Here is a 144,179-nt window from a genome sequence, read left to right as displayed (position 1 = left end):
CATCCCTGTTTCATGGAACAAGCATGATAATGGTGTCAGCTTTTTCTTGACAGGGGTGAGAAAATTCAATAAATACAGATACCAGCCTTAGAAATTGCCAGATGGTGCTCCTGCAGATTGTTTTCTGGAGTTTCTTCTGAATACATAAGAACTGAAGAAATGCTTATTGTCAGCAGTAGTTCAGAATTCATTTATTTTTTCACAAAAACTTACAGCATAGCGTTCTTACTACTGCAGGTAGTTCCATGCCCCCAAAAGAAACTCTGCTGTTTCTGTTGACAACTGTCATAGAAGTGATTTATTTTTTGCCTGCATTCTACATGTGAGTGCTTTAGGACCATCCAATGTAATAATAGACGTGCCTGTGTGAACAGATCCAATCTACCCTTGATGCTGTTTATATCACTAAGACCTATGTGATCTCAATCATTTATAAAAGTGGTATTGCAATCATTGAGCTTATAGTGGTTAGATATGTAACACAGTCCTATGCAACTGGGGTGCTCATGTTGAGACAATCAATGTATGTGAACAAATGTGTTGTTCAAAGGCAACGCAAACATACAGTGTGAAAATAACAAATAAGTAGTGCCATCTTTTGTTGTGAAAAGTTGCAACAAAGGAAGAATCCTGGATAAATGTTTTTAGGTTTTAGTTATATAATGTTGTAAATAATACCCACATTTACTCAAGTATAATGCGCACCTCAATTTTGTCAATGTAATTTAGCCCCAAAAAAAGGTGACTGTTAGACTCAAGTAAATGTGGGTTTTTACAAGTAACAAAAAAAATCAAATGCCTGGTAAATTTACAAAGTGCTGAGTTGTATGGATCATACTAGTGATATTACTTATCACACCACATTTGGAAGCCAGGCATTTCTGAAATCTTTGACAGTGATAGATAGCCTGATATCAGTCTGCTGTGGCAATCAGAGCTTGGGAAAGTTTTTTTGTTCTTTGGTACGGAAACTACAGTGTCCTGTTGCCTGTGGGATTCTAAGGAGGAGGAGGTTTTTTAAAGCACCTTTCTCATGCTCTGTACGGGAACTAATTCAACAGAACTGAATTCTTGATCTGGAGTCCTTCAAAGCCAAGAACCTGGATCTGCAAGCTAGCCATCCACAATCAGGCAGAATCAGGTGACGCCCAAGATGTTTCTACAGTTGTGTCATATACTGTGGGACATTTCTTCTGTGTTTGGAAGGGTCTACAATAGTATTAACATATTGTACAACTTTTCTGTAGCTTAACACAGTGGTTCCTAACCTTTGGTCCTCCAGATATATTTCCACACCCAAAGTTGTTGCACCCCAAGGCAGTGTGAGCACTCGAAAACCAGACAAGAGCCAATATAACACACTATATCTTTATTAAAACAATTATAAATCCAAAGGAAATTAGGTATAGAGTCTGAGTAAGGAATAGTTCTTTTTAGAAAGTCAATGATGGTTCCAAATGGGTGAAGGGAAAGGTCCGATATTATAATCCACAATGAGAACTTGATAGCTCTCCCAAGAAATCAAAGTCCATGAGTTAAAACAGGGAAACAAGGCTGGCAGGAAACAAAGTTCAATCCACTGGAAATACTTCGTAGCGATCAAGGCAGCAAAGTTGTCAAAGCTGAGGCAAACTTGAAACAGAAACAAGAATAACAACTAAAGTAAAGTTAAGGTCTACTCGAGAGTCGCAGCATGGCACGGCCCGACTGGAACTGGAATACTTGGAAACAGGAGCTGGAGACGGAGAAACCTCTCTCCAAGAAAGCAACGCTGACACCACAAGGAAATCTACTGAGCAAAACACTTTTAACAGATTCTGGACTGTTCAGAATTTAGGGAGTACAAACTCCCAAAACTTTCCCAAGGGAACGCTAACCATTATCCCATTTATTTGCCAGTCTCTGGCTCCGGCGGATTTCTTGTTTTGCACTTCTTTCTCTAGTTACAAAATCTCTACGATTAAAAACCCCGTTCCCAGGCATCTCAAAAACATCTGGGTCTATAGGCGAGGGAGGAACAGAAGAATCTTCTCCAATTAGTAAGTCTCCAGAGCCAATATCTTCAGGCACCTGCAGCTGTAAAGGCCCCTCCGTGGAGAGTGAAATGTCAGTATAACCCTCAGCATTATCTGTGTCAAAGTGCAAGTCCTGAACCACTGCAGGCCTTGGTGCCCTGGCTGACTGGGATCTAACAAAAGTTCTCAGCCAGTATCACTTGTGGAATTCTTGGACATGAAGTATCAAACATTTAAAGGACCAGCATTTGAAAACCACTGTTTTCATTATGTCCTGCATTCCAGGGTTCATTCCCGGCATGCCAGCTCCAATGTTTTCCAATTAAAACACACAGAGATGAGGGCAGACTCATAGGTTGCCTTTATTGCTTAGTTGATCAAAGGATGCCAGTGGAAAATCTTAGATCTGACATGCCTTCCATTAAAAAAAAAAACAATTGATTGGCACAAAGTTATGATCCATCTTCTTATTAGTTTGATTATACTCATTGCTGTCATGTTTTACAGCTGTGGCAGGCAGGCTGTGTATGGTGGGAGGAATTGCTGGTGTTCATTCCTCTTTTGCTGGCGGAGGCTTTCTGGACATGGAAATGGGTGTTGGCTGGGGACAATGGTGACAATGGCTGCAATCAGAGTGGAATGGGCCTTGGGTAATGAGATTTCATAGTTCTCTTGAGTAGACAATGTGGGCTTTCAGATCATCTTAGGTAGGGTTTATTATGCCCTGGCATGATCAGCTGACAGCTGATTGATTATTGGCATTTTGATATATTGTTTTAGCTCAGCAGTGTGGCTGATGAGGAAGTTCCTACCGTGTTTCCCCGAAAATAGGACAGTGCCTTATATTAATTTTTGCTCCCAAAGATGCTCTAGGTCTTATTTTCAGGGGATGTCTTACTTTTCCATGAAGAAGAATTCACATTTATTGATGAACAAAAAAAAGAACATTTATTATATCCTGTACAGTAGTTGTCATCACAAACCAGCATAACCAGATAAACTGTGACTCCTATCAAGAATTTATTGTTACTACCATTTTTTCCATGTACAACAATCTATGGTATGTACATTTACCAAACCTGCATGCTTTGGTGTTCTGTTCAGCGGGCATGCTTCCAAACACAAACAGTGCTAGGTCTTACTTTCAGGGGAGGCCTTATATTTAGCAGTTCAGCAAAACCTCTACTAGGTCTTATATTCTGGGGATGTCTTATTTTAAGGGAAACAGGGTACAATGAAGGAGCAAAGCCATGTGAAGCTTCCAAGTGAGGTGTTTCCTGTTTCTGAATTCAAACAGGGAGGCATCAGAAGGTCATCCATCCAAGTCCTGTTTTCAGGGTTCTTACTGTTAGGGTCATACTTACATTTGTAATTCACAGAATGGCAAATTCCATTTCAAAACTGGTTATAATAATATAATAATAACAACTTTATTCTTATACCCCGCTCCATCTTCCCGAAGGGACTCGGGGCGGCTTACATGGGGCCATGCCCAGACATAACAATATAAAAAGTGAACAATGCAATAAAACAAATAAATCAACAATAGAAACAACAATATTGATAAAAACAGTCATAAAAGGTCAGCATACAAATAGGTATTAAAAACATGAGTTGAATTCACAGATCTGGGCCATGGTTCTGGTAAGATATCTAGTCCTGGGTTTAAGAATTTATAATATTTCAAGCTAATTTGCCGTTTTTACCAGGAGGCATTTAATTAAGTTCCATAACACATCAACAACTTAATATCAAAAATATACAAAACTATTACAGTCTTCCTATGGCAAATATAGAAATAGACATATAGATCTATTATGATATGGATGCTGCACAAATCTAGAAATAAACAAAAACAAAATATAAATGCCTTCTACATCTTCCACATGTGTAAAGAATGCTTTTTTTTCTTCTTGTTTTGCTATAAAATTTGTGACGAGATCTCTGTTTAGAGCTTAATAGTGTAGACAGTAGGCTAGCATCTGTCATTTTTAATGAGATCAGTAACAAGTGAGGAAAAATAAAATCTGTCTTCCATTTATGGAATCTACAAAAGAAAAGGGGGGAAAGTTAGTGTAGAGCTTCCAAAGGGATTGGAGTAAATTAAAAAAGATAACTTTGAATATAATAATAAGAATATAAAGTTCTTGACACTTACTTGTTCTTGAAAGAGAAGCCACAATTTCATGTCATGGCCATTATCTTGTTAAGAAACCAGAAACAAACAAATGATGTGATTATCCGGAGGCTGTAGCTTCTCAACTTCCAGTATTTTAAGTGGGGCTCAGGCAGGAATTCTATTGAAATGAGGAGAGGCTATCTAGCACTGGATAGCTTTTGTGTTGCAGTCTAAATTAGAACAACAAATCATCTCTCCTCTTTTTCTCAAGTTAAGGTGCAAAGTATTTAGGTCAGCATAGTTCTTTTAGTGATTGAGTTTTTAAAAATTCACCAATATCTTTTCCCATTCCTTGTATTAAAAGACTTAGCCATTTTTCAGTTCATTCATGACACCTCCAACCTACTGCCTAAAACGGCTGCCTCACATGGCTAATGATAGGGCCAGTATTGACCCAGGATCAGCAGTATTTCCTTGTTTTCACTCTATATGGTTTAAATACATCTGTGTGCATTTACTAGTTTTCATTCTATATGAGCGTTAAATATGATCGTGTGCATTTGCTGCCCAGGAAAGACGGCAACCTGCGTTCCTCATGCAAATTAAAAGGTGGAAATAGCTACTGCTTGGTTACCTAATCACTTTACTGTCACAAGATACATTCCAGACATAGATACTTTCAATCAGTTTTATTCTGTTTTCAGTAGCAGTAATAGCTGAAATCAGGCTTCTAACTATGGCACAGAGCCACTGCACCGTTCAGAAGAGAAAGGAGTGTGTGGGTGGAGGTGAAGCAGCAGCTTGCCAAACGGTACTCCCTAAATGCTAACTGCTTACTATAATCACACATCATTTATTGCATATGAAGGCAAACTGATACAGGCAGGGTGCAATGACCCAGCAATTTATTTCTGTTTGCCATGCCATGGCTGGGAGCAGCTAGGTCAGAGAACTCAAATTCTAATCCACTTTGAGATGAGCATAGGTTTATCTCTCCTCTTGCTCTGAAGATTTTGAAAGACTAATTAGGGGAAATTCTTCTATTGAAGAAAGAATTCTACTAAGCTAGGTTCTTCGAAAACTTGGAAAAATGACTTTTTAAACCATAATATCCAGAATCACAATGACCATGATGGGCAATTCTGGTAATTGTATTCCAAAACACTTTTCCAAGTAGGCCCAACATCTGAATCTGAAATAAATAATTTAAAATTTTAAAAATTAATTTGTGATGTGATAGACTAATCAAGTGATATTAGATACACATCAGGCTGAGCCCCTTCAGCATCACACCTCTATAAAATTGTGCAATTGTGCCATTTTGTGGTCCCACAATTATACATCCGTATATCCTTATTGCCCCATCTTCCTGCACTACTGCTGTTCTGAAATTTGTTTTATGTATTTATTTTAGAGCAGTTTCACAGTTTCAGCTTTGAAAAACAACAAAAAGGCAACTATAATTGTAACAAATGAAAAATGGACTGCTTGGGCATAGCAAAGGGAAGAGAGGAAAGATAAGGAGAATCCTACTACCCCCTGATGTTACTTTACTGCCACCACTGAAATGGAAGGGACCCACTGCACCAAGGGAGATCATGGAAACATTGTGAGATTGGAAGCTATTGATAGGAGAAGGCAAATCAGCAGCGAGATGCACATGCCATCATGCGATAGGCATCATGCAATAGTCATATAGTCTGAACAATCTTCTGATTACTCAGTGCTAAGTGGGCTGAACCTGAATTCGCCTAGAAAAATAATCACTCTCTAATATAAAGATAGGGAACTTATATGTCAAATATTGCAGGGTGCCAGATCATTTTTTAAAAAATGAGATGTAATAGTATACTTTCTTCCACTCTTTCTTCTCTACTCCTTAATCCAACATGCAAAGCTGAAAAATGACTATATCTCCACTACTTGTCAGCATGGAATCAAATACTTGAAGGATGCTGTTGAGAACATGGAGAGGAGTTGCTGCTTCCAATAATCCCTCCTAGCTTTTTCTATCTGGCATAGCTGAAAGCTCCTAAAGAGCCTTGCTGATTAAGAAGAATGAGGATGTCTGCTTGAATACATAACCAGATAGAAAATATAAGCACAAGAAAAGCAAATATGCAGATGCCATGTAGTTCCAGTCTCCCTACACAGTATTTGTATAGAATCTACGCTGTAGACTTTTGTTACAAAAAAATGCCTGGTGCTTTTAAAATTGAAACACTGATGCATGAAAGTATTATTTCTAAATAATATGCAAGTATTGCAGTGACTACACAGACAAGACCAGTCTACACTGACACAAATTATATAAATCTTATTCACCTAGTATTGGCCGCTATCCTAACACATAATATACATGATGATTTACATTCCACCAGTTATTTGGCCCTTAAACCACATTAAAAAGAAAATAAAACATTTAATCCATTTAAGGAAAAGGGGGAGAATCCCACTCCCTAGTGTCATTTCAGTACTGATTTGCTGGCACAAAAGCAGAACAAACCCATCATGCCAGATTATGGATGGAAATGTGGTGTAATATGAGGCCATGGATGGGATTTCCTATCAAAAGCAAAGAATGGGTTTACCATGAGGAGGCAGATTGGCAACAGCATGAGCATGGCATCATACAATAGGTATGGTAACCAAATGTGACAGTCCTGCTTCAGTGCTGGTTTATCTCCTTTGCACATTAATACAAAATGCATTTGTAGTAGCACTAGTTGGCTGGTTCTTGCTTCAAGAAGAAAACCTCCCACTCAGACACATAACTAGGATTGCCAGTTCAGAGTACTGTAGTCCCAAGTCATGAGGTTTCTGGGCCAAAACCAGAAACCTAAGGACTGAAGTTGTCATTAAGAATTAAATACACACTTGATTAGCAGCTTATCATTCAAATGCATGTACATAGAAATCAAATTTTCTTGTTTGGAAAAAGACAAAAGGTTAGCTAATAGGACTGTTCCCAGTCAAGGTGATTATTCTCTCTCACCTAAAGAGCCAGGATGAGGAACATCTACTATAGCCTACTTCCTTCTATTCAGAGAATGGATAAAAAGCAGGGTGAAGGGTGAATAAATCCGTAAACAATGCCTACTGTCTCCTCCAGTTTTTGCAAGTTGTAGTAAAAATGAATTAACTATTTGAAATTGTACCAAGCTGCTGCATTGCTAGTACTGTTGGAAATGCGCATATAGCCCTTTTCACTTGTCTGGAGCCAAGCCTACTAAAACTGGAGAATTTGCACTTATGTCTGGAACTGATGCATGAAAACTGGAGACTCGGTCCCAGATCATGATATCTGACAACACTACCACACCCACAACCCAACACACTATTTTCATGAACTCAGGCTGTGCCTTCTACTGATAGAACAGGCCTTGTGGACAGGCATAGAAACACCTCCCTTACAATACATTTATAACATTTAAGCAAAAAAAAAACACGGTGTGTGTGTAAAGGAGATGAAGGACTACATTCAAAGACAGTTCTAGTGAACAAACCAGAAGCTACCCCAAAGCAGTAGGATTGTATTTCTAAGTAACAGAAGCTGTTCTATAAACCAGGCATTGCATAAGTTTCTCCACTAGTAAAAAGCTAAGTAAATAATCTTGACATACTGAAAATTATAATTAAAAATATCTGATCATAAATCCTGAAGGGTAAAACCTCTACCATCTCTAACAAAACTGGATTCAAAGCTCAGCAAAACAATCCGAATAATTTTAGTTTCACGTTTTAAGACTGGGATAAAAGTTCAAGTAAGCACTCCCATGCTGCTTTTATGGGGAGATCATTTTTATTGTTCCTCATGTCTAATTTCTTTAGATATACTGTATATATAAAAATAACCACTAAAAGAAGAATAAACAATTTCAGATTCCACGGTACCAAGGAGTAGTAGCACATGCCAAATGTAACAAATACATTTTATATCATGTTATCACAAATCCTCAGCATCAGCAAAATATGAAGCAAGAAATGAAAGGCATGTGATCATCAACCTGGTGACAACTTTAGAGGTATTGGAATAAATCCAGCTTTGAATCTGTGGTAATGAATGGGCATTCTTCCTGCACTATTTTAACCTTACTCAGAGCATTACAAAGAGGGTAGCCATCAATTTTTAATGGTATGTGACTTTAACAGCTACACAAAAAGCAGAAACTAATAAGCAAAGGTTTTTCAATCATTATACCTTCAGACAGTGAAAAACCACCCGTTGACTTCGACCAGATACACAGTTATTAAGAAGGAGATTCTGCTGCATAAAATGTTAGTATCTTAATTGCAAGACTTCTATTCTCTGTTATTATTGTCCACATTAAGCAAGTTATAGCACCTTCTGTCAAGGACAGAACGCCACGAGATTCAAAGTAACAGAGTTTATTAGGTTACAGAACTCAAAACAAGCCCGTAAAACACAAGGGCCAGGCAGTATTTGCCTTTAGGAGCAAAAAGGGGCAAAATAAATGTTCAAAAGATAAACCGGATTAAACCGGAGTTTAATCCGGGTAAAAAACAAACTGCTTGCTTCAGCCTGAATATAAACAAAACGAAAGCCAAGAACAAAAGATACAAAGAATGCAGCTAATTGGCAGCAGATTCCTCTCTGCTGCCAACACAGTGTTTACAGTAACTTGCGTCGCTCCCACACACACACAGCAGACAGGATTTCCAGCACGAACAAATCAGCCAGGGAATGCAACAGTAGAGTAGACCAGTTCCGTTCCGTAGTTCAAAGCCAGAAGCAGACGTTTGTAGTTTTCCCAAGTCCAAGAAGGGGATGAAGCCAAGCCGTGGTCAGTTCAGTCCGGGTATTCAAAGCAGGAGATGGCGTCCGTCAGGAAGACGACGGAAGGTCAAGCTAATAAGAGTAAGCACAGGTTTGCACAAACAAATGCCCACACAATCCCTCCCGCCGTCTGACCCTGGATTCCAATCAACTTACGTCTCAGCACAGGAAAGCACACAAGTCTTCAGGGAAGCGTCCCACACACACACGGATCCCAAGCGTTTGCCCAGATTACCTTGCCCAACGCAATTTGCAATTGCTCTCAAGCCCCATTTTATGCCAGTTACAAATCTTCATCACTGTCAGCTGTCCTCCTTAACCCGGGCGTTTCCTCATCACTTTCCTCGTCAGAGCTGGAACACCTCTGACTACGCCCAGCAGCATCTCCAGCTGTGGATCCCGTCCCATCCCTCCAGCTAAGCCATGGATCTGATCCTGAAGGTCCCCATTCATCTTCTGCCCCATCATGGCCAGTGGCACCCAATTCCTCCCTTACCCGAGTCCAATCCATCTCATCCTCCTCCGAGCTAACCTGCCCCTCCTCCATTCTCTCCGTAAACCCCTCGAAAGACTCTTCATCAGATGGTGCTGCAAATATGTCTCGCAGTCTTTTTCTCTCTCGCTCCTCGAGAGTATCTGACTCTCGAGGAGTCTTACGCCCACGCCTGTCAGTAACAGAGCCACGAGGCTCAATCATAACACTATCCCCTCTCACAAAGGCCTCCTCCCCCGATGGTGGAGAAGTGGCAGTGATACCCTCTGCTATAGCACCACGACGACTAGAGGTATCAAGTTTCAACAACGAACGATGAAAGACTGGATGGACCTTTAAACTAGACGGTAAACGCAAACGAAACGCAACGGAAGAAATCTTTTTAACGATAGGAAAGGGACCCAAAAACCGAGGCGCAAACTTTCCCCCAGCCTGCTTAATATATTTGGAAGATAACCACACCAAATCCCCTTCTTCCAACTCCTCCCCTGCCTGCCTGTGGCGGTCAGCCTGAGTCTTCTGCGTTGCCTTAGCTTCCAACAGTAAGCGACGGGCAACATCGTGCAATGCAGCCATTTCCGTAGAGCGGTACACAGGGTCCGAAGAGACCACATTGGTCGACGGCGCCACACCTCCCCGTGGGTGAAAACCATAAGTAAGCTCAAATGGCGTATGCTGACTAGACGTGTGCACCGCATTGTTGTAAGCAAATTCCGCCACCGGTAACCACTTTACCCAAGCCGTGGGTTGATCTAAACAAAAACAACGCAAATACTGCTCTAAGAGCCCATTAACCCGTTCCGACTGTCCATCCGTTTGCGGATGGAAGGCTGAAGACACGTTTAACTTAGTCCCCAAACACTCATGGAAGTGTTTCCAAAAGCGTGACACAAATTGCGGAGCCCTATCTGAAATAATCACCTCGGGTGCTCCGTGCAAACGATAGATGTGCTTTGTAAATAGTAAGGCCAACGTAGGGGCCGCCGGAATGGTTGAACAAGGAATAAAATGAGCCAGTTTACTAAATAAATCCACCACCACCCAAATACAAGTATAACCCCCAGACTTAGGCAAATCTGAAATAAAATCCATGGAAATGATTTGCCATGGCCTCTCCGGAACAGGTAAAGACGACAACAACCCTCTAGGGCGCCCAACAGGCGTCTTACTCTGCTGACAAACGGCGCAGCTGTCACAAAAGCGCAGAATGTCTTGCCGCATCTTTGGCCACCAGTAGCTCCTGGTGATAAGCTGTACGGTCTTGAACCTGCCAAAGTGCCCAGCCATGGGTTCGTCATGGTGGGCTCTAATCACCTCCAACCTGAGGGCCCCCACTGGTACGTAAACCTGCCCCCTACGCACCAATACCCCGTCTTGATCCTGGAGATGCGGCAGTATGGTACGGTTACCTGCAGAGAGCAGCATCAGTTGCTCCTGAGTCCACACATCATCCTTCTGAGCCTCAAGGATCTGGTCATGTAACCCAAGCTCATTATCTACAACACACAGAGAGGCAGTAGGCAAGATGGTCTGACATACTACCTGCTCATTGGTCTTAAATTCCGGCTTGCGGGATAAAGCATCGGCCCGCAAGTTTGCCTTCCCCTCCACGAACTGCACCTTGAAGTTAAACCTGGAGAAAAACAAAGCCCAGCGGATTTGACGCTGGTTTAACTTCTTTGCTGTTTGCAAGTGCTCTAAGTTCTTGTGATCAGACCTGACCACGATCTGGTGCCGTGCCCCTTCAAGCCAGTGCCGCCACACCTCAAACGCCACCTTAATCGCCAACAACTCCTTCTCCCATATGGTATAGTTCTGCTCGAAGGGTGTTAGTTGCCGCGAGTAAAATCCACAGGGACGCAAGGTCCCTGAGGAATCCTTCTGAGACAATACAGCCCCCAACGCGTAGCTAGAAGCGTCCGCTTCTACCACGAACGGTTTGTCAACATCAGGATGGGTTAGTATGTTGTCCGATTGAAAACTAGACTTAAGTCGTAGAAACGCCTCGTGAGCTTCCCGCCCCCACACAAATGGCTGTTTCTTGCGCAGAAGCTGCGTCAAAGGTACCGTGAGCTTTGCAAAGTTCGGAATAAATTCCCGGTAGTAATTAGCGAAACCTAAGAACCTTTGTACATCCTTCTTAGTCTTTAGCTCTTGCCATGAGTTGACGGCGTCAACCTTATGTGGGTCCATCTTAAGTTCCCTACCTGACACTACATGACCTAGGAACTCCACTTCAGGCACATGAAAGACGCACTTGGAAGCCTTGGCGAAGAGCCCATTAGCCCGCAGACGGTGCAGAACCTGCTTGACATGTTGACGGTGTTCTTTCTCGTCCTTAGAAAAAATCAAGATATCATCCAAATAAATCACTAAAAATTGGTCAATTAGGTCCCTAAACACATCGTTCATGAACCTCTGGAAGACCGCGGGAGCATTACAAAGCCCAAAAGGCATGACTCGGAACTCGTGGCATCCGAAGCACGTATTAAATGCCGTCTTCCACTCATCCCCTTCCCGTATACGGATTAAGTTATAGGCCCCCCGCAGGTCAAGCTTGGTAAAGACCTTAGCCCCTTGCACCCTTGATAACAGTTCCGAGATTAAGGGTAGTGGGTACCTATCCCGAATGGTGTATTTGTTTAGGATCCGATAGTCGCAGACCAGCCTAAGTTCCCCAGTCTTTTTGGCTACAAAGAATACTGGTGCCGCAGTTGGAGAACTAGATGGGCGAATAAACCCCTTGGCTAAATTTTCATCTAGAAACTCCCGCAAAGCTTGCCTTTCCGGTACAGTCAAGGCATATAGCCTCCCTGCTGGCAATTTCGCACCTTCTGCCAACTTGATGGCGCAATCATAAGGCCTGTGCGGTGGTAATTTGTCCGCATCCCTTTTACAAAATACATCAGAGAACTCCCCATACTCAGCAGGCACTCCTTCCATATCAGAGTGAGTAACATTTAGAGTGCAACAATCCTGCCTCTTTAAGATCACCTTACGTGTAGCCCAATCTACTTGTGGGTTTACTACAGCTAGCCAATCCATCCCCAGGATCACATCATATCTAGGCAAGCTTGTAATATCCCACACAAACGTTCCCGTTACTCCCTGCACCTCCCACGTTACTGCTGAGGTTTCATGGTTAACCACCCCAGTCTCCAGCAGTCTCCCATCTGCTCCTTCCACCCACACGTCGCATGCCTTGCGCACTCTAGGAATGCCATGCTTCTTAGCAAACTCAATATCTACATAAGAGACCGTAGCCCCTGAGTCCAGCAGTGCCAAAGTAGAAACAAGTTCCCTTCCCCCAACAGATAATGTAATGGGTACGAAAACATGCTTCCTCCCCTCAGTTGACTGCTTGAGGAGCCCTAGTGCGTTGGACTCACGTCGCACTAGGGCTGGCCTTTTCCCGAAAGCTGGGAAGGTTTCACATTACAGTTTTTGGCAAAATGCCCAGCATTCCCACAGTACAAACACAAGCCCAGCTGCCTCCTACGGCTCTTTTCCTCGGTAGACAGCTTTTTAAAGACCCCAAGCTCCATAGGCTCTTCCCCCATCACCACAGGTGCCCTGGTTACATGCATAGATGGCGCACACATTGCTTTTGAGTGTTTACGAGCCTCGAACCTTGCGTCTAAGCGCAGCACCTTGGCAACTAAGGCGTCCCAACTTTCAGCCGGCTCCAAGCGTGCTAATTCATCCTGGAGCATATCACTTAACCCAGCAGTAAATAAAAGCATGAATGCATTTTCCCCCCAATCCAGCTGGTGGCGATACATGTTAAACTTATTTAAGTAATCCAAAACAGTCCCCTTTCCCTGTTTTAACCGATACAAAGCCCACCCAGCATTCTCTGTGCGGAGAGGATCCCCAAAAGTATCAATTAACAACTTTTTGAAATCATTCAAATTGTCCTTGACTGGGTCATTGCCCAAAATTAAATTAGTGGCCCATTGTCCTGCGGAACCGGTCAACAAACTCAAAATAAAGGCCACCTTACTAGTGTCTGTAGGAAAAGCATGAACGCTGAGCTGAGAAAAATAAAGCTCCACTTGTGCCAAAAAGGTTGGCAACTTGCACCTGGTTCCGTCAAAGCGTTCAGGAGTCAAAACATGTCCTTTCACAGCAAAAGCTGTTTGGCTTACGGTAAAAGCCGTTTGCAGTTGGTCAAACTTGGCCCTTAATTCATCCATCGTCTTCCTGACGGGTTTATTGCTGCAATAAACTTTTTATGGCGTTGGGCAATCTGTCAAGGACAGAACGCCACGAGATTCAAAGTAACAGAGTTTATTAGGTTACAGAACTCAAAACAAGCCCGTAAAACACAAGGGCCAGGCAGTATTTGCCTTTAGGAGCAAAAAGGGGCAAAATAAATGTTCAAAAGATAAACCGGATTAAACCGGAGTTTAATCCGGGTAAAAAACAAACTGCTTGCTTCAGCCTGAATATAAACAAAACGAAAGCCAAGAACAAAAGATACAAAGAATGCAGCTAATTGGCAGCAGATTCCTCTCTGCTGCCAACACAGTGTTTACAGTAACTTGCGTCGCTCCCACACACACACAGCAGACAGGATTTCCAGCACGAACAAATCAGCCAGGGAATGCAACAGTAGAGTAGACCAGTTCCGTTCCGTAGTTCAAAGCCAGAAGCAGACGTTTGTAGTTTTCCCAAGTCCAAGAAGGGGATGAAGCCAAGCCGTGGTCAGTTCAGTCCGGGTATTCAAAGCAGGAGATGGCGTCCGTCAGGAAGACGACGGAAGGTCAAGCTAATAAGAGTAAGCACAGGTTTGCACAAACAAATGCCCACACAATCCCTCCCGCCGTCTGACCCTGGATTCCAATCAACTTACGTCTCAGCACAGGAAAGCACACAAGTCTTCAGGGAAGCGTCCCACACACACACGGATCCCAAGCGTTTGCCCAGATTACCTTGCCCAACGCAATTTGCAATTGCTCTCAAGCCCCATTTTATGCCAGTTACAAATCTTCATCACTGTCAGCTGTCCTCCTTAACCCGGGCGTTTCCTCATCACTTTCCTCGTCAGAGCTGGAACACCTCTGACTACGCCCAGCAGCATCTCCAGCTGTGGATCCCGTCCCATCCCTCCAGCTAAGCCATGGATCTGATCCTGAAGGTCCCCATTCATCTTCTGCCCCATCATGGCCAGTGGCACCCAATTCCTCCCTTACCCGAGTCCAATCCATCTCATCCTCCTCCGAGCTAACCTGCCCCTCCTCCATTCTCTCCGTAAACCCCTCGAAAGACTCTTCATCAGATGGTGCTGCAAATATGTCTCGCAGTCTTTTTCTCTCTCGCTCCTCGAGAGTATCTGACTCTCGAGGAGTCTTACGCCCACGCCTGTCAGTAACAGAGCCACGAGGCTCAATCATAACACCTTCAGTTGCTACAGAAACAACAATGGGTTTCTAAAGTTTTGCCATTTTTATTGTTTCAACAATAAAAAAATAGTTGGTTCTAGTGGCTAAAAATGTTACCTTTATTAGACAGACTCCCATACGTGCCATACTAATCATCTGGAAACTGCAGACTATGCTTCCTATCTTCTTGTGGCAAGAACTCTTTCTTCATAGATTAGTTGTGTGGATTAAGCAGAGGAAAGCATACTGCAGGTTTTCAGGAACTAGTTCATCTGATGTAATAGATCTGCCTTTAGGACTAAAGAATACTGAGCCTAAGTGTTTGATTTCAGTATCAAAAATGAGCTTCTATTCCTTCTCAGACCTTCCAAAGTTACTGTTTAAACATTCTTTGTTATGGTATGAACAGGCTAATTAATATTTTTTACTTGCTCGAATGCCAGCATAGTAACTTACTGTGTTACTCGGTTCTTTTTCATTACATTGGGGGCATTGGAGTAATTTCAAAAAGCATCAGCATAAACCCTGGAAAATTCCACCCAAAATGCTTCTGAAAATATCCAGAAAGTTATTAAGAAATAGATCAAGACCATCTTGCTCATTGCTCCAAATGAGAAAGAAATACAGACATATCTCAGTTACCAAACCCTCTTGCAAAGATGCTTTTTTCTTTAAAAGTCTTTCACGAGGCCATGATGATTAAATGAAGGTTGTTGTACTTTGGCCATATCATGAGAGTCATGAGTCGCTAGAAAATACAATAATATTTTGTAAAGTAAAAGGTACAGTAATAGGAAAAGAGGATGACTACATTCCAGCCGGATAGACTCAATGTAGGCATGGCTCTGAGTTTACAAAACCTGAGTAGTGCAGCTGATAGGGGACTTTGAGGTCTCTTATTCATTGACTCACCATAGGTCAAAGTTGGCTTGACTGCAGTTAACAAAAACAAATGGTATAGTATTCAAAGCTAGCATAGACAACAGAGCAATAATTACAATTGTATCCACTAGATGCCACTGCAGAGCACCCAAGCCTATTCTCATTCATTTGGAAAACTACAAGCTATTAGATCAAGATAAGGCAGGCATGGGCAAGCTTGGGCCCTCCGGGTGTTTTGGACTTCAACTCCCACAATTCCTAACAGCCTACCAGCTGTTCGGATTTGTGGGAGTTGAAGTCCAAAACACCCGGAGGTCCCAGGTTTGCCCGTGCCTGAGATAAGATGTCTGAATAGATCCTTCAGGGTCCTTGATAGTAATTACACACCTGTTACTCTTGAACCCAACTTTATGAATTAGTACATGCTTTATGTGAGAGAAACCTGTGTATTACTAATCGACCACTGGATTCTCTCTCCCTTTCTCCAAGCATGTGTTTGAATGTCTCACATTTATGGGATTGCCACAAGTCAGAGTTGACTAGATGGCAGTTAACAACAATTCCTTTCTACTTTCCGTATTCAATATATGTATTCCCTTTCTCCTCTTTATGTGCTTCACTATGCAAAATACATTACTGAGAGATAGGACGTGTCCACCTTAAGCATGGAGATCCCTTAACATTACAACAGCTTGGCTTGATTTGTTAGCCTTCTTGATTATATTGCATACATGATTTCTCTTCCATTACATCCTGCTCCCAAAGTATGTGTCTTATCTGCTTTTCTCCTGGCAGGAAACATGGGTTTAATATCTGTTTCCTTTCTGGCCGTTTCTCTTTCATGCTTAATATTTTATTCTAGTCTGGACTGGAGCTTCATTCATTACACATGGAAAAACTGTAACTTGCTTTTCAGCCAGACAGCTGCAATACAAGCTTTTATTTCTGTACTTAAGAGTTCATCCAAATTGGCCACATCAGATCATGGTTTTTATGGCTTTTATTCCTGTAATTGCCACTTTCATTTCCAAGAGCCAGACACATTGATAACTGGGACATAAAAAGGGAGAAGTTTGGAAACAGCATGTAACTCCACCTTAAATACTAATTGGTTTTTATCTTTGCATGCGTTTTTGTGGCTATACACTGATTTCTTTGGATGCAGTACGGACTAAACACAACTTTATGCTGCAAGGGACTAATACTACTATTTCTTTGGTAATTTAGGGACATATCAGTTTTTAGGCCTCCTTTCTTGAGTCTTTTTTGTCCTATTAGGAATATGAGTTTTTCTGTTTTCTGGTTAGCTAACCTTCTCTTTTTCCTTCTCTTCCGCTCTATGCATTTGCACACAACCACATGTGACCACACAACTAGAGATGAGAGGAAATGGGACATGGGGAAAAGACCATCCCTGTCTCCCCATTGATTGCAAAACTGCTATGTGGGGGAAAGAGAAAGAAGGTAGAAAGAAGAACAGATATAAGGTGCCAGAAGACTTGCTGGTGGTTTATGGGATGGTGTATGCGAGATCTCATTCAGCACAATATTTAATAAGGAAATGTAGTCTGTGCTTGTTATTTTATTCTTTTTTTAAAATAATAGACTTTCAGTTAACTGGTAATAATAATAATAATAATAATAATAAAACTTTATTTATACCCCGCCACCATCTCCCCAATGGGGACTCGGGGCGGCTTACATGGGGCCACGCCCAAAACAATACAATGTAAACAGCATATAAAAGAACAGCATAACACAATACAATAAACAATACAGTAAATAATATCCATTACAAAATAAAACAAGGAGACAATAAAAACAAGGGCAGACCACATGAACATTAAGTTAAAACTCGGGGTGAGAAAGACATAAAAATAAAAACCACAGCGAACAGGGTCATAAGGGAGTGGGGTATTCTGGAGGATAGATATTAGGGGGAGCAACGGAAAAGAAATATAAAATGGTTACTCTCCAAAAGCGCAGCGAAAGAGCCATGTTTTCAAGTCTTTCTTGAAGGCTGCTAGTGTGGGGGCTTGCCTAATCTCAGTGGGCAGAGAATTCCACAATCGGGGGGCCACAGCAGAAAAGGCCCTCTCCCTTGTTCCCACAAGGTGGGTCTGGGATATCGGGAGTGGGGACAGGAGAGCTTCCCCTGATGAGCGAAGGGATCGTGTAGGCTTGTGGTAGGAGATACGGTCACGAAGGTAGGTGGGTCCCAAACCGTTTAGGGCTTTATATGTGATGGTATACACCTTGAATTGGGACCGGAAAATAAAAGGCAGCCAGTGGAGCTCCTTGAACAGGGGAGTAGATCTCTCCCTGTAACTTGCCCCCGTAATTAATCTGGCAGCCGAGCGCTGGACCAATTGTAGTTTCCGGGCCGTCTTCAAGGGAAGCCCCACGTAGAGCGCATTACAGTAGTCCAGTCTAGAGGTGACTAAGGCATGCACCACTGTGGCCAAGTCAGACCGTGGTCAACCATGAAGATTGATAGATGCCAGATAAACATAGTTTCTGGTTGCTTAAGAGTTACTATTAAAAATAGGCCTAATATTGTACCTCATACTATACCATATAATAAAACTCTGTAATTAAAAGCAAATAAAGCCAAAATTAATGTAACATTTCTGCTAAAAAATTATTTGATTTTCATTTTTATTTAAATTAAATAAAAATTAAAAATGATTACTTTGTCATTTACTTGAAAGTACTGGTTGATTGAGCTCCGGTTAATTGACAGTCTACTGTATATGGGTGTGGAAATGGGAAGGAGCCAAGTGACATTAAACACAGCTGTTTGAATCAGCACTAGTTAGTTACTAGCCCTAAATATCTATGTGCAAGGGTTCAGTGAGTAGTGAAAATCTCTGTCTATGCTGCTGCTAGTCAGGGAAAACATCACTGGAGTAAGCTAATAAGTGGAGTCAGTGTTAGGGATTTTGAGGAAGTACAGGTTAAACATTCGTTATCTGGGAGTCTGAAAACTAAGTAATTGTCCATATTGGTGGCTGAGATGACAGCTTTGCTTTCTAATAGTTCACAGCATACACAAGTTAGTATTTAAATTGTATAAAATTAACTTTAGGCTATGAACATAAGAAGCAAGCATTATTTTCTCTTTTTGACTTGGTTCCCTTCTCCAAGATAACACATTATGTATGTATATGCAAAGACAGGTGTATTCCAAAATAAAATAAAAATCCCATAGACTTCTGGTCCAAAGAATTTCAGATAACGGATACTCAGCCTGTATAACTTTGGGTACGTATTCCATATTATTGAAAATGATCCTCAAATAGTATCATGGCCCTGTTCTAGAAACTTCCATTGAGTTTAGATTCTGCTTCTAAAAATAGGATTATAGATGTGAGAACCAGTCAGATAGTGATTTGAGCTTTGGAAATTGAATGCTAGGACACAGAGTCCTTTGGTCGGATCCTACACAGCTCAACTTATGTTCGCCACTGACTTCTTAAGTTTCACCACAGAATGTCTTTATTGCTTTTGCTATCTTTTCATGTAAAAGAGAGAGAAAGAATTTGTACAACCTGATGTGAAACATTTTAAAAACATAAAATAATGAAAGAAAACGCAAATATCATCAATTTGGAGTCCGCCACAGAATCCGTAAGGCTCTGCTTGGATGCAGACCATTTTTAGTGTTTGCAGTAATTTGATCCAGCATTTTAACAAACAAGAGAGCAGTAAAAACAAATGTATGATTCATTGATGTACTGTCAAAGCATAGCTTCTAACAATTCACCTCTCTCGCATAAAGCATGTGCTGCAATTGATTAAGAAATTATGCTAGCTCTTCACACCCCCACTGGGACCAGAATGCTTTCTCTGAAAAATTCAAGTCGCGGAAGCTGAGATACTGGATAGAAAATAAATACCTCACTGATCCTCAGAGTGCTTCTCTAGTGCCAGCTAAAAGTATGTGTCGGTCAGAAATTATTAATTTCTGTATAGGCAAGGGGTTTTAGAATGTAGTAATTTTATATATACACTGCTATCTGTCTAGCTATCATTTAATTAATTTAAATATCTTGTTAATCTATCTAGTTTTCATGTTTAAAAGTATTGCTGCACCAGCAATGTAAGGAGCAGTGCCACCTGATCCTTGTTTGTGCTTAATGTTACCTAACTTAACCACATCCTTAACACCCCTCTACTGGCCTCTAACTTGTGCACAGCTTTCCATGATTCATGTATATATAATCCAGAACAGAAACTTCACACATGCTTTAAAATACTAGCACAAGGCCCCTTGCTCTAGGTCATAGCAGCTTCCATTAGTGGAAGCTATTGATCTGCAAGTGTATTAAACCAGATTATTCAATGCAAGGGTAATCAATTTTTATATTGCTACTGTTACAATTAACCACAGAGTATTATGCATCAAATGGAGCTACAATTATGGAATGACAAAACTATTAGCCAGAGAAGATAAGGATACATAAATATATGACCCTAAATATATTTGCTTTGAGATAGTCACTTGAAATAAATTGGGCATAGCAGTACTTCAGTGCACCAAGAGAAATATTTGGCATCATAGAATCACAGAATAATAGAGTTGGAAGAGACCGCATGGGTCATCTAGTCCAGTTCCCAGCCATGAAGGAAAAGCACAAAGTACCCCTAACAGTGACAGATCACTATATTATAAGGCAAGTTATGTATAAGTGCATCCAATCCACGGAGGGTTGCAGTGATTGTACCTTTAATGGCTGGGCAGAAGAGGGAATTTTTGCAGGTGTTGCTTGCTTTCTGGTTGCATGATGAACTTTAGAATCTGACCTTTAATAGAATTCATCCAGGTGTTGAACGCTATCCCCTTTAATGAGTTCAGCACCATAGATACCTGCCTTAAAGTTCAACCTAAAACTTAAAGGAGCTGCCTTAAAGGTTCAAACTGAAACTAAAGCCCTATCTACACTGCCATATAATGGAGTTTGAAACTGCAGTTCAATGGAGTATGATAGTGTCTAGATCCAGGGAAGTCATGCTACCTCTCTATTCTGCCTTGGCCAGACTACACCTGGAATACTGTCTCTAATTCTGGGCACCGCAGCTGAAGGGAGATGTTGACAAGCTGGAATGTGTCCAAAGGAGGGCAACTAAAATGATCAAGGGTCTGGAGAACAAGCCCTATGAGGAGCGGCTTAAAGAGCTGGGCATGTTTAGCCTGCAGGAGAGAAGGCTGAGAGGAGACATGATAGCCATGTACAAATACGTGAAGGGAAGTCATAGGGAGGAGGGAGCAAGCTTGTTTTCTGCTACCCTGCAGACTAGAACGCGGAACAATGACTTCAAACTACAGGAAAGGAGATTCCACCTGAACATCAGGAAGAATTTCCCTACTGTGAGGGCTGTTCAGCAGTGGAACTCTCTCCCCCGAACTGCGGTGGAGGCTCCTTCTTTGGAGGCTTTTAAGCAGAGGCTGGATGGCCATCTGTCGGGGGTGCTTTGAATGCGATTTCCTGCTTCTTGGCAGGGGGGTTGGACTGGATGGCCCGTGTGGTCTCTCCTATGATTCTCTGTGACTCGTGGCAGTCTGGAAAGGAGAATTTCAGCCCGTGTAGCTTGTCATGCAAGCTACATCTGCTGAGATCCCATAGTCTATCCGACCATTGGACAAGAGTTTTAATATTATTGTTAACATTCTCGCTTACAGATAGTTACATGTGTCTTGACAAGCTAGGGATGCCAAAATTTTGTTAGGGGGGGATATGGAAGTTATTAATGTTATATCTTTGCTGGCAAGGGGAGGATATTTTCCACATCATCACTAAAACATACTTAAATATGGACTCTTACAAAGACAGTCTTTAATTCCAAGATTTCAGTGTAACACGGCTCGGGCTGTGGCGCAGGCTGGAGAGCAGCTGCAATAAATCACTGCAATGAATCACTCTGCCCAGGAGGTCATGAGTTTGCGGCCCGCTCAGAGCCATGTTTGTCTTGTCTTTGTTCTATGTTAAAAGGCATTGAATGTTTGCCTATATGTGTAACGTGATCCACCCTGAGTCCCCTTCGGGGTGAGAAGGGCGCAATATAAATGCTGTAAATAAATAAATAAATAAATAAACAGGCCCAAATAAGTTTGCATAGGAGATATTACATTATTCCCAAGAAGCCAAAATCTATGACTGAGAATGCCAGTGGAAGACCAATTGCATAGGTAGTCCAGTTCTCTCTGGGTTTTAAGGGAAGCCATCAGGGGATCAGAGGTTTCACCTGTAATAACCACTAGGCACCCTTCTTTCTCTTCTAAGGTTTCCCTGTTTCTAATATGGTAGATGGGATAAGGGATCAGCCAATAAAAGGCTTATTGGTCATTTTCCTTCACCAGCAACATCTGCTCTGTTCTTCTCTGACCCAGACCTGCTTTGCCTTATTGTTAAAGGAGACAAAATCCCCTCATGTCTCTGATAATTTGAAATAAGCAGGATGCAATATGGTGGTTTCATCTCCATATTAATGTATAATTATTAGTATTATATTAATAATATTAAGAACTCCGGTACAAGTTAAAAATTCAATAATAATAATTTAAAATATTCTATAATAATAATTATTCAATGGTTTAATGTCCTTCCTGGACCCTTAAGAAGAGGCAGGTATCAAATTAAATTTACTACAGTATGTTGCTGTGAGTTTTCCGGGCTGTATGGCCATGTTCCAGAAGCATTCTCTCCTGATGTTTCACCCAATCTATGGCAGGCATACTCAGAGGTTGTGAGGTCTGTTGGAAACTAGGCAAGTTGGGTTTATATATCTGTGGAAACTCCAGGGTGAGAGAAAGAACTCTTCTCTGCGTGAGGCAAGTGTGAATGTTGCAATTGACCACCTTGATGAGCACTGAAATAGCCTTGCGGCTTCGAAGCTTGGCTGCTTCTTCCATGGGGGAATCCTTTGTTGGGAGGTGTTAGCTGGCCCTGATTGTTACATGTCTGGAATTCCTGTTTTCTGAGTGTTGTTCTTTATTCAATGCTAATGAAGCTGGCCAATTGCAACATTCACACTTGCCTCAGACAAGAGTTCTTTCTCCCACCCTGAACATTCCATAGATATATAAACCCCACTGGCCTAGTTTCCCACAGACCTCACAACCTCTGTGGATGCCTGCCATAGATGTGGGCGAAACGCCAGAAGAGAATGCTTCTGGAACATGGCCACACACAACCTGGAAAACGCATAGCAGCCTAAAATGTAATATTATTGTTAAAAATAATACAAAAATGAAATCTATAAGAAGTGGAGAAGAGAGGAGTGCTCTTTATTTGACTTCTAGCTCTTTTTTGGTCCATCCCTCTGACTCCGCCCACCTGTCAATCATACCTCTCTGACTCCGCCCACTTCGGCCTCGTGGAGAGAGGCTGGCGAGCGGGGGGGCGTGGCCTTGCTGCTGCTTCGGCCTGTGTCCGTCACGTGAGAGGGAGAAAGGGGGCGGGCCCCGCGCGCGGTCACCTGACTGTCGGCAGCTGCCGGAAATCTCGCGCCTCCGAGAGAAAGAGGGAGGGGGCCGGGGAAAAGATGGCGGCGGAAAGGGAGCCCCCTCCTCTCGGCGACGGCAGGCAGACCGACTTCGAGGAGCTGGAAGACGGCGAGGACCTGTTTACCAGCACCGTCTCCACCCTGGAGGTAGGCGACGAGGGAGAGGAGGAGGAGAAGGGGAAGCAGCTTTCCTCTTCTCTCTCGCCTGTCAGCGGCCCCTCCATCCTTTGGCCCTTCAGGCTGGCATTGCTGTCACCGCCTCAGCTGGTGGCCTGGGCCTCTCCCTTTCCTGTCATGTCTGCTCACTTCTTCCCCTTAAGGGTGCATTTACACCAGACCTAGGCAAACTTTGGCCCTGCAGGAGTTTTGGACTTCAACTCCCACCATTCCTAACAGCCTCAGGCCCTTTCCTTTTCCCCCTCAGCCGCTTAAGCGGCTGAGGGGGAAAAGGAAGGGGCCTGAGGCTGTTAGGAATGGTGGGAGTTGAAGTCCAAAACACCTGCAGGGCCGAAGTTTGCCCAGGCCTGATCAACACTGGAATGAAGACTGTTTGACACCCTTTAACTATCTAATGCTATGGACTCCTGGGAGTTGTAGTTTTACAAGGTCCTTAGCCATCACTGCCAAAGAGTGCTGGTGCCCTACCAAACTACAACTCCCATGATTCCATAACCTTGAGCCATGGCAGTTCATTCTACATTGTGAAAAGAATAATAGAATTGGAAGAGACCTCGTGGGCCATCCAGTACAACCCCCTGCCAAGAAGCAGAAAAATCGCATTCAAAGCACCCCCAAGAGATGGCCATCCTCTGCTTAAAAGCCTCCAAAAAAGGAGACCCCATCACTCCGGGCCAGAGAGTTCCACTGCCGAACCGGGAAGTTTGTCCTAATGTTCAGGTGGAATCTCCTTTCCTGTAGTTTGATGCCATTGTTCCACGTCCTAGTCTCCATGGCAGCAGAAAACAAGCTTGCTCCCTTCTCCACGTGACTATCCATCACATATTTATACATGGCCATCATGTCTCTTCTCAGCCTTCTCTTCTGCAGGCTAAACATGCCCAGCTCTTTAAGTCGCTCCTCATAGAACTTGTTCTCCAAACCCTTGATCATTTTAGTCGCCCTCCTCTGGACACATTCCAACTTGTCAACATCTCCCTTAAATTGCGGTGCCCAGAATTGGACACAGTATTCCAGGTGCGGTCTGACTAAGCCAGATACCAGTGGTTCTCAACCTGGCATCCCCTGATGTTTTTGGTCTACAACTCCCAGAAATCCCAACCAGTTTACCAGCTGTTAGTATTTCTGGGAATTGAGGGCCAAAAACATCTGGGGACCCCAGGTTGAGAAACACTGATCCAGACACCATATTCCTATTTATGCAGGCCAAAATTCCATTGGCTTTTTTTTTGTTGCTGCTGCATCACATTGTTGGCTCATGTTTAACTTGTTGTCCACGGGAACTCCAAGATCTTTTTCACACATACTGTGTGAAACCATTTAAGCAGCTGAGGCAGAAAAGGAAAGGGCTTGAGGCCAGGAATTGTGGGAGTTGAAGTCCAAAACACCTGGAGGGCCAAAGTTTGCCCATGCCTGCCTTATACACATAGCCGGAAGAAGGTTTTGCACAATATTTGCAATACTTTCGTGCATTGAGACAGAGGTTGTGTATATTGAACTGTCAGAAAACAAAGGCGTAGCTATCTTAGCCACCCATGTGGAGTATATTTAATAACATTGTGCATGATCCAAAGGGTGAGTCTTCAGTGTAAGTAAAACTATTCAGGACCCATGGCAGTTCAAGTGCTGTCAAAATGCATTAATTCTACAGTGTACTATTTACTATTTACCCAAAGTTTGTGTACATTGAACTATCATCAAACAAAGCTCTTGCTATCTCAACCACCCACATGGATAATTTCACAGTGTTTCAGAATTCTAGATAAGTGGTGCTCAACCTGTAGTTCCTCTTTTCATGCTGGGTGAAGAAATCGTCACACGTCATTTTCTTTACAAAGCCAAGTCTTTTGTTTCTCAATAGGGTAAGAGGTTCCTTGGTTAAAATTACAATTTGTGGCCATCAAAGCATCAAATTCCACGTATACTTTTTCTCCACTCAAAAGAGTTTTTATTTTGCAGAATCCTCATTTAGAAATACCTTTCAAGCATTGGAAAGTATCTGACAACTTTACACGGAGGCTGGCTGTGTTTCAATAAGATTGTGCAGGATTTTTTTTTTGCAAAATTAGGTTGGTAGAGGATAGAATACTTTTTTGTAGGCAGATAGGGTAAAGTTAATCTGTGGCCTTGTTTTATTTGTTCATTTCACTTGTGTTCAAACCATTTCTGAAACTGTAGCTTGTATGCTTCTCTGCCCTTCTGAAAAGACTAGTATCATATTTAATACTAGCTCATGATTCTGTATGCAGTGTTTCTTGAAAGGTGATACTTACAGCAGTTGAAAACTTGTAAGTCTTGATGGAGACACTTTAGGCTTTTAATATATACAAAACACTCACAAACAATATGCTGACTGTGATTTGTCAGCAGATTAAGTTATGACCTTCCTGTTCTTGTTGATTGTCTTGGCCCTTTTTTAGTGGTTGATATGTAAAAAAAAAAACATTTTACATAGCACCATTTGTCATAAAAATGAAGCATTGCTGTGTTCTTGCAGGATGCTTCCTGGTCCTGAACTTTATGGGGACCAGGGTGTTCAACTTATTTCCAGGTTATCAGCCAGTGTTGAGAGAGTTAGGAAAGTTGATTGTAAAGGAAATTGTTTTCAAGAGAAGTTCTGTTTAGTTGAACTGATTTCTTCTGCCCCTCTCAATTGTTCAAAGCTTCCAACAACTTAGTATAAACATGATACAAGCAAACATTAACACATACGGCAGCTAAATTTCAATCAATTGGAGTTCACATTAAATTAATTATGCAGGCTCTCATCTTTCCTCTTGTACAGAATTTTACCTTTCAGATATGCTATAAAGATATGGTAATTTAATTAGCTCATAATCGTACATCTAGGAACTGAGTAAAATAGCAGAAACTAATGTGGATTCCTGCAGTAGAATGAAATCAATACAGGTTCTGTGCTTATAGAAGGCTTTGACTGGGCGGGGGGCAGGGGTATTAAGGCAAAAGTGCCACTGATGTGAAGGAGATTTGACATCTGGCATTATTTGGCTTTTCTAACTAAATTGTATCTTAAATTATTTCCGATAATTAAATTATTGGGAGTACATCAGAAAGGAACTTAGCTGGTCAAATGTTGTTTCCTAGGTAGTGCAGTGACTTTGAGACTAGGGATCCTTCCAGACAGGCTCTATGTCCCAGGATCTGATCCCAGGTTTTCTGCTCTAAACTGGATTATATGAGTCCATACTGCCAGACAATCTGGGATAAACAGAAAACCTGGGATCAGATCCTAGGATGTAGGGCCTGTCTGGAAGGACTCTCAGTTTCTCAGGTTCAGTTATTGCCAGCATCTCTTTCGCACATATTTAGGCACTGAAAGGTCATGGGTTACAATAAACACTATTGTGTAGTGGTTTGAAATGGGATGCCCCTTTCACTGTCCTTTGGTGAAGGAGCACAACAAAATCAGAAGTGAAATGTTTGAATAACTACAAAATTGTATATATTTTGCTTTTTTTAAAAATTGACATCTTGCTCAAACTGACCATACTTCTGGTGTTTGTGTAAAGCATTTATCAGAAGTGGCTTTGTTCTGTACTGGTCACGTGTTTATATTTAAAAGACATGGATTGTGAAGTCACATGGGAAAATAGAGTTCTCCCTTTCATAGGCGAGAGCACTCTGGAATTGTACTGAGAGTGCTCTGTTGAATGATTTTTTTCCTGACTGGCTTCCACAGTAAACCAAGCGCAGCACTGCATACTCCAGTGACTAAGCAACATATAAACTTTTCCTACCAAGAAAGCTATTACAGACCAGTTTATCCTGGTGGTGTGAGTCCTTCAGGTGTCATGTGGGTTGGCGCCTAGATGGTTGCCCAACTGCTTATAGTATAGGAAGGCTTCTTTTGTGACCAGTGGCAACTACCCCAGGGAAATTGCCTAATATATTCCTAACATCTTTTAATTTATATCATCATTTAACTTGGTGGCATAAGTACAGTAAAGAACGCTCCTTAGACTCACACACATTCTACCCTGTCTTATATATGGATTGCCATCTGCAACTGGCTAGGGTTATTACCTGGAATTTTTGAATGTGGGCAATGAGGACTCTCTTTATCTTCCTAAGATTACAAAAATGCCCTCTAAATACTAGATTAAGGAGCATTCTGCTTCACCCTGTAGAAAAAGTTTGATGCATTGAGTCTGTGTTACCTGTTTAGAGCATTGAATTTTTTGAAGTCTGGCACATATAATAGTGTTCCAGTGAAAACAGCTGACAGTATATTCAGGATGCACAAGCTCATTCTAAAAGAATTTGTTTCCTCAAAACAGCTTAGGATTGCTGTTTCACATGGCTTTAAATCAGTGGGATTTGATATTGTTAAACCTATCCTATATGCATTTTTGTCTTATCTAGCCTGTTTCCTCTCCACTCTACTGGTAGCTCACCACATCATGGAACTGAAGGAAAGAAGGAGCTTTAATAGGCCTGCTATTTTGTATTTGTTGTGTATATGATGACGATTACCTACTCTGATATAGCATGTGTGTGTGGAAGAGGGGGAAATAGACTGAAAATGGGTGATAAGAAAGTGTGAACTCCATGCTCAGAGGCTGCTTGCCACTTACTAGGTGGTATTTTGTGCCGTTCATTTTGTGGGCTGCATTGATGTATCTCACTGATCACTGTTGAAAATGGGATGATGGTCTCGGTAAGTGGTTCCCAACCTTTGGGCCTTCAGGTGTTTTGCACTTCAGCTCCCATGGTTTCTAACACCTGGTAAACTGGCTGGGATTTCTGGGAGTTCAAAACATCTGCAGGCCCAAAGGTTGGGAACTACCGGTCTAGATAGACTGTCAGAGTTGTTTGACAGTGGAATATGCTGCCTCAGGGTGTCTCCTTTTCTGGAGGTTGTTAAGCAGGCTATCTATTGGAATTGTGTGACTGTGTGTTCCTGCATGGCAGGGAGTTGGACTGGATGGCCTTTGTGGTATCTTTCAATTCTAGGATTCTATGACCTCTGGACTGATCTTGCAGGGCTTTTCTTATGATCATAAGATACATTTATCCCAAACTGTGCAACTGAACACTTAAAAAAACACACATAGGTACCTGTCCTTAAGACATACTGGCTGCATTGATATCAAATTAGCTGCCATAGAAAAACAATGATGAGAACCTAAGCAGAGTTCAATTACTGGCAATCCAGTCCTTTTTTTTTATTTTTTACTTCTTGGTATTGTTAGGATTTTTACCTTTCTGAAGTATAGCAGCAACGTGGACATAAATTTTGTAGCAGTCACTTTAGAAAGTTTTTGAAGTTGATAAATGCTTAATAATTTGCTAAAAAAATAAATAGGGCAGTTGTGTAGAGAGATTTCTTTGTGTTAAACAGCATTTACTCCAAGTAAGGCACTTATGATTTTAGCTTTAAAAACATGCTTAATTCTAAAATCAGAGCATTTTGCCACTCAAAAATCAAAAGAGGGGGGCAGTAAGCTCAAAAATAAAAAGGACATTTCTGTAAATGGGTACTAGATTACACTATAGTTTATATTTTAGTAGGAAAACAAATTAAGAATATATTGGAATATCCTGCAGAAAAACAATTGCTAAGATATTTTTCCCTGCCCCCCCCCCTTTTTCTGGGTTAATGATTAATGTTTCCGCCAGTATGTTCTTACCTAAAAATCTAGGAAATGGAAATTGCTGACAGTGCTGCTTCTAATGCTGTTTTTCTTGTTTTGTGCTTGTGAATGATAATATTATGAAATACAGTGACTTGAATTGCTGATACATTACTTGTCAACTGTTACATCTTTCAACAGTCGAGCCCATCATCTCCAGAACCAGCCAGTCTTCCTGCTGAAGACATCAGTACAAATTCTAATGGTCCTAAGCCTGCTGAAATCATACTAGATGATGACAGGGAAGACCTTTTCGCAGGTAACTTTTCGTTCTCCCCCTTCTCACACTTTCTTTTGAAAATAGAGCATTCAGATTGCTTCTGTTGAAACTTTCATTGTTACAATGTACATTTCACGAGAACTGAGAGTTCAAGGAGATAAGTAATTGACTGAACTATTTAAAATGGCTTTAGAGACACAGGCTTATATTTCTATCAACACTTAAAATAAAATCAATCTCAAGACCTAATAGCATTATGGACAACTATTCAATGTCTGTCTGTCTCTCATGAATGTTAATTGTGAAATCCTATGTAGGCCTTGCTCAGACTTAACTACAAATTATGGTTTGTTGCCAACACAAATGCTCCTGATTAAGTATTGTGCAGATGTGCACAATTTTTTCCTGTACTTTCTCTGTAGAGATTGAAGACTGTTTTCACTCTTTAATTCACCAGTTTCCTATAACATCCCAAAGTGCAAATAAATGGGCTTCCACTTACACAGCTTCTGGAAACAACTTCCTAGCACTCATATATACCCATGCTAAAACCACTGTAGTAGTTTAGTTTAGCTACTATTTTATATTTGATAGGAACTATATTTTCTATATTGATTATACTGATGAGTTAGTGGGACATACATTTTGTTCTTGTGTAAACAACCCAACTTTTGCTTCATGATTTGTAGGCTGGGCAAAGTGGGCCTGTGAAGTCATGCCATATGTTTTTTCCTCATTCCCCACACACCAATTTCTTTTGTCAATTTGGAAGAACAGGTCCAGGAAACAAAAGATATGTAAAGCTATTCCAGTAATAGTGATTTTTTTTTTCTAAACTGCTGAGAGTGCAAGCTTTCAGGAATCAACATTTTTCAATTGTGTGTGTGTCATTTCCTTGTTCTCTGTATTCCGTATTTTTGGGCCTTCTCTAGAATTGTCATGAAACATAAAACTGAGTTAATTTGAGGGAAAGTGTAGCCCACTGGTAGAGGATGTGCCTTTGCAGTTCCTAGCATCTGAGAGTATGCTTTGTCTGAAGCCCAAGTGAGTAGGCTTGTGCAATCTGGGTAAACCGTGACCCATTTTAGTGTCCTGGGTTTCAGTGGGGCCCCAGCCATGCATGCACTCTTTCCAAGGCATTTAAAGTTCTTAAAGCTGTTTGCCACTCTAGAAAAGGAGAGGAGAGGTGCAGCAGGTAGGCATGCAGGCATGCATGCATGCATGCATGCTTGCTTGCTTGCTCGCTCTCCAGGGTGCCACACTCTTTCCAAGGCATTTTAAGGAGGCTTCCCACTTCCAGGTAAGGAAGAGCAATGACCTCCTGGAGCTGTCCTCTCTGGGCCACCTTTAAAAAAGCCTCTTTTTTCTTGCCACGCTTCAATCTCCTTTCTACCTTAGAGCTGTTTCTACTTTCTAGTAGAGAAGAGGGAACTAGGTGGTAGTAGTTTTCAGAGAATGAGAGTTTTCTTTTTGTTGGCAGGGTTTAATAAAAAAGATTAAACTGTGATGTCGAATAGAGGGGGAGGAACCAAGATTGGCTCCTGCTTGCTTTTGTTGCGAGCGGGTTTTCATACTGGGAGGGCCCTACCCATTAAATGCTCTTGAAGATACTGAAGGAGAACAGATCTGCAAACAAGTTTACTAGAGAGTCATTTCCAAACATTGTGGTCTGCACTGAGCTAGATAGACCTTACTCAGTATGAGAGTTATCTATGTATTCATATGTTTGACTTAATAATGGCAGCAATTATAACTTTTTTCATAAAACAGGAATATATTGAAATTTAATAATAATCAAACAATGAGTAATGTGTTGAATTGTAACGACAAATGAATTAAAATGTGTGTTTGATACAGTTTGCTTGATGTTGGTGTTACCAAATTATACTTGTAACAGTCAACTTTTTGAAAACTTTCCTAAACTTTTCTTAAAATTTCTGATAATAATACAAATAATGATTCCATTAGACTTCCCAAATGGTTTCTTCTTAATTTTAGATTCTGCACGATAGTATGATGAGGATAGCTATTCTAAAGCAAAATGAAAGATGTGTAGAAAGGAGAAAAAAGAAAAAGAAATTCAACAGAAAGAATTCTGAATGTCTCTGTCTATAGAGTCAATTATCTGGACAATGTTTTTGTGATATTTATAAATCCTTTTTTCCCCCCCAGAGGCCACAGAAGAGGTTTCTTTGGACAGTCCAGAAAGGGAACCAATACTTTCATCAGACTCTACTCCGGCTGTCACTCCTGTTACACCGACTACACTAATAGCACCCAGAATGGAGACAAAAATTGTAGTGGCCCCTGTGGATTTTGATAGATCCAGAGAAGAGGTATTGAATAAAGAGACAGCTGTAATAAGCTATGACATATTTGCAACTAAGCTTTAAGATGCCAACACACAGTTAAGCAAATAATACATCTTCCAGTGAGCAGAACTTCAACAATCGTCAAAGCAATTATTCTGATTAGCCCCTGGACATACTCTTACTTCCTTTAAGTGGACATATCTTGAGTTAATAAAGGTCTGCTCACATTTATACATATAATGGTGGCATTGAGACTTAGATGTGTTTGAAGCTGCAGCAGTTACATAATTCTAAGTTGCTTCTGTTTTTTTTCTTTTGTACTTTTTAATATTCTAAAAGTTTGTAGCTCTCATAACTGTAATTTTTAAATTTTCATATGAAAACTCATTATTGTAGGTGAGCAATAACTGGGTGCACTCCATGTCCTGATCCCAATAGTCTATTACAATGGCTGATGATTTTTAAAATAAAATAAATGGCATACATTATATTTTTAGTCTCTGATAATTTACTGGTGTTCTAATTATGGCTAGGTTGTTGGCTAGCACTGGAACTAGATTACTGGTATAACCACAACATTGTGTAGGATTTCAGAGTTTAGGACTAGACATCACTTTAATCTAGTCAAATATTTTAAATAATATTTCATAATTTTAATGTCCCATGTTTTTTCTAGATTGAAGAAGAAGCAAATGGGGACCTGTTTGATATTGATATTAACGTGTCAGATCCAGAGAAAGTTGGTAAGCTTGAAAATGTTACACCAATGAACCTATGTGTTGTGAATCTTCTCTTTATATAAATAACTTAATATTTGGCTAAATCCACGAAGAGTATGTGCCCCAAGATTTCTAAAAGGTGACTTTTATGTCTATATGTTCCTATAGGTGATGGCATGAATGCTTACATGGCTTATAGAGTAACAACAAAGGTAATTTTGTAATTACAGAACACTGCAGAATTCTGCCATTTATGCACTGTATACATTTTGAAAATCTTAAATTGCCTCTTTGTGTATTTTTAGACATCTTTGTCTATGTTTCACCAAAACGAATTCTCTGTAAAAAGAAGATTCAGTGACTTTCTAGGCTTACACAGCAAATTAGCATCCAAATATCTGCATATTGGATACATTGTGCCTCCAGCTCCAGAAAAAAGTATTGTAGGTAAGTGCACTGTTTGGCAAATTACATTTATCTTAAAATGTGAAAATGTTATTCTTACTTAAAGTCTGTTTAAAAACAGTTTTTATTCAAATTGTTAAGTGTGCCACTACAGAGTCAGGGAGTAGGAAAACAAAATGGGAAATATTTAAACTGAAGTTTTTCATTTAAGCCATATTTTCTATTATCTGTTTAGAGATATCGTATTGAGTACCAGATTTGAATTTCTGACATTAGTTATAGCTTTCATTTATTACCATTGAACATTACATTTTGATTTTTTATTTGTTCTTACTGAACACATACTCATTTTGTATAGGTATAAGGCTAATGTTCATGTTGGTGCATAAATCAAGTGAATTAATAGTATAATTCCTTGTAGTAGTGAAATTGGTGCTCTGATGCTGACAGACTGGGCCAAAAGATGCTAATGAAAAACAGGCAATAGGTATGAACAAGTTGAGGCAATCCCAGATGTATAAATACAGTGTTTAAAAAATTTAAGAAATAAAAATAAATAAGGCAGTTCAGCCTCAGACAGAATAAGTGTGGCCAGTGCTTGCCTAGAGTGTAAAGTGTTAATTAGAAAAGAGAAATGAGATTGAACTGGCTTGTTTGAGGCTTGTGGTTTATATTAGAGAAGGGAATAAGATGTCGTAAACAAGAGCACTCCTATTAGCGGCAAGGAAATTTGTTTACAGGTTTTACTTATTGCCTATGAAGTAGAAACCTCTGTTTTTCCTCTAACAGTATAAGTGTCCCTGAACTTTCCCCAGACTTAACATAATATTCAGAATATTGACATTTGGTCAAGTATCTTTTTTGCTTAGCAGAACTTAAATCTGGGATACGAATTTAAGATGTGTCCCAAAGATGCTTGTAAGACAAGCTTTATAAAATAGGACTTTATATGTTTCTTAATAGTATATCAGTTCAACCCTTTCTAGAACTTCTAATGTTGGCAGCAGAAACCACAATATAATAATGTCCTGAGGTCCCAAATGAAGGAATGTAAGTGATCATTACTCAGATTACATGTAACCTGTTCTCCTTGTAGTTAAATTGAGAATAACTGTTAATCCAATGCAGAAAAGCAAGTATCACTACTTGGGGCAAACTCAATTCTGTTTACATAATGTGTTGGAGAAGGTGAAAAAACTTATACCAGCACAAAACGCAATTGCAGGCAGTCTCCAAGTTATGAACAAGATAGGTTCTGTAGGTTTATTCTTAAACTCCAGGGATTCTTGGACGAGACATTATCTAGATCCATCACAGTCTGATTTTAGGCCTGGCCACCATATGGAGACGGCTTTTGTCACCTTGGTGGATGACCTCCACAGGGAGCTAGACAGGGAGTGTGTCCCTGTTCTTCTGGACATCTCAGCGGCTTTTGCTTTAGCACAAGCTAAAACTTGTGCGCCAGCTGCAATCATACCTCGAGAAGTCGGAAATGGCCACGGTGGTCCATGCCTTGGTTACATCCAGATTGGATTACTGCAATGCTCTCTATATGGGGCTGCCCTTGAAGAAAGCCTGAAAACTTCAGCTGGTTCAAAGATCAGCAGCCAGGCTTCTAACGATCTAACTACAGGGAGCATACAAAGCCCCTACTAAAGCAACTCCACTGGCTGCCGATAAACTGCCAGTCCCAATTCAAGATGCAGGTGATGACCTATAAAGCCCTATACGGCTCAGTCTCAACCCATCTTCGTGATTGCATCTCCCTTTATGAACCAGCACAGGCTCTGAGATCTGCCAGGGAGGTCCTCCTCTCGCTCCCGCCACTGTCACAAGCACGGCTGGTGGGGACGAGGGAGAGGGCCTTCTTGCTGGTGGCTCCCCGACTCTGGAATGCCCTTCCCAGACAGATCAGACAGGCCCTTACACTATCCTCTTTCTGCAAGGATCTGAAAAATTAGTGGTTCCTGCAGATTTTTGAGCAGGATTAATCCTAGCCCCCCACCCTGGTTGTTAAGTAAGACCACGCTCAGCACTTTACCCACTTCCTGGCCCTATGATATTCTGTTGCACTTGTCTTGCCTAGCACTTTATAGTTGGCCTTGCCCAATCTGAAGCCCTGGTCATTATACCTGGCCCCGCTGATGGAGCATTTTGTAACTGTTTTTTTTTAAAAAAAAAAATTTGTGGTTGTTTTGAATGGTATGTTATTTCACGTTTATTATTCTTTATTGTGTTTAATTTGTTGTATGGTTTCTTGTGCTATGTTGGAAACCGCCCTCAAGGAGATAGGGTGGTATATAAAGTTTATTATTATTATTATTATTATTATTTGTATGTCAAAACAGGTACATTTTTCAAGTGTAACTCCAGCCACATGCACGCACATGCGCGCGCGCGCACACACACACACACACATAAGCTTTGGATATCATAGGGAAAGGTTAACACTCCTTTCCTTATGCTGTCCTGTGGTTTTTGTCTGTGCCCCTATTCAGAAGATTTAACCTCACTTTCTGTCCCTGTGATAATTGGATTGTGAAAAATGTGGCTTGTTGTGGAAACAAGGCTTGGCGAGAGAGCTTCAGTTGAGACACCTTTTCCCCGTGATTACTCTTTTCAGGAGTGGATTTCCCTTCCTAGGGGTAGATTTCTCTCACTTCTTGTTGTCTCACCCCCGTTCTTAACTATGAGTTGTTTGTAAGTCGGATCTTTGTAACTCAGCGACTGCCTGTACTTTGCTTGTCATTCTGTTGCTTGATCCACCTTCATATTTGTTCTTGGTTGCTCTTTTTTTTAAAAAAATTTTTTATTGGGTATTACATTGGTAAAGTAGTTAAAAACCACCTTGGTGGATGGGGGGGAAGAGAAAGATTTGCAAAAAGTAGAAAAAGAAAGTAAAGGAGAAAAAAAAGAAGAAAAAGGGGGGGGTGGGGAATCTTTTTTTCTTGACTTCCCTTCTTCTCTATAATGGTGTCTTATCAATTGATGTTTTCATCTGTTGTTTTCAGTCTTTACTGCTTTTGTCTTCAATAATTGACTTGTCTTGGTCTGTTAATGGGCGTTATATCAGTACTTTAATTTTTTCGTTTTTCATCCAATCTTTTACCGGTGTCTAGTCTGTCATCGTCTTTGGTTTGTTCTGTCTTCTTGATAGTAGAAAAGTTAATTGGTCCATATTCATTATATCCCATATTTTCTTTATCCATTTCTCCTTATTTTGTATTGCTTTTTCTTTCCATAGTCTGGCAAGCATTATTTTGGCTGCTGTTGTTAAATATGTGAATATTTTATCTTCGATCTTCCCCCATTGCATGTTAGTCATCCCCAATAGGAAGTATTCTGGGACTAAAGGAATTTGTATTTTTAGTATCTTCTGACATTTGTTATATATATCTCTGCAGTAGGGTTTTATTTTTTTACAGGACCACCACATATGTAGATAGGTACCGTCGCCTTTCCCACACTTCCAGCATTTGATATTCTTGTCTTTGGCAAATTTCGTTATTTTCTTCGGTGTCATATGCCATTGGTAAAACATCTTTAACCAATTTCCTTTTAGGTCATAGGCATATGAATAATTTAACTTTTTTTCCAAATTATTTCCCATTCGTCTAGTGTAATGTTCTTCCTATATCCCTCGCCCATTTTATCATACATTGTTTAATCGATTCCTCTTCAGTGCTCCACCCTAATAGGATTTTGTATTTACTTGCAATGGTCTTCTTTTGTTTAGGGAGCAGTTCATCCCATAGTGTTATTTTATCTTCGAATCTGTATGCCCTATCTTTGTTATAATATTCTTTTAGCTGGTAATATTGGAGCCAAGTCATGTTTTCATATTTCTTTATTTAATTCCTCTAATGTTTTCATCCTTAATTATTTTCCTTCTCTCTTCAATATTTCCCTGTACATGGGCCATTTATTCCAACCAAGCTCTCTCCTTTGGTGTGCCTCCAGAGGAGAGACCCAGAGGGGGGTTTGCCATAAAGTCTTTGTTTGTATTTATCCCATATTTTTAGTAATGCTGACCGAATGAAGTGCTTGCCGATTTTTTTTTCCCACTGTTTTCCTATTGTACCAAAGGTATGCGTGCCTTTTACAACAGAACAAACCTTCCTTTGGGTCCTTTGGAAACAATTTTTCCAAAATGCAAGTTGATTTCTGCTAGTTTCTTAGCTGAACTGCAGCCTGCTGTTATTCTTTATCCAGCTGTACATTAGCACTGCTGTTGTTCTACAGGGTCTCTGATTACCATGCAAAACTATAACATTTTTACTGAAATCTGAGTGAAAGAAGCTGGAATAAAATGTCCACCTTACAGTTTGCTTTAAACTATCATGTAAACGTGAAAGTTAATTATTAAGTTTCTTAATTCTAGCTGTCTTTGTGTATTCTTTTTTCAAACTCTGAAGTTTATACAACAAAATGTAAGAGCCTGCATGCCTCCTTAGTCTTTCCAATTATGGTTTCATGGTTGAAAATTCACACAATATAGAAGCGTGATAAATGTCAGACTTGTTACTATTTACTGGAGGGTGAAGTGCGAAGCAAATTAAAAATGTCTTTCTAAAACTTTAGTATTAGGGCATACGTTTTGCATGTTGCAAAGCCCAGTTCATTAAGTTTATCAAATTGTAAAATCTATACAATATCTTTTTTCCAAAGGCATGACCAAGGTGAAAGTAGGCAAGGAAGATTCTTCATCTACAGAATTTGTAGAGAAAAGAAGAGCAGCATTAGAAAGGTAGTAATGTATCCCTATGACTATTCAAGTAACTTGTACACATATTCGATTCTGTATAATCTTGAATTTGGGAATATCTGCCTTCCAGTGGTCACATTTGGATAACCTCACAAAAATGTCACAAAAAGCTGCTGGCATTGATCTGTCATAGGTCCTTGTCCATAGACAACTGTTTAGGAGAAAAAGTATTTTGTCCATATATCAAATAATGTGCATTATATGTAACATTAAGCATGCCATCTTCTTCTCTGAAAATCTACCATTGGAATAATATGTTTGTACATTTTTAACTGTGTTGCTCTTTAAGTGTGAGCTACTTTGAGTCTCATTCCTGAGACAAAAGCAGGGTTATCATTGCCATCATTATCCTGCCTTTCTTCCCAAATTGGGACTCAAGACTCGAGAAATGTTTGATCAACCATTTCTGAAAAGATGTTCTACACTATTTGGAATTGAAGCTGCTCTAAACTGAGGCAGAGCAGCTTCTAAGAAAGCTGTTACAATTAAACAGACTACTGAATATATAAATAGTATTTGAAATATTTTAGCTTATCTAGTGGATAGTTCTGGCTATTTCTTCTGAAAAGTGCTACAGTATAGGAAGGATGAGTGTTTCTAAACATGACATAAGTGCATATTTAAATATTAAAGCATTTCCACTAACTTGCTGTGTCTTGTAACTAATGCAAACAGTAAATAAAGTATATTGGGTAGTCCACCTAATGAAACTTTCTTCATCCCATGCCCCATGGTCTTATTTAACAGTACTAGCTATGGTGGGTTCACAGGCCTCCAGAACAGGTTTGATAGATAATAAATACAGGTTATAATTTTCAAGATTTTGACAAGAGTCCCATACTCAAAGTAGAGGAACACATAAAAATTAAATGTAGGTAGCCATCTATGCATCCATCATTATAAAAGTAGGCATCTAAAATGTAATTTTTGCTGGAAACACTTGAAATTATGCTATTAAAAGAAGGTGTTAAATGTTCCTAGATGTGTGTGAAATTTGAAAGCACACTGGCTTTCAAATTACTGTGAACATAAAGTGGCCCTATGAATTTCATCGTTTTCTTTGGCAAGGAACACAGCAAAAACAAACAAAACAAATTGAGTTCCACTCAGCTCATGAAATGTGATGTTGGTTTGTACTTAGGGGAAACTATATTCAGAAACTATATTCACATATATACAAAAATATGTGACCCTACGCATCTTCTCAGCAGCCTAAATTATAATTTACCTTTTATGGGTGTGATATTCTTTAGCAGTGCAATCTATATATATACATAAATGTTCTGATAGTTTTTCCCTTAACTTAAACAACAAAAGTACACAACCAAAACACACCAAATTTGGCCACAAAAGACATGATCATCCGGACTGTGTTTTTACATCAAAAAAACAAAGTAAAGTCCTAATTAGAGGGAGAGGAATAACTGTTCCTTTCCCATTGCTGCCAGTTAGAAGGCTAAGCTCCTCCCACTTTGTCTCCTAGCAACCCACTCAGCCATTTAATGGCACCCAAGGGCCTCTTCAGTCAGGCCTCTTCCACACTGCCTATAAAATACAGATTATTTGATTTGAACTGGATTATATGGCAGCGTAGACTCAAGGCCCTTCCACACAGCTATATTACCCATTTATAATCTTATATTATCTGCTTTGAACTGGATTATCTTGAGTCCACACTGCCATATAATCCACTTCAGTGTGCATTTTATACAGCTGTGTAGAAGGAGCCTCATATAATCCACTTCTAAGCAGATAATATAAGATTATAAATATAGAGTCTCACTTATCCAACATAAACACCCCGGCAGAACATTGGATAAGTGAATGTTGGATAAGTGAGACTCTACTGTAATATGAAATATTTACTGTGGTATAATAATACAGAACAATATAATCTCTAAAACCAGGACAGTAAATAAAGAGCAACACTGTGAAAGCAGGGAAATTGGGAATTCCAGAAAGGAAACAATCGGGGACAGCTAACACTTTCCAACAAAGGATTCTCCCAGGCAGGAAGCAAACAGGCTTTGAAGCTTTAAGGCCATTAAATGCTAATCAAGGTGGCTAATTGCAGCATTCATACCTGCCACATTGAGACTATTAATTGCTATTCAACCTGGCCAACCAAGGATTCCGCAAGGTAGAAAGCGGCCAGGCTTGCAAGCAGCAAGGCTATTCAGTGCTATTCAACCTGGCCAACCAAGATTTCCCCTAGATAAAAAACCCCAAGCTCTGAAGCCACGAAGCTACTCTGTCCCATACAACCAGGCCTAGCAAGGATGCCCTATGTAGAAAGTGGCCAGGCTTTTAAGCTGCATGACTATTCAGTGCAGTTCAAGTTGGCCAAACAAGGATTCCCCTACTAAGGAAGTAGCCAGGCTTCAAAGCGGCTCTTTGATTGAGGGTGCTACTCCAGCTACTCCAGAAAATGGCCAGGCTTTGAGGGTGCAAGGCTATTCACTGCTATTCCACCTGGCCAACAAATGATTCCCATAAGCCACAGCAACGCATGGCCGGGCAAAGCTAGTAGGCATGGCCCCATGTAAGCCGCCCCGAGTCCCCGTTGGGGAGATGGTGGCGGGGTATAAATAAAGTTTATTATTATTATTATTATTATTATTATTATTATTATTAGGATATAAATTAGGGTTGTGCAAAATTGTAAATCACCTTCTGCCAAAGTTTCCCATGTCTCTTTTTACTGCTAATTTTTAAAATGATTTGTGTGTTATACTGGTTAAGATTAGTGGGATTAGTGGGCTTGGAGGTAGTGCTCTTAATCATTTATATTCTTTACAGGTTTAAAATAATTTGAAAAAAAATCGAGTGGTGTATTTTTCAATTTTTTTCTTTTCTCTCCTGTGCCTTATATTATTGTGGCAAAAATGATGGTATCTGAGGGTTGTTGTATGTATTCCAGACTGTATGGCCATGTTCCAGAAGTATTCTCTCCTGACGTTTCGCCCACATCTATGGCAGGCATCCTGCCATAGAAGTGGGTGAAACGTCAGGAGAGAATACTTCTGGAACATGGCCATACAGCCCGGAATACAAACAACAACCCTGTGATCCTGGCCATGAAAGCCTTCGACAACACAATGATGGTATCTCTTTTATAGTTTCTTTTCTCCTGTTACCCAAACTACCAACCTTGCTCTCCTCAATGTGTATGTTTGTAGGATGTCAAACAAATTTCCAGTAATTCCATATTGATATTTGAAATGTAAATTGTATGGAATACATGCTGAGTAGCCCTATCTGGAAATCAAAAATTCAGAATACAATACTCCAAAACTGTCTACATGGGTGGCTGAAAGTGTGCTAGATGTGTATTCAGGTGGCCAGTACACGCAAACTTTACTCCATACATAAATAAACCTATTGTGTATAATTTTACCCTCAGGCTCAAAGGTGTATATGAAACATAATCAAATTTCGTATTTAGACTTGGATCTCATCTCAAAGATACCTCATTATGTATATGCAATGTTCCCAGATACCCCCCCCCCCAAAAAAAATATTCTAAACACTTCGGTCCCAAGCATTTTGTATAAGTGCTACCCAGCCTGTATTTGCATTCAACAGCAAATACAGTCAATTTTTAGCTTATATAGTCTTGTTTCTGGCTCAAGTGGACTACCTTCATTATTATCAGCAAGAGTGTTCACTCAACATAGTCCTCTGGGTTGTTTGTATCTCTCTTTATATCTGTTATGGGGAAGGGAAACTGACAAGTGGAAGTCCCCAGATTAGTTTCATAGGAGCAGAAAAGCTGGTCCTTATGGAATATAAAACCTGCTTCTGTTACATGTTATATAAAATAGGATTACAAAGTTAGGTTTGGAGTCAGTACAGCTATATGAGACTGTGAACAGGACTGCATTACTGTTTTTTTGTTTTGTTCAGTGCTAGAGCTTTGGGGGTGGGAAAATATATTTTGGTATGCATTAATGGCTTGTTAGTATGCATAGCTGAATGCTAATAATTAATTGGTGGTCTCAGAAAGGGAAAGGATTGAAGGAGCATTGAGACTGAACTATCCTCTGAATTGAGGTGGTGAGTGTGACTTTCCTGATGTTGGACTGCAATGCATATCAGCCTCAGATAGCATAATCAATAGGGAGTGATGGTGGCAGTTGTAGTCCAACAATATCTGGAAGGTCAGATATTCACCATCTCCACTCTAAACCGGAGAGACAACCTGTTTTCTAATGCATTTTTTAAAGCACACGGGCCACCTCATGAGAAACAGTGTTGTGCCCACAGGTTTCTTCCGTGTTTGGCAAACATTCATGTCAAGAACTCTAAATCTTATCTAACTTTTAAAACCATAGGTATCTACAACGAACAGTAAAACACCCAACCTTGTTACAGGATCCTGATTTAAGGCAGTTCTTGGAAAATTCTGAGGTATTTGAATTCTCATGTTTTTCTTTTAAGCTACAATGAGTTTTCGCACACAAAATACCATTACCCTCAAATATGTTAATCTGATCTTTCTGTGGAGTTCAATTATTTTAAGATAGAAAGGAGTTACCAGAGACTTGATTTAATTCAAGACAAGTGATGAATATATTTTCTCACAAGCTAAATAGCTTGATTGAACTCTTCCCGGTGACCCTATCCTACAGTTAGTGGTAGGTAGAAACTTCCTAAATAGACTGGAACCTTGTGCTATAAGAACATAAAAGCTTCCAGACAGCTGCATATCAATTGGTCCATGGATAGAGGACTTCAGTCACCAGTGCTATCAATCTGGCACCTTTCATATTGAAGTGGAAATCGAGATATATATGTGTGTGTATATATATGTATATATATATATATATATATATATGCATGCTACAATGTAGTAGCTACTTCAGTAACTTGTTTTGCGTTATATTTTAACCTAGTTACTAAAGAAATCCCAGAATGACTTTGTGAAAAATAATGTGGGTGTGTCTTAAGCAAATGCCATGTCTAAGAGCAAATAAATTATATTTTGACCTATTTACAAAGCTGAAACACCAGCAGCATACAGACAGGACTATGCTAACTCCTGTGTCCCTGGTGCTTTTCAAATGTTCCTCACCCATCCACTCCAAAACCTCAATTTCCAGATCAGAGAACTTTCCAAACAAAAGTGTGGGAAAATGGTTTATGTCTATAGTTGTCATCTTTTTTAGATTATTGGAGTGATATGCCATCAATACAGTAGCTTAGAGACAAGAATTTTTGAGAACTGCAACCACCTTGTGAGAGATGACGGCAGATGTGAGCAACCAGCTAAAATCTGGTTTTGCACTCTGAACTGCCAGTAAAAACATTGCTGTGGCTAATATTCATGTTTTGGGGAATGAAAAATATCTGACATCGGTTCACAGTGTTGGTGACAACCTTCAATATTAACATAAGAAGTCATGATAGACCTAAGGTTTCTAAGTGCTGAAAGCATTTTTAGCAAAAAGCTCATGTTGCTGTACTTGTAATGTGGCCACACTTGCCGTGAATTGCCCTTAAAAGCTACTGCAGCTGTTAGTACGCAGGTAGCCAGTTAACTTACTTGGCAATATCGTAACAACTTTTGACAAATGGTCTCTGTGTTCCATCTAAATGTAAAGGTGCACAAGAAAAGCAAATTGAAAGTCCATTTTTTTTAAGTTTTCCTCTGAGAATGTAAAAGTAGTAAATTTAAGAAATTAGGATCCAGTATATTGAAATGTACGAGGGGGAAGAAAACACTACATCCTTTTCAGTCCCTTTGGTGCCCAGTTAAACCTCCAGCCTTTTAACCGGTTTGTTTGCCCTTATTTGTCATTCAATTCCAGCTGCCGAGAGCAGTTAGCACCCAGGCTCTGAGTGGAGCAGGAATATTGAGGATGGTAAACAAGGCTGCCGACGCTGTCAACAAAATGACGATCAAGATGAATGAATCGGATGCAGTAAGAGCTGATTTTTCGACTTGAATAATGAGATGAATTAATGAGGCTCAACAGTTGCATTTTAAAGCTGTAGGAGTAGAAAATGGGATATTAATTTATGAATTGTCAACTGCATCAGTTGACCACCATGTTTATACCCAGTTAATTTGTTTCCTTGAGAAAGGAGGTTGTGGGTTGCAATGGTAACGCAATTTGTAACAGTTAATTTTTTCCCCTTTTTGCCAGTGGTTTGAGGAAAAACAGCAACAATTTGAAAATCTTGATCAGCAACTTCGGAAACTTCATGGTAGTGTAGAAGCCTTGGTTTGTCACAGAAAAGGTAGCTATTTTAATCCAAGTTTTCATATTTGAATAAATGCTATTGTCATGAATTAGGCAGCTCTTGAACATTTTCTGCAGATAATTAAATATTTTTAATGAAGAGGTTAGCTATATTGAGTTAATACCTCTAATATGGGATGTTCTGGTGGAAGCTTTCCAAGAGTTCAAAAACTCTTTTTCCCCAGTTTCTTATCACCAGTAATTGTTATTTTTGAAAAATAACTATTAATTCCTGGAATTCATCAGCAATGCTATGCTTATAATATTAATCATGCTTCACTTGAATGTAGTAGTTTACTGTCACAATAGTAAGCCTGCAGCAAAAGGGTTTTTTTTAAATAAGGAGTAACATAGATGCTTAAATCTTCCTTTTAAATCAGTTGAATGTGTAAGATGGAGAGAACACTTCTTGGCTTTTGTCACCTTTGCTTCTAATCAATAATGCAGGTGTTCCCACTTTTTCTTACCCCCAATTGATTGTTCAGAATCTTCACATATCACATCAGTAATTTAAAAATAAATCCAAACTAAATTAATGGAATAGTTTCCCCAGAAACTAACGAATCTAGTTTTTGGGTGTCTTCTACCACAAAACATAACACTTATTTGTTTCACTTGTCTATGCTGTTAATATCTAAAAGTTCTTCTGCCTAACATTCTGGATACAGAAGACCTGCCTGGAATTTTAAATACGCTCAGTATACTGAAGCAGAAAAACTCATAAAATATTTAAAAGCTTAATTCATATCCTTTAGACTGGCATTTTAGATGTAAGGTATAGCCTGCCACATTCTTGTGTGACTCATCAGAGTCTATTCTTGGTCTTACGTTTTACTGGTCATGTAATGGATGAGACAGTATACAAAGAAACTTATGAGTAGTGTATAGAATATAAATGTAGAGTGGCAAGAAGCAACAGAATTACACCATGCACAGTGTTGACAAAGGAAAGAGTGAAAGGTTAGAGGCAAATCTGACCAGAACATATTAAGAAAGTAATTATTACCTGTTTCTGGATGCGTATATGTATCTATGCTGTCTTACAGATCTGGCCCCCACCCCACCTTTTCCCCATTACAGGTAATCCTCTTTCTGGGGTAGACCGTGTGAGGGTCTAATTTTCTTAATTATGGTAATGATTTCTCCCAAGATATTCCTTGCCATTAGATTGATTTACTCAAAATATGTCTCTTTGCCTTTCCAGACTTTGAGGAAACTTATGTTAGCATAATAAATGGCATTACAGTACAATGCACCACCAAATACATAGAAACTGCTAGAATATATTTGAATAGCAAATAAATCTTTTTGACTATATGACTTAAGTTTTTTTATTGTGATGTACATAGTTCCTGAATATGGGTGTTCAAACATTTGTATGTTTATACAAACGCGAAGATACAAACGGGAGGTGCGTTAAAGCACTGAGCTGGAGACCGAAAGGTCCCAGGTTCAATCCCTGGGAACGGCGTGAGTGGCCGCTGTTAGCTCCAGCTCCTGCCAACCTAGCAGTTCGAAAACATGCCAATGTGAGTAGATCAATAGGTACCACTCTGGCAGGAAGGTAACAGCGCTCCATGCAGTCATGCCGGCCACATGACCTTGGAGGTGTCTACGGACAACGCCGGCTCTTCGGAGATGAGCACCAACCCCCAGAGTCAGACATGACTGGACTTAACATCAGGGGAAAACCTTTACCTTTTTTTAAAGCATATTTATATAAGCATGTTGATTTGTGTTCTAAATGTATATCTATCATAGTCATACAACTTGTGAAGTAGAAGTAGACCTAAACACCAGTTAGACTGTGCTATAACTGTTGAAACTCTGACAGGTTAGAATAGTTCTAAGATGATATAAAACAGTTTTATAATTTTTTTATAATAGTTCATATACTTTTCACATTGTCCTCTCTTACATTGATGAATGGGTTTAATTATTGAATGTTAAATACTCAGTGTAGACTCTGACAAGTTAGCTTATATTAGATTTCATTTCAGGCCTGGTCATCTTTTAATGGTTAGTGCACTTTCACAGAGTCAGATTCTTAAAAAGATATTTTATAGTCAATTTTTATCAAGTGGTAGCAGGAGACATCTATATCTCATAGTAAAATAGCAAGCTCTAATCATTTTGACAGAAGACTTGTATGTGACTGCATGGCTTGCATGTATTCCTGGGGTCATAGCTAAAGTTCATAATGGAACTTAACATTAAATAGTATATAAGTGGGTGTGGGAGTGATGACCAAGGAATGAACAATGAGTCTAGTTTTATATGAACTTGACTTAGGTTTAACTGACAATTTGTTGTAGATTTCATGTATGCAAAAGGATTGATCACATTCCCATCACATCTTCTCTAGATTGTGGGAAATAAATATTTAGTCACTTTTACAGAAAATCTGGGAGAGGGAAGGGTTGAGTGGAATGCTTTATGTGAAAGTCTAGAAAATCATGATGAATGTTTGTATCAGTTCAGCTGTTATTGCTTTCAGTGTTTTCTTCCCTCGGCCCAGTTCTTCTGTCTTTGCACAGAATATATTATTGGAACAAAATGCTAGTATGTGTAAAATGGCAGTTTGAGGACTTGCATTTTGTGACTTTCTGCCTAAGTGTCAGTTTTTACTAAATTTATTTTTGTTACAGAGCTTTCAGCCAACACAGCTGCCTTTGCTAAAAGTGCTGCAATGTTAGGGAACTCAGAAGACCACACTGCTTTATCAAGAGCTTTGTCTCAGCTTGCTGAAGTTGAGGAAAAGATAGATCAGTTACATCAAGAACAAGCGTTTGCTGACTTCTATGTGTTCTCTGAGCTGCTCAGTGATTATATTCGCCTTATTGGTGCAGTAAAAGTAAGCCATCTTTTAAAACTTCATAAAATTCTTGCAATTTATGTTAAAGGCCATAATATTTGTATAGTAGAAGTGTGTAAACAGGATTGTGCTATAACAGAAAGCAACACATATAGTTACAAAAGTAAATATAGACTTGTGGATTTGATTAAGTTGCACTCCATCTTTCTTTAGAAAACCTTAGGGACAACTTAACCTGACATCTATGTTGTCTTATACATTATGAAATGATTCATAATATGAATCAATAATATGTTTTCCATTTTATTATGGTAATAACATTATTGTCTTTGCACAGTTCTTTTTATACGACATCACAAAACAATGTAACTTTAATCTTTTTTCTTCTTTTTGTAGGGAAATTTCAGCTAATTCCCAAAATTCAAAGGGCTTGTTTCCTTTAAATAGTATCATATTGCAAATGCACCCATTTATTGTAGTATATATATTTATATCCTGCCTTTCCCCCAGTTTGGGACTCAAGGCAGCTTTACAAATTTAAACAAACATAGCTAAAATTTAACAACATATCAAGGTTAAAAATGTAGTAAACTATAAAAAAATCTGTTAAAAGCATAAGCCTTTTTAAAAGAACACAGCAAATAGAAAATTTTGCACATTATGCAACACCCATTTAATACATGGTGAGCATGACTTCTTTAATACCTTCTTAAATTCCAGCCACATGATATCATCATCATCATCATCTATAATATTATTATTATTTGATAGATTACAGTGTACTGCTAGATGAATCAAAACCAATTTAAAGCTTTTGGGGCACTAAACTTCTTTCTAAAATCGAATCATTTGAAGATCCTTTCTATCTTTAAATACTGATATTACTGCTTACAGAGTGTATTTGATCATCGAATGAAATGTTGGCAGAAATGGCAAGATGCTCAGGTTATGTTACAGAAAAAACGAGAAGCCGAAGCTAAACTTCAGCTTGCCAATAAACCTGACAAATTACAGCAGGCTAAGGATGAAATCAAAGAGGTAAGTTTTGGATTTTTTTTTCTTGTGGAGAATAAAATAATGCTTGTTGAATAAGGCTGGTTTCTCTCTTTCTGTTCATTGGCTTTAATGCTTTATTTTTTAATAGATTTTAATCATTGCTTATGTGTTCCATTACCACCAAATTGAGTAAATTCATCATAATAGTTGGGCTCACATGAGACTTGAAATGAATACTCATTCTGATGTTTTGGAGTGAGTTGGAGACTTCAGTTTTTGTAAAGTATAAATCAATGAGTTTGGATTCAGTTTTCGGCTTCAGAGCCTGCATTGTTACAAAATGCCAATGTCTATAAAATTACTGTTTTACTTACAAATGGAACACTTCCATCCACAGATACATATGGTATAACTTCATTAAAATTGTCAAAACATATTGAAGTTATCATAATCTCTGCACTTTTTCTATCATGCTTCACTAAGGAAATCGAAGAGGTAGGATAACATATTTTCATGCTACTTTGTCCTGTTGTGGCTGCTTCATAGGTTGCATATCAAATGCAAACTGATTTGCAACTAATGTACAAGAATTCACTCATAAAGTAAAATATTTTTATCAGATAATTTCGTTTCTCCTCATAAAAGTCTTGTGTGTCAAACTAGCAGCTTTACAATTCTGTAGGCATGCTCTATTATGAGGTGTAACATACAGTATTAATGTCTGGGTAAGTGACAGCAACTAAGTGACAGACAATGGGCTATGTCTCCCTTAACCACAGTTAGCTTTGTCATGCATGCCACAGATTTCCAATGCCATTAAAACATATCAGGATTCTTGCAGATCCAGAGTTTGAAACAACTGTGATTTATCAAGAACAGCAGCTAAGTAAACAGCTATTAACATTGGTATGAACATTTGCATTAGCTTTAGTTAAGTCAGTCATGAGAAGCCGTCATACTCCTACAATTCTACTCCTATATGGTTAAGAGGAAAGGAAACATGGATGCACGATTTCAGTATTTCTAAATAGACAGAGATAGTGGGGGTTTTTTTAAATAGACAGAGATAGTGTTGTTGTTTTTTTTAAGTTACTACTTCTCCTAAACGGTCAGTCACAAGCCTGAGGCTTCTATTTGTTGAAACATAGCTGCTTGGAGTTTATGGTGAACTCTGGTTAAAGTAGACATAATGGGTGAGCCTTTGATGATAAATATTTTGGAGTGTTTTGACATCAAAATACTGAGATGTTACATTCTCTTTTGAAATCAGAAATAGTTCACATTGCATTCATGTTGAGTGCTGTATGTGTAAGCTTCATCTCATATATTGCTACTGCCTGCATGTGGCTGAAAAGCCTTCCATAGTGGTTTTTGTGATGGAAGCTTTGGATTGCTAGTTTGACACATTCATTGCAAATGCCACATGTCTTAATCCATGCTATTATTCTAAAGGAATTACATTATTAATCAGCAAATGTTACAATACTAGATTTCTTGTGTTTATCTGTATATGAGGTATTGAAATATTAATACGTTGAAAGTATCTTTGAGTAGCTATGGATGCATAACACTCGCCAACACACATTTTGGTGTCACAAATGTTAGACATGCTTCTGGGTATAATTGACTTGCTGATTTCAAAAATGGCTCCGGTTTTCCCCTATCAGCTCTAGTTTTTGAGATACAGAATATAGTTGCCATCTGCTTGCCCATAGAAAACTATGATAACCACATCTAAGAAACTATTCTGTCTTATCCAATATAATTTTCTGAATCAGTGTCCCAAATGAACCCAGGAACAGGTCTAAAAACTAAGACACCAAAAATTATTGTTGTTGGGCTGTGAATCAATCTGAAAATTCAATGGGCGAGGTACTGTAACTTTGTGCTGGTCTACAGTATATAAAGACTAAATTGTTCTGTTACTCCTGAAGTGGCATATATGGCAAGTGGTACTGCATTTGAATCTCTTTAGACTTAACTGAACTGCAAAGTATCAGTTGTGGGGAGGAAAATATATTAGCAAAGTAGGAGAGAGATGGGAAATTTTGTCCCTACATACTCTTGGGGGATGTGAGTTGACACTTTAATAAAATCCCCCTGAGCCTGTTTTAGATTGGGAAAACTTTTTTAAGCCTCTTATATACAAAACAGGACCACCAGGGCTCGAAACAGAGCAAACAGCCAAAATGAGGCACAGTTGTTTCAGTGTGCTAGTATGGTGTAAGATTCAAAGGAGAGCAAAAATGGCCCCTGAGCCACAGAAGTTGCTCAACACTTCTAGAAAATATATGTTAGTTCCTTTATGTGACATAAGTAGTTATATTAAATTTCATTCTGATTGCTTTGTGTATATCAAGAAAAAGTCCTGTAAAGGCTTTATCTTGGTTTGGGGATCTAGGTGAGACAGCAAAGTTAGTCCTTAAGTTATTCTAGCTGTTTTTTCAGACCAAAATATGAAATGTAGTTTCCAATATTATGTTATCTATATAACATCTCTCTGATTTAAGACATAGGAAGCGTATCTGAACAGAACCGATGTTACACTGCTGGGAACTTGAGAATGTTTTGTACTTGTATAAAAGAAGCATATTTATTATTTTTGCACATTTTTTTCTTTTAGTGGGAAACAAAAGTTCAGCAAGGAGAGAAGGATTTTGAACAGATCTCCAAAACAATACGAAAAGAAGTAGGGAGATTTGAGGTATGTGTTTAGTAAACTATTTAAAAATACAGAATAATTTGTTGAATGTGTGAACAACTGAATGAACTTTGCCTTGTTTACTAACAGAAGGACCGTGTGAGAGACTTCAAAACTGTTATAATCAAGTATTTGGAATCATTAGTGCAAACACAACAGCAGGTAAGCTTTAATTTGAGGTGCTCATAACTAATTTGCCAGTTTGACTTACGTCTAAAGGCTAAATAAATCCAATATGGTGCTGTTGTACAGCATAGAACATCTTTCCTTTTATCTTCATCCTAAACTGGTATCATAGGTGCCAACTGAAGGATTTGCCATCCCTTTGGAGTAGGCTTTTGGGATGCTTGGGAGGGCTGCAGTGGAAAGGGAGGGGGCCATAGAAGATTAGAGTTGGATGAAACTCTAAGGGCCATGTGGTCCAAATACCTGCCATGCAGGAAAACACAAAACAAAGTACTCCAAACAGATGGCCATCCAGCCTCTACTTAAAAACTTCCAGATAAGGAGACTCCACCATACCCCAGTGCAACATATTCCATTGTTGAACTCTATGCTGAATATGCCACTGAAAGATGTAAAAAAACACCTGATAATAGAAGCAAATGTTAGTTGTATATACATGAGAAGCTATTATTATTTCTTTCTTTTTCCTCCAAGCTGATAAAATACTGGGAGGCATTCCTACCTGAAGCCAAAGCCATTGCCTAGAAAGAAGACTTTCAAATACGAAGAGACTCTGGATGTGTGTCCCAGTCGAGCTAAATTCCACAGTGAAATCACTTTAAAATCATCCAAATAAACCACTATATATTTTATGAATTTAACATGTGGCTTTTTATATACTACAGCATTTTATTAACAGCTGCATGTCATGACCCTTTTTGAAGTGGACTGTGGCATGACATTCTGCAATACTTGCTGAATTGAACACTATTTGTGTCTTAATATTTGCACTAAAATGTGCGATGCAAGGCCAGAAAGTTATTTTTGTTCTTTACAATATGTTCTGTCTACTTGATCTTTATGAAACAAATTGCATTTATTAATGTTCACATACACATTCCTATACATAATCAAGATTTTGTGATTACAGTAATAAAGGGATGTACCTTGTGAAACATTAATCATCAGTTTTGTTTTGTTTTTTGTCATTTCCTAGATTATTTAAGTGAGATTCATACTTGTGTGTCAGATAGTAAAACTGCATATATTCTAAATTTGTTCAGATTTTTAAAACATTCAATTCTCAAAATTGAGTCACTGTATTTGGATCAAAGTTTATTTTGGGACTGTGACACTGCAAAGACATAATTGGTTTTTAAAACACTGAGCAGTGGGATAGTAACAAATTCCAAAGGTAAGCCAATTGCTATCACTGGAATGCTCTTTGATAAAATAAGGCTACAGGGAGGGAAGCTATTTGTGGTAATTTTCTCAAGAACCCTATACCACTTTCCATTCTGTTCTGGAAGTTCCCCAGACCTTCCATAGCAGATGAAGAATGGCATCTAGAGGGGAAGGGAGTATTTCTGAAGGCTGATGCCCTCATCATGCAGCTTATGGAAACTTCCACCAGAAGATGCTTTGAGGAAAAGGCAGGATATAAATCAAAGAAAGAAATTAAAAAAAATCATCAGTTGAGTAATGTCAATTGAACATTTGATTGTTAACCCTGGGTATTTAGCAGGATTAGCATAGCAAAATGGCAGAATTCAGCAGAACAATACAGGCCATGAGATGTCAGCTATTCTCAAAATGGAATTGTTCAGGCTCAGATCAGCATACAGCTGAACCTTTCATATTTTAAAGTGAAGTTTTTCCCTGACATTAGGTCTAGTGTCGAACTTTGGGGGTTGGTGCTCATCTCCATTTCTAAGCCGAAGAGCCAGCGTTATCCGTAGACACCTCCAAGGTCATGTGGCCAGCATGACTGCATGGAGTGCCGTTACCTTCCCACCGGAGCGGTACCTATTGATCTACTCACATTTGCATGTTTTCGAACTCCTAGGTTGGCAGAAGCTGGGGCTAGCGGTGGAAGCTCACTCTGCTCCCCGGATTCGAACTGCCAACCTTTTAGTCAGCATGTTAGCAGCTCAGCGGTTTAACCCACTGTGCCACTGGAGGCTTCTGCAACTTCTGCAACTTGTTTCCAACTTGTAGTGGCCCTAAGGTGAACCTAACAGAGTTTTCTAGTTCAGAGAGAATGTGACTCACCCAAGGCTACCCAGGGCCTAACAGCAGGAGCTCACCCTGCTCCTCAGATTCAAACCTCTGACCTTTCAGTCAGCAAGTTTAGCAGCTCAGTGGTTTAACCTGCTGCGTCACTGAAGGCTCCGACTCCCATATTTTACACCAACATAAATACTAACCAAGGCTGACTCTGCTTGGATTCCAAGCCCAGATAGATACCTTTGGGATATTTAAGGCCCGATACACAGGATTTTTATACGAATGTTCCCTGTAGTTGCCCTATGTCACCCAACATAACAACAGACATGACACTGGGCAGCAGATTGCTCTGTAGTATTGTGCTGAGTATATACTTGGGGTAGGAAAAGTATTGAAGCATACATAGGCCATGAAATATTCAAGGACTCCCCATAGTATCTGACACCAGAAGCACCTTGCAGTTTCTCAAGTCGCTCCTGACACGAAAAAAGTATCTGAGAACAGAAAGAGACAAATTGGTTCAGTGTTCAGATCCCACTCCTGATACATAATGAAAACATACACTTTCTAGAAGCAGCTCCATGCCTCCCCTCCCTTTGCAAGCAGCAGTCAAGCCTGAAGGGGTGGTGCTATGGCTAATTGTTCTAGAGGGAGAATTGGGACCAAAAGAGGCAACTGAGTAGTTGGACAGCTCCCTGTACCCCTGCAGTTCACCAGAGATGTCTGGGGACAACAGTGTTATGCCTCTGTATATCTCCAGTAACTTCAGGGAGATACAAAGCTTTCACAGCTACACAATTATCTTCCTCTCTCTCCTTCCATGCAACAGTAGCCCCAGGAGAAAGAGTGACAGCCAAGAACACCCTCTTGTGTCCTTTCCAAAAAAAAACATAGACTAATGTATGGATGTGGACCTCCAGCTGAACAATATTGAATAAATGTGTTTGCGTATATTTGAGTGTATTACTGGACTTGGTGGGGTTTTTTTTATGTTTTTACAATGTTGAGTTACTTTACAATGCCTTAAAGTTTTAAAAAAGAATGTTCCTGTATTACACATTGAAAAATACTATGCCGTTAGTCAGTCATTAGCTTTAAATCAAGTCTCAAATATGTCATAGTTGGAATCATTTCCTACATTGCTAATAAATACATCCCAAACAAATATTTAGGGTTGAACCTATTTATATATTCCATTCTAAAATGCAACTAGCAAACCCATAAAGATGTTTCAAATTTTTGAAGGAGTACCTTAGAAAAGCAACATGGTGCAGTGGGTTGAGTGTTTTACTATGATTCTGGAGATCGGGGTTTGAATCTCCGCTCAGCTATGGAGATCCTGAAAGGAAGGCAAAGGCAAACATCATCTGAACCAATCTTGCTAAAGATTCACTTTAGGGTTGCCATGGCTTGAAGGCACACAACAACAAAGACTTATAGTTGGTAGTGAAGGAAAGGAATAAAATGGGATATTAAAACAAGTGATTTTGCCATTCATTTTGAAAGGTTACTCTTTTCTAGGAAGATCTACGTTTCTCATAACTATATACAGTAGCTACTTATTAACATTAAGACAGTGTGGCACATTGTACAGGCCTTATCTAAGGACAAATCTGCTATTGCTACCCAGTTAACTATGAAATTATGGTTTATTCTGCTTAGTCATGAAGCTGTAAGCTAGATCTTGTAAAGGCCAGGGATTCATATTTATGGTCATTGATTACCGACCTCCACCCTCAGTACCCACCTTATCAGTGGCAGTGTGCTAACCAATGAGTTTCCAAAGCAATGCAGATTGAGGCACCAGAAAAATGTCATCAACAATGTTCTCCCAGTGGCAGGGTACCTTGAGGCAAACAGTTGCAAAAGTACTGTTATTTCCTCTGACCTGTCCTTGAAATGCTTTGTGATTGGGAGAACACTCATTTTCCAATGCCCCAATCTTGAGTGCCTCAGAAATCCCTCTGTTGGGGTGCTGCCAGGTTGAAAAGGTGGATTGTCAAGGAAAGGATATCACCAGACATAACTACAACCCAAATAACTAGTCTAGCATCACTTAATAAACTAACATTTATTTAATTTATCTAAAACATTTATATTTCTCCCTTCTCACCCCAAAGGACTCAGGGCGGAGCACAACATATATACGGCAAGCATTCCATGCCATATATTGAAAAGTATGACTTTAGACCAGTGGTTCTCAATCTGTGGGTCCCCAGGTGTTTTGGCCTATAAGTCCCAGAAATCCTAGCCAGTTTACCAGCTGTTAGGATTTCTGGGAATTGAAGGCCAAAACATCTGGGGACCCACAGGTTGAGAACCACTGCTTTAGAGCATGGTAAGCTTGCCTGGTCTGTCAAGTTTTTGAACCTCCAACACATGCTTCTTTCCTCTTTAATGTTTAAGATCTAGCTGAACAAGCCCACATTATGACATTTCCAATCAGGGCGAAAATCATACACCCTTCCTGATATTGTTGGACTCCAACTCCCAGCATTCCTTTCCACTGGTATCTGGAAGGGGTCACAACTCTCCGCCATTTTAAGCAGTTTGCCCAATGAAAGGTATTGCACTTTCTAATTATTGTTACTAGGTAAAATGATTCCTAATTACAAAATCACAGAGCAAAGGCAGTCTTACTGAGCTTTAACTTTGGTGGACTACAACCAACTACTTGAAATGCTACAACCAGTGATTCTCAGCCTTTGATTCTCACAGCTGTTTGGGATTTCAGCTCCCAAAAACCCCAACCAGTTTGGCCAAATGTCAAGATTTTTGGGATCTAAAGACAGCTATGAGGGTTTTTTTTTTGTTTTTGTTTAAAAAGAGAAAGGTTTCTAATCTTGCTACCGTAGATTTCGACTCTGGGAAGTCTTTAGCCAGCTTTGCTAAACTTCAAAAATATCCTGGGACATATGATACAAACACACACACTCAGACACACACATACAAATATATATAGTGTAATTTTTATTTTTTTTATTTTTTAAAAAAAAGAAAATTCATTTTATTAAGGATTCCCAACCTTTGGCCTGGGAGCCCCTGGTGGTGAAGCGTATTAAAGCGCTGAGCTGTTGAACTTGCGGACCAAAAGGTCACTGGTTCGAATCCGGAGAGTGGAGTGAGCACCTGCTGTTAGCCCCAGCTTCTACCAACCTAGCAGTTTGAAAACATGTAAATGTGAGTAGATCAATAGGTACCGCTCAGGCGGGAAGACAACAGAATTCCTTGCAATCATGCTGGCCACATGACCTAGGAGGTGTCTACGGACAACACTAGCTCTTCGGCTTAGAAATGGAGATTATCACCAACCTCGAGTTGGACAAGACTGGACTTAATGTCAAGGGAAAACCTTTACCTTAACCTTTGGCCAGCCAGCTCTTTGGGACTTCAACTCCCAGAAGCTTGGTCAAACTTCAAGAACATTCTGGAATGTATGTGTGTGTGTGTATATAGATCAGGCATAGACAAACTTGGGCCCTCCAAGTGTTTTGGACTTCAACTCCCACAATTCCTAACAGCCAAATTGTGGGAGCTGAAGTCCAAAACACCTGGAGGGCTCAAGTTGCCCATGCCTAGATAGATATAGGAGCCCCGGTGGCGAAGTGCGTTCAAGCTCTGAGCTAGAGACCGAAAGGTCCCAGGTTCAAACCCCAGGAGCGGCGGGAGCGGCCGCTGTTAGCTCCAGCTCCTGCCAATCTAGCAGTTCGAAAACATGCCAATGTGAGTAGATCAATAGGTACCTCTCCAGCGGGAAGGTAACGGCGCTCCATTCAGTCATGCTGGCCACATGACCTTGGAGGTGTCTACGGACAACGCCGGCTCTTGGGCTTAGAAATGGAGATGAGCACCAACCCCCAGAGTCAGACATGACCTTTACCTTAACCTTTGGCCGGCCAGCTCTTTGGTACTCCAACTCCCAGAAGCTCCAGCTAGCTTGGTCAAACTTCAAGAACATTCTGGAATGTGTGTGTATAGATCAGGCATAGGCAAACTTGGGCCCTCCAGGTGTTTTGGACTTCAACTCCCACAATTCCTAACAGCCTACTGGCTGAATTGTGGGAGCTGAAGTCCAAAACACCTGGAGGGCCCAAGTTTGCCCATGCCTAGATAGATATACCCATTTTATTAAGAAGGATTCCCAACTTTTGGTCGTCCAGCTCTTTGGGACTTCCACTCCCAGAAGCCCAGCCAGCTTGGCCAAGTGTCATGAATCCTGGAAGTCGCAGTCCAGAAAACCCTGGGAGGCCAAAAGCTGGGAGGTCACTTTTGGGATCCTTTTCTTTCTAAAATCCAAAGCAATGCCAGGGCTGGTTCCTGCTTCCAAAAGGAACCGGATGGGAAGGGTGCTTCTGACGCAGGGATGGGAAGGGGGGGGGAGGTGGTTTTGGAGGTGTCGGCGGGGATAAGGCCAGCCTCGGGGCCCCCGGCTTGGCGACCAAGGCTCGGCCGAGCGCCACTGCCCTCCTCGGCCTCCACTTTCCTTTTCCCAGCCTGTCTCTGCAACAGGAATCACGTGAGGAAGCGGAGGAGGCAGAGAGAGAGAAAGGCACAGGGAGGGAGAGAGACAGCCAGCCAGCCAGCCAGCCGGGGGCTCCCCTAGAGATAGGGAAAGGTCGTCCCCAGCAGTCAGGTGACTGGCGCTGCTTCCCGGTGGCTCCTCCTGCCAGGCCAAAGCCCAGGCCTTCTTCCCTGCCCTCGCCCCCGGGAGCCCCCTTTCCCCTCCCTCTTTCCCGCTTCTGCGCCATGGAGGTGTTCATCCCATCGTTCCGCTACGAGGAGAGCGAGTTGGAGAGGGGCTACACGGTGAGTGAGTGAGGGGTGGGTAAGGGAAAGTGAGTCCTTCTTTTCTTCCTTCCTCCCTCCCTCCCTCCCTCCCTTAAGGAAGGAAATGGTACAGCCCGGCGCAGGGAGCTGCAAAGCCCATGTCCCGGGGGTGCTTCCACTCTGGAATTAATGCAGCTGACTTGCTCTGACTCAGTGCCATGGAATCCTGGGAATCCGCACCATATCTTGAACTTTCTTTGCCCAAAGAGTGCAGGAGTGTCACAATCACGTCCTATCGGATTATGGCAGACCTTCAGTCCATGGGCAACGGGGAGGGGGACAAATGGATCCCCCTCGCATGCAGGAGCAAATGGCAGGAAACTGGGAGCCTTAACCACTCTACAACTTCCAGGATCCCATAGCATCAAGCCATGGCTTCGTGCAGTGGTTCTCAACCTTGCCCTTAATACAGTTCCTCATGTTGTGGTGACTCCCAACCATAAAATTATTTTTGTTGCTGCTTCATAACTATGAATCCTAAAGTAAATATCTGATATGCAGGATGTATCTTCGTTCACTGAACCAAATTTGGCACAAATACCCAATACGCCCACATTTAAAGACTGCTGGGGTTGGGGTAGGGATTGAATTTGTCATTTCGGAGTTGTAGTTGCAGGGATTTATAGTTCACCTACAATCAAAGAGCATTCTGAACTCCACCGATGATGGAATTGAACCAAACTTTGCTCACAGATCTCCCATTAAGGTAAAGGTAAAGATTTCCCCTGACGTTGAGTCCAGTCATGTCTGACTCTGGGGGTTGGTGCTCATCATTTCTAAGCCAAAGAGCCGGTATTGTCCGTAGACACCTCCAAGGTCATGTGGCTGGCATGACTGAATGGAGCACTGTTACCTTCCTGCTGAAGCGGTACCTATTGATCTACTCACATTGGCATGTTTTTGAACAGCTAGGTTGGCGGAAGCTGGAGCTAACAGCGGGCACTCACTCCGCTCCCAGGATTTGAACCTGCGACCTTTCGGTCTGCAAGTTCAGCAGCTCGGTGCTTTAACACACTTTGCCACCGGGGCTCCGGTTATCTCCCATCACCAACAGAAAATACTGGAAGGGTTTGCTGGGCATTTACCTTGAGTTTTGGAGTTGTAGTTCACCTACATCCAGCCTTTTCTGCCAAAGGAGTTCCTTAGATCCTCAGAAATATGCATTTTCTGATGGTCTTTGGTGACCCATCTGACACCCCTCTCGTGACCACCACCCCAGGGGTCCCGACCCCCAGGTTGAGAAACGCAGGCTTAGTGCTTTTAACTGTCATGGCTCAATGCAAGGGAATCACGAAAGCTGTAGTTTTGCAGATGCTCCAGCATTGGGGCAGGGAAAAGGGTATCAAGCTGTATTAATCAATTGAATTCTTCTAGTTCAGGCATGGACAAACTTTGGCCCTCCAGGTGTTTTGGACTTCAACTCCCACCATTCCTAACAGCCTCAGGCCCTTTCCTTTTCCCCTTCAGTTGCTAGCAGCAGTTGAAGTCCAAAACGCTTGGAAGGCCAAAGTTTGTCTGCTGTAGCTGCAATATGGGACAAAGTCCTAGGACAGGAGCTGAAGTGAATGGAGAGCCACAGGCTATCTCCTCCCCTCTTTACAAAGGGTTTATTTATTTATTGTATCAGAAGCAAACCAAGGCACAGTTGTAATGTATTTAAAAACACAAAGTTTAGACATTATACTAAATGTCCTTTGACCAGTAGCTGGTCACTTGGAGTGCCTCTGGCCTTGCTATAAGAAGGTCCTACATTGTGCATGTGGCAGGCCTCAGGCTGTATTGTAATAGGTGGTCTGTGGTTTGCTCTTCTCCACACTTGCATGTTGTGGACTCCACTTTGTGGCCCCTTTTCTTAAGGCTGGCTCTGCATCTCATGGTGCCAGAACACAGTCTGTTCAGTGCCTTCCAAGTCACCCAGTCTTGTGTTGTCAAAGGCTTTCATGGCCGGGATCACAGGGTTGTTGTGTGTTTTCTCGGCTGTATGGGCATGTTCCAGAAGTATTCTCTCCTGACGTTCTACCCACATCTGTGGCAGGCATCCTCAGGAACATGGCCCTACAGCCCGGAAAACACACAACAACACTGTCACCCAGTTTTCTGTGTGCCCAGGAGGGAGTCTCTCATTTGGTATCAGCCATAGCTTGAGGTTCCGGGCTTTAGCCTGCCACCTTTGGACTCTCGCTTGCTGAGGTGTTCCTGCGAGTAACTGTAGATCTTAGAAAACTATTTAATGATTTCAGGCATTGGCATGCTGGCTAATACCCAAATAGAGGATGGGCTGGAGATGTCTTGGTCCTTTCATTGTTGGCTGCTACTTCGCGGGGGATGTCAGGTGGTGCAATAGCAGCTATACAGTATAGTTTCTCTTATCATCCTGTGATAATGTGGCATGTCTCATTAAGAGCTACGTACACTGGTTTAACATGGTGAAATGTGTTCCACACTGGCCATGAGTATTCAACAGCAAAGTAGCAAAGCACAAGGGCAGAGGTCTTCACTGTGTCGGGTTGTGATCCCCAGGTTGCACACTTTGTGAAGGAACAAGTGGATTTGTGGTACCATGGAACGTGTGGCTGGGCCAGGGAGCTGGTCATTGATGGAAGGGAACAGGGTGTCAAGGCACAGGGCAGTCCACGGCACTGTGTGTTACCAGTCTTTGGTCAGTTTTGTGTTCTGAGAGTGCATCTACACTGTCGAATGAATGAGGTTTGATACAACTTTAGCTGCCGTGATTCAGTGCTATGGAACCAAGAGTCCCTCAGTGAGATAAGGCAGAATATAAATAAAGTATTATTATTATTATTATTCTTCATTTGGCGAGGCATCAAGACTTCTTGGCTGAAAAAGCAAAAGACTTGTAAAACTTCAACTTCCATGAGTTCATACATTGAGCCACAGCAGATAAAGTGGGTTCAAATAGTATTAATTCTATGGTGTAGATCAGAAGTCCTTTAACTTTTTAAGCAGAGGGCCAGTTCACAGTCCCTTAGACTGTTCAGGTGCCAGACTATAGTTTAGAGGGGGAAAAAACATGAACCAATTACTGTCCACAGTTTACATATCTTATTGATAATGGAAGAAAAACATGGGAAAACAATGAACAATTTAAGATGAAAAACAATTTTAACCAACATAAACCAGTATTTCAATGGGAAATGTGCCCCTGCTTTGACTGATGAAATAGTCAAGTTAATTAGGATTGTTGTTGTTGTGTTCCTTCAAGTTGTTTCAGACCTGCAGGTCTTAGTTTGGGGAACCCTGGTGTAGATGCACCTTGAGTTTGGTAGGATTGCCAATTGCCTCAGGGCACAACAGTCTCTTGGCCTATCTGGAGTTTTGCAAAAGATATCAAGGCGATCTTGAGCAAGTGCGAACCATTCTTGGGGTCAGTGCTTCTGCCTTTGTCTATTGTTAGAGATTCAGCAGTGTCGTGGTTTGAGCATTAGACTATGACTCTGGAGACCAGGGTTCAAACTCTGCTCACCTATAAAAACTTACTGGTTATCCTTGGGCAAGTCACATCCTCTTGCCCTCAAAGAATGGCAATGGTAAACCAACCCTGAGCAAATCTTGCACACACAAAAAACCACAAAAAGCAAAATGATAGGTTTTCCTTAAGATCGTCATTCGTTGAAAGGAACTTGAAGGCACACATCAACAACAATCTGTACTTTGCTTAAACATCATAAAGGTAACACATCCTGGTTGGTCTTAGAAGCCAGGAAGAGTCAGTTCTAGTTATTACTTGGATAGAATACTGCCAAAGAATGCCAGGTGCTGTAAGATATATTTCCAAGAAAAGAATTGGCAAAACCAACAGTGATTCCTTGTCTAGAAAACCCCTATGAAATTAATATGCCTCTTTTAGGAAACTGCTGTTTATCTCATGTGAAGAACTGATAGTTTATTGAAATAGGGTACTTAAATAAGTATGTACATTTATTTTAAAATGTATAGTTGACTGGAAACTCTGCTATTATACAACAGCTTCTGGTTGACAAATTCTCAATCTCCCAAAGTGATCTGTTGGCTTATTCTACTTGGAGAACTTATAAGAAAGCACATAGCAACAAGGCAAAATTGTTACTTTTTGTAATATCTAACTAGGATGAAATAATAATGTATCCATTTGAAATAAATTCGTAAAGCAAAGTCAGTGTTTCATTGCTTCCATCTTCTATATTTGACAAGTTAGATGAAATTATAGAACAAGGATGGAGACCCTTTTGGCTTCCAGATATTTTGGATATCGTATCTACAGCCTCACCTATCATAGCCATTGCCAAGGGATTATGAGAGTTGGTCCAAACTGTTAGGAGAACCAAAAATACCCCACTTTGGTTCAGATGTAATGTCACCTTTAAGTTGTTTTTATGGAATAGGAAAGAAAGTAATAAAAAAATAACACACCTAACCCCACCTCCCATATTCCAACATATTCCATCCATGTGAAGATGACTGTGTTCCAAATAATTAATGACATTCAACACAAATTATATTATTTTATGTTACACAACAAAATAATGAAAGATTTATCTTTCTGTTAGTCTCCGTGCCACTTTACACAATTATCCAGAAACAGTAATTGTTTGTTCTTGTGCATTCTTCAGTTCCTTGTATAATGTGTGAGTTAATACGTAGACTTAATTGCCATGGAGTCCAAACTGTACCTTTCCTGACTACGAAGTAATGAATCATGCCACTAGTAAGGCAAAGATACAGATATTTGATGCTTGGTATAGCAGGAGTAATCTTTTAAGGAGAAGTTCCAGTCATGTGAGTCTCCTTGTGGTGACTAGACACAGATTTATCCGGCCTGAATCAGATCTCAAGTTAGAAAATGGAATCACAGAGCTTTGGCTGATTACTGGTTTCTCTGGAGAACGAATATTTTTGCAAGGAAAGTGTAGGACACAGCAATGCAGAAGCAAAAGCAAAAGTAAACTGCACAGAAATGTCAGGGAGGGTACAATTGTAATTTTTTCAGGCTCTCCCTGTTTTGCTCTTCCTAAATAAATCAGGTATGAAAGAGGGCAACTGGGCAATGATGGTGACATGTATATGTGGGGAAGGGAGGAACTAAAGAAAAACCCACAAAACAAGTCATGTTGCCAGGGAGGCATTGTGAGGTAGGCCTCTCAGCTGGAGAAGGGGAAGGAAGGAAGATAAAAGAATGGAGAAGGGAGGGAGGAGAAAGAAAGAAAAGGGATGGAGGGAGATAAGGGAGGAAGGGGAAAAAATGAAAAAGAAGGGAAGGGAGACAAAGGAAAGGGGAAAGAGTATGAGGAGAGGAAAGGAAAGAAGGAGAAAGAAGGGATGGAAACAGAGAGGTAGTAGCCCTTCCAACAGTTGGGCAACAGCAGACATATACATTAGTTGTTTTTTAAAAGCCCTGTATATGTGTGGCATCTTTCTCCAGCCCTTTCCTTTTTGGATAATGTGGACTGGAACTCCCATCCTTTCTCACCCCAAGCTATGCGTGATGGAAGGTGGAATCCAGTATCATCTCAAATGCCAATTCAGTTTGGTTGGTGTCGCATCCCATTTGATGGTAGGATTGTCTTCTAAGCAACTTACACTGACGAGGGTGAGATGGCTTGTGGAGATGTTTTCCTCAGTTAGTACCAGTCAACAGTTAAACTTTTTGTTGCCACTTTAAATTGATGTCTGGATCACAGAACTATTGAACCTCTGCTTATAAATGCAACAGTTGTTCATAATTTGGCAGTGAATGACCTTTAAATGTAGACGTTTTGTGAACATGTCCTTGGGGAACAATTTAACTTCAGAATGACACCCATGAGCACTTGTTATCATTTAAATGTGCTTCCTTTGTCAATAACAGAATAGCAAGGACTAGTTGGATTTCTAATCTTGATTCAGATTCTTAAAAACCATAGGAATAAATTAGTGTATCTTTGATTAATATTGAGCAAAAAACCATTGGATTGGTATGTTACAGGTCAAGGTGACAAACATATAGGTGGGTTGAGGTACAAAGGGCATATTTGACTGACATGCTTACAGTATTCTTCATTAGTAGTTTTAATGTTACCTAATTGTTTTGTGTTGGCGTTATGTTTATTGGATGGGATGTCAAATATTGTTTTAAGTTATACAGCAAAAATAATAAAATATTATTTATATTTATAATAAGTTTATAAATAGTAATATTTATAATAAGAATTCTTACTATTCTTATGGATAGTAAGACCTCCATATTCATGGATTCTGGATCTATGGATTCAACCATCCATGGCTTGAATATATCCTCCCCCCCCCCCAAAAAAAAAACCCTCCCCAAAAAGCAACCCTTAATTTTGCCATTTTATATAAGGGACATTATTTTATTTCATCGTTGCATATAATGTGAATTGAGCATCTGTGGATTTTAGTATTCACAGGGGGTCCTGAAACCAAACCCCAAGTGGATATCAAGGGTCCATTGTATAGTTCCATGGCACCTAAGAAATGTTTTGTTTTCCTGGGAGGAGAGAAAAAACTTTGCACTGTGAATACAGTGAGCTCTCCACATTGTAGGTTTAACTTTTTGCATATTTGATACTTTGTGGATTTTATTAATAGGAATCACCAGGTTCTTCAGAGCAACTCTATAGTCAATCTCTGCTGAAAGACATAGAGATTCCTAAGGAGAACACTTTTCTAGGCATTTGTAAGCTCTTCAGGGTGATTCATTGGTCAGCTTCCAGATATCTAGAGATGTGTTCTCTTATGGTTATTCCACTTTCCTTGGAATCCTGTGCCCCTAATCCTAGTGAATATGGAAGGCTGACTTTGTTTCATTGCTTCCATCTTCTGTATTCGACAAGTTAGATGAAATTACCTAATTCTACTCAATTTTTCAAGAATATTTCTTTATTAATTTAGTGCTATTGGGCTACAGTTTCGTATGTTTGACTATATCAAATAGGACATAGCATATTAAGATAGATAAGCCACATATATGTAAATCCATAAATGGTACTCTTGAGATCATTCCAAGGCCTTTAACCTAATTCCTTTGAATTGCTCCTTCGGTGGGACTATGCCGTAAAAAGTACTAGGATGATACTGTTACAGTAGATACACGATACAAGGTAGTTCTTTGTGAATTCAAATATCTCAGTATCTAATCATGCTTGTTAGGAAGACTGTCATTCAGAGAGATGGGACCGCAATTTGGTTAGTACTTGGATGGGGAACTACCAATGAATAGGAAAAGGTAAAGGTTTTCCCCTGACATTAAGTTTAGTCGTGTCTGACTCTGGGTGTAAATCTCCATTTCTAAGCCGAAAAGTCGGCATTGTCCGTAGGCACCTCCAAGGTCATATGGCCATCATGACTACATGGAGCACCATTACCTTCCTACCAGAGCTGTACCTATTGATCTACTCACATTTGCATGCTAGGTTCACATTTGAACTGCTAGGTTGGCAGAAGCTGGGGCTAAAAGTGGGAGCTCACCCCGCTCCCCAGATTTGAACCGCCGACCTTTCGGTCAGCAAGTTCAGCAGCTCAGCAGTTTAATCCGCTGTGCCACCATAGCAATGAATACTGGTACTATAGTCCGTATTTCAGAGGAAGGAACTGGCAAAACCACCTCTGAGTATTCTTTGCCTAATAAAAACCTATGAATTGTATGAGGTCACCATACGTTGACAGGTATCTAGAAGTCACATACACACAAACACCAGTTAAAATTAGCACTTGCATTTGCACCTGGAAACATACCAGTGTAACAGAGTTGGGTGCTCTCTGTAACTGTTCATCTTGCACTTGTAAACATGCTTGTTTTCCTTTCAAAAGATGCTTGTTTCAGTTGTGCCCATGTACAGGGCTGGCCCCACCATGGAGGCCACGTGAGGCAGCCGCCTCGGGCGCAGGTCCCCGGGGGGCGCCGTCAGGCTTCCCCCGCCCCAGCGGGGACCATGGGCTCGCTCGCCGGTGAACAGGAAGGCCTGTTCGGTGACGAGCGAGCTCCACATGGCCGCTGCCGGCTGGGCAAGTGCCAGCCAGGCCAGGGCGCACTGGGCGGGAGACGGGGCACCGTCAGGGCGGTGCTCCGCCTCCCGCCCAGCATGCCCTGCCCCCGCCTCTCACACAGCGTGGGAGGCGGAGTCAGGGCGAGTTTCACGGGAGGCGGGGCCAGGGTTGGCGATCGCGGCCTGGAGGCGATCGTGGCCTGGAGGGACCTCCGCTGCAGTCTGGCCAGCTGGAAAAGGCCAGACGGGCGAGGGTGAGTAGCACGGGAGGCGGGGCCAACCCTGGCCCCGCCTCCCGCACTACTCGCCCTGACCCCGCCTCCCACGTTGCGTGAGAGGCGGGGCCAGGGCGCGGGAAGCGGGGTCCACTGGCGCCGCGGGAGGCATGGCCATGTGCCTCCCGTGGCACATGGCCATGCCTCCCGCGGCACCGGCGGGGGGCGGGGCGCTTTTCCTCACCCCCGCTTAATATTTAAAATTATCTCCGGCTGGCCCTTCCCATGTATCTAACTGCCATTGCCTTTTGCAGGTTTTGGGCTATCACAGTACTCATTTAGCAAAAGTAAAGCCTTTTCTGTCCAGACTAATGGATTGGTTATATGAGATTGTGCTCTCTGAAAGGCCTAGGAAGCTTTGGAGAGCTTAAGTATGTAATTGATTTAAGCAACTGCAGTCTACCTTTCAACAGAAGGTTAAGTGCAAATAATGAGGAAAAATTACAGTTACTAGTTGCCATTAAGTGAAAATAATAAAATAACAATGAAAGTAAAGAAACAGAATCCTTCATTGTCATCACCTGATGCTGAAATGCTACTAAGATAAATATCATTTTTGGAAAGGGTATCTTATAATTGGGATTGCTCTTTCTTCTGCAACTGGCAAAATGACATATAAAAGAAAGAAGCCTTCACTGTGATGTCCCCCATCTTCTGGAACATCATCCTCTCTTTAGCCAGCTGTGGCATTTTCTGTGTCTCTGTTAAAGGCATATTACTTGGGCCTTCTCTAACCCACCATGGTTACAGTTCTCTTGTGAGTTTTGGCTACAAATTGTTTTGGTTCCTAGTTATTGTTGTTGTTGTTTCAAGACATGATTAGCAGGTTGTGTGCATATAAGTGTTTTTAAGTCATCTGTTGACTTATGGCAACGCCATGGGTTTCGTAAGGTTTCCTTACGCAAGGAATACACAGAGGCAGTTTTGCCAGTCCCTTCCTCTGAAATATAGCCTGAAATAGATGGCATTCCTTTGTGCTCTCTTGTCCAAGCATTAGGGATAATGTTCTCTAGTTCCCAAAGTGGTTATCCTTAAATGTTCATGGACAACGTAGTCCAGAATCTGGAAAATGACTGGTTCAATAGTATGTGCTCTAGAGTTCTTTATTGAGAGTCTGTCAATATAACACTTTGAAGCCCACTTTTGTTTATCATGTATTTATTAACTGATTTCTTAGTGATTGCATTAGGCAATATATCTACAGAATGCAAAAAAGTTTGGAGTAAGGACAATATCTTGTAGATATCTTGTCCCATCACATTTGAGTGAAGATATGTTTAACTGCAGTGTTAGGGCTGGGCTCTTAGTATAACCCCCCCCTTGTAAAGACTTTAAATTTAATTATTCTTGGTACCATAGTTCAAATCTTGAGGATAGAAATGTGTCAGTAGGCTTTATGCAAAAGCAAAAAAGGCATTGAATTCCTTAGAGGATATGCATGCTATATACTAAAATGTTGTCTATTCCTGAATAGACTTTTCAACTACAGTACTCATTTGTGTCCCTTTTTGTGCCAGTCATAGATTAAACACCTTTTCTAAAAAAAATCTTCCAAGCTTTTTAAAATTGCTAGTACAGTAGAGTCTCACTTATCCAACATTCGCTTATCCAACGTTCTGGATTATCCAACGCAGTCTGCCTTTTAGTAGTCAATGTTTTTGTAGTCAATGTTTTCAATACATTGTGATATTTTGGGGCTAAATTTGTAAATACAATAATTACTATGTAGCATTACTGCGTATTGAAAGACTTTTTCTTTTTCTTTTTCTTTTTTGTATAACATGGTGCTTAATTTGTAAAATCATAACCTAATTTGGTGTTTAATAGGCTTTTCCTTAATCTCTCCTTATTATCCAACATATTTGCTTATCCAATGTTCTGCCAACCCATTTATGTTGGATGAGTGAGACTCTACTGTACTGTATAATTGGATTTGTCTATCTTAAGAGTTGACATGACTATGAGTATGTGCTCGAAATCTCCACATAGTTTATGGCCTTGAGGTCCCTATTTATGCTTATCAGAGAACTGAGTGGATTTGATTCATTGTACGATGTCATGAGAGAGGTCTTTCTCTGTTGGTGGCATCTCAGTTGTGGAACAACCTTCTTTCGGAGACATGTTTGTACATCTATATGTTTAATATTTCAATTAAAAAAATTTACATTATTGGATTTTTTTAGAATATTTATTTTTTATTCTTTTAAATGGCTATTACCCTAACTGTAAATTGTTTAAATGGTTTGTATGGTAAACTTCACAGAGATCTTATGAAATGTTCCATGGTCTAAATATTTTAAATAATTGAAATAAATAGCATGCTTATTTGTTTGAAGAGGTTTTTTTAAAAAAATAGTGCAAGTGGCACAATTTTTCAGTATGAAGCATTTGCTTTCCCATTATTCTCTCAATGTAACATGAAAAGTTCAACATAGAAAGCAGAAGACATTTATTATTTTTTCTTGTTGTTATGCATTTTGTTAATTAAATTCCTACTAAAATAAGTCCAGGTTTTAAATAGATGTAGAAAAATATTTGTGCCACTCTTATGTCTTCAGGCTGGAGAATAATAAAATCCAATGTCTTCCCATCATTTCTTACATAAACACAGATTAAGAACCTTGATTATGCGGTGCATCAATCAATAGGATAGCAATGAGTATGTATTGATTAGGAAAATTGCTTTTATAAAAAGTAATCAGATATATTTCAGCTGACTTTCCTTCTTGTATGCCCTAAGCCTATGAACTGCTATATTAAGATGACAGTTATAGGATGAACTGGAGAACATATAGTGGGGAATTCATTGTATTAGTATCAGCAGAACCTGCTTTGAATGGAGTTCAGATTAAGAGGCATGGATTCTAGGGCTAGCACTAGCATCTTAGATCATTTAATATAAGAGCTTTACACAATGTTAAAGCATATCTTCTCTAACATTTAGTTGTTGTCATTTCTTAGTTGAGGTACTAGCTCTAGCCATTGTGATATCACCTGAAGCAGCTGTTGTTTGCTGATTGATTTTGATTTATATCCCTGTATATATTTTCATGGGAAGCACCAAATAAAGCACATTGAGATATCTAATTGAGAAGTTATCAGTGCATGGAATACTGTGTTTAATTTATCTGGCCAAGAAAAACTGTAGTTGGTCCACGTTCAGAGTTGAGGCTAAGCTTCCTGAGCCATGAGATCCTCTCTGGTCTCCAAGTGACAGAGTTCCTACCAACTGATACACCTTCAAGATATATGCAGTTACATTCAGAACAGGATGCTTAAAAAATTCCTGACCTTAAGATCCACCAGTCCATAGAACTTCCATCATGCCAGGATTCAGCTTCAGTTTATTTGCCCTCTTTTTCCATTACAGCCTCTATGCTCTGATCCAGCATCTGCGTGGCCTTCAATGACAAGGAGAACAACATACTAAGGGCACCCAACCCAACCCCCAAACCATGAATTACATCTCCCAGTGAGTTCACATAGATGTTGAACAGCATGGGAGACAAGATGAAACCCTCAACAACCCACATCTTAATAGTCATGAGGTTGAACAGGAATTCTGGAACCAATCTCACAGATAGAATTGAACCTTTGCAATTGAAGTTCCTCCTACTGCCATCAAATAGAGTTGATCTGTTATGATACTATAATCAGAGAGATCTAGAAATATTGACATAATAGTATACCTCCCATCTCTCCCCTCGAGTAAGGTAATCACTCACAGTGACAGGGCCATTTCAGTGTTATGCCTGAAACTAGACTGAAATCGTTTCAGATAATCTGTTTCCTTTAAGAACGTCTGAACTTGTCCACCACATATTCAAAGTCCTTGCCTAAATAAGAAATGATAAGGTAGTAATTTTCACATAATTCTGGGTCCAGGGGGATCACCTTCAGGACAGAGTACACCAAGGCAGCAATCATCTCCTTGGTATAGTGAGGCATTTTCCACCTCTTGAACCTACCTACTGAATCCTGTCTTGTTAAATATTAATAGCCAAGATGAGCAAATGTCAAGTTTATATGTGGTGGCATGAATTAATTCTAGTGTCTTCCCTATGTCATCAGACTAGGAGAAATTAAAGTGATCATCAGAAAACTGACTTGATAGAGCACTGCACACTTCTCCAGACTCTATGATAACTGTGCCATCAAGTTCATATGACTGAATATGAGCTACGTTCTCCTCAATGTTACTGGCAAATTGGATGACTCTGCAGCCTCTTTGAACCTGACCTGGTTCCTCAGAATAACTTTGTTGAGCAACATATTGAGAATACAGTAATGGAGGCATAGTATGCATTTTTGGCTAAACTTACTGCCACATAATGTGCATAACAAAATGTTTTTGCTAATTTTCAGCTGTATTGTGTGACCTATGCCAACCTACACTCTAACTGCCACCCATCCCATAAATTTTCTATATATTGACATGAATTGTAGGCTCAGCAACATCAAATTGGGTGCTGACATTCAGCAGAAGCAGCAGCAAAATAGAGAGTAGGTTGATAGGCTGACTTGGATCTTGAAGGGTGGGAAAGAACTGAAACATGGAACTATCAAAACCTTAGGCCAGTGGAAAATAAGACCTGTTTTAATAAAATATCTAATATAGAAAGACTTCTATAGCAACTCCTATCTTTTCTACCTATCACTTTATATGTGCATGGTTGTTGGTCATTAGTACCAGCAATGCAATATTTTAGGGGTACTCAACCTGAATTTGCTTTTCTTTTCTTCTATATACTACTTCAGAGAAAATACAAGAGATGGGAAATAAGAAGCTTGATTCAAAATTCCTATTTTTATCATGTGCTAAAACCTACAGCCATTTCTTTTCCTTTACCCTTTTTTTTCTTTTTGAACAGTCACACACACACACACTTCACTTTCTTTATCTGTTACAGGAAATGTAGGTTTCACAATGGCCAATGGACACATTACTTCTTTCTTTGAAAGAGATTGGCAAAAAAGGGTCGCTTCACCTTGTTTTCTACAACTCATAGACTGAATTGTCAAAACTCATTCATTTGAAAGGGGGAGAGGAGCTTTTCTAAAATAGTCCATAGATAACTTTATCTGTCTGGGGCTATGAACTCAGTGCCCTATTTCTAAAATCTTTTTCGCAGTTAACTAGATAACTGCATAACCCTCTTAAGTGACGAGTGCATGAGCCTGTTTCGTGGGTATTTCTAACCTTTACTCTTCTAACAGACTCAACCAGGAAAGTTGCTTTTGCTTACAAAAGTAGAAAATAAATTTGCTAAAAATGGTTAGTCCCTTGGCCCTTGTTTTATTTATCATATCAGAAAAGAACAACGTTTTGCGGCATTGTGGTCAAAATAAGAGGCGACCTTGCTTGTTCACAAGTGTTCAAAGTCTAGAGATAAGAGGGGCAAAATAATAGAGTACAATGGAAAGAGTGTGGTGTAATTATTTGTGACTTGTCAAGTGACGCCCTTTCAGGCCCCAAGTGATTCAAATCTGGGAACTCGGCACAATTCTCTAAGCTAAGCATGGCCAGCATCGGAGAAATCTCGCCCAGCTTCTCCGACAGTGCTGAAATTGCATCAGTTTGTCATGCACTGAGCATGCCAGCTCTACACAATATCATTTGCTTGCAAATCGGCCTGGCCCCAAAGCCCTGATACACATTCCTTGGTATCTGACTCTTGGTCTGTGATTTTTCATGTCTCTGGTGCTATCAGTTTAAGGTAATTTTAATAGATTCTGATGGTTTGCTTCTGAGGGTAAAGAAAGCGCTTTGGCCTGTGTTGCTTCGTACCTCTTTCTGTACTGTGCATCATGCAAGACGACCTCATGCTGGTGATATCCCCACTAAAGGAGATTACAGAGGAAATGAGGAGGCTATGTGGTTTTGCATTGACAGCAATGAGAAATCTTTTAAGGAAATTTCAAGACTTGCTTAATCATTATTACTACTTCAGAAGTGCAAACTTTTTCTTATGAATAGTTTTGCCATCTTCTGTTAAAATGGAGATGTGAAACTGAGACAGCATACACTTCCCTAAGAGTAAAACCATTGCATTGGCAACTAAGGATGATCCTCTGTCTCATACTTCTTATTCTGTTGATGCTTTCTTTCAGTTCAAAATACAGTTTCCTAGAAGTAAGTCCCACTGAAGATAATGGAGTGTATTTTATGTACACAGGTATAGGATTGAATTATTAATTTGATTATCCAACTTCAAACCACAACTCCTTCTATCTTTGACTGAACCACTTCTATTACATGAGCTCCCCTAATCAGTGCACAGTTGTGATTTGATTCATCTCCTGATTTAACAATGCATAAAGCAGTTCTTTCTAACATGCTAAATTCCTAAGAGAACATAAAATCAATGATTTAATAGTTGGGAAAGAGAACATTAGGAAATTGTTTGAGAAAATCAGTGTTTAGATGTCTTAAAGAACTAATTCAGCTGCATTAGGAAATAAGTGGCATATTTTACTCTGCCTTTGACACCGCTAGATGAGATTATTTTACTGCTGACAACTCTGATCTTTACATCATTTTTTTAACTGACTCCCTTAATTGATTATTTCTGTGATATTAGGGCCTGCAGCATAGCTCTCTAGATGTCTGCTGACACTAATCGATTACCATAAAGGTGTTAATGTTAGTGGTTTCATCCAAGAAACATTCAAAATTCTGTAGCTAAAAGCTGCCACAGACTCTGCTTAGTTTGAGCTACCGTTGATTAACCAATATTTTGGGGAGATATATGGATGCATTCTTGGGAAAAGAGATTGGTGTTGTTATATATTAGTGTGAAATACAAACACATTAATGTTTAAATGGTAAGGCTTTTCTTCCTTTAAAAAGTTTCTATTAATATTCAGCACTTGTCTCCATGGAATTCATGCAAGAAGTGTTCAGACACAGACCATTTCTTTTGACTTTTCCTTAGGGGATGCCTGACAGCAAAGTAACTTCGAGCGTCCCTGCAGCTAGTCTGAGTCCTTGTCAGTTCTTTTCCTACACACACACACACACACACACAGAGAGAGAGAGAGAGAAATAGAGAGAAGGGTTTAACATGTTTCTTTAGGTAAGAAGCATGGTGGAGTTTTCAACCATCATTTGAAACATGTTTTGAAGCTGCTGTGAATAATTGAAATTGCAGTCAACCTTCCACACTCACTGGGGTTAAGGAGCACAGGACCCCAGTGAAAGTGAAAAACTACAAATAAGGAAATTACTTTTTTTACCTGAAAGAGCAGCTTTCTATGAATTTCTAGGTCTTCTAGTATGATCGTGGTTGTGTCTGCAGAGCCTTTCTGCTAATGTCATTTCTGGTGACATTATATGGCTGGGCCTCACCAGAAGTCACTGTCGTCAGCTAGGCTCTGCCATGAAGCTGCTTCTTCTGGTGGTGCTCCTAGGAGGACAGGCACTGGAGCTGATGTACTTGTTTGCCCAGCCAACTGTCTGGACTGCACAACTGTTTGTGGACATGCCTTTGGTGTATCTGGGGCAGCTCCGGAGCAGAGTACTCTGGGTTATTCATGTGGTGTAGATGTATTCTTAGTCTGTGGAAATTTATGCTATCAACTTCATAGTTGGCCATGTTCACTGTGAAGCTCTGGTCACGGGTATATTGAACCCGTTGATGGAGCATATTAAAACTGGATTTTAACTTTTGTGGATTGTTTTGAATTGTATGTTCTTGTTTTATTATGTTTATTATTTTTAGTATGTTCATATTGTTGTATGGTCAATTGAATGTTTTGCTTTATGTTGAAAACTGCCCTGAGCCCTCCTGAGGAGATAGGGTGGTATATAAATAAATTTTATTATTAATATTATTATTATTATTATTGACACAACGACATTGTATGATACAGCAAACAAGATAGATATGAGATTTTCCTGTTGTTTTTCGTCAATGCGACTGTCACCTGGGATGGCGACATCAATGATCCAAACCTTTTTCTTTTCCACAACTGTGAGGTCTAGTGTGTTGTGTTCCAGAACTTTGTCAGTCTGGATTCGGAAGTCCCCAGTATCTTTGCGTGTTCATTTTCCATTATCTTTGCAGGTTTGTGATCCCACCAGTTCTTTACTGCTGGGAGGTGGTAGTTGAGCCATAAGTTCCAATGAATCATTTGGGCCACATAGTTGTGCCTCTGTTTGTAGTCAGTCTGTGTGATTTTCTTACAGCAGCTGAGGATATGATCAATGGTTTCGTCAGCTTCCTTGCACAGTCTGCATTTTGGGTCATCAGCTGATTTTTCAATCTTGGCCTTAATTGCATTTGTTCTGATGGCTTGCTCCTGGGCTGCAAGGATCAGGCCTTCTGTCTCCTTCTCCAGTGTCCCGTTTGTGAGCCATAGCCAGGTCTTCTCCTTATCAGGTTTTCCTTCAATTTTGTCAAGGAACTTTCCATGCAATATTTTGTTGTGCCAGCTGTCGGCTCTAGTTTGTAGTGCGGTTTCCTTGTACTGATTTTTTGTCTGCTGTGCTTTGAGGAGTTTCTGACTTTTTACTTCAATCAAAGCAGGTTCTTCACTTTGCTTTACATACTCTGCCAGGTCATGTTCTTCTTTGTCTGCTTGTTTTACTTGCAAGATTCCTCTGCCACCAGATCTTCTAGGCAGATATAGCAGATCCTATAGCAGAACCCGTAGGTGCCACCTTGTCGTGGGGGGGGGGGGGCTTAACTGTTCCAAGGACGCTGAGAGCTGTGCTGGCGGTAGTGTAACTACCGGCAGGTCCAACCAAACCAGAGAGGTCTCAGCTGAGGAGTGGAACTAAGAGCACCTAACCCATTAGCACTATGGAGAATCAAACTAAAACGAAGTCTATATTGGCTCGGTCGTCGCCAAGGATAAAAAGGACCGAGGTGGATGCTGTCGATTCTGGACATCCATTGACAAGTGGGCTACAGAATCAAAATACAAATGAACAGACACAGAAGCGGCAGAAATATACAATGCCAGAAAACTGCACTATTATTATTATTATTATTATTATTATTATTATTATTATTATTATTATTATTATTATTATTATTATGACACAGCAAACAAGATAGATATGCTGGATTTCATATCACAAAATCACAAGTCAAACACTTCCCAAGTGTCTAGGAGTGTGTGATGTATTTTCGGATGATGCGCGCAGATCCCAGCAAGGTGGCCTTTTGCAGTTGGCAGATCGTGATTTTGTCAATGTCTATTGTTTCCAAATGCCGGCTGAGATCTTTTGGCATGGCACCCAATGTGCCCATCACCACCGGGACCACCTGCACTGGTTTCTGCCAGAGTCTTTGAAGTTCAATCTTGAGGTCCTGATAGCGGCTGAGTTTTTCCTGTTGTTTTTCGTCAATGCGACTGTCACCTGGGATGGCAACATCAATGATCCAAACCTTTTTCTTTTCCACAACTGTGATGTCTGGTGTGTTGCGTTCCAGAACTTTGTCAGTCTGGATTTGGAAGTCCCACAGTATCTTTGCGTGCTCATTTTCCAATACTTTTGCAGGTTTGTGATCCCACCAGTTCTTTGCTGCTGGTAGGTGGTACTTGAGGCGTAAGTTCCAATGAATCATTTGGGCCACATAGTTGTGCCTCTGTTTGTAGTCTGTCTGTGCAATTTTCTTACAGCAGCTGAGGATATGATCAATGGTTTCGTCAGTTTCCTTGCACAGTTTGCATTTTGGGTCATCAGCTGATTTTTCGATCTTGGCCTTAATTGCATTTGTTCTGATGGCTTGCTCCTGGGCTGCAAGGATCAGGCCTTCTGTCTCCTTCTTCAAGGTCCCATTTGTGAGCCATAGCCAGGTCTTCTCCTTAATATTAAATTATTATTATTATTATTATTATTATTATTATTATTATTATTATTATTATTATTATTCTTTTGGTTAGTGTTTAAAGTTCCACAACATTCCTTTGTATACAAATATTCCAGGTAAACTTGGTCATGTCTTTGAATTCTAGTTTTCTTAACTCCACTTTGTTTTGAAAAAAATGATTCACTAATGTGTTTTTATTATCATATATCATGGAAATATGAATCTTACAAAACTTTATATTTTTTTAAAAAAACAACAATTTAATGTGAAAGCTGATTACATATGGGTTACAAATTTTACATACTAACATTTGTTACATGGTAAACATCATACACGTTGGTATTTTCCTTTTACAATGTGAGGAAATAACAAGAAATGTAACATATCCATTAGCTTTATACTACAGTGAATCCATAAACAGATTGGGCTGTCAATCCGTTTACTCAGATATCCAGCCTGTGTAACAGCAGGGGTCACTGTGTGCATTGAATTTGACATTACATTCTAAAACAAATTTAAAAGACTTCCATGCTCAAGCAAAGTTTAAAAGAGAAGACATTAAAACCCAATTTCCTCCATTCTCTCTTCAAGGAACAAAGAGATTTATGCATATCTTCTGAAATGAAGAGAATAAAAACTTTGGAAAAAGTATTTTCTGTGCTTCGTCATATGATTTTTGGTTCATATTTCTGATTCTGTAATGTAACACTTAATAGATACTGGTTTGCATTATGAAGTTATAGCATATATGTGCATAATATGACCTCCTCATTCATGGATTCGATACCCATGGTTTCACTTACCCATGCTCCAAAATATCCCCTCCCCTCTGCTCTGGAAAGTGTTTCTGGGCACCTTTAAGTCTGCCATTGTGGTTTTATCGTATGTTTTTGACCTAATTGTAGTGAAAATGTAAGATTTGCTGTTATCCATTGTTCAAGAGGTCCATGTGGAGTCTTGGACTGTTTATACCGTGGATATAGGGATGGTATTATATTAAGCCTCCACAAAGTCATTGTCTTCTGCTACTTAGAGGAGGGCAAGATCTAGCAGGTTTTACCAAGTTTTTTTTATGTGTCAGGAGCAACTTGAAAAACTGCAAATCACTTCTGGTGTGAGAAAATTGGCTGTCTGCAAGAACATTGCCCAGGGGGCACCCAAATGTCTGATGTTTTACCATCCTTGTGGGAGGCTTCCCTCATGTCCCTGCATGAGGAGCTGAAGCTGACAGAGGGAGCTCATCCGCGCTCTCCCCGGATTTGAACAGCAACCTAACCTTCAAGTCAGCAGTCCTACCAGCACAAGAATTTAACCCATTGTGCCACCAAGCTAGTAAAATGTTAAATAAGGCCTCAGAAGCAGACGTTGTCCACAGCTTCACTGACCATTCAAACTGTGATGGCTAGACACCAAACTCCCACAAAAGTGTACAAACGAAAACCCTTAATGTGCAACTACGGTTTGCATAATCACCACCTAGGCAGCAAACTGGTTTCAGAATTTGCTATTTAATTATCTGCCTAGCAAAACCATTTTCTTCAATAACACATTGAAACTGACTTAAAGTGGTCAATGCAGATGTGACCTATGAGGCTGTTGTCCAAGGATCAGCCTAGCTAAGTAGAGGGAGGCTCATCATTGGAAGAAGGGTAAACTAGCCATAGCACTGTATTATAGAGGAGTTGTTACATACAATCTTCATTGGTAGAATCTTTAAGAAATGTCTACACAGTATCAAGCTAAAGGATATAAGATGTCAATCTAATATAAAAGGAGAAAATCCCATTATACACAAAGCTATAACCTTTCCCCCTTAATCAAATGACTGGATAGTTGATGCTATTCAATGTCTTGAATCTTTTAAATTATGGACCTATTTTGTACTGCTTTATTTCTGCTTTATGTTATAATTTTTCCCTTCATGGTTTGCTTCCTAATTTTGTTTTCCTTCAAATGGCAAGTGGTAATTTTTTGACAGGAACACAATTGTAACTCTGGCATGTCTAACCATATGTTCTCGTTTTACAAATGATTTTGACATTAGTTAACAAGTATCTAACAGTATCATACTAGTATCTCTTGACATTGTGCGCGATGTCTGCCTCTATTGTGGATTCTCTGTAGTTTAGCTGAATCATAGTTTTTTACTTTTTCTTTTTCCTCGGGGTCTTCTGGCTTCTTTTGTTATTGTCTGTTGAAAAATTTAAATCCTCCCTTTTCTTGACACTGTTGCATTAATCTCCTTGACAGCATACTTCAATATGAAAAAAAGGTTCAGACTTTATATCATGATGCCTATAACCAAAGGCTCGATGAGTGCCATGATAACATGCAAAAGTATTAGATCAAATATTGCATGGGATATGATGTCCATATATTGGTAAATTAATACCTCTTCCTTGTACAAGAATTCGGCATAACCAGACTCATTTAATTTGAATCAAAGGTCTATGTTAGGGGTCCTCAAACTTCTTAAGCAGAAGGGCCAGTTCATGGTCCCTCTGACTTTTGGGAGGCCAGACTATCATTTAAAAAAACATGAATACACACTGTACATATCTTATTTGTAATGCAAAAAATCCCATGGGAGGACAATACAATATTTAAAATGAATAACAATTTTAAGCAACGTAAATTTACCAGTATTTCAATGGGAAGTGTAGACCTGGCAGATGAAATAGTCAAGTTAATAAAAATTGTTATTGTTGTGTGCTTTCAAGTTGTTTTAAACTTAGGGTGACCCCAAGTCTAAAGTTTAGAGTGGGGGCCAGGTAAATGACCTTAAAGGGCTGCATCAACCCCACGGGCCTTAGCTTGGGGACCCATAGTCTATGTAGTCTATCATTCCTATAGCAGCTATCTTGTCATCTACTGGAAGCCAATCAGTAATTTCTCCATCTCATATTTCTAAGGAACTAATAAGGACCCTGTTTCCCCAAAAATAAGACATACCCATAAATAAGTTGTAGCAGGATTTCTAAGCATTTGCGCAATATAAGCCATACCCCCTGAAAATAAGACATAGTGATCGGCGTGGCTATTCAGTGTTTCTGTGCATGCTGCAAGCTGAGGCATAGAGGAAGACATAGAACGCAAAAGTCTCCTCAGTGAAGTGAGGAGCAGGACGCTCTGCTTTAGGTATTGTGTGCCCTCAGGGGGAAGAAGTAAAGCTGTGGCTGCCATTTTATCCAGTACTTTGGGTCTCTCTCCTCCATCACCAACCAGCAACAATCTATGTGTGTCTCTCACCCCACCAGTAAACTGCTGCTCCCCAGCACTGACCACCAGCAGTCTGTGGGTCTCTCTCACCCCACACAAACACCAGAGGATAGAGGAAAAACTTCAGCAAGCAGTCTGCCACTGAACCCAGAGAGGTCATCCCACAAATCCAGATTGTTGTCCCATACTTCAAAGAATATGACATCCCCTGAAAATAAGCCATAGTGTGTCTTCTTGAGGAAAAATAATTATAAGACATGCTCTCCTTGCTGCAGGAGGGGATAGCCATCTCAATGAGACTGCCTGTATCCCCTCTTTATTAGACTTTATATTGTAGTTCAATTTTAGGATATTTATAAAGTGCTTACTTGGCTTTTTAATCTTATATTTAAACTTTCATTGACTTTGCATTGTTTTAATAGATTGATTCCCCAAATTGGGAGAAAGGTGGGATACAAATAAATAAAATAAAATAATTGAAAGTTGCAGTCTCTGAATCAAAGAGCTCCTTTCATTTACAGAAGCTTTCTGAGGACAGAGGTAGGATAGGAGTTATTTTTTTGTTGGCCCCCTTCAATACCTCCCCCTCATATCTTCAGAATATACTGTCCAAGCTTATGTTTAAAATTGCAAAAAATGATTAGAAATACTTTTTATCATTGTAAAACAGGTTCATGCCCAATTTGGAAAGTGTTCTCCCCTTTAAAACTATGCTTTGATTTTAAGAAAAGAATAAAAGCCACTGTTCCAGTTACTGTCCTTTTTTAAAAATAAGTAATGATAGTGCTACAGGCATGCTTAGGGCAGTGGCTCAGGTATTTACCCAATTCACATATCCCTGTCAGAAAGAGTCAGCTTCTGCCCTTTTGAAGTCTCATATAGTGATGCAAGCATCCTGCCTTTCCCCCCAGAAACAAAATGCATACTTGTTTTGTTTATTGTCACTGGAAATTTGAGCAAGTCATTTGGGTAGCTTTTCAATGATGCTTATTTGGCAAGAATTATACATTAATTGTAGAAAACATATATCTGGCTTCTGATAATCACAACGAGAAGTGTACTCTTGGATGGAGACTTCCTCTCTAGCCCTCAAATCATCCCTCTGAAGGGTTCAGCAAGCTCCCTCCAAAAATGAAATGGTGTTCTTGGAGTAACAGGGGCAATCATCCATACGCATGAAGAAGCATTTTAGAGTCCAAAAGTTAACTTTTGTCAATCCCCCTGCCCCCAATTCATGCAACCCTTACATGGTCTTGGGTCAGAAAACTGCCTTCCTTGTTGACCTCCTGTAATTGCCTACCCATTTTAATACAGTACCCAAAGTCCTTTTCTGAAAGTAGAGTTTTCCATGTTGTTATGTCTTCAATTTGTTTCCAATATATGGCATCCCAAGGTGAACCTTTCACCAAGTATTCTGGGGCTGACCACTATAGAATATAAAAAACCTGTTTGCTATCTTTTATGTTATGGAAAGTGATTCATAATATAAAAAAACACCAGAGCTTTTGAAACATTTCATGTTGGTGACAGACTTTTTAGACATACATCTTTTTGCAACACAGTAATTCAATTTTACTAACAAACCAGAGGTTAAACCAACCCTGTATAAAAGATACAGATACATATATAAATTTTAATAATGACATGTATGGGGACATGAGGAGCCCCTGGGTGGCATAGGGGGTTAAACTGCTGAGCTGCTGAACTTTCTGACCAAAAGGCTGGTGTTCAACTCTGGGGAACGGGATGAGCTCCTGTTGTTAGCCCCAGCTTTTGCTCACCTAGCAGTTTGAAAACATGCAAATGACAGTGCTCCATGCAGTCATGCTGGCCACATGACCTTGGAGGTGTCTATGGACAATGCCGGGTCTTTGGCTTAAAAATGGAGATGAGCATCAGCCCCTAAACTTGGACACGACTAGACTTAATGTCAGGGGAAAACCTTTACCTTTGCTATGGGGACACAACATAACTCATGAAAATCTTTCATTTATCCTGTGTGACACGCCAACATGTTGTGACACACAGTTTGGAAGGCTCTGCCCAACACTGCAATAGCAATAATAGAAAAGGGTAGGTAGCAGAGGAATAAGCAAGTTTCAGTAAGTCTCTATGTTAAACAATGTTTCCATCGAGTTCCATCAGAAATCTTTGAAGGCACTTTTTCTCAAGCAGTGAAACTTTTCCTTCCTCTTCTCCTGCGCCCTCATCTCAGCACCCTTCAAATCTGATCTATACGGTCTTCTTTTGCCTGTGAGAAGCAGCAGAGGAGCATTGGCTGTACTGGTAATTCGTTGTAGCCAAGGAAAGTAATTGCCGCAGGAAATAATTAAGGAATAGGGACAACCCTCTTGAGTCAATTCAGTCTTTTCTGTGCTATCACACTGCAGAACCTAATGTAATTCTAATAAAATCCCTAAAACATTTTAGAAGTTTATAACACAGATGGATTTACATTGACTGCTATACTTCCTCCATCATTAAAGTTCAAATCCCATGCTTCAAATATCTCATAGTTTCTTTTTCATATTGCATTTGCACATTTTCCCCTGTTCTTATTTTTAAAAACAGATAAATGTTTTTATTGAAATCTGTGAGATGGATGGTTGGAAAATTATCTATAGGCAGCCTGAGGTATGGAAATTATCAGTAGATGAAGTCTGGCAAAGTTATAAGCAATTGAAAATAACAGGAAATAACAGCTCTTAATAATAGTTGCTATATCTTGAGATATAATGGATAGATAAGTATTGGCCAGTGTCAACATTTTAATGGCAACCATTTTAAGCAGCTTTAAGCATATGTTTATACAGGCTTGTTTTACAATACACAGGCCTGGAAGGAATTGCAGAAATGGAAAAGAGAAAATGTGTTTTAGTTCTTGCAACTTGCATTTAAAAAGCCAAAGTTTTAGATAAGCAAAGAGTGGAAACATTTAGACACTGGAAGAAAATAAAAGTGTTCTGAGATGGTTGTAAAAATGCAAGTATGGAAATCTAAAATAATGAACTGCTATGTAGTCAGGGAGATAGATCTCCCAATGTAATTTCTGATGCTACAATGGGTTTTGACAAACATTTCAAACAAATTCTTCCCAAGTGGATAGATGTTGTCACTATTTATTTTGTACAGCCAACCATTCCCAGAGTCTAAAATATGAAATGGTAGCAGTCAGTTGACTTGCCTCCCCTTAACCTAGCTTCTCTAACTTGGCAACCTGATAGTGATACACACATGTACATTTGTATTACACTTGCTGTGCCCTTTTCTGGATTCTGTGGGGTTCCTTCCTTCTTCCCCAGTGTTCAAAGTCCCCATGAATTATTGGACAGCCTTTGAGTCCCCCTCCCCAAAGCGCCATTCGGGAGCAAGCAAGTTCAGAGAATTATCTGATTGTGGCCTCCACAAAGTTCTTATCTTCTGCTGCTTAGAAATGATGTCAGTGGAGGGCAAGATTTGGAAGGTTTTACCAGGCTGATAAAGCTTTAAATAAGTTATCAGAAACAGACTTTGACCACATCTACACTGACCAGTTAATGCAGTCCAAAGCTAGCTCCAAACTGGTGGCCAGGCAATGAACACCCACAAAGCTTATCTCCATTTCTAAGCTGAAGAGCCAGCATTGCCCGTAGATGCCTCCAAGGTCATGTGGCCAGCATGACTGCATGGAGTGCCGTTACCTTCCTGCTGGAGTGGTACCTATTGATTACTCATATTTGCATGTTTTCAAACTCCTAGGTTGGCAGAAGCTGGGGTTATCAGTGGAAGCTCACTCCGCTCCCCGGATTCGAACTGCCGACCTTTTAGTCAGCATGTCAGCAGCTCAGTAGTTTAACCCACAGTGCCACTGGAGGCTTCTGCAACTTGTTTCTAACTTGTGGTGGCCCTAAGGTGAACCGACTGCAGAGTTTTCTGATTCAGAGAACATGACTCACCCAAGGTAACCCTGGGAGTTGCCACATCTGGGCAGGAAATCAAACATTCATAGCCCAATGCTCAAACCACAACACCATGTATACCTGTCAATTATTTCTCCAGCTATCGGTGAATTAGATCACTTCGGTAGATGGCAGGGAGAGTATAAGGAGAGAGCAATGAATCTTCCATCTCTGGAATTTCTGTGGTTGAAGAATTACCATTGAAGAAGTGCCCCCCCCCCCCTTGACATTTGTATAGGTCTAGGTCTGCTTCTAGGTTTAGGTCTTTGCCTCAGTGTGAATAAAACTAAACCAATTTAATTACAATTCAACAAGTCTTATAATTAATAGTATGGACACCCATGTGTATCCCTTTGATTTGACAGTCTAGTAGCTGGGACTGGCAATTGGAGATAGGACATGGATTCTAGAGTTATCTCAGAAAACACAGGTGGCACAAAAACACAATCACTAACATTTTCAGCTCTCAAGTAAATTTCAATCCAAGGAGAACATATAAAGGCATCTAACAAAAAGCAAGAAATTATTGGCCAGCTTCATATATAAAACTTTGCAACCTTGACAGTCAGATGTTGTGATATGTGTTTTAACGATGTTGTTACCCACCTCGAGCCGTGAGGAGAGGTGGATAAGAAATAAAATTATTATTATTATTATTATTATTATTATTATTATTATTGTTTTTGTTATTGTTACTGTTATTGTTATTATTGTGATAGAAAATGTTGTAGGCACTCATTGCCAGAACATGAATTACCAATATTTGTATTTGTTTCAGAAAATTATATTGCTGAAATGCTATTAAGTTAAAATCAAAGTCTGAAAAATGATAATACTTTTTCGGTAGTCTCACGTCATTCAAAAGTAGCCATCCACAACTTAATATTGAGACCTTACTCTAGATGGTATCATTTTCCACCTCTGCACAGTTCATATAGCAACTGTTCTTTGGCAGCTGACATGCCTTCAATGTTGATTGAGATTATTGTCATAGTTGGTCCTGAAAAGCTCCGGTTGGTTAGTTGGTTGGTTGCAAGTCATGTCTGGTTTGAGAGAATCAGCAGTCTATAAAGTCATTGCCCAGGGGATGCCTAGATGTGTTACTATTCTGTGGGGAGGTTTCTTTCGTGTCCTTTTCTCATCAGTTGGGTGACTTGGAAGGTACTGAACAGACTGCGCTCTGGCACCACAAGATGCAGAGCCAATCTTAAGAAATGGGGCTATAAAGTGGAGTCCACAGCATGCAAATGTGGAGAAGAGCAAACCACAGACCACATCCTACAATGCAGTCTAAGCCCCCCACATGCCCAGTGGAGGAGCTCCTTAAAGCCACACCAAAGGCACTTGAAGTGACCAACTTCTGGTCAAATGAAATTTAGCATAATGCCAAGTTTTTAACTTTGTGTGTTCTTTTTAATACATTATAGCTGTATTCTCAATTTGCATCTGACACAGTAAATAAAATAAATTTTCCACCTGAGAGTCCCTAGCAAACTTCATCGTTCTGGTCATTAAAATAGCCATTTGAATATATTTACTAAAAAGTTTTTAAAGAGTTTAAACTTGACTGGCTGTGCCCCACGAATTTGTAACTCATGTTCAAAAAACTAAAAAGGTCAGCTCAATTAGGCCTTGGCAAGACAGGGTTGGCCGTGTCTGTCTGGTATATTCACCCTGGCAAGTTGGCATGTGATTTGCAAGCATTTATGAGCAAATATGGTTAGTAGCAAACTGATAGCAGCGCAAATAGATTGCCCTCATCACTACATAGACAAAGCAGTCATGAAATCCGTGCAATCTTTTAAGTGCTAGTGGCATGATATAATGAAGTTATATTCCATTAAGCAGTTGTATACAGGGGAACAAAATGTCATCACCTGAGTGTAGCTGCAATTCAGTAATACAACCTCATCTGTTCCATCAACTAGTTTTGCTCTGATCAATAAGCAGTTTTCTGTGGCCTTTCACTACTGTCAGGTATCATTGAGTGATGTAAATACACATCAGAAACTAGAAACTTGACAGCTCACCCAGACTAAGGAGGGAAGAAGGGAGGGGGAGAGGCCAGTGGAATTGACAGAGATGACAGCTGACATCTGCTGTGTATAAATTATTTGGTATTGTTACACACAAAACTTATTTCCTGCTGCCTATGAACAGCATACCACTAAATTGCTAGTAGCCAAACAGGTATTTTCTTTTCAGAGTACAAAGCTTTATTTGTTTATTTCTTCATTGATTGTTAAAATATGCTTTTTAAAGAGATACATATTTTTTTTAATGTCCAAGAATGTGATGCTAAATTTGTGCCTGAAATTGTCTTGAAAGCAACAGCAAGGGATATATTTTTACTAGGGAGGAGCTAATGTAAAAAAATAATTTAGTTTAATTCAGAGGTTGACCCAGGATTTGAACCAAAACTACATAAAATTCTTGAATAGCAAACCAGTGAGAATGTGCAATTTTTTAATCTTTAAATAGTTGCTGTTTCCTTTGTGTTTTCATTGTGCAAGTCCCGCTAGATCAAACATTGTGCACCAGTAGTGTTTGCTTCATCTTAGTATGAAGAGATACAAAGCTCTCTGAATTATAGTTTTGTGGTTCAATTTCCACAAAGTGCCATGGTATATTATGCTTCTGATAAGGTCTAATGTGTAATTTTTAATTGCAAAGTGATCCTATGAATGTCTGCTCAAAAGTAAGATCATTGACTTCAGTGGTGCATACTCCAAAATAACAAGGTACAGGATATAGTCTTAATTAAGTTTGTTTGACCTTTCTTTGTCTTTCTACACAGATTCCTCCTTGTTTGCTTTTTCAGGACTGACCATAACCGTGTGTCACTAATTCTACCCATGGTTAGATTTAAACCAGAAATGCCATTTGATACTTCAGTATGTTTAACACTGAAAATAGACAGAAAGAAGTCATGTGGCCATAAACTCCCAGTAGTTTAATCATGGTTCAGAGAATGGGAAAAATTCTATCTGCCTTAAGCCTTGATTCTTAAAGTCTAGGCATATGTATGCAAAATAAGATAGAAATTGAAGACTGTTTGGTGGTTATTGTTGTTTTACCATTTCTTACTGAGAAGACCTACATCTGGGGAAGCGGAATGCTATTTGCTTGCTGTATTTAGAAAAGTAAGATGAATCCTTAAACTATTTTCTGCACAGTTAGCCATATGGATCAATACACTGTGCCCGCAGGCCATTCTGTCATGCTTTTACAAAGCAATGCAGAATTTTTCTATTAAATAATTAACCTTGTTATAAAATGAATGAGTGGAGTTTTTAAACATTTTAAATAATATTTTACATTCAGTTCATGTCATGTATCTCCCAAGCGGAAAAAAAATGGTAGAGGAACTGGAAATCTGTGCTTGCTTCTTTTCCTATGTTGAAGGTAAACTGAGGGTAGAGTAGTTAACCTATGTGCCTGAAAAGGAACATGACTAGGACCCCAATAGACCGCACAGGAGGCAACTCCGATTAGGAAAATCTTAGAAGGGGAGCAGAATTGTTTCTTGCCTGCATATTTCTGAAGGAAGGAAGACCCAAAGTGGGACTTCCAAGGAAGGACTTTTTTTTGGCTAGACTGCTGTATAGAAATATGATTGTTTAGATCTCCTGGTCTAAGGCTATTTGGGACTTTAAAGGCAAAAATTAAAAGCACTAAGTAGTGATCCTGAAAAAAAAGTGGCAACAAGTAGATCTGAATTGATTAATCGTATGGCAGCTGTAGTTAAACCGTCAAGAAGAAGTTTCAAAGGTGGCTCCATGTAAAGCACATGGCAGAAGCTTACACTGCACGTGATTGGAACTTGAAAGACTGAAACCAGGGGCCCATTTACACTATATAATTGGAGTGCTGTTATTAAATTGCTAGGGTAGCAAAGCATAGAAGCATCTCGCTGAGAATAGTAAATGCACTTACCTAAGATGCTAACTCCAATTTCCCATAGGATGAAACATGTTAAAATGAAATACCATAATAGTAAAGGTAAAGGTTTCCCCTGACGTTAAGTCCAGTCATGTCCGACTCTGCGGGTTGGTGCTTATCTCCATTTCTAAGCCGAAGAGCCGGCGTTGTCCGTAGATGCCTCCAAGGTCATGTGGCCAGCATGACTGTGTGGAACGCCGTTACCTTCCCGTCGGAGCGGTACCTATTGATCTAATCACATTGGCATGTTTTCGAACTGCTAGGTTGGCAGAAGCTAGAGCTAACAGCGGGTGCTCACTCCGCTCCCCAGGTTTGAACCTGGGACCTTTCGGTCTGCAAGTTCAGCAACTCAGCACTTTAACACACTGAGCCACCGGAGGCTCCATAATAGGCCTAGAATTATGCAATGTGAATGGTCCCCATACCTGATTTGAGGAAGACAGACAGGAAGACAACCAAGAGCAAAAACGTATGGCATGTGCCAACACCTGGCCAATCAGAACCATGAACAATAAAAGTGAAACCATATCTAGAAGACGCATACTAGTTCATAGGAATCTCCAGCCAACAATAATTGTATCTTGCCTGCAATTCAAAGATATATACATATTATTCTGGATCAGTATGCAAAAGAAGATGTTGGTCACTTAAGTTTTCATAGCCTGCTTTATCAGATACATGAAGTGTATCTTGCCTTGATTTAGTTTTAGATTGCTTACTTTTTTCAAGTTGACACTGGAAACCAACTTAGAATGTATACAAATTCATTGAGATTGGCTGGAGTTTCTCCATCTGACATGGTTCCTTCTTTGCCTTCTCAATACAGGGAAGGAAGTGGATATGCAAAGCTAAGTCCTGATGTCAGCTGGTTCTTAGAAATGAGTTGAATATATGTCCCTTCCCCTCCTCCAACCCACAAAAAAAAGAATGTTGCAGGGGAGGAGAGTGCATTCACCTAACAGATCAAGAATCTGAGAGATGTGAGATCATAAAGAGGATCTCTGTTTTTTCCCCTTTGTGGAGAACTGTGAAAAATACCCAGTTGGCAGTTCCATATAATGCAGTTCCATATAATGCAGTTTCAAAGTGCATTACATGGTGGTGTACATGGTGCTTATGTTGCCCAGCTAGACGTATCCCAGGGCCTAAGTTTTCTGGGCCAAAATCTGAGACCAGTAGAGTTTTGATGCTGATATCACAAAGAGGTGGATCCCATTAATACCACAGGGAATAATCCCATGTGATATCATTAAATCCTATTCATCTGCATTCTTAATACATTCTTAATACATTTGCAAGAACCACTTTTACATGGAAGCTGTAATCCAATGAAAAAAGTCTTTTCAGGCTCTGATCAGAACAAATATTTTCCAGTTGCATTTAATAGAAAACACCCTTTCCAAGCTAATGGAAATTGCCTAAATTAATTAGCCAAATTTTTGTCCCTTTATCCTTCCATTCCTTCCTTTACAGTCCAGGTGGGATGACGACGATGAAAGTGATCCAACAAAACAGTCCCATCTATGAATGTGTATTCAGATGGAGGCACTGTTGTGTTAAATTGAACTTACAGTTTTAACATGTTGATAATCTAACATATCACCTCTCAGCTTTCATGCTTTTATTGGGGTGGAGCAAATGAGAAAGTGATGCAAAGGGAGGAAAAGAAAAGAAAAATGTTAATTGTAACTTGAAACTATGATGCAGGAGAAAGAGAACAAGGGTTAGAAAGAGAAAAACAAAGGGGTAGGAAACAAGGGAACAGATAAATGTAGCCAGAAGAAAAAAGAGAAGGAGAAGAAGAAAACATAACAGATGGTTGCTTTCTAACAGATTGTTGTTAGATGCATTCAAGTTGAATCTGGCATACAGTAACGCTTTCATGGGGTTTCCTTTGGAAAATTCATTCAGTGGAGGTTTGTCATTGCCTTCCTCAGAGACTTTGTGAGTGTTCCTTACCCAAGGTCACACAGTGAATTTCCATGGCTGCGAGTGCGTAGGTATTTGAACTCTAGTTTCTCATGGTCCTACTCTAGTGCTCAAGACACTTCATGATGCTAGCTCTGCCGGACAATAAATTTGTAGAAATATTTTTGATAAGCAGCATCCAGCAGAATGTGGATTGCTGTAGGTGACAGGAAACTACATGACACCCAGGTCTAAAGAGGCTCTTTCGATTCCAATCTTATATCATTCTCAGAATTGTTCTCTGAAGTATATAAATCATCTTTACCATTCCCACATTATTATTGTTGTTATTATTGTTATTATAGTTACATTTAATGTAACAATTCCTGGCACTTCCACTTTCTGCCGCTTATTAAGACTTCAGAGATACAAACCAGTAGCTCAGTAATTGCTTTCTTGAATCTGCCTTTAATAATTACATTTAGTAAAGCTGTATTGAAAATTAGAAAGGCAGAGACTAATGGAAAACTAGATTTTTCACTGAATTAGAAAGCAAGACAATCCATATATTGACAACATTTCAAGTTGAAACAGATCAGGAAAACTGTTTTGGACTGTCTGTGCAAAGAGCCAAACACAGGCCTGATGTGCAGTGGCATCCACATTTTATCCCGACAGAGAAACTATAAGAGATTTCATGTAAATAGCTGTCTTGAGAGGATAATACAAGTCCTGTTTGAATGCATCTAATTTGAATGAGGGGCAGGAGTTGCTTTGAGGTTTCCCTTTGGTGTGTAGAAAAACCAGAAACTAAGATAGTGTGTTAATGGAGTAAAAACAAATTTAGATTAGAATTGAAAAATGTTTCAAGGAAAAATGTACAAAATATCAATACTGCAGACAAGTTTATTTAAATACTTGGCTTATAGCACATGCAATTTAACTTTTAAAATACTTGTCTCATGGGACTTTCAGTTTATACCAACTGGCTGTACTTAGTTGTGACTTGGTGCTAACAATACCAAGCAATCCAGTAGGATTAATCTCAGAATTAAAAGTAACTCATTGAATGTTGGCTGCAATCCTAGGTCCATTTACTTGAGAGTAAGCCCCATTGAGCTCTGTAAAAGTCATTGTTAATTAGAGAATCCCTTTAAAAAGAATGTTTTCTTCTATGCAACTGTTAAAACTGCATGTACAAGGTGTTCCAAAAAGATAGACTCAATCTGAAATCGCTATATCTCTGTAACCGTGAACCATTTACCACTTGAAAAATGGTAATGGTTCCCACTGGATGCTTCAGCCAGCACATAAGCAATCCTTAGCCTCAATCATTCTCAAAATGGCAATCCCGCACATATAATAGAATGGGAAATTTTCTTGGTTCCTACTGCAGGTGGACAAAATTCTAGTCCTGAGAGTGCAGGTATCATGTCATTCAGATATAGATTAAAGAGTGTTGGTGTCAGTAGGCACCCTTGTTTTACTCCTTTATTAGCATGAATGGGACCAGTTAATGAGCCAAAAATGCCAATTCTTATTCTAGCCTTGATGTTAGAATAAAGTGTCTTGATTAAAAAGAGTAGGCCTCGGCAGTGGCCTGGGAGCTGGTCATAAAGAACAAACCCAGGGTGATCCAAAGTCTGAAAGTCTGGATTGGCTCAGGGATAAAATGTTAAGTGTAGAACAACCCTGGCTGTCCCTATTTCCTCAAGCTCTCTTATGTTCTATCTGTCACTATGGAGGTGAATCAGCCGATACCAGGAAAAAAAAAATATCTGGCACTAATCCAGTGGTTACTCACAAGGTGTCTCTCTTTGCACTGGCAGCAATGAAATTCCAGGCAAGATTCATTTTTGATATTGCAGTTGACTGTTATGGGGATGCTTTTACGTAATCATAGTGAGTTGTAAATAGCCAAAGTATTTTTTGCTCAAGTTGTAATAATACTGAATTTTAGTCGGTTTTTAACTATGCAAGAGCTAGCTCATATAGTGTTTTATGTAGTACAGTAGAGTCTCACTTATCCAACATAAACAGGCCGGCAGAATGTTGGATAAGCGAATATGTTGGATAATAAGGAGGTATTAAGGAAAAGCATATTAAACATCAAATTAAGTTATGGTTTTACAAATTAAGCACCAAAACATCATGTTAGACAACAAATTTGGCAGAAAAAGTAGTTCAATATGCAGTAATGGTATGTAGTAATTACTGTATTTATGAATTTAGCACCAAAATGTCACGATATATTGAAAACATTGACTACAAAAATGCGTTGGATAATCCAGAATGTTGGATAAGCGAGTGTTGGATAGTGAGACTCTACTGTATTTTAAAGGTGCATCTCGCCATTGATTTATGTAGCACTGCAGAGGCAGAAAGGAATTTTGACTATTAAGAGGTGCTGAACCCATTTTGATGCTGCTGGATGGCCACCCTAACCTTCCCCTTTGTGTTCTTGTCATAGCAGCGGCCACTGCATGCAAACTGGCTGGTAACCATCATTTGTCACCTGGGGTGATATTGAAGAGTGGCAGAATAATGCAGGTGTGGGGATCGGGTAGAGGATCGCTCCCACCTTTCCCACCTCCATTTTCTGATTCCGTCCAACAATATTTCAGGTGATGAGCAGTGGCCACCAGCCATTCTGCACCTGGTAGTCACGACTACGATGAGAACAAGGGGAATGGTAAGTGCTGTCCCATGTCCCTAGGCCAACCGCACCCAGGGACTACAGGATGGCCCTGTAAACAGTTGTGGCAGGTTCAGTCTGGGAACCGGACCAACTGTTTATATTGAAGAAAACTGCTTAAAATTGTTTTCTTAGACTTGAACCACATTAAGAAAAATCACAGGTTGCTCCACAGTTCCTCTAAGGATGCAGTTTCTTAACATTTGGAATTTTAGACTCAAGTCTAGACAGCCTGGATGTTTGTCTTTTTATGAAGCCTACCACCATTCAATAAGGAAAATGTTTTTACTTAAGGTGCATCTACACAGTGGAAATGAATGCAGTTTGTCACCATTTCTAGTTTTCAGATGATATAGAAATGGTTCCAAAAGTCAAACCATGGATTGTGTGGCTTGTTTGACTCACCCTAAGTCATTTTTAGAAAGAAAGTCAGTCAGTTAAAGTACGTGTGCACTTAAGATAGTTCTTCCGTATAAAGTTTTAACATGTGTTGTCGAAGGCTTTCATGGCCAGAATCACAGGGTTGTTGTATGTCTTTCGGGCTGTGTGGCCATGTTCCAGAAGCATTCTCTCCTGACGTTTCGCCCACATCTATGGCAGGCATCCTCAGAGGTTGTGAGGTATGGATAAACTAAGTCAGGAAAGGAAAGAATATATATCTGTGTAGAGTCCAAGGTGTGGCAAGAGTTCTTTGTCACTGGGAGCCAGCATTAATGTTTCAGTTAATCACCCTAATTGGCACTGGAAATGTTTTGTCCCTTGCCTGGGGGCATCCTTTGTTCAGTCAAGTCCTCATTGTGTTGGTTCCCATCTACTGTTTTGATTTTGGAGTTTTGTAATACTGGTAGCCAGATTTTGTTCATTTTCATGGTTTCTTCCTTTCTGTTGAAGTTGTCCACATGCTTGTGGATTTCAATGGCTTCTCTGTGTAGTCTGACATGATAGTTGTTAGAATGGTCCAGCATTTTTGTGTTCTCAAATAGTATTCTGTGTCCAGGCTGGTTCATCAAATGCTCTGCTATGGCTGATTTCTCTGGTTGAATTAGTCTGCAGTGCCTTTCATGTTCTTTGACTCTTGTTTGGGCGCTGCGTTTGGTGGTCCCTATGTAGACTTGTCCACAGCTGCATGGTATCCGGTAGACTCCTGCAGAAGAGAGAGGATCCCTCTTGTCCTTCGCTGACCGTAGCATTTGTTGGATTTTCTTCGTGGGTCTGTAGATAGTTTGTAGGTTGTGCTTCTTCATCAGCTTCCCTATGCGGTCAGTAGTTCCCTTGATGTATGGTAAGAACACCTTTCCTCTGGGTGGATCTTTGTCTTGACTCTCATGGCTTGTTCTTGGCCTTGCAGCTCTTCTGATGTCTGTGGTGGAGTATCCATTGGCCTGTAGAGCCCAGTTTAGGTGGTTGAGTTCACCTTGGAGGAGGTGAGGTTCGCAGATTCTTTGTGCACGGTCTGTCAGGGCTTTGATTGTGCTCCTTTTTTGACTTGGGTGATGGTTGGAGTTTTTATGAAGGTATCTATCTGTATGTGTAGGTTTTCTGTAAACTGTGTGGCCCAATTGTTGATTGGGTTTGCGGATGACCAGAACATCTAGAAATGGCAGTTTTCCTTCCTTTTCTTTTTCCATGGTGAATTGGATGTTTGGGTGGATGCTGTTAAGATGGTCCAGGAACTTGCTGAGTTCTTCCTCTCCATGGCTCCAAATTGTGAAGGTGTCATCTACGTATCTGAACCAAACAGTTGGCTTTTTTGGTGCTGTTTCTAGGGCCTGTTTTTCAAAGTATTCCATATAGAAATTTGCTACTACTGGGCTGAGAGGGCTCCCCATGGCCACTCCATCCTTCTGTTCATAGAATCCAGTGTCCCACTGAAAGTAGCTAGTGGTGAGGCAATGGTGAAACAGGGCTGTGATGTCTTCTGGGAAGTTTTGTTTGATTAGTGTGAGGGTGTCAGCTACTGGGACTTTGGTAAAAAGGGACACCACATCAAAGCTGATCAGGATGTCCTTGGTGCTTAGATTGAGGTTGCTGATCTTTTCTATAAAGTGTGTAGAGTCCTTGATATAATGTGCAGTGAGCCCAATGTGGGTTTGTAGCTGTGTAGCCAGAAATTTTGCCAGGTTGTAAGTCGGCGATCCAATGGCACTTACAATGGGTCTGAGTGGGATGGAGTCCTTGTGGATTTTGGGGAGTCCGTAAAGCCTGGGTGGGAGGGCTTCTGATTTGCACAGCTGTTGGCGTATGTCAAAGTTAATGGAGGAGTTCTTGATTAGAGTGTTCGTTTTTCTGGTGATTTTGTTAGTGGGGTCTTGTTTCAGTTTCTTGTAAATTGTGGGATCTAGAAGTTGTCTGATTTTTTCTTTGTATTGTTTTGTTTCCATGATTACTGTGGCATTCCCCTTGTCAGCTGGAAGAATGATGATTTCAGGATCTGAGTTGAGATCTTTGATGGCCTGTCTTTCTTTTCTCGTTATGTTGCTGGGGGGGAGTTTTGCATTTCTCAGGATCCTTGCTGTTTCCATTCTTACCTCCTCTGCTTCTTCCTCAGGGAGCTGGTAAATTGCTGATTCAACATTGGCGATGATGTTTTCTACTGGGATCCTGGTGGTGGTGACTGCAAAATTTCCTCCTTTTTCTAGAATGGATACTTGGTCTTCAGTGAGTTGTCTGTCTGTCAGGTTGATGATGGTCCGTGATTTATCCAGTTCTGGCTTTGGCTGTTGCTTACGGCATTTGTCAAATTTTTGTTTTTGTCTCTTGGTGTGGAGAACCATGTCTTTCTCCATTTTCTTGTAGGTAAGGCTGTCTATTTTATCCCAGTCCTGGGTATTCATCTTTTGGCTGATGTTGATGTGGAGGTGCAGCAGTTCTTTGTCTGTGTTTGCGAGTTCTTTACGGATGGTGTGGATTCTCTCTCTCAAGAGGTTGCGTTCCAGGCGGTTGTAAATGCGATGAGCCTGTGGTGTTTTGAAGGTCCTTTTGGCTGCAAGAAATTGTGGGATGGTATCTGTGTCTCTGCAGCGTAGAAGGAAGGTCAGGGAGCACAGTAGATGTGCTTTCCTGGTCCTTAGTTTTTCCAATCTCCGTGTGTCTTGGAACAATTTCTCCCCGTAGAGATGTTCAATGTGTTGTCGAAGGCTTTCATGGCCAGAATCACAGGGTTGTTGTATGTCTTTCGGGCTGTGTGGCCATGTTCCAGAAGCATTCTCTCCTGACGTTTCGCCCACATCTATGGCAGGCATCCTCAGAGGTTGTGAGCCTGGACACAGAATACTATTTGAGAACACAAAAATGCTGGACCATTCTATCATGTCAGACTACACAGAGAAGCCATTGAAATCCACAAGCATGTGGACAACTTCAACAGAAAGGAAGAAACCATGAAAATGAACAAAATCTGGCTACCAGTATTACAAAACTCCAAAATCAAAACAGTAGATGGGAACCAACACAATGAGGACTTGACTGAACAAAGGATGCCCCCAGGCAAGGGACAAAACATTTCCAGTGCCAATTAGGGTGATTAACTGAAACATTAATGCTGGCTCCCAGTGACAAAGAACTCTTGCCACACCTTGGACTCTACACAGATATATATTCTTTCCTTTCCTGACTTAGTTTATCCATACCTCACAACCTCTGAGGATGCCTGCCATAGATGTGGGCGAAACGTCAGGAGAGAATGCTTCTGGAACATGGCCACACAGCCCGAAAGACATACAACAAAAAGTTTTAACAGTGAGTCATTAACAAAAAATAAGGAAATGATGTTTTAAAAGAAAGGACATACTCCCTCCCCATCACATTTGTACTTGTTGGAAAGGAAATAGAAGAGAGACAAGACAGTTCAGCAAAATGTTTAAAGCTATAGGCAAGTCTCATTAACTGAGACCAACTGAAAAGAAAAGTGAGCTAAAACAAGGTTTTGTGTTATGTTTTTGAACACGTGTTCCACCTAATAAAGTCCACATGCTGATCCTGTGGACCCTAATTGCCAGCACACCTGAAGAGAGTAAAAACACTGTCACTCACATTATTGCGGTCTTGAACCTTAACCTTTCAGGAAGACAGGGACCTCAGAATTGTTTTTAAATTGTGTGGGTGTGGGGAATAATATCAGAAAAAACTTGATTAATTTACATGCTTCCAAGTATATATGTGCAAAGCAATGAACGCACAAAATACAAAATAACTACATTAGCAGTGTTACCTGAAACAGGCAGTTTGGCTACCATCAAAGCAACTGCAAAATAATAAATAAAATATTACAAAATTGAACTGATTAAACAAATAGTAAATACATACATACATTTGCTTTAGCAAGCATCACATAAAAAGTATCTCTGTTTTACTATTTTCTTTGCCTTTACCCTTTTTTTGCTCTGTATGTCAGGATATGTTTGTATCTCTCCTCCCGCCCCTCTATATATATGAAAGGCAAATTATTATATATTTCCCTGATGTATATATGATCTGGATTTTAGTGCCTTATAGAAGGGCTCTTAAAAAGAGATGTAAAAGAAATAAATGGAAGCAACCAGAATGACAAAAGAATTGGAGCAACTTGCCAAAAGATGTTAATGGGTCTCAGCAGATGATATAATCATTCTGCATTCTAGTATTAAGTGGGGAGGAGAGTTGAGTGGCCCGATGTAGTTCCACATGTGGACCTATTGCAAGGCTATCTGCGCCGTGCAAGACCTTGGCTACAGTTTTGTGTTACATTTTAATCAGATCCTTCTTTTGCGGTTGGTAAGTCCAAAACACAATAACAATATGGTTATAATTCTAGAGTTTGGGGAGGGTACATTTTAACTGCAGGATTGAGAGATAAATTGTTTCCCCAATTTATGATTGCCTTTCTTTTCTATTATAGCTGGGTAATCAGATGATGACTTACTTGTCTGTGTTACAAAATTCATTTTAAACAGAGACAGCTGTTATGCAGATTGATCCAAAAAGCCATGAAAGACTTTGTTATGGCTTCCTAAAAAGAGTTCTAAAACAAGACTTTGATTTAATGGGCCCCAGTTCTTCCTTTCCAACCTTTTGATAATTATGAGATAAAATGTCATCTTTTTGGCATGAAGGTCCGAGAAAAATATGAATTTCTTTGACTTGGTTCAAAACAAAAGTCATTCGTTCTCTTTTTGTTTTTCATAAAGTAAAATCCAAATGATGTTTTAAAGAGCTAATTATTGTCCCTATTTAAAATCTTGGCTCCATGTAGAAAAGGACTGGTTTAGGAATGAGTGTGCATCATTGCACTAATCAGGTTTATTTGAATGCTGAATAGTTTTTGATCTAATCTCTTCTATCTGATGCATTTAGCAGTTGTACTGTTAAAAGACAGCTCATAGGGCAGCATGTGTTATTTATTACTTGTGTAATGGGCCAAAGTTGATAATAGATGGAATGTGTATATTTTAAGAGACTTATTTGTAGTTTAAAGTTGCAACCATATTGTGGGCTGTCCAGAATTGGGGCCATGATTTGTGGGAAGAGTTATTGTTATTCAAACATTTCTCTGTGCAAGGGAAACAAACAACCTGTAAGCGGCATCCTGCTGTGCCCACTGCAACTACAGGCTTTGGTGGCATGCCTCCCAAATTCTAAAGAATTCATAATGCAAAATAGAAATTTGCATTATGAATTCTATAGAGGAAAAGTGATACAGAGGTATTGGGGGAACAATCAATCCATCCATCCACCTTTATTTGGGGACTCGGGGCGGCTTACAACATAGATGGCAACTATTCAATGCCACACAAACACATAATGAAAATACAAATGCATAATACATTAAAATACAAATAAATAATATAAACAATTTATCATAACTAAACATAATAACAAATCAATAAAACACATTTCACAGCAGCAATTAAAAGCAAGATTAAAAGTCAAATCAATAGATTAAAAACCATATCCGTAATTAAAGCCTTATCCATAGACCATTAATTGTGTGGAAATCCAGATATTCAAACGTTTGATTCTCCATAAACTTGGGAACAAAAGTAAATTTGTAATTGTTTTCTGACAGAGGAGAGTGTGTGAGCCATTCTAATCTCCTTTGGGAGAGAGTTCTAGAGGCAGCAGCTGACTGCATCCCCACCAGCCGTGTTTGAGACAGGGGCGGGATCGAGAGGAGGGCCTCGCTTAATTAATGCAGTGTCCGGGCAGGTTCATATGAGGAGATGTGGGCGGTCAGGTAGTCTGGACCTAAGCCATTTAGGGCTTTAAAAGTAATGACCTGGACTTTAAATTTCACCCAGTAGCAAACTGGGAGCCAGTGCAACTGCAGTAACATGGGAGTTGTTTGCTTCCTGAACGGCACTCCAGTTTGTTGTAGTCCAGCCTATGATAGTGTCTGATGTGTCTGGTGACAATGAGGTTTCTGGACCTGTATCTGATTGCAATGGGGATGATGGTAGTGACAGGCTTGCCTTAGAGCCAGAGGTTTCTGCAGAACAGAGGCCAGAGGCTCAAGGCCACATTTTTTTCTGAGGAGGATTTCTCAGATGCAGATGCAGATGGAGAGGTCAATGAGCTTGCAGATAGATGCTGAGACTTCTGTAAACAGAGAGAGAGTTCCCAGGTCCTTCGAAGGTCAGTTTATCTTCGAGAAAAAGGGCAGATAAATTATCTGTCGAGAAAGTGAAAGAAAATGTGTTTTTCTCACTGCAGGAGACTTTTTAAGAGAAAGGGAAAAGCCTTTTGCTTTATTGGGGTTAATGTTGGTGATTCAAGCCAGTCATGCCAAGTTCATGCTCTAAGATTCTCAAATGGATTTTTAGCTTCCTGGTTCCTATCCTACCAAATTCCTGCTCTTTGATTCCAAGTGTGTTTTAGTTTCATGGTTTCTGTTTACCAAGTTCATGCCTTGACTATTAGGATTTTATGCTGCCTTGTGTTTTTGGATTTGGCAACCTTGTACCTTGTGTTTTATCCTTTTTGGATAGTACTTTTATATCCTTTTTATTGTTTGGCTTTTATATAGTCTTCAGTAAATTGCTTGCTGATAATACTCTGCCGGTGTGGTGTTTTAAGGTCAGAGGAGTTCCAGCTCTGGGATACAACACAGTTAGTAATCTGGCCACAGATCTCTGGACAAGCTGAAGCTTCCAAGCACTCTTCAAAAGCAGCCCCACGTAGAGTGCAATGCAGTAATCCTGTTGAGATATAACTAAGGCATGTACTATCATGGCCAGATGTGGCATCTCAAGGTACAGGCGCAAGGTGGTGCACAAGTATTAATTGTGCAAAGGCACTCCTAGCCACTGCCTATACCAGGATCAGTGCTGAGTCTAGGATCACCCCATGCTGCGTACCTGTGACTTCAGGGGGAGTGTAACCCCATCCAGCACAGGTTGTACCCCTATACCATGATCTGCCTTACGACTGACCAAAAGCATCTTTGACTTGTCAAGATTTTAATTTCAATCTTCTTCCAACGGCGGCTCCACACACACACAAACACACACACACACACACATACATACATATACACACACACACCAAATTATATATATATTTCAAATTTAGACTAGGGAACAATGTATTTCCTTATGTACTCCATTAAAAAATCTCTGAATTCATTTTGAAAGAACTTTCACGTGGTCTCTAGAAAGTTCAAAATAATTTTCTTTATCTATGCAAAGCTCACTTGACCCTGTTGTTTCATTTCATGTATACACATTGTTAGTTTTGAACAAAAAAAATGCTGAAACAAGTGGAACTGCTTGTGTGTGTGTGTGTGTGTGTGTTGTGGGAATCTGTTCTTATTCCTTCTGTATTATTGTGCTCTGGTACCAAATCATCTGTTGAAGAAATAAGCAACCACATCTACTCCATTTACTGAAATATGGTTATGTGCTTTACGTCTCTGCATGTAATATTGATGTATAACATCAGCTGAAAACTATTCTGGACTTTCATTTGTAATTGAATTCAAAACATAGATTGTGAGAATTCATGGAAACCAAGATAGCTCTCAGTCCACATCTGCCATTAGACAATCACTTTTCAGCTTGACTGTCAGCACAACGGTGAAAGAACAAACTATGATTTTTGGCATCATTGGCTGAAGTTGCAAGAGCCTGGACTCAACTCCTTTCTTCACTTATTTATTTTGAATGCTCCAACTCTCCCTTTCCATTTAATATGGTTTAAAGAAATTACCAAGAAGTAGCTACATTTAAAAAAATGAAAAAAAATGAGACAGTTCTATCTAAAAGGCATGAACAATTTAAAATGTTGTCACTTAGTTTGTAAGATTGAGCCATGGGGAGAGGCAGCTAAGAAATACAATTATTAATATTTATTATTATTATTATTATTATTATTATTATTAAATTGGACTAACATTTCAGATTAGGGTGCCAATGCCACCTAAGTTTTGATTCCTGCTGCCTAGCCTTTGAAAGCTGTCTTGTCAAGTGGGCAGATTCACATAAAAGTAAGTCATATTATTCTCAAAGTGTATAGCACTTAATAGGTGAAAGCCATCCCTTAACAAAATAGTACACAGAAATTGGAGATTTGCTCATGCTAACTGTAATCTAGTTGCTATATTTTATACAAGTTGAATTTTCAGAGTACTCTTCAGAAGCAGTTCCAGGTATAATAGAAACCAGATGTTAAGGTTATTGGGACAGAGGTAATATGTCCAAGTTTAGATGCTGTTTCTAATCAGAGGTGGCATACAAGTGCTATCTGGGCATCCAGAATAAGATCTGTATCCAACATACTTTACCGACTTAAACAGTAATCCCACTCTGCTATGTAATTCCATTCAGACGTTTTCTGACCAGCTTCCTTGGTTAGGAAATTTACTTACAAAATAGAACATATTTGTCATGATTGAGCTTCACTTTGACCCATTAGTCAAAGATTTGTTCAATACCTTACCGCCTCACCTGATTTCAGGGGAAAGAAAAAGTATTGCTAGGTCTCATGAACTTGCTTATGATTCTTCATCTGAAGTTCCTGGAGGACCACACTCAATGAATTCATGTTGATGTGAAACAATTCAGGAGCAAAAGAGACCTAGCAGAATTCTATAGTAAACAGGAAAACTTACACAACCTATTTCTTTGGAAGTGAACAAAAGTACTGCAAGTATTCATTCTTCAAGATTCTTTGAAGAAACTATTTCACTGCTTCTTATCATAATTGCAATTATTTGACTAGGAACATTAGCAGCACACATGCTAGTTTTGGCCCAAAATTAAGTCTTAGCTGTTTCTAATTTCTTTTGTCTCTTTCTAGATCAGACCTAGTTACTTCTTAATGTATTTTAACCCAAAAGCAGGAATGTTTGATTATAATGAGTAGAAGGTCTTTGTTAGTATAGTTTTCTAGTTACTGATGTTGGTACAGAATTACCGGATTGTGTTTTTATGAGTATTTTGAGGTATTTCTTGTCACCTGCCCTGAGATCTGACCCAGTGACCTGAAAATCAAGAAAATGTCATAGCAGTGGCTACTAATGAGTGGATCTAGAGAGCTTCTCTATCTGCCCTTTCAACCTTCTACAAGCAGCAGCAAAAGCTGTCATACACATCATGCAAAGAAAATGAACCTGCACCACATTTTTAATGGTGTAAACAGTAGAGCAGGTCCAGCTGAGACTAACGATGAATATGTAGGTTAGGTGGAAATTAACCTGCAACATAGTCTTTGCATTTATATCTCAATGTGTTCTACAAAATGCACTCCTTCTATCACTGAACTGTACACATGTAAGGTTATTAATATGTTGTAGTGCTTAGTTGCAAAAGACACTGAGATTATTAATTTGTCTTCTATTTGTAAAATAAACATCTATTACTATACTGTTTGTCATATTAAATTCTAGAAATTATAATAACATAAAAGTAGCCTTTTAAGCCCTACAAATCTTAAATCGTTGACATATTTGTAAAACCGCTTGGTTACTGGAGTACAGAGAATTCATTAATCAGCTTTATACCAAGGTGTCTATTCAATGTTCTGTATGGGAGGTATCTTCTGTAATTAGAGGAAATAAATATATTGAGGGAAAACATTTAAGTAGGTAAAAGTAATATGGTGAAATTATTTTTTACAGGTCTTTAAGATAGAGGTACTAACAAATGGAAGAAAACACTTTGTTGAAAAGAGGTATAGTGAATTCCATGCTCTCCACAAAAAGGTAAACACTGTGTATATATTGTTAATCTATGCTATTTCTACCTTGCTTTCACTTGTTCTGATATCATAACTCTCCTTGGTTCCTGAATCTTCTGTTTTGTTACATTAGAGAGACATTTCATGTTTGATATTCCCAAGAAGCAGGAAAAATATTTCATGCAGCTCCTCTTTGACTAACTATGTAGAATTTTTTTATAAGGGCATTACTGACCCAATTATAAAAATGGTAAATCCTTAGACCGACAGGGAGTGTATTTAGAATCAAAAGTGGATGGAAGCACTCTTTCTGTTATCTCCTTTCCCTGCAATCCCTTTCCTTCTTCTCTTCTTGACCAATCAACCGGCACATAGACAGAGAATGGACAGACCATTGGGAACCATCAGCCAATGCTGTCAATCATGAGATTTTTTTCTGGAGAAAAGTGGGAGGATCTTAATCAAAGTTATTCTCTGGACCTTTAAGAAGGTAGCATGGAGAGAAAAGTCCATGTTACCTTTCCAAAAAATGCACAGAGCACCTTCAAACCGTAACACCCAATATCTAGAGAACCTTTTGGGGCAGAACAGGAATACAACACTAGGCATTGCAAGCTGCATGGCATTCAGGGCTGCAGCATCTGCCCAACTAACAGAGGCAGAAGGCCATAGATTGGCTCTGGAAGATCCTCTGTCCTTCACAGGAACACAATTCTGGAAGGTGGTTTATTGCTGTAGGGTCTCTGCAATGCGGCAGCACAGTTTTATTTTTAAAATTCCCATACAGCTATTTATCAGTGGTAAGAAAAAAAGGATTGTACCCACAATCTATCCAAACTCAGAAATACTGAACCCAATGATAAAATATCAGGGGGTTTTTTGGAGGGGGGCAGGAAAGGTATATTTTTTTCATTATTAAACTACTCATATCAGATTTTAATAGATCCAGGTTTGAATGATTTTATTTTGTCTAAAGTTGGACCATAGCTTAAGGTATCTGCCAGCATGTTAAAGCTGCCTTTCTCAAACAATGGAGCTGCCTTTGTTGGATGTGACTAGAGACTTTTGTTGACACAGCTTTCGATAGGGTGATACCTCCTCAGGCTCAGAAATGAAATGTAAATTCCTCAGCCCCTGTGGGCTTGCATGTCAAAGTCAATGTTGAGTTTCTGTCCTTGTGATTTCTTTCCCCCACCACTTCACATTTATTTAGAGGTGATATAGAGCTTAAAGAATGCCCATGTCACCTTGTATCAAATGTTAGGAAAGCCACTCTGGGTGTTATCTGTTCTTTCTCTCTACCTTGAATACTGCAAGACTTTCTTTGATTTGGGTGCTTGTAAATTCATTGTGCAGGGAGCCTGTTTTACATGCAAAGTGGTTTACAAATGTTTATCTGGTTCAGCCTTATAACAATCTTGAATGGTAGGTGGTTGTTCTTGTTATTATTAGAAATGAGAGACCTGAGAGGATAAAAAGGACAATTTACTGAAAGGCACATACTGTGTTTGTAACGGCAGGCTTTCCAAGTCTATTTCCATGGTTCTGAGATCTTTCCATTCATCCACAATATTTTTCTCCTATTTTTCCATCATAAAATGCTAAGATTGGGCCACATCATGCTAAAAACATCTGTAAAAACACATAATATTTACAGGTCAATGTGAGTACTGTACGTTATAATTGTTATAAAAAAGAACCACCCCCATATCTGAACAGTGGCAAAAGGCAAGAGCTTGGTCCATCCCGAGAGAACCTAAAAGAAACACTGACCGCATCTACTCTCTCAATCATGGCGCCATTTCTAACCATTTTAAATACTTGGGCAGGAAAATGGTGACACCAGGCAGAGATGTCTGGCTCCCTGAAGCAGCAATGGTGTGTTTTTCTCTCCACGGATTGACTATGGACTTATCCACAGGCCATATCAAAAGCTGTCATTTTGCCTCCCAAATCTGCTCTCAACTTTTACATGGGGTCAACTTGTACATGATATATGCAGTAATTCAGACAAGACAGTTCAAGGAATAAGACTTTGCCTGTAGTGGATGAGATTACATTCCCCTGAAATCTCAGGCCATAGACACTTCTCTGACTCTAAATGCCCAGGTTTCAACACTGCCAAGAATGCATTTGGGCAGCCAAAAACTTGTGCTTCAACTGCATCAGATTTGGATACAGTTACACATGCCTTCATTACATCCCATTTGGACTACTGAAACACATTTTGCCATTGGGCCCAGTTATGAACCTTTGTTTCGCATTGGTGCACAGCTTATTGGTTGGTTTCTAAGTGCTTCATTCTGCAAAGAGACTACAGCTGATTGCATTTGAAGCATATAGTCCAATGTTTGAGGCCTATTTTGAAACATAATACACAGGAGTATAAGCTCAAATCTGTGTTAAACTAAACCCTTTGGATGTTATTAAAACTGTAGATTGGCCCGTCCACATATCAATATTTATCTGACATTGTGTTAACAATGCCACTGGATCAAAACCTGTTTCTGTGAAGACTGATTGTTGTTAGCTGTGCACCGATCTTGACATATAAAACAAATTGATGCACAGGCGTCTTCCAAGACAAACCAAAACCAACAAAAATCCCATGGCGATCAGTAAGTGGCAGTGGCGACAGGACTGTGAAATCTGTAATTGAATAGGGCCAAAAGATGAAAAAGAGTTTTGATAAAAAGTTGCAGTTTACTGTGTTGTCTTGTATTTATTCCTCATCGTTTCTCTTTTTCTCTCTCTCTTTTCATGTGCAGGCACGCAAACATATATATACAGTAGAGTCTCACTTATCCAACATAAACGGGCCAGCAGAATGTTGGATAAGTGAATATGTTGGATAATAAGGAGGCATTAAGGAAAATCCTATTAAACATCAAATTAGGTTATGATTTTACAAATGAAGCACCAAAACATCATGTTAGACAACAAATTTGGCAGAAAAAGTAGTTCAATACGCAGTAATGCTATGTAGTAATTACTGTATTTATGAATTTAGCACCAAAATATCATGATATATTGAAAACATTGACTACAAAAATGCGTTGGATAATCCAGAACGTTGGATAAGCGAGTGTTGGATAAGTGAAACTCTACTGTACATACACTCATCCTATTTTCACAACTTCTGTTTGATTTTTTTTATTTCTACAAAGTCTTATAACTTTATTAGGAAGATGTTTATTTTTCTGCTTTTATTTTTAGCTGAAGAAATTCATAAGAACCCCAGAAATTCCTTCAAAGCATGTGAGAAACTGGGTGCCCAAAGTCCTGGAACAACGTCGTCAAGGCTTGGAAGTTTATTTACAGGTAGGCTCCATTTAAGAATGCATAGGAATGACTTTGCTTTCCAAGAACTGTGTTAGTAACCTGTGATAGAACATCATCTCCTATGGAGTACCTTTGAAAAACTGTTATTGTGATCACATGTCCATACAATTTTGAAAAAAATATCCTATTTGTTTCACTTTCTTTTTGCCAATATAACTACCTTTTTAGTAAAGTATCACTTTTGACACTGTAGAATCTGGCTATCATGTCACTGTTTTAATCAAGCTTGAAGTCTCACAGTGTTCATGACAACAGTTTTTTTTGAGCACTGAAAACTGTCATGAATTTATTCTAGTCCTTGTTTGTCATAATTTTTACAAGTTAATTACTCTTAGAAGTTATTTTATTTGACTTTACTATGACCTTATCTATGCCCGGGCTGTGGCGCAGGCTGGTGAGCAGCCAGCCAGCTGCAGCCAGCTGTAATAAATTACTCTGACCAAGAGGTCATGAGTTCGAGGCCAGCTCAGAGCCTATGTTTGTCTTGTCTTTGTTCTATGTAAAAGGCATTGAATGTTTGCCTTATATGTGTAATGTGATCTGCCCTGAGTCCCCTTCAGGGTGAGAAGGGCAGAATATAAATACTGCAAATAAATAAATAAATAAATAAATAAATATCACTGGAACTGAGATAACAAGTAATTGCTCATATAGTATTGGTATACTGATATGTAATTACAGAATATTGCATCTGAATAGTCATGACTGCATCCAAATCTGTAATGAATAGATCAAACAATAAAAATCTAATATTAGTAAGGTTCCCATGTGTCCTATTTTATCCTGAGTGTCCCATGTTTGGATGCTTAGAGTCCAGTCCTGTAATGTGTGTGTGTGTGGTGGTGGGGGGGGGTTGATATAGAATGCCCCAAATTCCAATATCTCTTGAAGAATTAAAAGGTGACACTAGCCACACTCCCTTGAATATTTGGCACATAACAGATCATGAAGTGGGGGACAATTTGTGTGGCTTGTTGCTGGTTCAATGTTGCTCCTTTCCAATGCACAACATGTCTATCTCACAATTACTGGCAGGCATCATCAGTTTTTCATGAGTTTGGGGGGTTTCAGCAAGATCTAATATCTTGTGGGTGTGATGGGAGTCTCTCAGGAGGTCTGCCTCATGTCTCCCTTCCAGTCTTGAGATGTCTTTGGAAGTCTGCCCCATTTTGCTCTGCAGAAAATCTAGTAATCCTAAAAAACAGTGTTCCTGGTTTCAATATCTCTTAATAACACAGTCTCTTAATATTGTTAGTATCATCCAATGGGGGAAATGTAAGAAGGAGCCAAGTTTCATTTAAAATTACATAAACATTGATAATGAGTTCAAATAATTATTTTAAGTACCATGAGGTTCTATAAATCTAGCCCATGTTCTGAAATTGAGACGCGAGGAAGCTTGCAATTTGATGGTCAGTATCTTCTGTTTCCTCAAAATAGCATGACATTCTGATTCAAATGTGTAACTGAAACTAGCTGTCTGTCTTGAGATACAATTTCAGTGTGATCTCTTGTGCACAACAACCTGACAACTGAATTTAACCTTTTGACAATGGGTCTAACTTCATGTTACACATGAGTATCTGTAATGAAACCCCACTGTCTTTCTCGTTTCCTGTAAAGCACTCTCACAAGTGGGCAGTTTTAACAGCAGGAGAAGGGGGGGTGGTTCTGTTGGTTGGAAGATGTCAGATGGTATTCTGTTGTGATTTCATGTTAGAGCTTTTCAGACTGTGATATCCAGTTGGTCATATACATCTCTCTCTTTTTGTATCTTCTGCCAAGGCACTTCCAGAGAATGAACGAATTGTCTTTTATATGTGCTTGTCAAACTCTCCTTGTCTTCCAGATCCTTTCCTGGGATGTTCATTTTTAATATGTTTTCTTATAACTCCCCACACAGGACTTTCTTCTTATAATCAGAAGGGATCATTTTGCTATTAGGGAAGGATTCTTATCTAGTAGAGCATTTTGCGGTAGTGGTTTTAGGCAATGAAGGAATTTTCATTGTTTATGTCTCTTGCAGCTACACATTCCCCACTAAATCTGTTCCAGAGAGGTTGGTAAGGTTCACTTCAGAACAGTTTGGCAAGTGGCACTAAGAAGTGGAACCTCCTTCACTCTTCATGCTATTAAGTGAAACTCATGGTGTTGCTGCCAGTGGAAAGGGAAGTTGTATAGCAATCCTGTGAAAGAAAATGTGATGCCCACTGTTGGACTGCTGTTTGCAATCATTATAATATTCCTTGTTGGACTGCTGTTTGCTGCTGTTTGCAATAATAAAATAAGGGCATATAGGAATTTACTTAGAAAAGAGTGATTCTCAAAAGATTATTTGAATGTGTTCTTCTTAATATGGGGGCCGGAAGATAATTAGCATATCCTGCCTATACAGTAGAGTCTCACTTATCCGACATAAACAACCCGGAAGAATGTTGGGTAAGCGAAAATGTTAGATAATAAGGAGGGATTAAAGAAAAGCATATTAAACATCAAATTACGTTATGATCATAGAATCATAGAGTTGGAAGAGACCCCATGGGCCATCCAGTCCAACTCCCTGCCAAGAAGCAGGAAATTGCATTCAAAGCACCTCCGACATATGGCCATCCAGCCTCTGCTTAAAAGTCTCCAAAGAAGGAGCCTCCACCACAGTCCGGGGGAGAGAGTTCCACTGCCGAACAAATTAAATAAATTAAACTCCAAAACATCATGTTTTACAACAAATTGACAGAAAAAGCAGTTCAATGCACGGTAACGTTATGTAGTAATTACTGTATTTACAAATTTAGCACCAAAGCTTTGCAATGTATTGAAAATAATGACTACAAAAACATTGACTACTAAAAGGCAAACTGTATTGGATAGTACAGAACATTGGATAAGCGAAGGTTGGATAAGCGAGACTCTACCTGTATCTCAAATACATCAGTACAAAATACGACACAATGTTTAATGTTTCAATAACATTAAAACAATATAAAGCGTTACAGTGATACCTAGACTTAAGAGTTTAATCCACTCCAGACCGAGCTCTTAACTCAAATTGCTCTTCTCTCAAAGTGAATTTTCCCATTGAAATTCTATTAATCCGTTCTGGCCCCCCAAACCCTCCCCCCTCCAAATTTGTTAGTGTTTTGAAATAAGACAATACACTTTATAAATAACAAATAATGTAAAATGTTCATTTCACTTGGAACAATAAAAACGAAATATCAACCTTACAATGGTTGAAGCACAAAGTTGTGGCAAGGAAACACAAAGTGAAGAGGCAGAAGCACCATTTTCCTCTTACGGCACTTATTCCAGCCTCCCTCCCTCTTTTGCTCTCTCTCCCTCTCTCTCTCTTCATGAAGCCAAACATACCAGGAGTAAAAACCACACAAAATCAAATAACCCAATATTCCTCAAAGTGGACAAGAGCTAAACAGACAGCAATCTGCCAAAGCAGATAAGAATACAAGGCACAGAGGCTGCTCCATTAAAGCCCTAAAGCCCTGTACTCTTGTACTAGCACTCGCTCTGGTGCTAGCTCTTAACTCAAAATGCTGCTCTTATGCCAAAGCAAAGGCAGGCCAAGTGACACTCTTAACTCAAAACACACTTAAGTTGGGATGCTATTAAGAGAGGTTCCACTGTCCTTAAAAGAGATAAAAAACAGTTTGGAATAGTTCAATGCCCTCTTAAAAGTCCTTTCCTTAAAAACCTTTATTACTAAAAGGCTGAAATGAGAAGATCTGCTACTAAAGGACAATAAGGAACTAATTTGTTTGTATTGTGTTCCATCTAATGTACTTTAGGGAAAGGAGCAACTCAAATTCTAACATTTGTAAGTTAGTAGTAATTTATTGTTTTTCTTTTTCCCAGTGACTCATAACTTACCCTTCATGTTTTGTATACTTTATAATGTATGTTTTTTGATACGTAAATCCTATATCTGAACAAAAAGTATTCCAAACAAATTATATTATAATGAATAATTTTGAACATTCTCAGAAAATATTAAGTTACTGTCCTTGATTACTAGGAATATCTGTTAAAAATTAAAATCATGTAATGTTGTTGATATTTTCTGCTTGCTTTTCTGGTTGTGTTCCTGGTGGGATATGCTGTTTTAACAAGTCATGCTTAAAATATCTGAACAAGAGAATTCATTACCTTAATAGATAAACGTATGGATTGTGGAGCAAGGCTTGTTGCTTGGTGTAAGTGAATAGAAAGTCATCCTTGATAGCATAAATGCAAATTCATTTAACTTCAATTCTATCCTTTAAAAGGGGATTCTGCTGAAAACATCTATTAATCACAGAGAAAACCTACCAGAAATTATTCAGTGTCCTTTTCCTTCTGAAACCCCGATTAGTTTTGAATAATCACTGTTGTGCTGTTTTTATAAGGATCTCTGTAAAGGGCAGTATGATAAGTGTAAAGAGACAAAAATGTTCTTTATCCTCATTAAAGATTGCAAACAGTGTGTTAAATAATATTAATGGCCAAGGATTGTCAGTGTTTAACAGTACTTTCCTAGTACAAGTGATTTTATTGATCAATGCAGACTCAATGTAACGGGGTAGATTATTCTACTGATTTTATCGAAACCTTAACTAAGTTTGTTAGTGTAGCACATATCTTTAAATAGATCTAGATGATGATGTAGATTAAGAAAAGCAGAACACCATCCATCTTTTTTTGATCTGTTAATAACTTAAATCCATCATTGTTGCTACCAGCTGTTTTCGGATTCTGTAGAGAGCATACACATTTCTTTTGTGTGTTTGATACAGAATGCATCGATAAAGTTTGCACATGCATTTAGTTTTCTTTTAAAGTGTCTGGTAACATTTAAGTGTGTCTTTTCAAAGGTAGGGGAATAGCAAAACCCTTGAGCGCATAACAGCATAGCAATCATAGCAATAATTATTCTGCATGACTGAAGACATTTGGTAATCTTGAGCCTAATTTTTAAAATATTGGGAGTCAAGAATTTATCTAGGTAGAGATGAGATGATCCCTTGTTATATCTCTCCCTGTGTCCACTTTTCTATAAGTTTTCTCCATTTCCCCCGCCAGATAAAACAATAAAGGGAGAGAATGAGTACAAAGGACAATGGAACAAGAGATACACAGATTTAACCATTAATTCCAGGCATGTCCTTTTCAGGGCTGCATGTCCTAGGGTTTGAAGTTTGGTCAGGCATTAGAGCTCTTATAAGAATCCATTACTGAACCATAAATTTCAAAATTCCATATGATGCAGACATGACAGTTAAAATGTAATCACAGTGCTTTGGTCTGTAACTTTAAAGGCTCCCAGGAACATCAGAAGAGTTGATGTAGTGATCTCTATCAGTTTGTTGCCAAAAACTAGATTGATGTGAATCTAGATCAATGTCCGCTAATAATCACTTAGAGCTACAGCATTATCAGGTGCACATTTTCTGTACCAGTGAATAACAGCCATGTCATGGATAGATTTGAAGACCCCAGTCTTCAAAAAGAAAGAGTATTTTCTGATTCAAAATGAAAAGCACTCTGGAAAGATGCCCACTCACCCACCAAAAGTGAAGAATGTCCTGCCTTCTGAGGCAATCTATTCCACTGTCAAGCAGCTTTTATAGTTATAAGGTTCTTCTTGATGTTTGGGTGGAATCTCTTTTCTTGCCATTTGAATCCATTAATTCATGTTCTAATCTTTGCAGCAGCAGAAAAAGAAAAAATCTACATGAAGGTTACTTAAAGATGTCTATCACAGTACCTGTCAGTATTTTTTTCTCCAAGCTAAATATACACATTTTTCTAAGGTGTTCCTCATTGGGTTTGGTTTACAGATTTTTGATAATCTTGGTTGCCAGTCTCTAGAAACAAATCAGCTTGTTGATATTCTTCTTGAACTGTGGTGTCCAGAACAGGACAAATTATTCCCAGTGTGGTATTCAAAGCAAGTACTTCTTCCCTTGATCTGGACACTTTTTTGGTGCAGACCAATTGCTCATTGGCTTTTTTAGTCTCCACAACAGACTGTTGACTCATGTTTAGCTCATGGTCTACTAAGACCCCAGATCTTATTAAAATGTACTGCTTTCAAGCTCAGTTTCATTCATCCTATATTTGTGCATTTCTTTTTTCCTACCTAGATGTAGTTTGTGTCAACTTCTAGAGATGGACTGCAGAGCAGTAGGATCAGTTAACTTGCATGTAATGGCAACAACTTGCAGCCTTTGGAAGCAATTTTTCTTTGGATGGCTGACCCCAGAAATTACCTTTCTGTGAGCAAGGCTCCAGTTCTTATCACCCCATTTTACTTGTGCCCAGCAGATGCTAACACTCATTTACTCTGAGTAGAGAGAAGACAATCTAGCAAGCAGGCACGTTCCCACATTGTCCAGAGTTAGGTGGTATTGAGAGAGACTACCTCTACAGCTATCAGCTATGACTGCTAAAGATCTCTCTTCCTGCAATTCATAGTTTAGTTGAGCAACAGTGGATGAAAGGATGGGCCAGATGCACATCTTTATCTATACATATTAAGGGAAAACACAAAAAAGTCCAACTATCAAATGTCTAGTAGAGAGGCTTTTTCAGCAACTTGCCTCAATCATTTATTTCCAGCTGAATTTGAGCATTGAATTTTATTTTAAAAGTTATAAGCGCTGAACTTAATTTTTTTCTTCCTCTCTCCACATCAATTGTTCTCTCTGTCCTTTCAGAATGTAAGCCTGAGGGCATGGACAGTCATATACTGTCTTTCTTGTAAGTCAGTTTGAGAACTTTTCTGGCTAAAGGTTGGGCTATAAATAAAATAATGAGCCCTATGATGTTATCGGTAGAATGCCAGCCTACACCTAAACCTGTAGGTTTATAAATGGTAGAAATTAAGTTTACTATATTCCATAGGTTTATTTCCATTAGAATAATATAACTTCAAGCTTTCAAAAGTATGTAAGAAAATGTTTATTTTCACCCTTGAAAGACTTGCTAAATGGGGGATCTGTCTTGAATTCAGGGCAGTATTCGTTGCTGAACATATGCTTACAACACAGAGATTGTGCCTTGGCCCAGTTGTTGACAGAGGTCTCTGTGAAGACCCGTGAGCATGAGCAACAATGGAACTGAGTGTGTTTCTCTTTCTCTCTCCCTCTCTCTCTTTCCCTACCTCCCTCTCCCTCCCTCCCCCCCCCCCCCCCCCCTCTCTCTTACACATGACCCATCTTCCTTTCTTTAGACACTGTTCTTGATCTACAGGTGAAATTTTAAAAGTTTGCACATACTCAAACAAGCATGAAGTAGACCCCGTGCTTTAATTTCATTAAACACTTTGTAAGTGGTGAAGATTAATGTATATATCTCCTGCTAATTCTTTCCAATTACTTAGTTCATATAAATTCCCAAGCCTGGTTAATTATGCTGAAGTCAAGAGGTAATTTTTAACAGTGTTTCCACAGCAGGGGAATTTTCCCAGCGTAACCTTGCCCTCTCGTAGAAACTCTCAGCAGATTAGGCTCTGTGACTCGAGTCCATTCATTTTCAGCTCAAGCCTAATTGGTGCCGACTGGCTGCCACAGGTACCTGGCTATTGTACACATAAAGAATGTGGGTCCTTCTGAGAACAAATAAGGAAAGATTAATTGTTCGTTTTGTTTTGTCCCAAGAGAAATTCGGGCCCTTAATCAAGAAAAATAATTTCTCCTGTTGATTTGGCTTATTTGGAAGGACGCATAATTGTGGAAAAGAGAGCATGGTGAACATGTATTTGCAAAGAAATGTAGCCATTTGCTTTGCATAGGAGGCAAAGATACAATGAAATAAATGTACGACAATGCTGAAATTGATGGGAATGGCTCTCATTTCTCATAGTAAGTAATTTGGCTGTTGGGCTTTTATTTGAACCAATATTGGTAGGTAGTATTGTCATTTGTTTTGTCTGTTTCTCTGGAAATCTAATCAAGGAGACAATAGTGAAGGGGGAGGGAACACTTCTCCAAATTGTCCTTAATTGCTAGAACACAAAGTGAGCTAAACACTCTGGTGTTTCCAATTAAAGAATCTGTTTCAAGCAAGCACCATTAAATCTATCTTTCTCTGTCTGATAAATAAGCTATCAAAGACTGGAACAGATTAATTGAGAGCAATTAATTCAAGTCTTAGTATAAAAGTCAGACAAAGCCAATGCCGTCAATGACTACAAATTTGACAGAAAATAAATTATTTCTTGGATTAGAAACATTTTAGCCCTTGCCATCTCATTACCCTCGTCAGCAAAATGCTCAGGAGAACTAGGTTCAAGTTTCCTCAATACTCGTCTACAATCTGTGTGACTTTGGGGAAACCTCTTTGTAGTGGCCTTTGGTGAAACACTCCAAGAGAAGAAGCTTGAAAATTACAACCATTGTCCCTTTCTTTTGATAATATAAGGAGAAAGTCTTGGTATTGTTCAAAACATTTAGAAAGAACACTAAGACCACTTCCAGATAGCAACTTATCACAGGAGAAAATGGGTTAAAATAACCCTTTTTCTCCCTTGTTGCTGTCTGCATGGGTGTCCAAAAGAGTGGCCTTTCCCATCTGTTGTTTCCATTGTAGCGCAGTAACAACCCAAATCCCCCGCTAAAACCTTTTGGCATGCGTTCTGGAATGTACCAATGTTGCACCAGGAAGCGGGAAGGGGCAGAAGCGATTTGGCCCCCTGGCTCCTAGCGCTACATTGGTACATTCCAGGAAGCATGCAGAGACCTAATGATGGCCCAGAAGTTTTTTTTAAATGTTAAAGGTTTTAGGGGGGTATTTGGGGAGGGGGTGGATTCACTCTTTGCTTCTCTGGCCCAAAGAAATGAATTGGGCTGTGTGGACTAACCCCTCGGTAGTCCCAGGACTACTTGAGGGGTCAGTCTCCACAGGACTAATACTCCATAAGACCTGGGTCTTTCAGGAAGGCTCAGGTCTAATAGAGTATCATATTAATTCAGAACAAAGCAGGGTTTTCCTGCTTTGTCTCGAATTAATTTGGTTTTACCAGAGATGGCATTTGGCCGCCTCCAGTAAAACTAGATTTGTGCTACATTAGAACAGTAAAGACAAATATCACTTAAGTAAAATAAACATTAAATATTAAATAACCAAAAAAATAAATAAGGTGTATAAGCTAATCTGGGAATTTGCTATTGCAACACATCCAATGAAGTGGTTTAAAACCAGTATAAAAAAAGATTAGGACTAAGTATGTTCCAGTCTACTTACAATACATGAAGCTCATTCCAGAAGTGTGTTTAAGAACTGGTCCAAGAGTTCAATTGGTGACAGTAGTCAGTTTCTTTTTCCTATGTATTTTTATTTATTTGGTTTATTTGATTTGTTCCCTGCATTTCTTCCAAATGATGCTCAAGGAGGCTTACAATATAAATTATAACAAAACAAGTATATCAATATGAAGTGCAAGAATTTAAAAGAAAACCCACCATCAATCCTATTGAAACAGTCTTTTAAAAGACATTCATGTGATTTGCCATTGTGCCAATTTGTCACAGTGAGGGATGAAAGTAACACTCTTCCTTCTTTTTCCTTCAACCTCACTGCCTGCATTATGTTCTATGCAAGAGCAGCCAGGGAAGGTGTGTTCAACGACAGAGAATGTGAATGTCCCACCATGTAGAAGGCATAAGGAAAGATGGCAGGGCAATTCTCGTATTTGCTGCCTGCTGTTAAGCCACAATAAACTGTAATAATTAAATAAGCACTACATAATGTCTTATAATTGTATCTCCAGGGTATTGTGAGGAGAGCTTGATCTGACTGAATTAAGTTGAGACAAAGTAATATTTAATATACAGAGAAATGAGTTTAAATTTAATTCTTAAATAGAATTGTACTTAGAAATAAGTAAATATCCAGTCTGGTGAAACAGTATTCTTTTCAAGAGCAATAAGTCACAGATTTATAATGAAGAATGGAAAGTTGCCTGAATTCACTTTCTGCAGATCTTTGTGGAGCTATACCCTTTTTGTCATTGGCACAGAAAGAGCCAGTGTTAAATGGCAATACCTTAGGCTGTCCTTTTAAATTAGCAGTTTCATTTTCTGTGCGGTTGTTAAGAAATCCTTCACACTTGAGTTTGGGAGGGACAAGAGAGAGAAAAGGAGCTGCAGCGAAGTACTTTTGATTGAGCAAGGATTACACTCCTCAGTTCATTCTATAAAAACGTGTCAGTTTGCCGCCCAAATAAATGCCTAGAACGCATAAAACATGGAGCCAAGTGACCCCTAGAAGAAAAATCAATTGCAGTTCATATTTCATATGCCTATAATTGCTGGTGAAAGCAGAGCAGCAGTTCTTTATAGAGAAGGCTTTTCTTTTGTTAGATGTTTCCTGGGGAGGAGGAGGGAGGTTGTTTTTGTTCTTTTTTGGTCATTTAAGTGGTTATTCCTTTCCTTTGAAATGAAGTACTCCAATCTGTAACAACAGAAGTCAAGTTTTCTTATAGTTGTTCCCTCTTCACAGTGTTTGAACTGGTGCACTGAACTATAGAAGCCAATACTTCACATACAGCTATTCTGCTCCAGATTCCTGCAGCTTTTGCAAACAAACAAAAACCATTGTAGTCAAGGTTCTGTCATCTGTGAAGTTATCAATTTGCTAACGTTTTAACCCCCCAAACAGAATATTTTTTGTGCATGTTTCTTTTCTTTTGGGCAGGAAAAAGAGCCACTCCTTTAAAAGTGGAGTTGTGAAAGTGTCCTCTTTCTTCCCCCGCTTTTTTATTTTTCTTTATTTCAGTCTCATTTTCTTTTTACAAAGCTGCTGTAGGATTCCTATCCCACTGCGGACTGAGATGTCATATGGATAGAGAAAATGCCGCTCACTTTATGGATTACTGTTAGGTCAACAAAACTTTGGCAGCATTGATTAACTTGACAGTGAGTACAGCAGTACATTTATCACTTATGGCTGTGCTGTAGAAAATCTAATAAGAGGCAAACAATTCCCTTTAGAGTAGTAACAGGTTCACTGTGGCTAACGGTGCATGCACTGGAAATTTCTGCCTCTAAATTATACTCTAGCTGCTAGTTGGGTCATTGACTCAAAACAACTGCACTTCCCATGACCATGTTCTATATTATTTATTAGATCAAATTCGTATGGTTTATGGAGCTCAAGCTGCAGTTTGCACCAGAAACAGAGACTGTCTGCAGTTAAAGGTTATTGGCACACAGCTTGTTCCTTCTGTAGGTAAATTAACATTGGCTGTAATTTGATCAGTTTAGATTTCACAAAAAAGGTGTTCACAGTGGTGGTTGATGATGTACAAAATCCATATATGGGTTTGACTGGATGAGATTTATACAGCTGAAAGCCTCACTGCTAGCATGTTGGGAAATTAACAGTCTGTCAAATCTGAAAGAAAAATCCCACATCCATATATTTGACTCTGTATGCCTAGATTCTAAAACAATGTAACCTCCTAGTTATATACATTTCTGTAACCATGTGATGTAGTTTCAAAAGGAACTTCCCAACTCTCCTTCATTTCAATACCTTTTATATTAAAGCATCATCAGCCTTTTCTGTTATTAATAGGAATTCTTAACCTTATTTCTTTCCCCTTGGAAAGCTTTGTATAAGTAGGCTAGGACAAAATATTTATACAATATGAGTAAAAACACAAGTGCTGAGAAGTGTTTCCACTATAAAAAGCCCCTTTCTGACAAACCCATGTTAAATCTTTTAACTAGCTATATTTAAATTCCTAGTAAAAATGTAAGTAGATGTTAGACTTATTGTCCTACAAACTGAATACATTTTCCTGTATTTCCTTGTAAATATTTAAATATTTGTTACACGTCCAACAAAAGTAGGACTGGAAATCTAGAATCATATCTAATAATTATCTTTACATAATATTTATTTTAGAATGGTTTGTGGAACATTTTTGTTTTCTAAGCGGCCTTTCTTATTGCTGGATCTTCTCCTAAACTCACATCATTGTGATTATTACATGGCATTGCACACTACTTTTCAAGCAAACATACTTGGATTTGAGATGTGATGCTTAAATGAATTTAGAGTGAGGTCCTGCTGTCAGCTGGATATGGTAAAAAGAGAAGTTTTGGAAATGGGAAGCTTGATAAAAAAATAATTGAAGACAAAGTTTTAAAATAATAACATTCTGACTTTTAACATTACTTTAGGTGAGCAGTGTTGTTTTCATTACTGGGCAAGATTTATTGTAATTGAGAATCAGTTGTCAGAAGGCTTAATGTGAAAAGAGAGCTTGTGTTCTGTTTAAAGGAATACATTGAAAATCAAAACCCCATCACAGTTTGCTTTTATGAGAAAAACTGAATCTACCTGAACGAATAATGCCCTGGAAGCCAACCGAGATCAGACATACACAGAGAAGCATAATTCTTGTTTATATGTTTAGCATAAATAAAAGCTGTGATTCTCAAAGCAATTTGGTTTTAGAAACAAGCATTCTTAAATTCATGGATTTGTATAAAGGAAGGGCTCCACCACTGGCTTCTTAAGAGTGGAGACCTGAATATTGATTAGCCATCACCCTGGCATCAGAACTACTCTTAGGATTCAATTTTTTTGTTGTTTTGCATATTTTATTGATCAGAAGTGGTAAATGAGCATCAAGCGTGCAAGAAGACGATGAATTGTTTACTTGCATAAAATAACCTTTCAATAAGGGAAGATGCATTGCTCACACTTTTGGTGCTGTTCTGCTGCCCGAAGCAGATGGCATTCAGCTGCTATTGATTTGCTCCTATAGTTACAGAGCAGCATGTAACTAGCCATGCTCATTTCAGGTGGGTTTTGGGTGAGGAGGTGGTGGTGGTTTTCCTTTCTAAAATAAGGCAACGACAGGACAAAGGAAATAAATTAACTTAGAAACAAATAAAATGTATCAACAACATAGAAAAGAGCGTCAGATATCTTTGGCCACAAAAATGGTGCTCACTGAGAGCAATCCCTTGAAACTATTCCCACATTTGCTTAGTAGTATGCCTACATGCATGATATGCTTCAGTGCAAATCTCCCAAGTTGGTTAGTTCCTTATAGCTTCCAAAATTTATACTGGTATTGTGGCAGATGACAAACCTAGGATCCATATTAGTTTGTTTGTGGATTTTTATTTAATGAACATGTCCTCTTCAGATATGCCTATCTTAATTATCTAGCATCCTAATTTTACGTGACCTTTAGCTCATGTATAAGTTGAGGGCAAATTTTGGAGCTAAGATTATGAATATTTTTATAATTAATTTTTATTCAGAAATAAAGAAAAAATAAAGAAAACAAAAACAATAAAACCAATAGTTGAAATTTGTCCTGATCTTTGCTGTAGAAAAATAATAATTAGGTTTCAGCCTTTTAAAGATTTAGTCAGCGACTTCCCCTGATTAGCATCATCAGTTTAACCATCTCAGCTAGTTCACAAATTTTCATCAGCCATTCTTCTTGTGTTGACATTACTTGAAATTACAGTTTTTGATATGATCCATGGATAAACTGAGTGTCATTCCATGCAGAGGGGAAAACATCAGGTGACTCAGCCATCCCTGGCCACTTCTTCCATTTCCCTGACCAGGTATTCAAAGGGGCCAAAAGTGGTGCCATGGTGCAGAGAGTGAAGAGCGTGGTGCTTCCTTTATGTTGTCCAGGGAAGGACTGAACTTTTGTTTTTTTACTAGACTCAGAGAAAGTGGTTACTTTTTATTATAAGAATTAAAATACAGTGCAGATACAGATAAAATACAGATATGTTAATCCAGGTTTTGGAAATTGATTTTTTTTTACTAAAATTTCTATACTTATACATTAGTATAAAGAGTAAGTGATTTTTAAAAGTTCAACTTTATGAACTATTAGATGATTGAGCCTTGAAACTAGGATGCAACGTCTATGGTTTGGTCCCCTTGTTAATATTAGGACTAATTAATGAGTATACTATCTTTCTTCTTATATAGGATCTAAGATAATTTACATCTGATTAAACAGAATGCAGCAAAGCAATTATTTGTTAAAACTTTTTTAAAATTACACTACAATACTGTTTAAAACAAAGTTAAAATAATATAAAAACAATAAAAGCATAGTAAATAATAATAATAATAATAATAATAATAATAATAATAATAATAATAATAATACATCACACAGTCCTAGACACTTGGGAAGTGTTCGACTTGTGATTTTGTGATATGAAATCCAACATATCTATCTTGTTTGCTGTGTCATAATAATAAAATAATAATAATAATAATAATAATAATAATAATAATAATAATAATAATAATCACAGTCCTAAACACTTGGGAAGTGTTCAACTTGTGATTTTGGGATATGAAATCCAGCACATAGATCTTGTTTGCATACTATGTCTTTGTGTCAATAATAATAATAATCATCATCATCATCTTTATTTATATCCCACCCTCTCAGGACAGTTTCTAAAGTATAACAAAAGTGGCAAACATTCAATGCCAGGAGCAAATAAACAAGTGTCATAGTGAAATATGAAATAAAATAAACTAAATATAACTTATAAGCAACAGAACTTAAACCAAAGATAAGCTAAATACCAGTTAAAACAATACATTAATACATAAAAGCCTAATAAATTATAAGCACAACCTTATTAAAAGCCCATTCTACCAAATAAGTCTGCCTGAATAAAGGAATTTGTCTGCTGGCAGAAAGAGAAAACAAAGAAGGGAATTCACAACCTGGGGCCCATCCCCTGACAATCTTAAAATTTGGTTATGTTCTTAGGAGATAACAGTGTAAAGTAGCACTACTTAGATGGACTTAATAGTTTCAAACACAATGTCAGGTGCGGACTATGGTAAGTGTGGATTTAATGCCGCTACCCTGCTTGGCAAACCACCCAAAAGTAAAGGAACCCAAATCCTGCTGATTCAGTGAGTCTTTTCTAGTAGAGATGAATTTGTGTCTCTCTCCCTCAAGTGACATATTGTGTTTGCATTTCATATAATATCTTCATTTACTTAATATGCATGGCTTCTTACCTGTTTGGTAAGATTATTCCCCTTTATTATATCAGTTCTGCTCAGCATTTGGGTGCTTTTCTTTGTGCTACAGAACTAGCTTTATTCTCTAGTATTGTAAGCGAAGGTGTGTTAGCATCTCATTTGGCCATTGGCCTGTCATTTTTTCTTGAGAGTCGGACTCATGCTAAGACGAATAAGAACAGGAATGTGATTGGTGTTTTGATTGGTCAATTGCATGCAGAGATCTTAACACAATATAAGGAGAAAACTTTCTCTCTGTATGAACTTCTAAATGGTACCCTTCCTGCACAAACCACTAAAATAGTTCAAAAGAACAAAGTATGCAGTTGCTAAGACCAATGATATGTATAGTATCTATATTCTGAGAATATGTGGCTCTCTGTGTGTTTGTATACATGGATATATAGCTGCATGGGTGTATACATTAATACACTCCTGAGTTTGGTTGATTTCTGGTTCAAATGTTTCACTGGAAATATTTTTTATGCTCCTTTCATTTTTGGTTTTAAGTGTGATTATAAGTAGAAACTTTCTTTTCTCATCACAATTTCACTAATATGTGTACAGTGACTATTTTCTTCAATTGTACAAAATGCTAGCTATAAAGTGTAATTACTACTGACTGTATCTATTGTTATTTTTAAAACAAAACAGAATAAAATATTTTGTATTGCAGTGCTAGAGAGGAAAATATGAATTAGCAAGATGTGCTTGCTGTCCCTTTAGAAATGTACCTTAAAAGTGTTCGGTCTCAGATAGAAAAATACATTCCAAACGGCTATATATATATATATATATATATATATAATGTTCTTTTGCTAACTTTTAAAATCCTTGTTAGACCCCTTTAAACGACTGCTGAAGACAAGGGAAACAGAGGAATATATACTACAAAGTGTTCTATAAAGACTGTGGGTTTAAGTCCCAGTGGAGGCTGACGCTCCAGCCTACTTACTGTAGCTAGGATTTATTGATTTTTTTTCTCCCCCATTTTTAGCAGCACCACTGAATTAGATATTGTGAAGCATCTTTCCTTGTGAAGAGAGGAAAAAACTGTCATGAACTTTTTCACCCTAACAGTAGGACATTTCAAACTAAAAGATTGCAAAAAAGGGGATTTAAACCTTCAAAAAGCACCAACATTTTAGTATAAAACACAAAGAGTGTTCTGGTCTGACTACAGTTGTGGATCTTGGGGAACTAGATTGGTTGATTAGGGAGGAGGGGATGCATTTTTAGAGCTGTTTTGTGTGTTAAAAAGAAAATCAATCAGTGAAAACAATGCAATCCTCTGGTGCTCTCTCAGAAGGTTAGGGAAATGGTCTTGTCCAAGTTTTCAGCAGGCTGTTCAGCTACAGTTATAATTGGCTGATGAGTAGGTTTGGACCTAACTAGAATGCCAGGGTTCGATTTCATGGTGTCCTTTGTGAAGAAGTGTCACCATTTATGCTGGCTTTCATGACAATTTTTTAAAAAGGAAACTCGTGGGAAATCATTATGCTGTTTATATGTCTCCCATCCTGGAGAACATTACCCTGTGATATTTTAGCACTGTTTTCCACTGCATGATGGCATCTAGCTAAGGTTAAGGCAGAACAAGTCCCTCTGCAATTTTGTGACTATATTTTACTTACTGAAGGAGAAAAGATAACTGACAATTAAGAATTTGGGATGTCACCGAGAGAACATGCACAACTAACCAATGCCATCCTCTGGGAATATGTTTTTGTGAAGCGGAGAAGGTACTGAAGAAAACTTGGGATTTTAGGAGGTTTATTACATAATATGATACTGTTTTTTTAAAAAAAAAATCTGATAAACATTTCTAGAAGTGTTTCTAAGACACCAGAACAAAAAAATGACTAGTCATGTGGAAAACATTAATATTTTCTTCTAACATGGACAATGAAAATATATCACTCATAATTTAGCCCAAGTATAATTTGGTTTCATAACTCTATATATTCTATAGAACCTTGTGACTTTAGAATATATTGGTGTGAAATAATCCATATTTGTGATATATAGATATCTATATAGATATATATGGAGAGGGGGAGGGAAATATATAAACAATATTTCTATACATAAGAATAAGATGTCTGTGGAAGAAGAACCAGTATAGCTTTTCCTGGGGAAATATAGTATGTTGCAGAAGTTCAGTTTTTTCGCTCTTTCCTCATTGTCTGTCTGTATGTTTTCAGACATCACAAGAGCTATAGGGATGCAAAAAATATTTTAAAATATTTACATATTGATTTTTGTGTGAATCCCTCCAAGCACATTTTGCAAAGAATACATGAGTTTTGCATAAAATAATAATAACAATAACAACAACAATAACAACAACACTTTACTTCTATCCTGCACCTATTTCCCCAAGGGTAGATATTACTTTTATTAATATTAATATTATAAAAATGGTGTAGAAACACTTTTTTCATAGAAAATGCTATTTTCAACATATAAAGCAGGTGCACATTTTAGCTATAATAAGTCTTGAACAATAGCACTTTCTGCACAGAATATGATATTTCTACACTGAAATATTTTCTGCACAAAATTCTGTTTCTTCAGAGAAAATGTAATTCTTGCACTCACACAAAACCACACATGACATTTGGGCAGAATAAGTCCCGAACTGCAAATAATCCTTTCACATTTTCCAATACTTTCTGGCAAAATTGTTACTTTGTTCGAGAATTATTTTAACAAAGAGTTATATCTATAAAGGGATCTACTAGTTAGTGAATTATGGAACTAAAGGTGAACTGCATATTGGTTTGTAACCATGCATAATTTCATTTTTGCAAATTTAAACTGAATCCAGCTGTTGTGCAACAGGAAAAAATGCCCAAGTGCGTCCATAGGGGATCTTTAGTGGATAAGACACTGATAGGCTTCCAGGCATGGTTTCGGTAGGCTAAAGCTAACTCTGCCTGTATTTAAAAGTGTCCTTAATTGCCTGAATAGCTTTCTTGATAGTCTCTTGCAAAATCTGGATTAGTGACTATTAGTGGTTTGGTTAAACAATGTCTATTGTTATGCAGTTCACATACCTTTTGACTTGCATCCTCCGTCACCCCTCCTTCCATGAATAACTGGAATGCAAAGCAAGATGAATTTTGTAGCAGCAGAATGCTGATTTTACAAAATGCAAATGGAAGACACATTTAATGCAGAATTCTCATTTAAAGGTGAACTGAAAGGCTTTGCACCTGCCAGAATCCCAAGGCTTTATGTCCTGTCTCTAACAATTGACATAAATTGTGGAGATCTGCTTCAGAGCCACCTGTCTTTTTCTTCAAGTCAGATGGCTGTGACCTGTTTTCCAGCCAAGTTGGCCCAAAGTTACCATAATGGTGGTTTACCATCATGAGAAATATTTTCATGGTCCACATAGCATTTCCATACATGATGAACCATGTAATTTCTCAGCAGCTATCATCTTTTACTTTTTTTATTACCACCTTGATGTCATAAATGTTGACATTTATCTCTTCCTTCTGATGAAATGAAAATATCCTAATTTTAGCTCATAAAAGGATCACAAAGTAGAATTCCTATGGGCTTCATATTTTCATTTCTTACTATGAAATACATATAGCTTCAAACTTTTCTGAGGTACATCTTTATCATACCTGGTCATTCATGTCACCCAATGTGATATGAACGATGACAAGAGAAACTTTTGAATATTTGATTATTGTGGAGGCATACTTGCTGTAGGATTTGGAATCAACAATCTTTCAGCTTTATGATGCTCTTAATAATAAATAATAATAAACTTTATTTATACCCCGCCACCATCTCCCCAACGGGGACTCGGGCGGCTTACATGGGCCCATGCCCAGAACAATACAATATAACAAAATATAATAGAACAACAAATCATAGCACATTAAACAACACAATAAAAGAAAATATACACTACATTAAACAAGATCAAAAGAACAATAAAACCATGGGCGGGCCACATGAACACTAGATTAAAACTCGAGGTGAGAAAGGAAGTAGGAGTAAAAACCACAGAGGACAGAGTCATAAAGTGGTGGTGCGATATGGAGGACAAATATTGAAGGAGAGCAGCAAAAGGGATGTATGTAGTGATTACTCTCCAAAGGCACAACGGAAGAGCCATGTCTTCAGGTCTTTCTTAAAGGCTGCTAGTGTGGGGGCTTTCCTAATCTCACCGGGCAATGAGTTCCACAATCGGGGGGCCACAGCAGAGAAGGCCCTCTCCCTTGTTCCCACAAGGCGGGCCTGAGATATTGGCAGTGGTGACAGGAGAGCCTCCCCTGACGATCGAAGGAATCGGGCAGGTTTATGATAGGAGATACGGTCACGAAGGTAGGTGGGTCCCAAACCGTTTAGGGCTTTATAGGTGATGGTCTGCACCTTGAATTGGGACCGGAAAATAAACGGCAGCCAGTGGAGCTACTTGAACAAGGGAGTGGATCTCTCCCTATAACTCGCCCCAGTTATTAGTCTGGCCGCCGACCGCTGGACCAATTGTAACTTCCGGGCCATCTTCAAGGGAAGCCCCACGTAGAGCGCATTACAGTAGTCCAGTCTAGAGGTAACTAAGGCATGAACCACCGTGGTCAAGTCAGACATCACGAGGTATGGTCGCAGTTGGCGCACGAGTTTTAGTTGTGCGAAAGCCCTCCCGGCCACCGCCGACACCTGCACCTCAAGCGTCAACGCTGAATCCAGGAGGACCCCCAAACTGTGGACCTGTGATTTCAGGGGGAGTGCAACCCCGTCCAGCACAGGTTGCCACCCGATACCCCGATCCGACGAGCGACTGACCAGGAGGGCCTCTGTCTTGTCAGGATTGATCCTCAGCTTGTTCCTCCTCATCCAGTCCGCCACAGCGGCCAGGCACTGGTTCAGCATCCGAGGGGCTTCCTTGGATTCAGATGGAAACGAGTAGTGGATTTGCGTGTCATCTGCGTAGAGATGGCAACGCCCTCCAAAACTCCGGATGACCTCTCCCAGCGGTTTCATGTAGATGTTGAATAGCATGGGGGATAGGATAGACCCTCGCGGGACCCCACAGGTCAATGGCCAGGGGTCCGAGCAGGTGTCCCCCAGCTTCACCATCTGGAAACGACCCTCCAGGAAGGACTGGAGCCACAGCAAAACCGTGCCACCAAGCCCCATCCCGGAGAGTCTCCCCAGAAGGATACCATGGTCGATGGTATCGAAAGCCGCTGAGATGTCCAAGAGAACCAGCAGGGTCACACTCCCCCTGTCCAGCTCCCTGCGGAGGTCATCCACCAAGGCGACCAAAGCCGTCTCAGTACTGTGCCCAGGCCTGAAGCCAGACTGCGAGCGGTCCAGAAAATCAGTGTCATCGAGGAATTCCTGGAGCTGCGTGGCAACCACCCGCTCCAGAACCTTGCCCAGAAACGGGAGGTTGGAAATTGCTCTTAGTATGTGCCAGCATCAATGAGAAGCTTTCACTGAACTGTATTGGACAAGACTGCTATCACTGCTTCCTCATGTTTTTGTGTTCTCGTCCAAGATAAATGGAAAACTACTCTTTGGTGTATCCTTAACAAATTGAAAGTTATTGCTGTTCATTTAACTTAATGGAAATGTGCACATAAGTATTGTTTAAGAGCATTGGTTCTCAATCTGTGCGTCCCCAGATGTTTTGGCCTTCAACTCCCAGAAATCCTAACAGCTGTTAAACTGGCTGGGATTTCTGGTAGTTTTAGGCCAAAACACCTGGGGACCCACAGGTTGAGAACCACTGTTTAAGAGGAATACTTATGGAACATGCTTTCCTAGATGATGCATGTTGTAAAACATTATTGCTGTGTTTATATTACTATCTTGGCCCATGTATTGTGCAAATTCTGGTTTCACAGTTATATGCAAAGATCTGCTCCATGCTTGCACTGAGTACCCAAAAGCACTCCCCCAGGGCAAAATACTGTATAGCAGAATGCCTGACTCTGCAGAGCCCTACACCTTTCTCCAACAAGAAATGAGTCAATTCTTGTCTTGGGGCCCTTCCAGACAGGCCCTATAGGATCTGATCCCAGGTTTTCTGCTTTAAACTGGATTATATGAGTCCACACTGACAGATAATCTGGGATAAACAGAAAACCTGGGATCAGATCCTGGGATATAGGATCTGTCTAGAAGGATCCTTTGTGGACAGAAACATAGTCAGGCTTCCATTACCTCTGTCCACCAAGAAAGCACCATTTATCGACAGCCATAAATACAGCTGGACTTCCATCCATCTCTTTGCCAGAAAGAATAGAATGAAGCCCAGCTGCATTTCTATTCCATCAAGAAAGGAAACAGACTCTTTCCTCTGAAGAGAAAAACAACACAATGGCTTCAGTCATTTCTCTTCATAGAGGAAGGGGACAAACTTCTTTCTCAGTGAAGATTGATGAATGGCTTCATGCAGTCAGGCTTCCCACCAAATTTGGCATCTAGGAAGGGAGCGGATTGCATCCAACATGCGAGTCCTCCCATCAGCATGTGAATCATCCCTTCAGCTACTGTCCCTTCAGTCAGGGAGCAAAGAGGGGACACTTTGTGCATTGTACAATTTTTCAGATATTCAGATATTAGGCAAGAATTATATTATTCAAAGGCTCCTAGAATGAATCCCTTGTGTAATATATAGACCTACTGTTCTTCTAAATAGCCTGTATAGTTTTTTTTCCATTACATCTATGAGTTGAATTAGGTTGAGAATGAGTTGCTTGGCTAATTAGGATTTGTACACTGAATGAAGACATCCCTCTTTACAATACAGTATACATTCTGTTTATAACTATCCTCAAATTTGAATTCTGTAAAGTTCTCAAAACAGAGCTTCTTGGTGATTGAATAGTCAGATCTCTCTCTCTCTATTTTGTGTTAGATCTATTGCTAATTAATAGTTTTCTAATCAAATGATTATAAGTAATGCTTTCAGTAGATTGCAATTTGTTGTGAAACACAAGCATTTAATCTCCATATTGTTGAACATCACATAGAGAACTTGTGGGTCTGCATTACAGAACTTTGGCTAGGTTGCTAGGTTTATAGATGAGCCAGTGCATTGTAAGCTGATCTGTCAAGCCAAACGCTAGCTTCCCCTTGTTAACATGCTCTGAATCTTTCATTAATGAAACCAGCTAGACCCCCAGACACTCAGGAGACTTCCTCTCCCATACTGCCATGATGGATGAGAGTCTTTCAGATCCTAGAAATGAAGTGGTTTTAGTTACTGGCTGTGTCGTTTAAAAAGAGAAATATACCATCCCCTTTGTTTGAAAATGTGCTTGTTTTTTTAATGTGCATTACTTTGATTTGGTTATTTTTTTATTGTAGAGTATTATTTTGGATAATGAAGAGCTTCCCAAAATTTTTCTTGACTTCCTCAACGTGCGTCATTTTCCTTCTCTCCCCAAAGCAGAAAGTTGTGGGTAAGAATTTTACCTAAATCTCACAATGCAACATACAAATGAACTAGTTATATACCCTCTGATACAACTTAACTTTTAAAAATAGATGCTTCATACTTGCAGGACTAATTTCATTTTACGCATGCATTTTAAAAAGGCCAGAAAAGATTTGGAAAGACAGTCCATTGCTTTGTTTTGCTGAAGAATCAAAACAACTTATTTTACTTATTTTATACATGAACAGCAATGTTTGTTGCTGTTATTGTCATTAAATATTAGTTATTTGCTTTTTTATATTTTATAGTCCACATTGACTGACTCTTTTATGGAGTAAAAAACTGGGGTAAAATTATTTAGAGTAGGTTTGGAATGCTACTCACTTTATTCATGTCTATGGTAGAGCAGTGCTACTCAAAATTGTCATCCTTGAACCACTGGCAATCCAATGGTTGCTGCTCCAGGGAGTTTCCAGGAAAGAAAGGTACATTTGAAGCCAATGGTACAAATGTAGTACTGGTTACTGACATATTAGAGGGAAATTGCTATCAGATAGCCTGACAATGCTGTGGAAGAATACTTGATTCCATGGGAGTTTTCATAGATACTTATAACTCAAGTGGCTCTCACAGAATGTACAATATTATCTACATATTTATATATGTATTCCTTTGAATAGAACTGATTCCAAGGAGATGACATAAAACATTATGATCACCTCGGTGCATACAATTTCCGGAATGGGTTGAAATGATAAATGCTATACTGCTGGAAATGATTGGCTTTGACTGATCTACTAGCAGACAATTGTGAATCCTACTCTCTGAAACAAACCCTTATGCCAGTTGAATATAATATAGAATTATTGGGCAACTGGAAGCATTGTTACAATAATCAAATGTAATGTGATCTTAAAAATAAACAGAAAATACTCAATTTATTTTCACACTGGTTTTCCTTTGTTGAAAATGTAATGTGTAAGAATTTCATATTTACTCAATATAAACTATTCTACATGCATTTTAATATTCCAGTTCTTTTGAAGAAACAGAATCAGAAGAATCAAGGTAAGCAGTTTTAGTGGAAGCAAATGCTTTAAAAATATTGTATAATATGAAATTAGAATAACTGTGCATTTTTAAGTCATATTTGGAAATGCTTCTAGAAAAATAAAATGTATTGTACTTCTGAAGTTGTTTTCTGTGCCAAGATAAAGAAAAATATCACTATCTGTGAATCAGGCTATTATGGATTTTTTTTACTCTTAGAATGAGCACAATCCATCTAAAGTATGCTTTAAAACTCTTCCCTTAAAATCATTGGATGGGATTGAATTGAATCATGCTGAGAGCAAGCCCATTGAAAATCATGGGGAAAAATAGTAATTAGTAACTTAAGCCCTGTTGCAGCCTAAATTAACTACCATGACAACTGAGTGTTTTAAATTTCAAATCCTCCTAGGGGGTAAAATGTCACTGAATTCTATCTAAATATCAGTTTTAGTTTGTCACATAGGTTCCCAACTGCTTATTTTGTGCATCTGTGGCAGCTAAAACAAATTAATGTTGAGTCTTAAAGGGGAAAGGGGGGCATTTTAAGTTGCTGAAGGTCCTTTATAGTGAGATGGTTCCAGAGCAAGTTATATACTGTACATGCATATAAAATATTGTATATTTTAGAGCTGCATTCCTATGTTTGGTTATAGAATGAGTCTCGTTGATCTTGGCTAAATCTGCATCTGAGAAAATTCTCTTATTAGAATGGCATCTGACCTTTCTTTCTCAAAAATGCTTTCTTCCTTTTTAATCAAGCTGGATTATATAAATAAGGATTATACATAGCTCTACCCTCTCACTCTATCAAAGCTAGTTTGTAGTGTCTTCAGTTTACTATCCCTTGATGCTGACATTCCTGTTCTTGACCTTTCTAGCAAACTGTCCCACCAGCCTGTGCTGCTGTTCCTAAGGGATCCATATGTCTTGCCTACAGCCAATGGTAATCAAACCTGTCATCTGTTAACAGCTCTTTACTGATCTGACCCTGCACCACAACAACCACATTGTTATTAATGCATGCTGAGCCCCAATTCGAATAATTTGGCATGGTATCAGGAGTTGCGACTTCTTTGTTATATAAAATAATAGCAGAGAAATGAGGTTTTTATAAGAGAGAAAAACAACAAAGTGTTCTCAAGCGAATTGTGTTTATTGGGAGTTATAGCCATACTACACATAAATGTCAAAGGTCCATGCTTAGAACTCACAACATTATTTTATTACTCCCAAAAAATGTGACAGAGCATAGTCATAAGCAATGCTGCAGTGTGAGAGAAAGGGAGTCTTCACTCTTTTATCTCCACATACAATTTCTCCAACTTCAGTACCAGAGAAAACATGCCATACTTTATGTATATTCTAAATATTGGAACTTCCATTTATTCCAATCATCTTATTTTGGAGTGCAAAACAGATCTCACAGAAACCATCCAGCCAGGTGTTGCCTGGTCTCTGAACAATGTGAAGGATGTTAAACAAGGTAGAAATATCAGATTATATTTCAAAGTAGCTTTACATGCCTCTCTTTTTCCAATTTTCTGCATTGTTTTGTACTTTACATATACTGAGAATGATAAAGTTCTGAGCAGAGTCAGAAAGAAAGGGATAGAAGTCCTGAACTGCTTTAGCAGGGCTGAAAGAGTAAGACAAGGAAGCTACCTTGCATCTTCCAACTGTCCCAAGCCATGCCTCTGCCACCCTCAATATTTGTCAGTAATGTGTTTTTGTAAAGGCAGATATGGGTTTGGAAAATTCAGATTTTTTAACTAACTGCATTGTTCAGATCATACCCTCCCAAATATGCAGTAAATTGTGTACTGCTGGATAGTAGTAATTGATCAATATTTGTAAATACATGCCTTTGTTGCAGTGTCTATTACTATATATCTTTGATTGTAAGACACTATCGATTGTAAGACACACACTAACTTCAGTACCACAAACATTTCTAAAGAATATGTATGTATGTATGTATATATACACACACCCAAAGACCTATGATTCTAAAACACACTTCAGCTGTAGAGATTTTTATATGGGGGGGATGCATCTTAGAATCGAAGAAATACAGTAATTTGTTTTTATGTAGTTCTGCCTAGAATCAACATAGATTCAGTGAAAATGTGAACACAAAGTGCAAAGAGAATAAATGTCTGTCATACACACACACGCCACATATAATATATTGCAATTTAGAATCGAACAGATTCATTTTCTTTTAGCACTATATTACATGCACAGAGGGAGAGATTATGTGCGCCTTTCTGACATTCTCCAGGGAATATCATCTTTCTATTAGTATATCATTTCCATTAGTGTATCTGTTGTGATGATTACCATCCCTTGGTTTCAGAAATACCATCCCTTCCTTTAGATGTAAGAAACTGGTCCTTTTATGTTGGCTCAGCTCATTGCTCTAGGGATGCTTCTGTGATGGTATATAAAGCCTCTTCCAGTCAACTTGGACTAAACACTGCTGTAAACTACAATGGAAAAACTGCTGTGAAGTATTCCCAGTAGAAATCTTGGAATTCCTTCAAGTGTATTGAGATTTTGTTAGAAATTGAATTGCCAGTGTAATCCATCTTCCTTGTGAGAAAAGATTCAGATAAAGAGCTGGAGCCTAGCAGCATTAAGTATTAGAACATCCCTTTAAATCAATAAGCTACAAATCTGGCAGAGCATTCAAGCAATGCCCAGTGCTCCACTAAAGTGGGTTTAGTGCTGAAACAGCATTACTAATAACACAATTCTGAGCGTAGATAAACACGGTGGTGATGCAATATCCTAAATTACACTGGGCCTTTCCTTGTTAAGGTCTACAAAAACATTTATATTGTATTGACATATGTAAGAAAGCAGTTTTTCTTCTCTCTCTTTTTTCCAGATGACTTTCCAAATGTAGTTATTGAAGGTGTTCTTCGTGGATTGTTTTATTCTCACCTACAACCAAGGTAGAAAATGGATTTCGACATAGAGAGTAACGAAAGTACATTCAAATTCCGCTCCTTGAGCTCAATTTTTAGTAAAACTCAAAACAGTGGGATGTGGAAACACTTATATTTAATGATGGAACTCCTTTTAACATCTATGTGTCACTAATAGGGCTGCTTTAAAAATTATGAATGGACAAAATGGCAACTCTGATTAATTTATTTACTGAACTCTAGATATTGAAATAAAACTACTGACAGTCATATACAGTAGAGTCTCACTTATCCAACATAAACGGGCCGGCAGAACATTGGTTAAGCAAATATGTTCGATAATAAGGAGGGATTAAGGAAAAGCCTATTAAACATCAAATTAGGTTATGATTTTACAAATTAAGCACCAAACATCATGTTATACAACAAATTTGACAGAAAAAGTAGTTCAATACAAAATAATGCTATGTAGTAATTACTGTATTTATGAATTTAGCACCAAAATATCATGATTGATTAAAAACATCGACTACAAAAATGCATTGGATAATCCAGAATACTGGATAAGCGAGAGTTGGATAAGTGAGACTCTAATGTACTGAGTATTACACTAATAACATTCATCATATATTTTATTTTATTATTTTTTGGTAATAAAATGACTACATAAAGCATTTTTTCTCGATGTAGTATCCACTGCTGGCAGTGGGTGCTCATGAAATTCTAGTGTGCAAGACTGAAATAATATAAAGCTTAAGAAACAAACTGCCAAAACTGGAAATGCAATATAAGCTAATTGTATCTGTATTTCTGATGTCACATATCTGCATTATGGAAGATGGAGGGAAATGTTTAAAGGCCTGAAACTGGGTTCAAATATAACTTTAATTTACTTCAGGACCCTGGCCACAATCCTTGTGCTTCCAGATAACACGATATGCTTGTTTAGCATAACATCCCCATGTGAATTGATCTACATCATTCCGTAAATGAAAACAAGTTTGCAAACAATAATCTTGTCATTGCTCAGAGATCAACTGTCTAAATGAAACTAAGCATATGAACCAGAGTCCTGTTGGGGAGCTACATCTTTGTAAGTGGACGTAACAGAGCCGGTGAAGTGACAATTGTACAATGGGACTGATGCACAAAGGGACAGTCTCACAATGAGATGTGTGTGGCACTGGTCCCGATGCTCATTGTGTTCCAACACTCTTTGGGCACTAATGCTCATTGGGAACTCTTGTTGGCCTCCTGTTAAACTTCATCACAATTCAGTTACAGGGTTTCTTAGCTTCTGTGCTACATAGCTGAGATATGGAAAATTACATAATGTAGATGATGATGATAGAAATCCAGCAATGTTTATAATATATTAAAACTCAAAATAAAACATTAATATCAACCAGTGTTTCTTTGTGGTGTTTTGCTACCAAATCCATTTGTATTCATGGTAACCCTGTGAAATGAAAAACCTCCATGTTTGAACCATCAACTGCCTTCCTTAAGTCTTCCAAACTCAGTGCCAAACTCTGTAGTGTGGGCTCTCACTTTTCCTACTTGTCCTCAATCAGATTCTCAATTGACCTCTTCCTATTTGAAACTCTTTTTCCTTTTTGTACTATTTTGTTAATCTGGCATTTATATTATAGCCTCGTCACTGCCAGGTTTATCTGAAAAACCAATAATATTTTGATGAGGATATATTTTGAATTTTAAAGTTGTAATCAAATCCAAATTGCTGTTTTACACAACACAGAGTGCAGTCATAGGAACGCCCTATGAAATTCTGGCATTTGCAGTTCAAGGAGAGCTATTTAAAATTCTCAGCCACAGGGACCTCTGTCTCATCAAGCCACAAACCCCAAAGAACATAGCTATGTCCATGAAAGTAGAATCACAGTGCTATACTGGTGTAGAGTGAAAAGGCGCAGCTTGTCCATCCAGAAATGATCTGGCACAGGAGGAGGGTGACCTGGTCTTCCCACTACAGCCCTGAGAAGAGGGGAAGAAGGTCTACTGTAATGGTGGTGGAACACCTGCAAACTGTTGCATTTTGGTCATTAAATTCTCAATTACCTCTGTCAAGAGTAAACTGCTTTTTCAATGCACTTCTTGCCTGCTTGCCTGCCTATCTAGGTCTAGCAAACGATTAAGTGCACTAGCTCCATCTTTCAGCACATTTCACTACTGCAACAACTTATGGCTGAGATTATGGGTTTAAAGAAGATACATTTGCACTTGGACCTTGATCAGCTTTCTCATGCCTCCAGAATACTTGCTTGTTTGGGAATAAATGTAGTACGTATTTCAAATAAATGTGTTACCTAGAAATAAATGGCACTGAGGTCTTCTAATAAGAACAGCCAGAAAGACATTTTGTTAACAAATGGTAACTTACTATCCATTTTACAAAATCACGAATCAGATTGTGCCTTCCAGCACATACTATTCTAAGACTTAGTTTATCTAAGTGTGTTTTTATTGGACCAAGAAAATGGCTACAACTTTACATCTTTATAAGGTAATGATTGCTTCATGACAAAATAAGGCATTGGTTTTAGAAAACAAGAATAGGTTCTTACAGAAAAAAGTTTAATGTCTATATGAAGTATAAAAACACATTAGGAATAAACAAAATGACTCTTTGTGGTAACATAATGTAATTGTGACCTTTTTTTATCGTGTCAGAAGCTACTTGAGAACATAATACAAGTCACTTCTGGTGTGAGAGAATTGGCCGTTTACAGAGACAATGCCCAGGGGACGCCTGGATGTGTTACCATCCTGCTGGGAGGCTTCTCCCATGTCCCCACAAGATAAAGCTGACAGACGGGCGCTCATCCCATCTCGCAGATTCAAACTGGCAACCTTCAGGTCAGCAGTCCAGCCGGCACAAGGGTTTAACCCGCCGCAGCTCCCATTGTGACCATAATACTGTATGTAAAACATTTTGCATATCTTTCTTTTCAACAAACAAACCCGATTGTCAGAGGAAGGGCTTCCATAAAGGATGTGTGAAAGAAGATTACAATTCTTACTTTACTTTAAGCAGAGTTAATGCTGTGTCAAATAGCTAAAATAGAAACGTTTTGGAGATTCCTAGGAAAACAACATCGTATGTGGATTTAGAGGAGTTAATTGAATACAATTTTAATTCTCTTTAGCAGGAAATATTTTTAAGTTTGTTAAGTCAAGTGTTATAAACCAATTTTATCAGTCAGGTCATTTACTGGTGTAAACAAAGAGTGCCAGAGGATATGATACATGGAGTTCATGTATGAACAAACAATAGGAAAAATTTCCATTTTAACCACTTACATATATTTCATGATATATTTGACTTTTTTATATAAAACTCTCCTGAGACAGCAGCACAGGGTTTCATATGTTTGTTGATTCGATAGCCAGGTATTTCAGTAGGTTTACTGTATTCTCTTTGAAAAAACAGTTTCGGATAATAGTCTTTCATACGGTTTACCCAGAGGAGAAGCCATTGTAGTTCCAATTGCTGATATTGCTGTCAACTTGTCCAGTCATCTACTTCAACCACAAATGGATCTTTTACATCTATTTTTCCACTGTTAACAATCACACAGTCTTGAAGGGGACGGTCATGTTCATCTGTTGGCTGAAGTTCTATAGCATGCACTACTGACTACAGGGAGAGAAAGAGAGAGAGAGAGAGAGAGAGAGAGAGGATTTTTTAATTCCAAGGAAAATATTGATATCCTATTTGATTTCAGGCATGCCAAAGGCAAGTAGTAACAATGTCATGAAATTTCACTTAAATCTTGACTGTGTTCTCTATTTTACACAATGGCATCCCTATCCCTGCCAAAATAAAGAACCTGCTCCTGTGCCCTTGGTGTAAATTCAACATATGCCATTGCAACTCAATTTTTGGCAGGTGCATAGCTTGAAATTGTCTTCTGATCATGCATTTGCCAAAAGCCCCACCAAATCCCATCTTGTAAGGCACTCAGCCACTCTCAACACAGTTATTCTAGGTTGTTGGAGAGTAACTATTCTCCTTTAGCTGGACATATTGCAAGGACAACAATGGCAAGGACATCTCAAACACGTTCAGGAAAAAAGGAAAATAGTTGCACAGCCTGGAACAGCTGTGTTGGAGGAGGTGTAGTTTACAAGATGAGTTTGGGGGATAATAAGCATTGAGACATGTAGCAACAGAGCTATATGAAATACATACAACTCACAATGCAGGATCTTGATAATTGTTCCTTCACTGTGAGAGTCTCCAGTCTGAACCTATCTATATGGACTGGCCACTCAAAATGAAACCTGAGTTTTAAATTCAAAATTACATATGGCAATTATGATTAATGTGACATAACTAATTTTACTAATTTCTCTTATTTATTCAATGTCAGTAATTTTTTTAATTACAGTATTTAACATAAACATGCTAGTATTAGCACTAACATTTCTAAGCTCTGATAATGAGTGGTGGTTTCTTAAATTGCCTAATTCCCCATTCATATAGGGCTTTAAAGGTAAGCATCAGCACTTAACCATGCTTGACAGGATGGAAATTGTCTAACTATTTGTAATACATTCCCAACAACTGTCCATAGTCAATAACATAATAGCCATATTTTGAACTAAATGTCATGTGAGCAGTCTTCAAAAGTCAATCCCAGATGAATCCCAGTTGATTCGAGTAATTACAAAAGCTTGGAGAACTGGCTAGCTGCCTTCTCCCCTTTCACAACAGGTACCCAGATGTGTTTAAGTCAGAATGTATTACAGAACTATTGAGTGCCTATAAAATAGATACTGTAGACCAAAAACTGGAGTAGACAATTCCTATGCTTTTATAGTTACAATAAGCTACGGTCAAAGCAACATTTTGATAACCTACCATGCCATCAATGACTTTTCCAAAAACAACATGCTTTCCATCTAACCAGCCAGGCCTCGTCACAGAAATGAAAAACTGGGAACCATTAGTATGTGGACCAGAGTTAGCCATGCTGACCCAACCAATACCATAGTGGTTCAGTTTAAAGTTTTCATCTGGAAACCTGTTTCCATAGATACTCTTTCCTGGAAAACAAAGCATTCAGTGTAGCCGAGATAATAAGGAAATGCAAAAATTTTGGAAAAAGCAACACCCACACCTTTGGATAACTCCTAAACTGCTTCTGCCATGAAAACAGCTGAAAGACAGTTTCTAAACAGATTGCTGCATCAGTCACTAGACTTCGACAAGCTATGTAACACCGGAATAAATCATAGCATATTATTCCAAGATATGAAAAAAATGCAGTTACATTTTATCCACCAAGGCTTTTTCTTTAGCTTACCCTTTCCCCTGCCAGAGTTTACCAAAATGGTTTTGAAGCCAAGCACTATGAGGAATGGCTTAGGATCTGGGAATTTTCATCTTAAAGAAGAGAAGGTAAAGAGGGGACATGATAATCATGTTTAAATATTTTAAAGAATGTCATATTGAGGAGGGGGCAGGCTTGTTTCTGCTGTTCGAGAGACTAGGACATGGGGCAATGGATTCAAATGGAAGGAAAAGAGATTCCACAATTTCTAAATATTAGAAAGAACTTCATAATGGTAATTGCCATTTAACAGTGGAATGTGCTTCCTGGGAGTGTGGTGTAGTCTCCTTCTCTGGAGCTTTAAAATGGAGGCTGAATAGCCATCTATCATGCTTTGATTCTGTGTTTCCTGCGTGATAGAATGGAGTTACATAGGATAGCCTTTATGGTCTCTTTGGTCTCTTCCATCTTGTTGATTCCAATTTTCCTAGCATTTTAGCAATTCTGCTTGTTTTATTTATATTTTATGCATGCATTTTATGTATAAAGAAACCAGTGTTACCTCCAGTGCCATCTCCAGCTGTGAAGTCACCCCCTTGAATCATAAAATCTTTGATCACACGATGAAATGTACTTCCTTTGTAGCCAAAGCCTTTCTGAAAGACAAAGTACATAATTACATTGCTGTGGAGTAGTAATTTGTTACATGCACAAAATGGTCAAAAGACAACTGTTTAGATTAAATGTCCCCCTACAAAGAATGAGTAAGTTATGTGTAATCTCTTAACCTCAGTTGTACTTATCTCCCTTTGTGTTGCACTGAATTGTAAGTGGGCCCATAGTGTCTGCTGGGGTTTGATTTTAGGTCACCCTGTGGGTACCAAAATCCATTACATTATTCAAGCCATGGATCGTTAATTGTATGGGTGCAAATAGCTGCATATAAAGTTTACATAGCCTTGTATGTGGAAAGACAGGAGCAACAAAATTACTTTTTAGGCAGGATTGCATCCTGCCTTTGTCAGGCTGCCTTTGGATTACAGTTTTTTTTCCAGGAGAGTCCACATGCACTTTACACTATCTTCTTTCTAAGCTATTTTCCCAATGGAGGGGTTAGCATTGTGGCTGTTGTTTCCACAGGGCTTTGTTTTGAGAATCCTCAGGTCTCAGGTTGGCAGCACGCATGTCTTCGTTGATGGTGCCCATCCATCTTTTCTTTGGGCTGTCCACGTGGTCGTCGTCCTGCAATCTCCGATGCTGTTTGTGCTACTGATGTTGGTTCTCTACTCATGAAATGGCTGCACCACAGTAGTCTTGCTTCTTGCATTTTCTTGCTTTATTTCCTCTAAATTGCTTAATGGCAAAGATCTAAGTAAACCACTGCCAAAGTGCAAATTTCCATCAGCATACTTCAACTGGCTACCCAGAAGGCGGATGTTGTTAATTCTTTTCCTTTCCTTTGGCTGTGCAACCGCAGCAGGCTGTGCCATATCGGTGGAGCTCCTTCCTCCAGAGTGGTAGCAGGGATGTGCCTGAATGCATTCCAATCACCACTGTAGGCCCAAGAAAAGGAGCAACCTCCAGGGATACAGACTGGTCTACTCACGCAGGCAGACTCTGGCTAGGGGATGCAGTTGTTGAGAACTGAAGGAAGTTGACATTGTTGAGAACTGAAGGAAGGAGATACTGGATACTAGTCATGTGCATTCGGGGCAAACCTTGATCTGTTTTATGCCCTGGCTTTCGGTAAAGGCCCTGATCCATTTCGATGGAGACTCCCAAAATCCGGAGGGCAGATATTTGTTCTTCCGTCTTCGGTGCCAAAAGATCAATTTCCTTTCAGCCTATTATTGGGGGCGGGCTTCACCCTTAGGCCCAAAGTGCCCGGGCCTATGGGTGCAAGCTTTGGGTCTACGCACCAGGGGCTTGTAGGGTCTGCTGCAGATTCTGCAGCTGAGTGCCGGGTAAAGAGCGCTCCTTACTCGGGACTTGACTGCAAGCCCTGGGAGGCCCGGGTGCGTAGGCCCAAAGTCTGCACACATAGGCCTGGGTGCTTTAGGCCTATGGGTGCAGGCTTTGGGCCTATGCACCCAGGCCTCGCAGGGTCTACTGCAGACTCTGCAACTGAGTGCTGAATAAGGAGCACTCCTTACTGGGTGCTCGGCTACAGAGTCTGCAGCAGACCCTGCGAGGCCTATGGATGCAGGCTTTCGGCCTACGTGCCTGGGCCTCACAGGGCCTACAGCCGAATGCCGAGTAAGGAGCACTCCAACTGCCTTTCATAATGAGTTGATTTTTATTTCAGGAGGGGCCTTCCCATTCCGTGCCATCCGAATGGACAGTATGAAACGGAAACACGAATCAAACAGATGAGACAGATTTCAGGCCCATATCTACTGGATACATCATTTGGCAATGTCCCCAAACATACCAACACTGGCATAAGCAGGGGTGATACCAGCATGTGATATTGATGGGATTCTAGTCCATATATTCATCTTAATTTCACTCTGAATAAATCTCATGTCATTTTTAATACGAAGTCCATTCAAAATACTAAGGTCCAACTAGAAAACAGATAGGATTGTGTTCAGGGTCTCATGATGGTACTGCATTGTTTGGCATTCTAAAATGCCAAAAATCTAGAGGTTGAAAAAGAGAATCTTAGTTTTTTTTTTCAGTGCTTTATGTTGTAAGTCACTCCAAGTCTCTCCATGGGGAGATGGCGTGGGATAGAAATAAAGATTAATTGATAGGCTTCAGCACAATCAAAGCATCACCATCATGAAAAACCCAACCAACCAACCTAATATCTTCATAAAACTAAGGGTTTGGTTTTACTGGTTTGGATAAATAGGCACCTATTGCTATACTAAAGGAACAGGGGTTTTGTGTGCAGTGCAATGCTGAGGACAATCCCTATGCAAGACCTAAACAGAAGTAGAAGACTGAGCTTAACATTTTTCATAGTCAGGATGAGTTGACTGTCCACTCCCCATGAATAGTAAAATACAGTACCATATGAACAGATCTTACATTTAAAAAAATGTTTCGTAAAGAGCTGCAGATATTTAAAATGAATGTATACACATTTTGTTTACCGGACGGGAAAGACCTTACTTCTCCAGTTGCAAGCTTAATGAAGTTTTCTACAGTCTTTGGTACGACTTTTCCAAACAAACCAATTACGATTCTGCCAACATCTTTGCCACCAATCTGTATGTCAAAAAACACCTGGGATAAAAGGAAAGATATCAACATGAATCAATGTGAATATGATAGATTGTAATTAAAACAAAGGTTGGAGCAAACTGAGTTGGATGCAGAATTTCCTGCCCATTCAGACAAAGAGAACTTCTTTAAATACAAAAGCTTCTGATCTTGTGGGGCCTCATATGACTGGAAGGGTACAAGCAAGAATTTTGCCCATTCCTTCTCCTTCAAACCTTCCCCCTTTCCCAGGTGTGAATTTTTGCAGGAAATTGAAAAAAAAATAGACAGTAGGTTCTTAATATCCAAAGGAACCTCCATCGATATCAAAACATATGGATACTCAAGACCTGTTATAAAATGGCATAGTTTGTTATACAAATCGGGGGGGGGGGGGATTTTCAAAAACCCTATCTAAAACTAATGCATGGATCTGGATCCAGTGACTGTCTATGGTCTCAAAAGCAAAACACAAAGGAATCTTAAACTGAGATGAATGAGCTGTGTTAATTGATACCAGAATGTCAATCTTTTATTGTATTTAAGACCACGATTTATATTGGGCTGATCTCATAGTACCTTTTTCCAAAAGAACTTCTTGAACATGTCAGAGAGACAGAGCTCAAGGGAGAGGTGGCAAAGCAGTGAGAAGATCCAGCTTCAAGAACCAAAAGGAACTTTTCAGAACTGTGGGTCAAAGGTAGGGGTCCCTGAGCACATGTGCACAGATGGTTAAACACTGCCAAATTGATTACATATGCTACTATACAGAGATAATAAGTATATTACAAGGACACATAACTCTATCCATTAATCACTCAATGCATTTCTCTTAAATTCTAATTTGAAAAGGAAAATGTGGGTTCCTCATCAATTGTTGCTGATCTGATGCCGACTGAAATTCACTTTTTATTACAACCATTTCTAGAAGGGACTAAAACTCTCAAGGATTTGTTAAATGCTAGAAAACATGGCTTCTCCTCCCTTGCTCTAGATAAACTATTTGACCACTAACTTTTTCTTTTTCATGTCAGGAGCAACTTGAGAAATTGCAAGTCGCTTCTGGTGTGAGAGAATTGGCCGTTTGCAAAGAAGTTGCCCAGGGGACACCTGGATGTTTTGATGTTTTATCATCCTTGTGGGAGGCTTCTCTAATGTCCCCATATGGGGAACTGAAGCTGACAGAGGGAGCTCATCCATGCTCTCCCCGGATTTGTATTGGCAACCTTCAGGTCAGCAGTCCTGCTGGCACAAGGGTTTAACCCACTGCACCGCCAGCTGTACACAGGATTCCTACACAATATCCAAAATATACAGCAAGACCCCCATTTCCATGGGTGATATGCTCCTGAGCATCATAGATAAAACCAAACACCATTACATTATCTGATGCCTGGTTCCAGCATACCATAAAGACATCCTGGAGGATCTAGAAGTTCCTATAATGGTATCCAGAGCTAACCAGCTCTCAACTCTCCCTATGAGGAGAGGCTTAAAGAACTGGGCATGTTTAGCCTGCAAAAGAGAAGGCTGAGAGGAGACATGATAGCCATGTACAAATATGTGAGGGGAAGTCATAGGGAGGAGGGAGCAAGCTTGTTTTCTGCTGCCCTGCAGACTAGGACGTGGAACAATGGATTCAAACTACAGGAAAGGAGATTCCACCTGAACATCAGGAAGAACTTCCTCACTGTGAGGGCTGTTCGGCAGTGGAACTCTCTCTCCCGGACTGTGGTGGAGGCTCCTTCTTTGGAGGCTTTTAAGCAGAGGCTGGATGGCCATCTGTTGGGGGTGCTTTGAATGAGATTTCCTGCTTCTTGGCGGGGGTTGGACTGGATGGCCCATGAGGTCTCTTCCAACTCTACTATTCTATGATTCTATGATTCCAGAAACTTTGTTTTTGTGTCCGTCACAAACTATGTTGACTTGCTGGGTTGCTGTGAGTTTTCCAGGCGTGTGGCCCTGTTCCAGTAGCATTCTTTCCTGATGTTTCGCCAACAACCTCTGAGGATGTCTGCCATAGATGGAAAAAATGTTTCTGGAACATAGCCATACAGCCCAGAAAACTCACAGCAACCCAGTGATTCTGGCCATGAAAGCCTCCGACAATATGTTGAGTGGGTTAAGACTGGATTAGATAGTCATTGAAAAACTACTGCAAAATGTGCTGCAAGTTAATAAACATTTTCCACATTTTTATGACAGAAACCAATTAGGAAATGACATTTATAACCCAGGAACAAAAAGTGTGTTACATTGTGCGATGACAAGCACACACCACAATCCCTTACATGCAGAGGGATCTCTGTTATATACATGTGTATGTATGTATATGTACAGTAGAATCTCACTTATCCAACATTGGCTTATTCAACATTCTGGATTATCCAACACATTTTTGTAGTCAATGTTTTCAATGTTTTGGTGCTAAATTCGTAAATACAGTAATTACTACATAGTATTACTGAGTATTGAACTACTTTTTCTGTCAAATTTGTTGTATAACATGATGTTTTGGTGCTTAATTTGTAAAATCATAACCTAATTTGACGTTTAATAGGCTTTTCCTTAATCCCTCCTTATCATCCAACATATTCGCTTATCCAACGTTCTGCCGGCCCGTTTATGTTGGATAAGTGAGACTCTACTGTATATCTAATCCAGGCATTGGCAAACTTGTGACCTCCGAGTGTTTTGGACTTCAATTCCCACAATTCCTAACAGCCTACCGGCTGTTAGGAATTGTGAGAGTTGAAGTCCAAAATACCCAGAGGGCACAAGTTTGCCCATGCCTGATCAAATCCCTCTGTATGAAAAGGATTGTGGTGTGTATTTATAGTATAGTAGAGTCTCACTTATCCAAGCCTCGCTTATCCAAGCTTCTGGATTATCCAAGCCATTTTTGTAGTCAGTGTTTTCAATATATCATGATATTTTGGTGCTAAATTCGTAAATACAGTAATTACTACATAGCATTACTGTGCATTGAACTACTTTTTCTGTCAAATTTGTTGGATAACATGATGTTTTGGTGCTTAATTTGTAAAATCATAACCAAATTTGATGTTTAGTAGGCTTTTCCTTAATCCCTCCTTATTATCCAAGATATTCGCTTATCCAAGCTTCTGCCGGCCCATTTGGCTTGGATAAGTGAGACTCGACTGTAATGAGAAATTGATAAAAAAAAATAATAAAGAAGGAGGCAATGCTTATCTAAAAAGATAAAACAAGCTGCTCCTTTAAGAGCTAACTTTGGTGCTCAGAGATTAGATTAGGAACCAAAAGATGCCATTGAATCTTCCCAGTAGAAGGGGAAACTTCTGCCACGCAAACCTTAAAGGCGCAGCAGCCAAGTGGGGAGGGTTTCTGCGTGGAAATCCCACCCGAGCCAAGGCCAAGCAAGCGGCTCGGGGCAGAAAGGGTCTGGGAGAAGGCTAGTGCTTTGCTCTCTTCGGAAGCCACTCAGAGAGAGAGAGAGAGCTGGGTGGATAATCACCTTGGCGGTCACGGTGGGTCCTCTCTTCCTGAAGCCCTCGGCCCCGGAGAGGCACAACAAGAGGAGGCTCAGCAGGGCCAAGGCCCCCGGCTGCCACCCGATGCGCCCCATCTCCGCCTCTCCCGGCTGGCCAAACGGCAGGCTCCCTCCGCTCCGCCTTCTGCCACAGTGTCAGCTTCGGAGGAGTTAGTTGCTGGCTGGCTGGCTGGGAAGAGAGAGCCGCGCAGGCGCGCTTCCTGCTCGCCGACGCTGGGCAGAAGAAGGCGGCGCAGAGGGAGTTCCCAATCGCCGTCGTTGCTGCCTCGCAAGCGGAGACCACGGACTGAGCCTTGCTTTGGATCAGGCCTAGAGTCAGAAAAAAAAATCGGGAGAGGTTGACATTTTTGTCCTTGGAGATGACTTTTCAGGTCAGTGTCTCCTGACAAAGGACAATAGTTTCCACAATTGGCAGAAGTTTCTTTTTCACTCTGCAGCCACCATGTCAGACTACACGGAAAAGTCACTGAAATCCACATGCATGTGGACAATTTCAACAGAAAGGAGGAAACAATGACCCTTTGCTCCTGTTCCCTTTGCTCCTGTTCCATTGTTCCTTTGGCAGGGCTTGGATTAGATCACTGGTTTTCAACCTGTGGGTCCCCAGATATTTTGGCCTACAACTCCCAGAAACCCCAGCCACTTTACCAGCTGTTAGCATTTCTGGGAGTTGAAGGCCAAAATATCTGGGGACCCGCAGGTTGAGAATCACCAGATTACATGAATCATAGAATCATAGAATAGTAGAGTTGGAAGAGACCTCATGGGCCATCCAGTCCAACCCCCTGACAAGAAGCAGGAAATCACATTCAAAGCACCCCCGACAGATGGCCATCCAGCCTCTGTTTAAAAGCCTCCAAAGAAGGAGGCTCCACCACAGTCCGGGGGAGAGAGTTCCACTGCCGAACAGCTCTCACAGTGAGGAAGTTCTTCCTGATGTTCAGGTGGAATCTCCTTTCCTGTAGTTTGAAGCCATTGTTCCGTGTCCTAGTCTGCAGGGCTCCCGTTTCCACCGTTTCCCCGGGTTTCACCTGCTATCCAAGTCAAATCCCTCTCCTGCACCTTAAGCTTTGCCTGCTAGCTACCACATTTTAGCAGGGCTTCCACTATGATCACTTCCACTATGTCAGCTATCACTGTGTCAGGACCCAGGCTGCAGAACACCAATAACCATGCGCAGAGGCCAGACTCTATCTAATATCTTTATTAAAGAAATATATAAAAACAATAA

The 144,179-nt window shown here is 39.5% G+C and overlaps 4 protein-coding genes across 7 annotated transcripts; 2 read left to right on the top strand and 2 right to left on the bottom strand.

Annotated features, from left to right (window-relative positions):
• The first annotated feature begins 23,147 nt into the window (after positions 1-23,147).
• snx2 (sorting nexin 2) lies at positions 23,148-51,333 on the top strand. 2 transcript variants are annotated; one of them, XM_008114060.3, is made up of 16 exons: positions 23,148-23,344; positions 29,170-29,287; positions 31,421-31,584; positions 32,237-32,303; positions 32,448-32,491; positions 32,585-32,726; positions 37,353-37,431; positions 41,784-41,859; positions 43,260-43,373; positions 43,599-43,692; positions 46,343-46,548; positions 47,404-47,547; positions 47,989-48,000; positions 50,129-50,209; positions 50,297-50,368; positions 50,867-51,333. In XM_008114060.3, the coding sequence occupies exons 1-16, from the start codon at positions 23,237-23,239 to the stop codon at positions 50,915-50,917; spliced, it is 1,572 nt and encodes a 523-aa protein (XP_008112267.1). In that variant the 5' UTR covers positions 23,148-23,236; the 3' UTR covers positions 50,918-51,333. The 2 variants fall into 2 exon arrangements, with proteins under 2 accessions (XP_008112267.1, XP_003223025.1); XM_003222977.4 differs by lacking the exon at positions 47,989-48,000 and having other exon boundaries at positions 23,150-23,344.
• Positions 51,334-56,724: 5,391 nt separating this feature from the next.
• Positions 56,725-132,314, top strand: snx24 (sorting nexin 24). 3 transcript variants are annotated; one of them, XM_003222978.4, is made up of 7 exons: positions 56,735-57,184; positions 101,076-101,159; positions 104,351-104,455; positions 126,857-126,951; positions 127,962-127,994; positions 128,858-128,922; positions 130,870-132,314. In XM_003222978.4, exons 1-7 carry the CDS (start codon positions 57,125-57,127, stop codon positions 130,938-130,940), a joined length of 513 nt encoding a protein of 170 aa, XP_003223026.3. In that variant the 5' UTR covers positions 56,735-57,124; the 3' UTR covers positions 130,941-132,314. The 3 variants fall into 3 exon arrangements, with proteins under 3 accessions (XP_062828218.1, XP_003223026.3, XP_062828217.1); XM_062972147.1 differs by lacking the exon at positions 56,735-57,184 and adding an exon at positions 90,858-90,982; XM_062972148.1 differs by lacking the exon at positions 101,076-101,159 and having other exon boundaries at positions 56,725-57,184.
• On the bottom strand, positions 91,478-94,239 carry LOC134296654 (uncharacterized). Its single transcript, XM_062972145.1, has one exon. It carries the CDS (start codon positions 94,225-94,227, stop codon positions 91,717-91,719), a length of 2,511 nt encoding a protein of 836 aa, XP_062828215.1. The 5' UTR covers positions 94,228-94,239; the 3' UTR covers positions 91,478-91,716.
• Positions 132,315-133,369: 1,055 nt separating the features above from the next.
• On the bottom strand, positions 133,370-143,139 carry ppic (peptidylprolyl isomerase C). Its single transcript, XM_003223015.4, has 5 exons — positions 142,913-143,139; positions 139,327-139,440; positions 136,769-136,862; positions 135,795-135,979; positions 133,370-134,567 (listed from the first exon to the last, which is right to left on the bottom strand). The coding sequence occupies exons 1-5, from the start codon at positions 143,021-143,023 to the stop codon at positions 134,433-134,435; spliced, it is 639 nt and encodes a 212-aa protein (XP_003223063.2). The 5' UTR covers positions 143,024-143,139; the 3' UTR covers positions 133,370-134,432.
• Between the last annotated feature and the right edge of the window lie 1,040 nt (positions 143,140-144,179).

Source organism: Anolis carolinensis, chromosome 2, assembly GCF_035594765.1.
Source record: "Anolis carolinensis isolate JA03-04 chromosome 2, rAnoCar3.1.pri, whole genome shotgun sequence".
Taxonomy (NCBI): Eukaryota; Metazoa; Chordata; class Lepidosauria; order Squamata; family Dactyloidae; genus Anolis; species Anolis carolinensis.
This window is presented reverse-complemented; position numbering and strand designations above follow the sequence as displayed.

Excerpts from the sequence above, each read along its gene's own strand:
- snx2 (XM_008114060.3), top strand. The coding sequence starts at position 23,237 with ATGGCGGCGGAAAGGGAGCCCCCTCCTCTCGGCGACGGCAGGCAGACC. Across the intron at positions 32,492-32,584 it reads CTTATAGAGTAACAACAAAG|ACATCTTTGTCTATGTTTCA; the intron begins GTAATTTTGTAA and ends GTGTATTTTTAG. Across the intron at positions 41,860-43,259 it reads AGTTCTTGGAAAATTCTGAG|CTGCCGAGAGCAGTTAGCAC; the intron begins GTATTTGAATTC and ends ATTCAATTCCAG.
- snx24 (XM_003222978.4), top strand. The coding sequence starts at position 57,125 with ATGGAGGTGTTCATCCCATCGTTCCGCTACGAGGAGAGCGAGTTGGAG. Across the intron at positions 101,160-104,350 it reads TCCATGCTCTCCACAAAAAG|CTGAAGAAATTCATAAGAAC; the intron begins GTAAACACTGTG and ends TTTTATTTTTAG. Across the intron at positions 128,923-130,869 it reads TGTCTTGCCTACAGCCAATG|ATGACTTTCCAAATGTAGTT; the intron begins GTAATCAAACCT and ends TCTTTTTTCCAG.
- LOC134296654 (XM_062972145.1), bottom strand. The coding sequence starts at position 94,227 with ATGCCTGCCATAGATGTGGGCGAAACGTCAGGAGAGAATGCTTCTGGA.
- ppic (XM_003223015.4), bottom strand. The coding sequence starts at position 143,023 with ATGGGGCGCATCGGGTGGCAGCCGGGGGCCTTGGCCCTGCTGAGCCTC. Across the intron at positions 135,980-136,768 it reads AGCTGGAGATGGCACTGGAG|GAAAGAGTATCTATGGAAAC; the intron begins GTAACACTGGTT and ends TTTGTTTTCCAG. Across the intron at positions 134,568-135,794 it reads GAAAAGTCATTGATGGCATG|TCAGTAGTGCATGCTATAGA; the intron begins GTAGGTTATCAA and ends CTCTCCCTGTAG.